Raw genomic sequence first — 144,179 nt, forward strand, 5'->3', positions numbered from 1 at the left:
AGAAAAAAATTGTAATATAGTCTCAGGGGACCACCATCATATACATATATATGTGTGTGTGTGTGTATATATATATATATATATTCTGTGATTAGCTGAAACGTCATTCATTATGTGGTGCATGACTGCATTAGTTTAGGTATCTCAGAATAAGTCTTTAAGCGATTATAACTTTTAAACCATAAAAAGTTTACCTTGAAAATCAATTTAATAAGACTATTGATAAAATTGCTATTGATAAAATTGCTATGTGGTTGTGACATTGTGAAATATATATTTGGTCTTCATCCCATTCCTGATATATAGCTCCTAAAATCCTTATAATCTCCAAAGTGATAAGTGTCTTTTTGTATGCTAATGAGTTGACCGATGGCTGGGGACTCCTGGATAGCCCCGAGGACGGTCATAGGAAAGACCGAGACACCTTTAGGCATTTCAGCCCAGCCGTCCAGGGAGGGGAGAGAGGCTGAAGGTTAAGTCAATCACCAATGGACAATGATTCAATCACTCATGCCTATGTAATGAAGTCACCATAAAAGCCCAAGGACAAAGTTCAAATGAGCTTTCAGACAGCTGAATACACAGAGGTTCCTGGAGGAGCCCAGAGAGGGCGTGGAAGCTCTGCACCCCTTCCCACATGCTTTGCCCAACACATCTCTTCACCTGTGTCCTTTGTAACATCCTTTATAATAAAGCAGTAAATGTGTTTCACTGTGTTCTGTGAGCCATTCTAGCCAACTAATCAAACCTGAGAGGAGGAGATTGTGGGAACTCCAATTTATAGCTGGCAGTCAGAAGCACAGGTAAAACAACCTCGGGCATGTGACTGGCATCTGAAGGTGGGAAGTCTGAGGAATTGGGGACGGAGCCCTCAACCTGTGGCATCTGATGCTACTACAGGTAGATAGTGTCAGAATTGCATTGAATTAAGATGACATCCAGCTAGTGTCTGCTGCAGAATTGGTTAATTATTGGGGAGAACTCCCCCACAAACTTCTTGCTGACCAGAGGTCACAGAAGCCTTCTGTGTTGATTGTTGTGTTGTGAGAGTATACTAGGAAGAAACTGAATTTGTTTTCTACTCATACAATTGTATCCTGAGCAAAGTTGTCAAAGTATTACAAAAATGTATCTATTTCATAGTATTTTAATTCTAATTACTAATTAAAAAGCATTCACTTTTATCTACAACACTATTTTCACAAAAGCTGAAGAATTTAAGTATTTCTGGTAATATAAAACATAGTGAAGTATGTTATTGTTGATGAAAAGAATCAAACTGTGTAAAATATTTGAAGAGATTTATTCAGAGCAAAATATGAGTCATCATGGCCTGTGACATGGCCCCAGGAGATGCTGAGAACATGTGCCCAAGGAGGTCAGGCTACAGCTGGGTTTTATATATTTTAGGGAGACATACTAGGTGGATTCAAGAATTTTCTCATTGGCAATTGGTTGAAAGAGTTTATCTAAACACCCAGAATCAACAGAAGGGGGTGTGTGGGTTAAAATAAGGGGTTGTGGAGACCAAGGGGTTCTTATTACGCAGATCAGGCTTCCAGGTAGGAGGCTTCAGAGAGATGAGATTGCAAATGTTTCTTATCAGGCTTAAAAAGGTGTCAAACTCTTAGTTTATTCTCTCCTGGATCAGGGAAAAAACCCGGAAAGGGGTGGGATTCTCTATAGAATGTAGATTTTCCCCAAAAGAGATAGCTTTGCAGGGACATTTCCAAATATGTCAAAAAATACATTTTAGTGTAAAATACTTTATTTCAGGGCCTGTTATCTGTCATGTTGGTATCTTATTGCTACAAAAAGTCTGCTTTGTTATTTTTAAGGTCTCTCTTTTGATGTTAACGCTGGCGGGTTGTGCCTGAATTCCAAAGGGATGAGGGTATAATGAGGCACGTCTGATCATCCATTCCCATGACGTCCTGAACCAACGTTTCAGGTTTACTTTGGAATTCCATTACTTGAGAAGAGTTCTTTCCATTGGTTGGGAGGCTTTGAGTTTTATTTTTGGTTTATATTATGGTCTCCTAAGCAATCTATTAAAACTGCCTTTTAGTAAATACAAAATGATAAATTAAAAACTCTTTAATTCTGACATTGGATGTTAATACTTAAAGGGTCCTTAGCAAATGTAGCAATACTTTTATTCTGATCGTGTCTTACTTTATCTTACAGGTTAGATATGGCTTAGGAATGCTCAAACTTTCTACTTAAAAGAAAAGAAAAATGAGCCTTTGTAAATGTATATGATTTAAGATGGTCATGTTTAAATTAAAATAACACGTTTTCTGAAAGTCAAATGAAATGTTTGAGGCAAAATATGAGATAGCAGGAAAAAGGAAACTTTATAACCCCAGGTAACTTGCAATTATTTGCATCTCTGAGGCAAATCCTTTAATTATATGTGTATTCCCTGTTGTTACCCACTTCCCCAACTATTCATGTATTGTAATTTAACTTTGCTTTTATTAAGCATCCACATACACTTTTCTTGTGATATCTGTAGAAGGATTTGGTTTTGTGATCATCTCTCTCGATTCATATACCAAAATGGATCATGGTACAGAAAAAAATGGAAAGATGAAAGAGCAACCAGATGCAGACCTTTTAGCATGTCTGGTGTCTGTTTTCTCACTTTTGGGCCCAGGACACCACTGCCACTTTTTTGTAAGGCTGGGAATTACATTTTTCAGAATCCACTTGTCTGTGTGGTTCTGGGTCACAGTTTGCCAATGAGAAAAATTTGCTGGAGAGTAGGAAGATGGAAATGAAGAGGAAGTTGTTGGTCTTTTCAGAGGTGTTTGCAGCTTGATGCTTGGAAAGATGAAATTCACAGTGGCTTTCTAGCAAAAATTTGAGAATAATCCACTTTGCCTGAGACAGTTGGTGGTAGTTTTTAAAGATTCTCAAGTATTGTAGCAGTTCCAGGAAAGCCTCTGAAAAGAACCTGCTTGGAGCTTTGGCCTAACATCTTCATTATTACCCACTCTGATCAGCGGTGGCTTTCCTAATCTTTAGCTCCCAACCCTCATTCACCATCCCTCAAATAGTCCTGTGAGCCCCTTGTTCTGAATTAAACATCATCTATCAGGATGATATCAAGTGGTTTCCATTAGGTTGACTGACTACTAATGATGCAGACGTAGTCACAGGGCTGAGAAAATACTCAGTTTATTAAATATTGTGAATGGATGGAATATCAGATACATCATCTTAATATGTAAATATCCTATTCCATCTCAACATCAAATTTAGATTACCTGGATTTCTTCTTTGCTTTTCTCTAATGATTACAACTGAGATCATTATGTATTTTATTAGTTTCTTCAGTCTTTAAGATATTTTTTGAATGATGTTCAAATAAACTTCAAGTTATCTCCAACTTTTTCTGAACAAAACATTTCCATTCTTAAGATACAGGCTTGTAATTCATATACTTGATGCTACTCAATGGTGTCTTATCTGTAGTAGGAAGAAGGAAATTGTGTTTCAATGAATAGTATAAAATCATTTAACGCATACTCATTATTTGTTGCCTCCTTCCCTCTGACATGATACATAAAGCTCTTTTGGTTCTGTTTGCCACTAGGTTCGATACTGTTTTCATAAAATTGAAATCTAATCAAGATTATATTTAAGGTCCAAGCAGTCATAATCAAATGGAGCTTGCATACTAGGTGACTCCATCTTGGCAAAATGTTACACTTTAGAAACATCCATGCCCAATAAAACGAATTAATGTTTTAATATCCCTCAAGAAAAAACCATTGATACTCATAATGCATTGCCCATCCTTTTCTTTCTCCACCTCTTTCTATTCCTCTATTCGACGTAATTAGTTACAAACTCTTACATAGTGCTTGCTATGTCCCAGGCACCATTCTAGGTATTTCACATATATTAACATATTTAATCCTTACAATAAGCCTATGATTAGGTGCTACTATTAATGCCATACTGCAGATGAGAAAACTGAGACTCAGGGGATTAAACTTGACTAAAATCACAGAGCAAATTAAGTGGCAGGCTCAGAGTGAGTGCACTGAGCCACAAGCAGGAGGTTATGATGCTTCCCAAAGCCTTTTATCAACCCACCCTCTTTAGCACCTTTTTCTTCCTTTGCTTATTTTCCCTTTCTCTGTGTTTCTTGTCTCTAGCCAGTAATTCTTTTTCATTGAAATTCTAGCAATCCAATCAGTAAGCTCCTTTTCTTTTTTTTTATCCACTATCTCAGGTTGCCCGAGGAAGAGCCAGGAGGTAGTTAGCCAGCCGGAACCCTCCTTTGGGGAAGGTGGGGAAGACGGGAGCAAAGGATGGAGTTGGAGGTTCTGTGGATACCCGTGGATGGTGGTTGCTTTTTTCCCCACTAAAGAGAAATTTACCTTTTAACCTATGTGTGGGAGCCAAAGAAATATCGAGAGCAAGTGAAAAAAAAAAAAATGACACCAGTGATCAACAGAAGAAAGCCAGAATGAGATTGAAGTTAGAAGCTTGGGAGAGCAGGTTACAGTAGAACAGGACGTATTGTGCTCATGCTTAGCCTTTTCTCCCCTTTTCCTTCCCCATGGCCTTCTGGCATTTTTTCCCCTTAGTGTGATTTCAAATGCATTCTCAGAAGCAACATTAATGGGGATAAAGATGATTTGCTATTGATCATATAAGAAAGGATTCAGATGGCAAATACATACATAAAATAGAATATAGAGCAGCCACTAGTTTAGTACTGTCAAAGTGGAGTTAAAAAGCTTTAGAGGTCCTAGGGTTTTCTGTGCCATAAAAATCTCACATCAAATCAAATCAAATAATATGTATTTAGGCTGCCTTCAAACCCAAGGAAGCTGAAGCTTTTATTTTTATTTTTCTCAAACAATATTTAATCAAATAAGTACTCAATAACTTTTGCTTTCCAGTTTTCAGACCACAGCCCTGTTATGGTCTGGTTATTTTCATAATGGGAGCCAATCCTACAGGATGACACCAGTGCTCGGAGAAAACTATACATATATCCATATTGTCTCCAAGCCAGATTGATCCATATCGAGCTTCAAGAAGAAAATTTCTAATCATTTGTCAAATTCTAGTACTCCAGCATACTTTTATATTCATGACCCTGGGGCATTTTGAAGTACTAAATAGCATATAATGACTTTTAAAATTACAACTCCTACAGATTAACTTTAAGACATTTTTGAGAGGTTTGCTGCATTTGTGTGTCTGTGTGTTTATATGAGAGGGAGAGAGATTATTAGAGCTACCCTTGTGTGTATAGGAATTAGGACTGAAAATAATATTTCGGCTATTGATATTTGGAAATCTAAGATTAGAGACCAAACAAAATGCAGTTTAATCCTCTGTGAAGAAATAGGGTTGCAGAAACTTTTTAAATATGTGTTTTATAGCAATGGCTCTACAGATAAGTGTCTTGAATCTATTTTGTGGAATATTTGCTGTCTCAACTACAGTGTCATGAAATACTGCATTACATTGGACAGTTATATCTATACATTGAAATTCCTTAAAAACACATCAAAGTTTTAGATAATAACTCTACCATAACACAAAAATGATACAATTTTTAATTTTAGAGGCAAATAAATGCTTTTATTTTTTATTTTGGAAATAAGAGAAAATAAAACATTGATTAGTAGCAATTACTAAGTAGAAGAGATATGCAAATGTCAATGTCTAAAATTTATTTTCTCTTTAAACTTTGAAATACCTGTATTTTCTTCTCACATGTGACTCCAGAGTATTCAGTGCGGCAGGAACACACATTGGGAAATATGCATCTGCCCCCATAAAGACATTTTGGGTTGCAAATTGCTGCAATACACAAATTTTTAGAATGACCATCTTTTGACATGAAATGCTTGTGACATATTCTATCCTAGTGGTCTGAGGCTATATGGTGATTGAACACTAATGCAGTCATAAGAATCTGTTAATGAACCATCAATGAATGGATCTGTTCTATGCACTCCCATCTTTCAGAGCACACGTACACATCAAAAACAAAGCACCCAAAACTCAAACAACACTTTAGGAATTCTATAAAGATATTATTAAAAGAAACAAAAATTTCATTGACTACATTTTAAAATATTTGAAATATATCTTTTTTTTTCTAGAGGAGCTCAAGTCATTAACAGAAGATAGCATCTATCATCTGTTTTTTAACATTAAGCAAAAATTTAAAAGAGACAATCCAGTACCGGGTAGTGTATGGAGAATTTGACAATTTTTATACTATCATTGGAAGTTTAATGTGAAATAACTCGACTGAAAATTCCTGAAAGATACTCATACTGTCTATATCATACATTTCTTCCTTGAAGTCTTTCCCAAGGCAATTAAAAATACCTACATCTATCTCAATTATCTCAATATCTCAATCTAGTTATCATCTACCTGTAGAAAGAAAATACTTATAATACTTAATGATAACTTGTAAATAACTAAAATGTTAAACATAAGCAGGGAGGTAAAAGGAATTTTTGTAGTATTTAAATTATGGAGCTTAATATATTGCTTTAAATTTTGTTTTTAAACGACATAAATTCTTTCAAGTAATATTGAGTGAAAATGAGCATACCATAAAATTATAATACTAGTTATTTTTATAGGAGAAATACTGCTTCAATATCACATACTTGAAGCTTACACATTCAAGAATAATATGTCCTTTAAGATAAATGCAACATTGACGGGGTATCTTTTCATCAGGGCTGCTGTATACAATTGGGCAGGTTGTATAATCCATGAGGGCTCCACAGCTAAGAAAACAGCATTCACATGATAGATATCATAGATTTGAATTTTTATTACAACAATTTTCCAACAGATGGTAGTAACATATTTTGTTTAAGAAATATCAATATATTAAGACAGTTTCTCAATAGTTCGAAATAAAGAATTTGAAGTAGGATGACTTTTAAATTCACATAAAAATGCTGCAGGATGCAGAAACAGGGTGCACAGCTTCAGGCTGTGCTCAGACAATCTCAATCTGCAACCACTGAAGCATATTTCCTCATTAATGTGCTTTTAACATCTTCTCATCCTTCTCTCTTATGGTCCATATAGAGCTTACTCCAGAACAAGCAGCCCAAGTCAAGGTTGCTAACTCTTTTTTTCTAGCATTTTATCACATCTAAATTCCAATTTGGATTATCAATATTTGAGCACACATTTTTTTTGTAAATACCAGCACTTGATAGTACTTTGGCATATTTTTCTAGGATAAGAAATGTATAAATTACAATAGCAATTACTAATAAAATAGGGTCTAAGAGTCACAAAAATTACATGCAAAATTTTTGGTGCATGGAAACAAGGGTGTGGTTCATAAGACATTGAAATGGAGGGTACGTTATTTCTAGTAAAAAGGCATATCATAATAAAACTGTGTAATTTCAGTTTACAATACACTTGGCCATCAATTTTTCAATTATATAATTATTAACCATTTGGAAATATTTTGAGGAATTTCAAGTTTTTCCCATTAAGTTAATAATAGGTGATATTTTAACATGTTATTGCAAGTTTCCACAAAATATTTCAAAATTGCATAAAATTTGATCTTCCTCTATGTCTTAAGATTTCACCTATGTAGAAATTCATGACTAATATTGGATGGAAATATACTAAAACTCTAAAAAAGAAACCAAAAGTAATTCTGGATGGTGAAATTTAGAGTGATTTTTTTAAAAATTATTATTTATTTATTTATTTTTGAGACAGAGTCTCTCTCTGTGGCCCAGGCTGGAGTGCAGTGGCGCAGTCTCAGCTCACTGCCAGCTCTGCCTCCTGGGTTCAGGCCATTCTCTTGCCTCAGCCTCCCGAGTAGCTGGGACTACAGGCGCCCGCCACCATGCCTGGCTAATTTTTTGTATTTTTAGTAGAGACGGGGTTTCATCATGTTAGCCAGGATGGTCTCAATCTCCTGACCTCGTGATCTGCCTGCCTCGGCCTCCCAAAGTGTTGGGATTACAGGCGTGAACCACCGCGCCTGGCCTAGAGTGATTAATTTTTAATACATTTCCATATTTTCTAAGGTATCCATGATAAATATGTATTTATCTTATAATATGAAATAATATTTAAACTTCTATATATCAACACCTTCTTTGACCTACCTGGGGAAACTTTATTGGTAACGCACAGACCACAATTTGAAATTATCTTCGTCACACAAACTATTAATATGTTATACTACACTTTCTTCTTTTAAACGGATATAAAATTTAGTAAGTTTTTGTTTTATTTCTAAAATCATTTTTTAAAAAGGATCAGCATGTTGGAGTTTTTGTCCCCCTATGGATTTGTCCTATAGCTATACTTTAATTATTATAACAGATTCCAATTCAGAACATATAGTAGGAAAAGCATCCTGTGGGCTTACGTATTTGACACTGCACTCCTTCCCAGGAGGAAGGACAATGGCATATGCTGGGAGCAATGCATTCACCACCGTTTCTACATTTCTGCAAGCAGATAGCTGCCAATCAAAATATAAACAAGTTAAAATTTTAAATTACTAGTCAAATCCTATCCATAACCCACGAAACTTTTCATTAGAGGAAAAAAAAAGAAATAGTTACAGGTAAGTGATTGAAGAATTTTTTTCCCTAATATTTTATCAAGAACACTTTTGAATGTCACTACATATTCTTGGAAAATGTGACCTTAACAATTGAAAAATGTTCCACTGTTTGAATGTGTCGTGATTTAACTTTTCTCCAATTGCTGGACATCTATGTTGCTTCTCATTTTTTCACTTTGATCAAAACATTCTAGTAGTGGCTAATTTAAAATAATTTATAGAAAGGAAAAAATGAAACATTTGAATAAAGACGGCCACCCTCAGGAGCTAACCAGTCTGAGTGGCACTGTTACCTCCTCTTGGAAAACTCAGAACTGGATGGTTTGAGGTGGGGCCAAGAAGTCAGTAATTTTTTAAAACCTTTCCCTGACCCCGACTTCAGGACTTATTTATCTTGTTATTTATCTTGGCAAGTGCAGTAGAAAAACTGAAAAATACAATATATCCTCTTCTGCTAACCTGAAAGAATGAGTTCAGAAGAGTAAAAACTTTCTGTTTCAAAAAGGTATCTCCTAAAGCAGGAATAAATATGCAAAAATTTTAAAAAGACCAAGCAAGCAAACGTGAAAAAAAAAAATGCTCTTTGTTTTAAATTCTGTTTTACATTCCCATGAAAGACGAAAGTTTCAGCGTTTTAAGAATATTCCTCTTACGTGTGTTGCATCGTTTCCCACTCCAACCAGAAGGACAAGAGCAAGTGTTCGGTCCCACACATTTTCCTCCATTCATGCACATAGGATCACAGATGCCTTAAGGTAAAAGCATGACAAGTCAGCCCTTAAATTCAATAGTTTTGTCTTTGCTTTACCTGTAGTTGACAAATATATTTAATGATGTCTTACTTTTTTGGCATCTCCTACCAGTGTATCCTTCACGACAGATGCACACATTATTTCTCATGCAGTGGCCACCATTCTTACAGGGAGGGTGACAGAAAGCTAAAAGAACACATGGCAGCAATCTGTGAATATTACATATTCAATTATTACATATGATACATTGCATCATGTGCTTTTCATCAATGTGGCCATAAGGCAGAGAAATGTGCTATTAAAATAAAAGATCACTCATTAAACCTGTCCTTTCTAAATCATGAAATGCAATGCTTATATCTATAAGCTGCTAGTGGGTTAGCACAATTTGAAATATATTGGTTAAGTGTTCATAACAAATTGAGTCTTTCATATTACAATGAATATATTATAAACTTTATGTTTCACTATACAATAAAGCATGGAACGGTCTAGACAAAACCCAGAAAATAAGTCAAAACTTAGCTCAAAATAAGAATGTGCCTGTTCTTGTGGAAAATAGACAAATCTCAACACTTTTCCACACACTTAGAAAGCATTTTTAAACTAACTTTTGAGTACTTACTGAGATTATGAAGGCAGAGCTTTATATGTGACTTATTCCTGTGAATGCTTGCTAAAAATCTTTTTAACAATAAATCCTTCACTTTATTCAGAATATTTGTTAGATAATTTTGAATATATCTTACTGGTAGCTCCTATGTGTTTAATTCTGTTTTATGAAATGCAGAGGTTAATATGTATTAATTTTATGAGAGGGTTATGATTACTTCATGCTTCTTCCAGGCATGAAAATTAAATGCAGGCATTTCTTTTAAGTAATACACAGGAAAACCTGTCTAGAAAATTTAAAATTTAATTTCTTCCTAAATAATAAGTAAATAAATGTTAGTTTGTATTTTAAAAATAAATTTCAAATTAACTGGTATTAATAAGACTAGTGTGGACTGACTCCCAGTTTGAATTAATAGTTGCTTTCTTTATTTCCAAAAACTGTAAGAAAAATTCTACTGTTTTCAAATAGATTTTTGAATAGAAATAATATAGATCTTCATAGTAACAATATAACTGCAAGTTTTTAGCAAACAGTTTCCAGTATTTTAGGTTGAACTTTTTTTGGCTCATGTTTGAGTCTACTGTTATTTCTCTGACATTTTATTGAGAAATGTTCTTACATTTTCCACTCCCTATCCTTTATACAATTTAAGATTATTATTTATTAGAAAACGTATATTCTTTCTACTATGAAAACTCCATAGGAAATGCCTGTGGTTAGGAATTTAAAAGTTAAAAAAGCTCCTCAAATTGTTTATGATGGGTAATCTTGCTGTAATTAATTATCCACAAAAACTTGAGTGTAGAAATAAATTATTTATGCAAAAAAGTATATATAATTAAAATAATACATACAAAGGGCATACAATTTAAGCCTGGCCATATCTACCCATTATCCCACATTAGGAAAAGGAGGTTTATGAGAAAATCCACCCTCCACATTTATTTATGAGATCTATAGGCCTCATTCTGTCACCAAACCCTAAAGTGGACTAAGTAATTGGATTCACTCTCCATGTGAAATCCAAGAGGTGAAGCAAATTGGAAGGTGTATTTAAACATCTCTCCAGCCATACATCCTAAGCCTTGCTTACTAGTTTAGTAGTTTAACTGTTTTGTGATGTTTTTAGCTCAATTTCTATCTTCCTTTTTTAAAATTCTATAGTGCACACAGTATATGTTTTTCATATGACTTTATATTCCACCTAATTTTATTCAATCACTTTCAATGTGTGTGCCATCTTCCCTTCCCACCATTTAGGCTCACAAGAAGATGAGATCTAATAAGAATTACATGTCATAGCAACTGTCTAGATCATACTTGAAAGCCAGGAAGTCTGAGCCATGGAGCCTTTAAGTAAATTTCCATACCAGCAAGAAAGTCGTGGAGGCAAGCTAATTGTAAAACCTACTCTCTTCACACAATGATAATCTGTTTTCTGGCCCTTAAATCATGGAATATGTTCAACAGATAATTTTTAATTCAGTTTAATAATTGAGAGATTTCTTCTTTTATCCACTTATACAACTGGCATATACATTTTAGACAAATTTTCTTACTATATCTTACATCTACTTCAAGTAGCATGAAAGATGTAAAGTTTTCATTTCCTTCCTTACATTCTCCATTCAAAACTACATATATAACTCTTCAGCATGGATTTAGCCATCGTCTTCTAGTTTTCAAGATTTCCCTTAACTTAGTCTTCACTTATTTCTGTTTCTCCAACTGCTTCTTCAAAAGAATATGAATTACAGGAACTCATTTGCTACGCCCGTATATCCTGTGTTAGCGTGATGGCTTCTTTTCTGCTTTATTTCCATCCTAAGAATCCTAGCCAACATCCAAAATAAAATAAATAGAATTGCAAATCAAAGTGCATTGTGGCAAGGAACATCTGAATTTTAGGAATTAAATTATGGAAATACTCTGACATGTTCTATAGTAAAAGTCTACTCTACATTTTTTATAAACTTGAAAATATGAAGATGCAGAAAATACACATTACATATTATTGGTTGACATTAATTCATACCCTCAAAACATCCCCATTATTCTGAAAATAACCTGTAACATTAATTATATGAGGGAAAGTGTTAAAATAATAAGTCGTGAAAGAGAAAAACAATGCATTTTTATGTCTCTGTATCTTCTTGCATAGTGCTGTGCGTAGGTGATTCTTCATAAATGTTTAATGAAACTAAGGTGAAAAGAGATTATGGGATAATAGTGGACAGTAGATTGACTATAAATCAAACATTTTTGCTGTATCACAGAAATGACACAATTTCATTATAATAGACTACAAGAGGACTTTGCTTATTTGTTTCACACCTTGGTACTACAAAACTGCACAGAGAGGTGCCAAGGTATGAGATTCAATATTTTGAGTAAATATAACCATTTTACATAATAACTTTGATATAGTTTTGTAAGCTAGTAATTTGGTGGGCATACTTGAAACATTACAAGAATTCTGGGGGAAAATTGCATCTTTCCCTTTGAAACTTGTCTCATGTTTACTCAGAGCTCTGTTGATGTCTAACTTTCCATTTGCCCTTTTTACAAACAAAGAAAGATTAATTACCATTCTGACACTGTTCACCAAAGAATCCATTTGGACAGAGGCAAGTGTTTGGCTTATTACACGAACCACCATTGAGACAAACAGGGTCACACAAAGCTAATAAACAGCAGGAGGAAAAGAGACCATAAAAGTTTTATTATTTAAAAAATGAAAGCTGCACAGAAGTACAAAATGGTGCATAATGAAATATTTTATTTTTACTGCAAGTAAAACCCATAATGTATAATTAATTAGACTTTGCCAAACATAAGAGGAATGAAATTACTGGATAATCGCTTTGAAAGTATGTTCATTAAGTTTACAAATAACACTAAGCTTAGAAAAGCTAGAAAGGGAGCTGGAATTTAAAGTGGCGGTGTTTGTCCAAGATGACAGTGCTCCTGCTCTATCAAGAATGTAGAGGCTACCATTAGAATTCAGAATGCCATCAGTAAGCTAGAAGAAATGATTGCAAGTTAAGAGAAGACAATTCAACAGTGTCAACAGGATGGTTTGTAATCTGCTCAAATACATGTAGCCATGCACACCTCTTTATCGTCTTCCCAATTAAAATGGGGACATGGCACTCAAGTCCTAGCACACTCAAAAACATTCTTTGCTTTTGTTTCTTTATTTTTGTTTGGCTTTGAAAGACATCCCCAGTTTTATTTTTCACCCTAGATCCTACCCATTCACCAACATCTACTATAAATACTATTTTCTTCCTCACTCCACTTGCCAAAATTAATTTCTTCCTTCTCTGCTTCTAAGGAACTGTGTTTCAATAACATTACTTATCATAACTCAACTTGTATCATAGTTTCTTTCATAATTGTATCCCATGTCTCTGTCACTAACAGTATGTGACTTGAAATCAGGGCAAAAACCAAATGGATCCTTGTTTCCATTTGCATCATGCTTCACAGATAATTGGCCAGCTATAAACATTGAATTACACTTTCATTGAGAAAAAGTCATTAGATTATAATGAATTAGATCAAACATAGGTAATTGCAAACATTGCTGCCAAAGAAACAAGCTTAGGCTGGGCACAGTGGCTCACGCCTGTAATCCCAGTACTTTGGGAGGCTAAGGTGGGCGGATCACAAGGTCAGGAGTTCGAGACCAGCCTGACCAACATGGTGAAACCCCATCTCTACTAAAATTATGAAAATTAGCTGGGCATGGTGGCACACTCCTGTAATACCAGCCACTCGGGAGGTTGAGGCAGGAGAATCGCTTGAACCTGGGAGGCAGAGGTTACAGTGAGCCAAGATCACGCCACTGCACTCCAGCCTGGGTGACAGAGCAAGACTCTGTCTCAAAAAAAAAAAAACAAAAAAAAAAAAAACAAAACAAGTCTGATACTGTGATAAATAAATAGAATAACATGAAGGGTATGCACTTAATTCAGAATTGCTTAGATATTTAATGAAATAGGGTGTTTGTATTGTGATGAAAAACTTAAAAGAGACCTAGAAGGTTCAACTCATTTCTCTTCACCACAAGGTAGGTGAATGAGGGAAATATAAAAGCAAAAACAGTATTGGTTGGATAAGATAACAGTAAAGCTGTAAGACACCATATGGTTCAACACAAAAACAAAGGGAATGAAGATGAAAGAGTTTTAAAAATCTGTCTGAAATAACAACTTCATTCCTGTCTTGTCAGGTCAGTTTTACGTTTCTTAGGTGCACGTCTTCAGGACACTGGCATATTGTAACTTTTAATTGACATGTTCATTGAAAATATTTCCCATTTTACCTGTACTACAGGTGGGTCCATACCAGCCAGGTTTGCACTGGCAAATATCTGGTGTAAGACACTGGCCTCCATTTTCACAGTGCCTGTTACAAACCACTGAGATCATAGAATTAAAAAAAAAAAAAGAAAGATTAGGCTTGGAGTAGTCATATTGTTGGTTTTTATCTAGCTAGCTCATAACTGCCAATCACATCTGCTAATTAATAAGATCACAGAGAAAAGTAAAATATAATTTATATTTGGGTTTAAAATGCTTTCTGATTCTCACTTTCAGTTATTTTATTTTATTTCATTTTTGGTTAATAGAGATGGAAAAAGTAGAAAACCATTGAGCCAAGTGGTAAACAAGACTTGACTATTTGGGAAAAGTATTAGTTATTGATGAAAGCAGTCATAGACATAAATTTTAAAAGAAATTTACATGCAATTTAACAAATTTGAATTCCTGTTTTCTCAAAGAAAGGTCATGAAGAGCAACAGAGTGACGTTACTTCCCAAAACAAACTTCTTTATCTTAGTAATGGCCACTGTGGTTGATGCCAGTGCTATGCAGGACGGTAACTGTTGTCATCAATCATCAATGTGTGTTCTTTACTTAGAGTTTGGGTTCATTTCATGTAGCATTAAGGCCACCAACTATTCAAAGAAGCAGTTTCACTATATCAGACAGCAGGAGAGTTTTGCTTACTTGTTTCACACCTTGGTCCTACAAAACCATAAGGACAAGTGCAGAGATTCCCAGCCAAGCATGTGCCACCATGTTGACAAGGTGGGTTACAATGTTCTGCAGAAACAGATTATGTTATTAAGTCAGTTCTTAATTTTTAAAAAGTCAGTTTATATTTATAAAGCACTGTCACAATAAAATCTTGTTGTAATAGCAATTTATAATACATTAAGTTCTCTTTTACTACAAAATTTAGGTCTGTGGGACCGGCCATATTAATTCACACTGGAAACACTTACAAATCAGCAGCATGCTTTGATTAATAAAACTTTTTGTTAACTGGAAGGAAATACAGGACCTTAGCCCTCTTCTGAAAAGTGAGATCTGAACTTACGTATTCCTGCCTTACAAATAGAGCTTTCCTATAGTTCTATAGTTATTTTCGTATGCTATTTATATTGACTGTTTCTGTTATTTCACCCTAAATTTACTTTGTTAATTTGTAGTTTGCCTTGCCATAAAAACATTTAACATGGCTCTCAGCTTCTTCATAATTATATGCACCATCTACCAAACTATCTTTTCACATATTATTTTAAAATAAACAACTTATTTATTTAAAGTATCATCCACTTTAGGAACGCTATTTCATACATTTTCCACTTGAGATTTAAACCAAAGCAATGCAATTATGTGACTATAGATGCATTTTTAAAAATTCACATTTTAGATTTCTTCTTACTACTTTACATTTTCTAGTATTTGGCATTTAACACTTTCTTTGAACCATATTTGGTAGGTCATTCAATAGCTGTCTTTTGCTTGAAGCTAAAATATTTGTAGATATATAGTACCTTATAACTAAACCTCAAATCATTTCAGAGGATAATTTTACTAATCACAAATAATCTATTGCTCCTTCAATCTCTGATTTAAGAAATTTAATTCTTTAGAATCTTTGAATAAATTATGTTTCATAAGTATTTTAAAATATAGAGTCCTATACCAGCTTTGATAAGAATATTTTAGTATATACACAGTAAAACTGAATTGTCTTGTAAAACGATTTTTAAAGAAAATTATGCTATATTTTAGGCTTATATTTGATTTTTAATTTGAATTATCACCTTCATCACAGGTTGCTCCACGATGTCCTGGAAGACACTGACAAATGTTAGGCTTAATACATTTTCCATGATTTTTGCAATCAGGGTCACAAAGAGCTGTATAAAATAAAGCCCAGGTTTTAGACATATCAATTACCAAATAAAATGTATCATGCAAACTAATGAATGATGTTACCTACCAGTTTGGCAGTTAGAACCAATGTAACCAGGTTTACATTTGCAGATGTTTGGGGCAACACACTCCCTACTTTTTCCACATGGATATCTACAAATGGCTAAAAAAAAATCAAAGAAAAAAAGGTTGATTACTAAAATAGAACATACATATTGCCACAGACTTAGTTATAATAGAAGCAAAAGTCTCTGAAATTTGAATAGTTAACTAATAGCCCCTCCAGATAATACTGAGAACACAAGAACACAAGAACACAAGAACTCTCTTGCTTAAGTTTAGTCTCAAACAAGCCAAAACACAAAGCAAAACAATAACACAAGACAGCTTTTATGTTGTCAAAGCCAAAAAGTTGATTTTCATCAGAGAAAGCAATGTTAATAATTGTGAGAAGATAGAAATAATGCCTTTAAAATTAAAGTGATATATGACTTGCTGTAATCTCAAAAGAGCTGGAAAGATTACAGAGAAACCTACTTCATGCAAATAAGCAAATATACCAGAATTAGAATTTGAAGTGCTAAATGCCCGCTGTGAGCTGAAAAGAACACAGACCACAGTGTTAATCAGATCTATATTGACATCTTTTATCTGCTTAGCTGGTTAATGCTAGGAAATTCAGTAGGCACTCCAAAGCTCTGTTTCCTCATCTGTGTAATGGGAAAAATAATGCCCAATATGTGGGTTCATGTGGATTACATGACACAGTTGATACAAAATGTTTCCACAGACCCTGGAACACAGAAAGTACTCCAATATATTTGTAATATATATTATATAGTTGTAATACTCTATAATATTAACATGATTTTAATAAATAACTCAGAAAACCCACCTTTGTTCTTTCAAAATGTGGTAAGAATACAGTATAAATGATTAATAAATAAAATGGAAACAAATTAACAAAGTGGAATAAATAGAAATTAGTAAATAGAAAAGCATATCTTTGTAATAACTTAAACTTGAATTAGATACTTTTCTTTGTATCTTCTGAAGAGTTTCATACTACCTCTGCAATTGACACCGTCTCCATAATACCCAAAGGGGCAGCGTCCACATTTGAAGTGACCATCTGAGCTTGGCACACAGGAAACACCAACAAAACAAGGCGAGTCAGCACAACGTGATATTTTGTTTGATCCAAACTTTTCTGGCAAAATAGTGATTGCTTTTGTAATAGACGACACAAACTCATCTTCATACTGTGTGTAATCTTGGGAAGACCTGCTAATTTGAGAATTATACCCTCCCATCTCTGTTTGGATGTTGTTCTGGATATCATCCTTTGCTTTGCCATGGGTGCTGTTTGGGTTCATGCTTAAAGAGCTGCTTTTCTTCATAGAAACTTCCAGCTCACCCAGACTGAGATTTGTACTGAGACTACGATCCACATGCTCAAAATCTGATATCTGATGGGAAATGGCCTTTACTGAATTATCCATTTGGGCTGTAATTAATTTTAGTGATGAGCGGGAGATGTTATTAGTCATGCTCAATAACTTTTTGACAGTAGCGGGAGTGGGAGTAAATCTTGTACCAATTAGTGAATATTCTGTTGATGGTGGCTGAAAATTTATACCTACACAACCAAAAAACAAAAAATGTGAGTCAATAGCATTTATAAATAGTCTTCGCTACATGAAATATTTTACATTAATTCATTCATTCCTTCATTTAGTATCTACACTGTTGAACACTGTAGTAGGAGCTGTGTACTAATAAGAAATCATGACACTGTTTCTGCCTTCAAGGAGCTTATAATCTTTTGGGATACACAAAATAACCCAGAATGTTAAATAGTATAAAAGTCAAAGTACGATAATTTATTTTATTAAGATTTTGAAATGGCTAACAAACACCTGTTGATCACCTCATACACATGAGCCTCACAACAAAGGAAAGCACAGCCCCTATCCCTGAGCAATTTAGAATATTGTAAAAGATACAGACATGTGAGCCATTCACTATGAAACAATCATTGAGAACTACTACAAGAGTGACAAAAATAAAATGAAACCTACAGAAACACAGAGGAGTAAGTAATTTTGCCTGTAAATAAGACGGAGCTAAATGTATAAGTAAAAATTGGAAATTTATATAAATGCTATTATATATGAGAGGCAAGGAACCACGGTTCTAATAATGTTCCCAATGTGATAAAATGAGATTTTATGCCCCTATCTTTCTTGATTGCTCAACTAGAAACTAAAATATTTTTACATGTCTTTTTTTGGGGGGGAGGCTGTGTCATTGTTTATTTCTCCCTGCCAAAATACTTCATTTCCTTATAACACATTTTTACTTATTTGGTATCGAAAAATCTAATGAGTTTTAGAGTAAGGACACATTTTAAGCAGTGATTAGGTATGTTTTTCTAGTTATACTTTCTACTGCAAATTTAGGGTTTGATTTTGCACTGTTTTCATGCAAAGCAATTCTCAAAGGTGTTAAAATATAAAAACAGAGAAAGCCAAGCCAAATCAAATCAAAACCAGAAAAAGATAGAAGAAAATGAACCAAAAAACAACAAAAATAATCCTTAACATAGTTGGCAACAAGTGCAATAAAAGATTTTTTTAAAATGTGAGGACTTCCTGAAACATAAAAAGTATGTGGGTTCAGACTAATAGAAACAAGAGTGCACCAAATATAGCCCCAAAAATAAATAAGGGCAATAAGGTAAGCACAATTAAGTGTCAAAAAAAAAAAAAAAAAATACAGAAAAGGTCCTGGACTAGCACTCCCCAGAAGACCTGCTTTAGATGATCTGGGCCAAGTCAGTGTCCCCTTCCCTCAGTCTCTGTACACAGAAGGGACCCCTTCCAGAACCAAATTGCTTTACGTGAACCTTCTCCTTAGGTGAGTTTTTATTGTGTTTATTGTGAGAATCGGACAAAGAAGCAGAGAAGAATTTGAAACTGCAGATTGCAAAAATTACCATTGAAGAAAGTAAGAAAAGAGCATATGTTAGCCAATGCCTGTTAGTAAAGTACATTTTTTTTTGAAATGTAATGATTTGATGTTCCTATGAAGGTATATATCAGAGATAGAAAAAAAATTACAGAATACAAGAATCATGAGAAGATATTGGCCTTACAGATATTAAAACATAGTATAAAGCCACACTAATCAAAACAATGTATTATTGGTATAGAAAAAGACTATTAGAAAATAACATAATAGAAAACTCAGAAATATATCTCAACATATAAGGGATTTTAAATAAAAATATGATATTTAAATTCAATGTGGCTTATTTTATATATGGTACTACATAATTGTTATTCACCTGGAAGAAAAAAAAGTATTGGACCTCTACTTCATATCATAAAGTAACAAGTTTCAAAGGAATTAAAAACTAAATATAAAATATAAAATAATAAATGCTCTAAAAGATAATTTAAGAGTTCATATTTATAACTTAAACTTTGAGAGATCCTTAATATATTTGTGACATTATATAAAAAATTTAAATGAAATACCAGCAAATCAAAAGTAGCAGTACATTTATGGAAAAACATATCAGGATTAGACTTGTATCTATTTAAAAAGCTATAAATAAAATATTTAAAAATATATTTACTTGATTACATAAAATTTAATGCTTTCATAAAAAACAGAACACAGATAAAGGCAAACCGCAGAGATAAACACAATAATTTCAAGTACAGATTATGTATGGGATCTGAATATACAAGGTGGCCAGAATATATAAAGTAACCCTACAAATCAATAAAAAAGGAGAGCAAAAGGATACCAATTAGCAGAAAGACAAATCTAAATGATTATTTGAAAAAATTAATCCCAATTAAATAGATAACGTTTGGCAACTGCTGTCTAGGAAAAATCAAAAACCGTAACAGTGGAAAAATATAACTAAACAACTTTGGAGATGAGGAAAGTGAAAAAGCTACATATAAGAAGACAATTTTAATTATACAAGAATATTACATGTAATTGTATACAAGAATTTGAAATCTAAATGTGACAAATGATTTTCTGGCAAAATACAAATGATTAAATTGACTAAAGAGGAGGTACAAACATTGATGAAAATAGGAAAACAATCTAAACTTACTACCCAAAATGATGCGAGGACAGATAATCTAATGAAAAAATTTTACCAAATAGTTAAGGGAACAGTGTTTTCAAAACTGCTGCAATGTACAAAAAAAGATGAAAAGTTTTATAAACACTTTATTAAAGTGGAATAATCATATAGTCAATATATTTGTGACATTATATAAAAAATTCAAATGAAATATTAGCAAATCAAAAGTAGCAGTACATTTATGGGAAAATATATCAGGATTAGACTTGTATCTATTAACATAATTATATGATATAATTGCATAAAGACAATATGGAAAATATATAATGATGTTGAAATATAATACGTATTAATTATTGGTTTTAAATATTGTGAGAAAATTAGTCTAAGGAAACTTTGTTAACTGCAATTATAGCAAGTAATAAATGATGCTGAAAAAGCATTTGATAACATTTAAAACCCACTCCTGATTTAAAACTAGGAATTCTGGAAAAGCAACTAATAAAAGGAAAATTCATTAACTGGATAAAGGGTATCAAGCAGAAACTACAGTGATATCATAGTCAATAGTGAAACCAGAGAAGAATTCCCATACCATTAACAAAGCCTTCCCTTCCCTACAGGCTTTGTACTAGAGGTACACTACACTGCAATAAGAGTGTAAGTTTGAGACCCTGGTCTCTTCAGTTAGATTGCTCAGGCTCAACTCTCTTCTGTAGTTTAAAACTCCATAATCTGAACACATTACTTAACCCTTCTATGTTTCTGTTTAGTCATCTGTAAAATAGAAGTAATAACAGTTACTGTAAATAGCTATTATGAGGATTTAATGAGGTAAGACACAAAAAATGTCTGCCTAGTGCTGGCACATTATAAGTATAAATTAAATCTCACTATTGAGACTAGAAAGTAAATAAGAATAGCAGACAAAACTCCCTATTTGCAAAAAACAATTATTGTCTGTCAATAAAATCAAGAAAGAGAATCCACTATAAACCATCAGAGTATTCAGTAACATGACAACACAGGAATAATATGAAAATCAAGACACATTTCCTAGGTTCCAGGAATCAAAAATATCTTGAGAGATAATCCATTCACAATAACATTTGATAATACCGAATGCAAAGGTGTAAAGAAAGTCGATGTGAAATGTACAAGAACTTTATGAAGACAATCACAGAATGATTGAACCAAATGAGGGCTATTAAGAAAGCACTATGACACAGGTAAGGCCTTGTGAAACAGTGAACTTCTTCTCACTTTTAGGGTTTGAGCAGATACTGGATGACCAATTTCCAGGGATTTATAAAACATAAGTTTGAAATAGTCACTTCCAACCATTAGCTTCTCCGAAATCACTTTAAACGATGCTTTGTCCCATTAGAGGACATAAATGCATTTTTTTCTAAAATATAACCCAGATGATTGAATAGATTAGCAAGAGAAGGAATAAATTTTAAACCGCATTATATAACCTTTAGGTGATCTTTCTAAAAATAAAAATACCTGAGCGAATAAATATGTTGGTCTTTTAGAAAACAAACAAGAGGAATTACTTGTCATTAGATTTTAACTATGACCATTACTTACTAAGGGCATTTCTGTTTGTTGGCTTAACATGCCTCTTTCTCCCTTGGGCATCTTTATCATCCTCTTCCTTATTTATACTTTTATCAGATCTTGTGAGAACCACAGTGTGTGTAGTAAATTTATTTAAAAACTGTGTTTCAACTGTAAATGAGAACAAGAAAAACAGATGAGACTAAAACTATTATACAACCAAAGCACCACAAATAAGAACATACAATACGAATGCCACTTGGATGGAAATCTGCAAATTAGATTAAATAAGTAGCTTAAATGTCATCTCTTCTGCCCACTTTTCTGGTATGTACTGAATTGTGTCCCCCCCAAATTCATATGTTAAATCCCTACTCCTAAATGTGACTGTGTTTGGAGACAGAGTCTTTAAGGGGGTAAAAGATTAAATGAGATCGTAAGAGGGGCACCTAATCCTGGTGTCCTTACAAAAAGAGGAAGAGATACCACACATGCAGGAAAGACCTGGTAAGAACGTGGCCAGTCTGCAAACCAGAGACATCTCACCACAAATCAACCCTACTCGCACCTTAATCTTGAACTTTCAACATTCAGAAATGTGAGAAAATAAATTTCTGTTGTTTAAGCCCCCCAGTCTGTTATGGCAGCCCAAGCTAATGTACTTTCCTTCAGTTGCATTCACCCACCCAATCAATTTTGCCCGTTTGGGTTCGCCGACAGAACTTTGTCCTTCACGCTATTGATTCTTATGTGCCCCACTAGTTAGCAATAACCTCAAGAATCACTGTGCTTTATTCATGCTGATATTCATTGACTCTGGTGCCTATCATAAAACTAAGAAAACACAACCAACAACCAAAAATCCTTTTGTATTAATAAGCTCCTTCCTACAATACACAAATGACGCTGACAATGTTAAGAAACATATTTAGTCACTCATGTGTAAAGGGATTTGGTTCAACTTGTTTTTCTCTTAAATGCCACTGAATGAAGTTTTTATTGAAGAAATGGGCTTGTCTGGGAAAGAATACTGCTAGATCACTTATTAGAGTGGAAGGTGTGAATATTAGGGATGGGATATTCAGGAGTAAATGTGAGAAGCAGAAGTAGAGAATTCCCCTTACCATCCTATATTGTAGTGTTGCTCATATCTGTGGGGCTAGGCAGGCTCAGCCCAATTTGAAGCACAAGATGCTGCTGCTTCCTTAGTACATAATGTCATCAAAGAGGGTCCCATTCACTTAATTAAACCCAAGGTATGGATCTTCAACACTGTCTTCTGTAACTTAGTTTTTTCTCTTTTAATCTTTTAAAATGTCGATGCTCACCAATTTTTTTTTGTCCACTTTCCTCTAAATCTAAGGGTTTTCCCTGAACAATTCTATGACATAGCTGATGATTCTAAGAATTATATTTTCAAGTTAATCCTCCTTTCTGAGCTCACATGGATATTCCATAGTAAAAGTTTCTGTGCATCCAAACTGAATTCATTATAATTCCCCTCCAAAACAACTTGTTCTTCCAATACATTGCTTGCGTGTCTTAGTCAGCTTGAGCTGCCATAAGAAAATACCACAGACTGGGAGGCTTAAACAACAGAAATTATCTTGCCATTCTGGAGGTTCAATGATCCAAGATCAAAGTGATCAGACTGGCTGGTTGAGTTTTTGGTGAAGGCTCTCTTCCTGGCTTGAAGACGGCCGCTTTCTTGATCTGTCCATATATCACAAGCTCTCTGGTGTCTCTTCACATAAGGATACTAATTCTATGGGATCAGGGCTCCACCCTTATAACCGCATTTAACCTTAATTACTTCCTTTCTCCAAATATAGCCACACCTGGAGTTAGGGCTTCAACACATAAATTTTGGGGGGACGCAGTTTCATCCATAGCAATGTAAATGCAAATTGTACACACCCATTCACTAAAATCAAACACTTAAAACTTAATGAATCTCTTTCTCTCATCATACTAATCCCAGTCACTGACCAAGTACAATCAACTTGCTTCTTTAGTATCCCTTTCATCATTACCTCATCTTAGGTTAGTATATCTTCATCTTTTTCCTATATATTTGAAATATTTTCTTAACTCTTCCCACCTTTAGATTTACACAGTTCCTTACCCACAAGTGGTCCATCCTACACACTACTTCTTAAACTATCTCACATGGTAAACTGTATCGTGTTTCTCTCCTACTTCAAAATTTTAAGGGAGTCTCCATGGTTTTTATGTGGTCTTGCTACTGCTTACCTCTCTAGCTCTAACTCTTGTAGCAGCCCCCCTTTCTTCCTATATTCCAGGCACACTGAACTATTCACAATGGTTGCCCAGAGTGCTGTGATGTTACCTGCTTCTGTCCCTTTGCTCCTGCTGTTGCTTTTGCCTGGAATGCCTTTCTCTCTCTTGATCTATCAGATTCAGTTCTCATGTGTCTAGTATAGTCTAGTCACTTCCTTTTTTAAAAGTTTTTCACTATTTCTTCAGGTAGATAAGATTCCCTTTGTAGTATTTCTACTAGCCCTTTTGTGATTTCTATCAAAAGACACAGAACACTTTATTGTACTGTGTAATTACTAGTCATATTCCCTGGTGTTACACTTTACTTATTAAGTCAGAGGACATGTCTTACATATTTTTGCATCCTTTGTATCTAGTTCAATGCATGACACTTAATTCATTTACACTGAATAAATACATGAGTCAAAAACAGAAACTATGCTATTAAAAAATAATTAAATGCAGCAAAAAAAAATCTCATAGCAGAAAATAAGAACTTTTACCATGGCATATTTTTCCATCCCCATAAAATCCTTTTGGACATGAACCACAATGATAGGAACCAAAGGTATTCAGGCATTCTACTCCCTGAAAGCAAGGCTTGGAGTCACACTCATCAACATCCTCCTGGCAATTTTTGCCTGTACAAAATATAGGTCAAGAGCTCAAATTATTTAATTTGAAAAACATTGTATGTCCAATTGGCTTATTATATAACTTCTACTTTTCATATCTGTCCTTCTAACCCCAAAAGGGCTGCTATGCATTATGAGGATAGAAGTATGCTATTTTTAAAACTTACTGTATACTCAAATATGAAGTCACTAATTATATTCAATTTAATATTAAACCAGACCTTTCAAGTACATACAATTTTGTTTTGTAAATAAGATGAGTTAAGATTTCCATTAATATTTGAGGCAAAAAGTTTCATATTACAGCAATAATTGGAATTTTGTTTAAAAAGTCAGTAATTGTTAAAAGTTATTTAGGATGGTTGTTCAACTTAAGGCCAAATTGTTTAGTCTAGTTACGAAAATTGTTTATGTTAGGAAAGTCGGTCTGTCCTTAGTCAAAGTTTTTGAGTTGATGTGGTACTCTGAAATGCTTAACAACTCATCTGAATGAATAAATTCAGTCATATATGGATGGTAGCACTTATTATACTAAAATTTATGAGGCAATCAACATTTGAATTCTTTCAAATATAGTCTACAGTGGAGTAGAAAAGAGACCAATATTCATAGTTCCAAATGATAAAATTTTTGTTTTAAAATGCTGAAGAGGTGGGGCGTGGCAGCTCACACCTGTAATCCCAGCACTTTGGGAGGCTGAGACGGGCAGATCACGAGGTCAGTAGATCGAGACCATCCAGGCCTACATGGTGAAATCCCATCTCTACTAAAAATACAAAAAAAATTAGTCAGGCATGGTGGCAGGTGCCTGTAATCCCAGCTGCTCGGGAGGCTGAGGCAGGAGAATGGCGTGAACCCAGGAGGCAGAACTTGCAGTGAGTTGAGACCATGCCATTGCACTCCAGCCTGGGTGACAGAGCGAGACTCCGCCTCAAAAAAAAAAAAAGTGCTGAAGAAAATTAGAAGACACATAAATATTCTGCTCAGTTCTACTGTATTGTTAAAATAGGTGTCTTCAAGAAAAATATCAGCTCATTAACTATATATTTACTTACTTAATATTTACATCTATTAAACGTAAAGAAAGTATTCATATGAGTTTTTAAGAAGCCATGGGAAATTAAAGGTTGGCAGTCATATATTTCTGTAATCACACATTTTAGGACAATTAATGAGTTAGTAAATATGCTAACATTTCATTTGATTTCAACTTTTTACCATGATATTTCTAAGTCAATGAATTATCAGTAAAATCTCTCTTAAGTGGTAACTTTTGTATTTTCTCTGGCATAACTCCTTTATTTTTCCATATTATATCTTAATAGTAATACATTTTAATATACTTCTCACTACCAAATATAGGTAGGAATGTTTAGAAACCTGCAAAACAGGTTCCTACATTGCTATAACAGTTATAAAAATTAGCAAAATTGTAATAGTGTATGGAATTTACAATTTACAAGAACAAGGGATATGGATACTAATTATATTTGTAATAACTTTTATTAAAATTGTAAAGATGTGTACTAAAATCTTTAGGACCACACATTTGCTTGAGTGATCTGTAGATGTGTGTTTCAATGAGTTTTTCTTTCTAATTTGTTATGAGGAGCAAAATCTTACCTTTGAGCTCAGGAGGACAATCACAGGAATAATTGTGAAAACCACTAATACAGCTGCCAAGACCACAAGGGTTGGATTGGCACCCACTAGTGTTGACTTCGCAAAGGCTACCATGGAAGCCAGGCAAGCAGACACACAGGTACACTCCACTCCCTGGAGGAAAGTTCCTATCAGACACACACGATCCACCATTCAAGCAATCACAAGACTTCACAGTCACCTACAAAAGAAAAAAAAAGGAAATGTCTTATTTTTCAATAAAATTATCTTCAGTTTATGCCGCAGAAATCATGACAGGCATGTGTGTTTATGTACAAGTATGACCAAATCACTTATATTTGATACACACACACACACACAAATGTAATATAAAATTATATTAAAAATAGTTTAATAAGGCAATTACGCCCACTCCCAGGTGCAAAACCACAATATAATACTAAGGATAACTTGTCTTAAAAAAAAAGTTACAAGATGATCAATTTCTGTCATGCAAGTAGAACAACGTAAAAAAAAATCATTAAAGTGGACGGCAGTTAATCACCTGGGTTATTCACAAACGTAGAGAGCAAATGATCTCCTGAATTACTGGGTTAATATGGCATAGAACGCAGCTGCTCTTCACAATATTACTTCAGTGTAAAAGTGTGTTCCAAGTTTCAAACAAACAATGGACACATAAAGGGTTTGTAAGTATTAAGTGCTCATGACTGACATAATCAAAAGAAAAGCCAATAAAGAAAGGAATTATAGTTGCCAGTTAGTTATCTCAAGTCGTATTTATAATCTTGATTTCTAATTCAACATCTCAGGCCCTTTCACTTGATGGAAGAGGGTATAATTATCAATCTTAGATTAATCACACATCTTTCATGAAGGTGGAGTTTCTCCTTGTTACAGGGAAGTGCAGAATAAAACAGTAAAGAAATTATTAATTTATATCTGTGCTTCTGGGCTTGAGACTCTCTAAGGTTTTAAATTCTTACAAAGAATAGTCAAAAGTTTTGGCAGTTTAATTTTCCATACAATGTTTAATAACTTTGTTGCTCTTTACAACTAGGAATATGGCTTATATTTTAAATTCAAATAAAGTTGTTAAAATTGCAAAAGAATCCAGTGACACTTATGTAATTATAAAGATTACCTCAATTGTGACTCTAGTTTCAGCATCGCAGTCATCATTAAGGCGCATAGTAAATTGTTGGGGAGTTAGTAACTCTGTTTTCCACATAAAAAGCCCTGCAGAGGAAACACTTGCTCCTTCAGGACCAGAGTCCAACGTAAAGTGGATGTCAGAACCTTCCGGATCGAAGGCCACAAACTGATACTCAAAGTTTTCACCATAAAATGTCTGTAATTTGTCTTGCAATACTTGAATTACCGGGGGCTGGTTGTCTGTAATAGAGGAAACACTTAACTTTATACCCGTGAGAAAAAGGAATGAAGTGTACTTCTGAGAGCTCCCACAGAGATATGAATTTTGATAAAGACTGAACTCTGTTAAAAGGTCTATTAGCTGTTTTCATTTTTTTTTTTTTTAACATTCTGAGTAAGTTCAATTCCATTCTTAGACATCTGAAAGTAATTGACAGGTGCAAGACCTCAGGCATTATTATGAAAGTATGAAAGCACTTTGGATATAGCACAGAATATATAAATACACAAGCACTGTCCACACTGGATGCTGCGCCTCTTCTGTCTTAACTTACTTCTTGGTGTTGCCTGCCTCACTACTCTCTCTCTCTCTCTCTGGCTGCGGATCTTTTGCACTCTGTTTCTTTCAGCCTCACTTTCTCCCTCTACTCCCTTTCTCTATTCCTCCCTCACTGTCCATGACTGCTCCGTTTCTTTGGCTCCTCTGAATGTTTCTCACTGTACTTGCCTCCCCAACTATAATACATGGAAGCCATTAGTCATACTCATCTTCTGCTCCTCGGATATTCTTCCAGTGGCTGAGTGCACACACTAAAACAGAAGCTATTTCAGGATGGGCATGGTGGCTCACACCTGTAATCCCAGCACTTTGGGAGGCCAAGGCGGGTGGATCACCTGAAATCAAGAGTTCCAGACCAGCCTGACCAACATGGTGAAACCTTACCTCTACTAAAAATAAAAATTAGCAGGCATGGTGGTGGGTACCTGTAATCCCAGCCACTCCAGAGGCTGAGGCAGAATAATTGCTTAAACCTGGGACATGGAGGTTTCAGTGAGCTGAGATTGTGCCGCTGTGCTCCAGCCTGGGAGACAGAATGAGATTCTGTCTCAAAAAAAAAAAAAAAAAAAAAGGGCTATTTTAGAGGACAGGCAGAATTCCCTTTACACTCATGAAACAACTGAAAACTTCTTTTTATATTGTGTTATATTAAAAAAAAGTCTACCTTTTCAGCCCACTGGCTTAACAGTTGGAACAAATAGCCCCATTACATTCTATTGTGCACAAACACCCTGCTTGCATCCACAAAGCACTAATGCCCTGAGGTTGTAGCTCTGGCTCCTGTTCTGCCCCTGCATATCCTTACACAAGCAGCCTAATTGATTGATTTTAATTTCCTCATCCTCAGTACGAGAGATTTAAAGGACATGATATTTTTATGGCCCTTTATGACTTTGAATACCATGAGACTATAATGAATCAGTCAGTCAAACAATAGCCATTGAAAAAACAGAGGCACCAGTTCAGAAGTTGTATTGTATTTTTCATCTCTTGTACTATATTTTTCCTCAAATTTCCATTGTCTTTCCACAGCATTCCATGAGTCTTAAACCTAAACAGTGAATCATCTAGTAAATGTAATGAAACACAGTAATGAAATATGCACATACAATTATAATGATATTACAAAGCATAGTATAAATATAAAGTAGTATGACTCCCTTAAATAAAATTACATGGGGCCAGGAAATAATTGTGTCCTATTGTCTCTAATAATGTCTGATCTCCCCATGAGGAAAGAGAACTTGGACACCTACATGGAACCAACATAACTCTATTTATGAAAGTGAGGAAGTTATATGGTACGTGACTGCAGTTTGGGGTATTATTTGAAATAAAGTATCTCAACATTATCTGTACCCAATATTATACTCATCACATCACACAACAGTAGTGCTGGAAGGCACTTTATAGATTACTAGTCCAGATACCTTGTTTAACAGGCGCTGAATCCATGGCCTTTGAGCTTAAATGGTTAATAACATCACAAAACTGAACAGAGGTAAAGCTAAGCATAGGAAATTGTGTGTAAATGAGTTAATAATTCCCATTTCTTGCATTAATAAATCACATATGCTATCCTAATCAAATATTAAAATAAATATCCTATATCCTCAAAGTAAATTTTGCAGTTAGGAGAGATGCTAAATTAAACACAGAGGTCATTCATTTTAAACACATTTATGTAACTTCTGGCTGAAAACCACTTTTAAAATGTCTCGTATAGGAAATATTTGGATTAATAAAGAATAACTTACTTTCTAAAAATGACCAAGTAAATCTTGAAATTTTGGGTCTACAAATCAAACAAGCGCTGGTTGGATTTTTGTCTCCTTCAACATAGCAGAGTCCATTAATAATGCAAACATTTTCCTAATGGAAAATTTTTAAAAAGAAAACATCAATAAAGTACACCTTTAGTTAGCATATAGAAAAAAACTGTACAAGGAAGGATGGCAATACATGTACTGATGATTCCAAAGAAAGCACATACATCTATGTTGTTACTTCATAATCATAAGTGAATATAAGAAAACAAATTACCTGAATGTCTATAAAACTGATCAATTTGGAGGTAATAAAAGTATATATAACTTTTACCTTTACAAAGTTATAGCTTATAATTTATAAATAACATGAGAGAAAATCTCTCTTTTGGTATTTTTCACCGCTGAACTCATTCTGGGAGTACTTTATTCATAAAGAAATAAAAGCAACTTCTTTTTTTTTCCTCCACAATTTATAAAATCACATTAGATTATAGTTATCTTCCATTTCCCTAGCAGCCCACTATGGTCTGTGAACACAGTCAACTAGACCGGATCCTTGGCATAATTATCCACACTTGATAATGGATATCATTACACCAAACATGTGAAAGAGATGCTGATAAGCACAGAAAGAACATTAAATGTAGCAAGTATTCTTGAGGAGAAGACTAAATTTTATTCAGGAGATATAAACTTAGCTCATTTTACGAAATCTCCTTTAACATCACTTGGAAAATTGCACAAAAGTTAGAGCAAAATAGCTCCAGGAGGAGAAAACAATCTTGAATAATAATATTTTCAAAGTACTTATGGATATACAGAAATGAAATATTTGGGAAAAAATAAAAATCAAACCATTTCTCAAAACCAGAGGTTTGATCTGATGACTAATCTCAAGAAAATAAATTTTAAACTTAGAAAAAATAATACTTTAAAATTTTCATGTACATAAATATTATTTGGATGCACCTCAGCTTTGAAGAGTCAAGTGAAATTTTACCCACGGAGTCTGTTGAGTCAGCAGTTCACACATGAGACAGCCCTTCTGATAAATACGGTAGGCTGGATATAGATTGAAAAGAAGTTGTGATTGCAACTCAGCTCAGGCTGCGCTGCTGTTCTGTAATCCATCAAGTGGCAGGTATTTACATGCTCCAATAAACTTAGTTGCCAGGAAATACTCCCCATAAAAATATTAACTTTATACATTCTACAAATTTTAACCAAATGTACGTCATTTGATGCAAAGAAGACTAGGTAACAACATGAGATCTCTTATTGGAAAGTCATTATTACTACTGAAAAAACAGTGTAGGTACGAATGAAGTAGTAAATAATTTAGTCTGGACTTCCTCTTACAATTGTTTAGAAGTAATCTGACATTTCAAAATGTTAAAGGCAGGAACCTCTTCCTAGCAGGCAGAGTAACAATTTCAGTTACCCTTATATAAACTTGAGGAAGGCTTTTCTCTATTAGTTTTTCTGGTGTGAAAGTGAAAAAACTACAATTAATGTGCCAAGAGCGTAGGAAAAGAAAATACCTACGATGTAAATGTGAAAATAAATGAAAAAAAATACATACCTTTACAGTACATGAGTCATTTTTATAGAGACCACAAAATTGGCAAGCACCATCATATATGACCATTATTTTGTGATTACTGAATTTATAACCATCATTAGATACCTGTAACATAATAGTTCCATGTTGAGATGATTTGCTCTAAGTGTTCTAAATTCATTATGAAATGTTATATATAAGTATTTACTTTGTTTATAAATACAAAGATGTCTTTTTTATTTTTTACCTTCAACTGCCACTTCCTAATTGGTTTCCCACCCACCAGATCCATGGTATCAAACTGCTGAACATCATTGGGCAGCTGACAATCAACAGCTCTGCTATTTTGGAAAACAGTCTGTGTATAGATGGGTTCTCCAGGCCTCCATTCACTGCTATTATACTGAAGACATAGTGAGAAAGCAATTAACTTCTGTTAAATTATGGAAATATTTTGTTAGTAAATTACATATAATCAAAACATAAATTTAAGATATATGCCTAGTATAATGTAATATATAACAGGGAAACTAAAGTCATATTATGTAATATATAACAGGGAAACTAAAGTCATATTGGGAGTGAGTTTTATTCAGAAAAAATGGAAAACATATATATGATAACGTGATGCAAATTGCTCCCAAAGAATCATGCATTTCGTGGCAGTTCAAGTCAAATAAGTTACCAATATTGGTCATCTACAATGGATCACCATGTCATGACTTTTGTAACAAGAGGAAACACTTGATATATAGATGGCACACAGTGGATTGATTTTCTGCCCAGAAATTCCTTCATTTCTCCTGCAAAAGCTTCCAACACCTCATCTACTTGAAACTGTCCTTTCTGCCCCCTACACAGCTCCCAGGGTCTCTCATATTCCTATATGACCAATCTCCCTGACTATGCCTGACTGGTGCAGGGGCGGACCTAAGCTAGGCCAATATTTCAACTACTCAGGATATTTTAACTTTGTGCCAATGGAGATGTCATGTCAGTTGGCCTCTGATGGCTTGAGTTGCAGGACACAAAACTATGGAGTGGCCATTTTTTCACTATGGAGAGAAAGCCAGTATATAGTGAAATGGGAAAATGAAGCCCACAAACAAAAGCCAAATTGAGACACACACACACACACACACACACACACAAATGCACACATACTGAGTCTTCATGGTGTTCAAGTCCCAAGTTCAAGATTTTTCTTGAGAATTCAGCTACTTTCTTGTTCTTGATTCGCTAAGAAATATACCATCCTTATAATAAATATTTTTGCTCGTTAGTTTATTTGTAATTTGAAACTAAATAAACTCTATCTAGTTCACCCTACTTGATAACTCAGTGACATATTATGCTTAAGCTACACTTTTAGCATTATTTTTCAGTATTGAAAATGCATTGGTGCCAAAAGAGGAGAAGCCAGAATAATGTTCCACGTACTGGTAACTGTGTAGGAAACCAAAAGCTGTATTTTGCTATCAAAATTTAGATTTAGATTTTTCTTTGAAATTTATTATTGTAAAATGTTTTCAACCACTCAGAATTTGTCATAGAGCATGCTGATGCTTCAATATTGTGGGCCAGCAGGAAAAGGAAAGGAAAACATGATCACTCTAATCTGCCGCTAATAGAAATTACACTTTTGAAGATTTGATGATTGAAAGAGTGAGTTGCAAATCTTCATATTTAAGGGTGTATGCAGAGTCTAGCCTAGCAGATCTATCAGTGGTTTCCCTCGTGTAGAGAAAGAATGGCAATGATTTCCCAGAGTAGTCATGATTATCTACACTTAGGTGAATGAAGGGTCTTGGTTTCTTGTGTGGAAAGAAGACTGCAGCCAATGACTGGCAATATAGAGATTATTTCCAACTTTCTGTTTCGAGGGGCCTACCCAAAATGAGGAATATACAGTGTTCTATTTCCTTTTCATTCATCAACATTTTGTGAGTATATATCATGTGCTGAAAATATCTCAGTGCAAAAAGATCACAAAGAAAATGACAGACAACATATAATTTTATGACTGCATTAAAAGAGACTCAAATAGGATATAATACAAATGGAGTTATTAAGTCTAACAAGCAGAGTCAAAGAACACTTCAAAAAAGCAAATACTTCTCTTCCTGAAAATAAAAAAGGAGACTGCTATTTGGACACTGGGAGCAGAGGTAGAGAGAGTGCAATTCACACGAATGGAGAGAATAGTGTATGAAAAAGACGGGAATGTATGTAGTAGCATAAACAAGAAGTTCAAGCCTACAAATGTCGACAAGAGCTAAATCATAATGTGCCATCCATTTCTTGGATAACATCTTGTATTTAATCCTATAAATTAGCAACTTTAAAATAGGATTTTGTAGAGTCTTGACTGCTTTAAGAGAGGAAGTGAAAGAAATGCTTAAGTGGTTGAATCTCTAGCTAAAAACTTGCCTAAAACTACTAATACAAAAGTAGAAAAAAGTATGTAAAACATGTTACACTTTATATATAAAAAAGAGTTATCTATCCATTTTTTGTACCAAAGAAATATAGTAAGGATTAACCAGAAAATAATGACAGTAGAAACGTACTTTAATGAAAAGAAGGAGGGATGGAAAGCAGATGACAGGGACGACAAGAAAGTAACAATTCTATGTGTATGCCTTTGTATAGCTTCAACTCTTGGAACTATGATAATATTTCATATTCCCTCCAAATAATTAATTAACTAAAATCAACCAGAGTGTGGAAGAAACTCAAAATGGAAGACAAATATTTCTAAAACCTAATTGTATTATAAATAAAACAGATAACCACTCTAAACAGAGTGGAAAATAGTTAATCTAACTCACTTTGGAAACTAGTATTTGCCTTTATATTGTGGCCTTGTTTCATGAATTTGTTTTTCACGGAGGAAGGGGTTAGAATTTCTGAAAATGACTTACATATACACTTAGATTAAGAAACCGGGTAAATATATTGTGGATGATGAGAGCCAGTTTTCACTTGTAAAGAAAAGAGTTACAAATAAAGAAAGGAGAACGCTAGAATGAACCTTATGGCACTGCATTGAAATCAGGAGTATCAGTATCAACTCATAGAGATGATAGACAAATAGATAAACAGATAGATAGGTAGTTACGTGTGTGTATAAGTGTCCATACATAGATTTTCTAACTATATCCTTTAAAAGGGCCAAGAAGCAATAACTACCCTGTAACAAGAAGCACACCTTGCACCCAAGTCTTGGATTTTATTTATTTTTATTTTTTTTATTTTTTTTTTGAGATGGAGTCTCGCTCTGTCACCCGGGCTGGAGTGCAGTGGCCAGATCTCAGCTCACTGCAAGCTCCGCCTCCCGGGTTCACGCCATTCTCCTGCCTCAGCCTCCCGAGTAGCTGGGACTACAGGCGCCCGCCACCTCGCCCGGCTAGTTTTTTTGTATTTTTTAGTAGAGACGGGGTTTCACCGTGTTACCAGGATGGTCTCGATCTCCTGACCTCATGATCCACCCGTCTCGGCCTCCCAAAGTGCTGGGATTACAGGCTTGAGCCACCGCGCCCGGCCTCAAGTCTTGGATTTTAAATGACCCTCTTTGATAAATGGAACTACAGTCTTTAGAGAAATGGTTGATTATAGAGTTGGGGTAGGAAAAATATGAGTCTGGAATATCATATGATGCCAGAACGTGATAAATTGTTCAAAAAATTATGGGAGCAAGTTAAAAGGACATGAGAATCAATCTGTAATAGCTCCCAATGGTCAAAGCTGGAATAATTTAAACAGTCAAATAAAGAATGATAGCATTGAGTTATAATTCATGAAATAAGTTTCCATTAGTCTATACTGGCATGAGTAAATAAATGAATAAATAAGTTGGAAACAAGGAACAGCTCTTCTTTTCAGTAGAATTCCAAATAATATGTGTAGAAGAAATGATGGAAATAGAAAATCACCACTGGTAAATACCACAGTAATACTTGCTACAAGCAAAAATTACAGTTGGATGCTAAAATTAGGAAAAAGGAAGTTTGAGGAGCTATCATATATTTCCATAATCTAAAAGTGTCTCCCCACAACACGTTTATTAGTTACAATGGGAAAAACAGGAAGCTTACAGTTAAGACACATAGCAAAAAGCCCCTTAAGTAAGTGATCAAAATCTACATTGCCCGTGATTAGATACATCACATCATGAAAGGATGCACTAAGAATTGTACGACATGGCATGACTTCAGTCTAACCATAAAAAAGGAACATTCCACAAAATAAATGGCCAGTGCTCTTCGAAAGAACCAAGTGTGCAAAAGATGAAGAAAGATGGAGCACGGTCACAATATTCAAAAGAACCAAGTGTGCAAAAGATAAAGAAAGATGCAGCACTGTCACAATATGAAAGAGACTGAAGAAACATGACAAAAAGCAATATAAAATCTTAGATTGGATCCTGAATCAGAAAAAGGACCATTATTAGTGGGACAACTGGCAGAATCTGAATAAGGTCTGTAAATTCATTAATAGTATTGTGTCGAGGTGAACTTTCTGGTTTGAACAATTGTTTTACGGATATGGTTTATATATAAGATATTAACTTTAGGAGAAACTGGGTGAAGAATTATTGGAAACTGCATTATTTTTACAATTTTTCTGTGAGTCTTAAGTTATTCCAAAATAAAAGTTTTTTAAAATTACTTCATAAAATGGGAAGTCATTAAGGATTTTGCATGATCTAATTTCCAAAATGCTAGATTTTCAAGAGGAACCCAATCTTCAAAGGGAACTGAAATTTGAACTTAAAAAGTGAGCAGGAATCGATTCATGTTGACTGAACATGTAACAGGGGAGCTGGGAGAAGACATTAGCTTAGTGGCAGCGCAAGCACATTCCATACAAAGTGAATGCAAGGCTTTGAGCAGGGCCCATGTTGGTAGGGTTGGGGATCCTAAAATAGTGGCACATTAAACAGGCTTGACTGGAGGTATGAATGAAAGGTTAGAAAAGCCTTTAAAACCCAGCACTGGGCAAGACTGGGGCTAGGAGAGACAGACTTAACTTCAGCATAATGTGAAATAGGCAGATATGCATTCTAATTTTAGTTTGGGCAAGTGAACATGTTTCTTTCCGTAGTTCTTGATTCGGTTTGGCTCTGTGTCTCCATCTAAATCTCATCTCGAATTGTAATCCCCAAGGATCGAGGGAGGGACATAGTGGGAGTCGACTGGATCATGAGGGCAGTTTCTCCCATGCTGCTCTCGTGAGAGTAAGGAAATTCTCATGAGATCTTGATGGTTTAAAAGTGGCAGCTTCCCTCTTAACTCCCTCTCACCTGCCGCCTTGTGAAGAAGGTGCATGCCTCTGCCTTCTGCCATGATTTTATGTTTCCTGGGGTCTTTCCAGCCATGTGGAACTGTGAGCCAATTAAACCTGTTTTCTTTATAAATTACCCAGTCTCAGGTAGTATCTTTATAGCACTGTGAAAATAGACTAATACAGTTGTGTATAGTGTGTTAGAGGATTCCAGATTTTACTCTGTATTATAGAAGTTCGGAGGAAGTGGGAGGTAGTATGAGAGTAAATCACAACAAACAATGCATCTGAAGGTAAGTACGAAATGTGCTTTCCAAGAGAATATAAATCTACAAAATTCTTTCCTGGCAAATCACTTAATCTTCATGTGATGTCATATGATTTATTTTGCCAAGACTAATATAATGTCTAGTCACTTAAGTGATATTAAAATTACTGACATGTACCTTTCTATGTTGTCTTATTACTTCATTGGGATTAAAATATTTCATGGCTTATTTAGAAAGGCTCTACCCATAAAATCCTGAAGTTAGCATACTTGTGTTTAATTACTTGATAAAGACACATACAAACCTATTACCTCCTGTAAATTCTCAATCTCAGAGTCACATTTGGCTTCATCAATTTAGAGAAAAAGTAAGAAGAATGCTATAATATGTTTTGCTGTCTTAAGTTTTCAGCTTATCCACATATACTTTTGAAATTCATAGAATTATCCTTAAAATAAAATTTCCATTTGAACAAAGACAAGGAAGACCATTTAAATAATCGAAAATAAGGTATAATTTGATATACTAATGTTCATACTGATCATGTCTGTTTCTGTGGCCTTCAGAAAGATAAATACTAATTTTTTAGAGGTGGGTATTTTCTGTCTAAAATCCGTAGTAAGGAAAATATAAAGAATAAATGCAATTAGTCCTCATTTTTTGGTTTGTAAAAGGGAAACGTTCATATCCAGTTTATGCAAGACGTCTTGGCTAAAAACAATGTCTCTTCTTTATGTTTTTACATGTCAAGAAATACAGAGGCTTACATAAATCAAGCCTGATATTCTTTTAGCTTTTTAATATCAGTGAAAATAGTGAGCTGATACTTCCATAAAATGTTTATAAGATATTTTAATAAAGTTAACAAAGAAGCGTCAACATTATGTAACTTAATCATTTTCCTGTTAAGCTCTCTAGATGTAACATCATTTCGATTTTTGTTGCTAATTGATAGACCAAATTAATCCAAGATAATATTAATCTGAGTATCTCATACACTCTATTGTTTCTCAACTCTATAATTAACATACCTGTAGCTTAGTAACTTCACATTTAATTGAAGGTAATTCTTTGAAGCCTTTGCCAAAAACTCTCACCATCATACAATTAGATTTTCGAACATCACAGAATCCAGCATTCCCAAGCTCTGTAATTTCAGGAGCTTTGTCTTTGGAAAAAAATATAACAAATACTACATAATTTCTTTAATTTCAGGAAAAAAAAATATTTCCAAGCCCCAAATTAAAAGCATATGGAAAATAATGTTTTAAAGTATACCTAAAATGCTACTTACAACACTAATTAAGCCATTAAATATTAAGAGTAATCTGGTATTAGAAGAGGTATCTACCATTAAACCAATAATAATATTACAGACACTACCAGTCCTAAAAACACAGGTTTCACTAATGTTTAATATTATTTTATATCAATTAAGGACAAATATTAAGAAATTACCACTATAATAAAGTACATTTTGGTTTTGCCATTTTGGCTTGTGCCACATAGCTGGGTTATAGAAAAAAATACTTCCGTAATAAAATATAGTAGTTAGTAATGCAATGTATTAAAATTTCAAAATGTCATCTGTATCAGCAACATCTGGTTGTCAAAACGGATAAATGCAGTGCGTAAAAGTTATTAAACCCTTTGCCTATGTACTGGGAAAACCTAAGTGAATGCAACTCTACTAGCGGTAGGGTAGAAAATCATGTGTATTCAGAACCCTAAAAATCTTGATGAAATTTTTTTTTAAAGCTTGGGTTACTTCAGTCCATACTTTCACAAATTCAACAAATGTTTAGTAATTTTTATCTATCTGTTATTATTCTAGGTACTGGGGATGTAGTAATGAACAAAACAAAAGTTTCTGCCTTCATGTAATTTACATTCTAGATGGAGATGGGAGGATAAAAAAAAAACTAATAAAAAGATAAATATAAATCATATTACATAATTGTTTTCAGGAATATAGAAAAATAATTATATTAACTATATTAAGGGAGATTAAGACCATGAAATTATGTAAGAAAAACAAGTCTGTTTTGAATGACCACAGAGGATTTTTTGATAATATGACATTTGAACAGAGAAGTAAAGAACGTAAATCATAAAGATCTGTGGTGGGAGAATCCTCCGGTGAGAGGGAGCAGTGAGTGCAAAGACCCTGAGGTGGGAGCAGGCCTGGCTCCTTTGAGGAGCAGCAAAGCTGCCAGTGTGGCTGAGGAGCGGTGAGCTGGGGGAGGAATGCTAGATGAATTCAGTGAGAGAGGAATCTCAGACTACCTAGGGTCTTCTACGCCATGGGAGGGATTGTGGACTTTACTCTGAAGGAGATGGAGAGCCATTCGGGCTATATAAACACAGGAGCAATATGATCTCACTCACATTTCAGTGGGGTCACTTTAGTTGCTGCTGTACAGAAAATTAGTTTTGAGAGAATCCATGATAATCCGAGGAGGAAATAATGGTGGCTTGGACTATGGTTGTAGCAGGGAAAGGAATGAAATGCTTTGAAGCTGGAGCTGGATTTGCTGCTAATGAATTAAACCTGAGGCATGAAGGAAAAGGACAGGCAAAAATGCCTGCAAGTTTTTAATGTGAGCAAATAGGAATGACGTTTGCATTTATTAAGAAGGAAAAGGCCATAGGTGGAAAAGAGCAAGATGGTAATAATGGGAGGGAAATCAGGAGTTACTGGTTTACTTATTAAAGGAAACAAAGCTTTGTCTAAAATATTAGTTTTTTTAGTTTCTTTGTCTAAAATATTAAGACAAAATAGTTTGTACTGTATAGATAGATGCGTTAGAGAAAAAAATAGTTTTAAGCAAATTAGTATAATTAGCAAAACAATATAAACACAGTGCTTTAAAAATACTAAATGCGAGTTCTGGGAAAATAATGATTCTCTATAAGGTAGAGGGCCCACTTGTGTGTAAAGGCCCTGAGGTTAAATGAACTTGGCATTTTCAAGGGACAGCTTAGAGACCAAAGGGGCTGGAGTGGAACGACAGGGTGACAGTAGTAGGGAATGAGTTTAGAGAGACACTGAGTGCCAGATCACACTGTGCCTTCTAGGCTGTTATAAGTTACTTTGGCTTTTACTCCAAATAAGATGAGATGCTGTTAGAAAATTAGTAGTGTATTAATTAATATGATTTGCAGGTTTTCTCTATAAAATCTGAATAAACACTGTTAGGATACTGAGGGTGAAATAAAGATCAAATACATTTTTATAATGAAATATCATATGCAGTATCAAACTTTGAGAGTATTTACTTACCATAGGAATCACTGCAATCATAGGAAGTAAAGCTTGGGGAACATGCACACCCCCATTCCATACACTGCCCATTGCCGCTGCATAAATTGGGACATTTTAATACTAAGAGAATGTCTTCAATTGACGTTCCATACTCTTCTGTGTTATATTTCCCCTCCTCCACAATCCTCCTTTCACATTCATTTTCTAAAAGGGCCACACCTGCTTCTGCCCAGCTAAGATCATCTTTTAACAGAACATCCTTCACACACATATCTATAACACTGTCTATTCTCTTGCCGAGAAAAGCAAGACAGAGCCTTCCTATGCTGGAGTTGGCTAGAGTCTGCTGACAGACCGTCAAGGTGCTGTACTCGGTGAGGCCAGAGGGTGTGGGCCAAGAGGGGACAAACTCTTGCTGTACATCCTCAGTGTGGTCCTCTGGGAAAAAATAAGTAAGTTCCTCCAGATCCGTTTGGCTGAGACTCGGGAAAGCAAACAAAGGAAGGAACTCATAAAAGTTTTGCCGTTTCCGTCTGTTTTGTCGATTGTACCTCATTTCTTGGCTGGGGCTTTCCTGGCCTTGTGTATATTTCTTAGTGTCCAGATATTTTAGTGCATCTTCTTTCTCATTTCCAGGATGTTTTTGTACATTTAAGCCTAGTTTAGTCAGGTTTATGTGGTTGTTTTCTTGTGGAAAGAAATTTAGATTATATTCTTCTTGAGATGTATGCTTGTTTATCTCTCTGACAAGAGTGCCTGAATTAATATATTCAGAAGTGACATCTAGTTCTGGTATCAAAGAAGGTAAGCTGACATGACTGAGGTCTTTGCAACCCGAGACAATTTCTGATTGAGAAACACTGCCCAGATCATTGGAAGACGGATACGCTGCAGTGTCCACTGAACAGCTACAATAGGATGGCTTTCCAGGTGACGTCAAAGAAATTGGCAGTGTGTCAAACATGCTTTTTCCTGGTAAAATCCTTCCAGATGGAAAATAGGAAAGAATAGTAATTTCTACATAGACATTTTTTCCTAATATGTGTTGCAAAAAAGCAGAATGTTGAGCCACCACCCGTTTTAAGTCTAATATTAATACAATCGCAAGTGGAAAAATAGTGTCTTACCTCCATTCATTAATAAAAGCAACATAATTGTTAAAATTTTGATCAATTTGGATCCCATTTTTGTCATGGAAATCATTCTCTGGATTTTCATCAAAGGTTCCACAAAGTCCCAGAGTGTTTCTGTAATCTACACCAGGGGCTCTGATCGTTAGACTCATGCCCCATTCACCAACATCAGCACGGATGAAAGCCCCAGAAGCAAACCAGATCTGAAAAACAGAAATAAACAATACAGAAATAAAAGATATTGAGCAATATTCAATCCGGATTAAGAAAAATCTATTATTTAAAAAGTAAGAAATAGTTATTCCCTCAATATAAAAAGAGAATAAAATACTGATTTTCTTGACTACAACTTTCCTCTTAACATTCTAAGCCAAAATAGGAGTTTTTGCATATTGCTGACCTGAAATTTGAGGACCATACTGATCTTTTTATTGAAATATATTGCTTGCAACTTCTTTCTTTAAATAATTTAAACTAAAATGAGATAATTTATATAATTAATACATTACAGATATTGAGGAAGATGTTTACCAAGTAATGTTTCTGATAATAATTATTTAATACAGAATTAGATTGACAAGTAATTAATTTACACAGATGAATATAATTTTAGAGGACTACATGTTCCTACAGCTAATTAGCATTCTCTAGCTGCCAGTAGACAAACAGAATCAGAAGCTAAATTATAACTAGAAGGTAGCTTGAAGTTGGCAATCTGAGCAAGGAGAGTTTGCTGAATGACCCTAGTAGCCTGTGAAATCTAACTGTGAACCACCTCTCCCATCACAGGAATATCACCTCTTCCAGACTGGCCACTTTGATGTACTGTATATGTGGAGAAGCTCTCTCTTCTAAAATCACTGAAGATACACCACTGTGTTTGCTCTTCTGGTTGTTTTTCCTCTTTTAATTTTCTTAAAATTTAAAAATAGCTCTTTTTTCTCTTTTTACAAAAATGGTCTGTGCTAGTTACATTAAATTATTTAAAAAACAAACAAATTTTACATTCCAAACCAACTTAAGGTAGCTAAAATTAAGATTTTGATGCAAATTCTTCAAAAGCCTCTTTTATATTTTGGGCATATCTTTGCCTGTCAATAAACCCACTCACCTACTCCATCATTTTCATGACTACAAAGTGTTCTACTATATGACATCACTATATTTAGAGTTTTAGTTAAACCTGTTTATTGATCACTACTTAACCATAACTTTTTCCTCTTATAAGGAAAGATACAATAAACATCACTGGGGGTATGCACATCCTTAACTATTATTTTACAATAAATTTCCAGGAGTAAAATTTCTTGGCAAAATAGCACACATAGGTGCAGGTTATATATGATATATCTGTTCCCTGGAAAGACTGTTACTAAATGTACTATCTCTACTCTTCTTGATATTGTATGAGAGATGTTCAATCTTTATTTATTTATTCATCTATTTGACTACTAATAAGGTTAAATTTTTCGTATTTTTATTGGTTTTTGTACTTTTGAACATATCAGTTTTATTTCTTTTGTGAAAAGTTTTTTATATTATTTGCTCATTTTAATCAGAATGCTGATTATACATTAGTGATGCATGAGTTTTTTCTATCTGACCTATGTTTTATATGTAGCAAATATTTTCCCAATTTTTGATTTGCATTTTGGTTTTCAGTGATGGAATTCAAATACATAATGTATTTTCAAAAATGATTTTTCACTTCAGTAAATATTATACAAAGATAAACTTAAATTTTTAATGCTTTTATTTAAATTTAAATTTCACTGACTTGGAATTACTTGTTTGAAAGATGAGTGGAAGGTGGCTATGACCTGAAAATACAAATAGTTTACTCACAGATATGAAGTATAATCTTTAAAAAAGTATTAGCTTGCCAGGAGTAAAGGAAAAAGAATTAAAAATATTAGTGAATATATAAGCTTAGGTTTGTTTCCTGACTTCATGTTCTATTACACTTATCTACCAGCCCATTCCTTAGGTAGTACCACACAATATTCATTTCAAAAACTGGTTAATTATTCCTAAATATTCATTCTTAATTATGTCTGTCATCTCTGTCTAATATACTACTTATTACACATTGTCAAAAATAATTTTATTAAATAATCCACCAAGTTGTCATACTAAAATCTTAAATATGGCAGTTTAAATTTTACATGGTTTTAACTATGTTGTGTGTATTTGTGTGTGGTAAGTGAAAAAAAAAGTATTCCCTCTAAGATGATGGTTAATATAAATGCTATTTTGTTAAACAAACTAATGTTGAAAAATGATAGCTCCTAATTTAATAGAGATGTTTATCTGAAAGGAGAGAAAGGAAAAATACTTTTAATGTTAAAGAATCATACATACTGTGACTTTTCTTCCTAAGTAAGATTCACTTATCTTGATATTCCTGGTTACATCTTGGCTTTTTACAAATAAATATGGTTGTGATTCACGTAGCTGACCACTGCACATATCAAAAGTGACTATATCACCTCCTTCATGGGCAACAAACCCACAATTACATGACACTGGATAGTGAAGACTTCCGCAGTCCCACTGACGTACATGGACTTCAAAATCACGTGACATACTCTTATAAAGCACAAATGTTCCAGTCTTGAAATTATCATATACCCTATCATTAACAAAAGGCAATCGCATTAAAAAATCGTGTAAAATATCACAGTAGTATGTTATTGATTTGCAATAGCTTTATGTATCATGAGCATTTTGTTGTGTGCACTGAAGGAAACAAAGTAGCTGTAAACGCCTCAATCTCTCCCACTACTCCTTTCTTCCCTTTCACCACTCCAGTCAAGCTGCTGTCCTTGAGCAGGGCAGGCTGGCTCAATGGTCTTCTCGCCATATATGTACCCACGTGACTATCTCCCTTATCTTTGAGTACTTGTTAAATGTCACCCTCACCAAATGGCTTTTCATAACTACTCTATTGTAATATAAATTGCAACCCCTCTTTTCAGCCTTCCCTTTCCACCCAATTTAGTTTTCTTCACAGCAAGTATCTTCCTCAGACACACTTTGTATTTTACTTACTAAATGTGTTTCTATCTCTCTTCACCTTTGCAAAGGCCAGCTCCATGAGGATAGAGAATGTTCGTTTTGTTCAATACTCCCAGTCCTTAGAACTTGGCTTTTCACCTACTTGTTGCATAATTAATCTTGTTGAATTGTCAGAATAAATTCATCACTACTACGCTTTCTTGAAGTTTTTCCACTAAAATGTCTAAGCCTTTACTTATAGCCATAAAGGATTCTTGCCTATGAGATCAGTTCCTTCAGGTTCTTAACACCTGTTGACACCATTGGAGTACAATTTTTTTATAAAACAGTTTCTACATATTGAACAATTTTACTGACAATGATCATATTACACTTTTTTAGGCAAACCACATCTTGAAAAAAATGTTGATGCAACACTAAGACATTCTTATCATTTTCCTTACAGACATCTCAGAATTATGAATCTCCCAGAAGAATATAACTGAGTTTAAATCTTTCTATGCAGATATTAATAACAAAATAGTTTAGATTACTTTTTATTCTTTTTCCCATTTTACTTTAAATTCCAGAGGCAAATATCCAGGTATCTATAATAGTTATAGTAGTTTTTTTTCGTGAATATTCTTGTCAAGGCTTAGGAGTAATTAGTTTTAAAAATAATTCTAATATGTTTAATCATTTTGCCTAAACTTAAACATTGTTTTAATATCATATGGAAATGTTCTAAACATCTTTAGAGCAAATAATTTAATCATTATTAAAAATTTAAAAAGCGTCTAGCAAAAAAGATTCTCTGCGTTTGTAATAATATTTACAAGTTCAGCCTTGCAAATAATGGATATTTTTTACTAAGAATTAGATTTTAAGGCAAAAAAATCTACATAAACTAGTATTTTGAAACAAGTCAGTAATGCCTTTCTGTCTAATTTCAGTGACTAGAACTAAAAAATTATAAAACAATATGCTGTTTAAAATAAAACAACAAAATCAAAGCAAACAAAACTACTAAAAGAAGAAACTTTCAGGAAATTACCTGCCATCAAATGTAATTATATGTGGGTCAGTAAATGAATAGCAGTAAGCAGTTGGGACATCCTTTACTTTGATCTTAAAAGCAAAGATATTTTTGGTAAATATTATCATTAATTATACTTAGTGATACATAAAAAATTGCTTAGCAATCTCAACAAATTTTTAAGTATTGTTTTTATCAAAATTATTAAAATTGAATCATTTAAAAACTAATTTACCAAAAAATGTTTTACATAAAAAGTTTATGAGACATAATGATAAAATGCACATTTCATCTTAAAGCTTCAATTACAATAATAGTTTTGTAATTTGTAAACCTGAATGCTGTCTGGAATGTAGTTGTTCCACAGGAAATCCTCATTAACTATTGGTTGCACTACAATGTTTGTAACTCTATCTCCATCTCGAGAAAAATCTGTGACAGCAGTGTAGTACACAAAAGTGTGGCTACAGGTTCCATTAGCACAGGAAGATGTCTGGTGAAGGTCCACATGACAGGAAGACAGTGCCAAATTTAAGCCTAGGTGCTCTCTACCTATATAATGAAAAAATAGGTTTAAAAATTTCCAAGAGAATATACTAACCAAAGCATGTAATAAATTAATTAACATGAAGCACTGAATTGAAAGATTATTCTCAAATTATTTTCTCTTTCTTAAAGCATATACCAAATTTTGTCTAAATTAAGTCAAAGCTATTGAACCTACCTGATTTTTACAAAGAATTAATCAACTATAATGTATACATATGTACACATAAATACATATTACGATTTTCAATTAGGTTATAAACCTGTATGCAACTGAAGGAAATTCGAAAAGAATAAATAACATTTATTCTTTTACATATTACATATATTACAATATTATATATACTAATATGATTTTTTCTGTCTAAGATTTGCACCTTGGGCCCAGATACTTCTGCAATATTTCTTAGCATATGTGTTCATGTTCCATCCATTGTTGAATAGTAGCAATGGCTTTTAATTATTGATAAAGGGCTTATCATCTCAAAAAATAGAAAAATCAAAACAAATGAAGATGATCTCATAATGATAACAAGCTGTCTTCTTTCACCTCCCAAATGTCCCAATATATTCACAAGCTTGAGATGCTCCCTCACTTCGATAATAAAGAATAAAAGATAATTTGGAAAGGAAATTTAGCAAAAAAAGAGAAAAGAACTGCAGGAATTTGTATAACTAAACAAAAAGAACAGATTTGCCCCCAAAATTGGCCAAAGAGGAATTATACTATCATATCCAATTAATGATTCCAAAGTCCTCCTAAGAATCAAAAAGGAAAAAAGTTGTTAAAAAATGTTCTATCTTCTTTTCTTCCATACAGATTTTTAAGGTATGAAATATGTTAATCAGATATAAGCACACTGAACTATTTTTTAGAAATATATACTTTCCCCATGCACATACAAAATAACAGAAACATTCAAACTTTAACCAACTCTCTAAGGTGAATACAGAATATTTCTAGCTTAGATATAGCCCATAACATCAATTCCCCAAGTCAACACATGAGGGGTTGTTCTCTTTAAGCCTGTGAATAGCAGCATAGTCTGTTTAGAAATACACTCAGACACCAACTGGTTCCCTGTTAAAGTAAAGATTTAATGCTACTGTACTTAAAGAGGACAAAATGAGGAGTATCCAGAATGAAATCCAGAATTTTTTCTTCAGAAAACAAAAGCCATTTTTAATTCTCAGAGAAAAAGAACAGGCACGCAAACTTCTAAAATGTAGAAATATTTTTAGGCTATTATTATATTATTTTAGCAATGCATGCCTTGTTGAAAGAATTGAAAGCATGAAAATATATTTTAAAGTACACCTGTAACTGAAGGAAATCTTTGACTGACATGATTTTGGAAAACATCAATTAACATCATCCTCTTTCTGTTCTCTCCATAAACTGTAGTAATATTTGCATAATATGCTTTGCAGAGCTAACTTGAAGTAGAATTGTGTCAAATAGTCCAAGAGAGAGGGTATAATTTAATATGTCTGGGCTGTAATTAAAAATATAGTGTTGCTCGTGGTGCTTCTGAAACCTGAGTGAGTAGGTGGGTATTATCTGAGCCTGTTTACTGTCAACAATCCTAAGATGACCTCTCTTAATTCCTCTATCTCTTTAGCCATCTCTTTTCTTGAGTGCATCATTCCAAATGATTCTCTCTCTCTCTCCTGGCTTTTTTTAATCCTCTTGTTTCTCTGATTTAATTATTTATAATATAGACATGAAGGTCTATAGATACCTTGTGTTTGGTATATTTACTAAAGACAATGTATGTTCTATGGTGAAAATGTATGTGGTATACCGATGAAATTGTAATGTCTCTTAAAGGTTACATTTTAATTTATGTATCTGCAACTTGCTTTGATCTCTACATCAGAGGCTCAGTGGGAAAAAGAACATAGTCAAGCCAATCACGGCTATGCATGGTTTGTCCTCACATATTCTATCTTGTTATGTGGGAGGATTTCCTCACTCTACCCGTCGACACATATGTGGCCATGTATCACAGCATCCATACAATTAGTAATTGAAATAGAAGAATTTTAAGACATGATATCCCAAACATAAATGTACATTAGGGAGAGAAGCTTGAAGGATGCATTATGAGATCTATATTTCATGAGCTTGAACTTTTAATGTAACTTATCAAATGTCCCTCATTGGGGATTATTTGAAAAATCTTAAAGAGCAGTTTTCCCTCGATTTCTGTAAACTAAGCAAAGAAAAGAATAAACAGGAGACTGAGAAAAAAATAGGAGAAAAAAGAGGAGTGAGAGGAGAAAGATGATAATGAAGAGGAAATTATTCGCAATTCTTTTTTTTTTTTAAATGTATGCTTTCAGCCAAGAAGAAGAAATGCGAATTGCTTTGGCAATCATCAATTTGGCCCAGTATTAGTAATATGATTGCGCTACAATTTGAGGTCAACATGCAACATGATTTATTATATGAGTACACTCCAGTGACTTTTCCTACAGGAAAAAAAGCATTATTGTTTGCAATCTAATAATAAGATTAAATAAAGTTAGTATATTACCTTGATCAATAGTTTGCAGTTTTAATGAGATTTTGCATTCTTGATCAAGCTCACTAAATTCAGAACAAATAATAGGAATTGTGCTTTCTATCCTCAGGTAGTATTCTTTCCCATCCTCTGATATAGTGCTCAATTCAGGCTGTAGCTGGTATGAGAAAATATGTAGAAAAATTATGTTAAAATATAATTTATTTCTAAGGCACAATTTTGAAAGGGCATTTTTCTCAACAGCACATATTTTGCTAAATGAGCTGGTAATAACTTAAGCCCTACAACGTTTTAACTAAGCAAGACCATTAAAATCAAACCTACGAAAATACAAGCAGCACACACAGGAGTACATGGAGCTGCTGCACTACTCTGAGTTTGACTCACTTTGGTTCCCCAACACATTTGGCAAATCGTATCCAAGCCTGCTTCAATGATTCTGGTTCTGTGGTGAACACTGGAAAGTGAAGATGAAAGAAATATTTCTGTTTTCTTCCCTTTTATTGCTAATGTTTACTGACACACCAACAGAAGACTCTGTTTTTCCTTAAGGATTAATACTCACTATCTCAATTAGAAACTTAAGTACTTTTAATACATAAATCAAATTATTGTTGTCACTTGAAATATCTCAACACTTAGCCTATTTCTCAGCATCTGATTTCCAGAGTTGGACTTCCTGAGAACTGCTGCAACCCAGGATTGGCCCTATTCTCATTCACAGGCCAATCCTTTTTTGAGGCAGGAATATTTTCGTGCCGTCTTGAGTCTTGGCTAGCTCTCAAAACAGATGTTTCTTAGTACTGAATATTCTCCCTGTTAGCCTAATCAGAAACGGTACAAGGGTGGGGGTGCTGACCTTTGGCCCCTGTGACTGTCTGCTAAATGCTAACCAATGTAAACTAAAATGTTCCTGTATTCCCAAGGCTTGACCTCTGCTTCCCCTCACACTGTAGTTATGCAATTCTGACAATGTCCACTCTTCTCACTTCTTTTCCTGGTTCCTACTGTGTGTACATGGACTTTATTCATAAACAGGGTTTATCCTCGTCCTAAGTCCAATTGTCACAATTTTATCATTTATCTCATCTTGTCGTTGAACTAGAAATGAATCTAGGTCAAACTCGAGTCCTGTGTGTGAGACCTTCCAGGTTCACAGTGCTTGCCTGCCTTTTGATATTGCCCCCACATCTTCCACTGCTTATTAATTCCCTGTCACCTCTGCTCATCTGTTAGAATAGCTCTTCAGTTCTTGGGTCTGGTGCTACCAGCAACAACCAAATCTCCTTCTCTGTTTAGTTAGCTCAATCTTTGCAGTCCATAAAACTCATAGCTCTGGGTCAGTTCTACTCCAGTCAGAGACTCTGCTACTTGGCCTGAGATCTGTCTTCCAAAATGCATGATAACTAAATATCACTAGGCTAACTTTAGTTACGTGATGGAATGAATTAGAAGACCAGACCTTTTGCTTTACTCTAATTTGAGATATTTCTTTAAAAATTGAAAGTACATCTCAACTTTAGTTAACAGGACCCCTCAAACTTTGTTGTCCATTAGAATTATTCGGGCTTTTCTTCAAATACAGGGACTCATGGGTCTCAATATTCTGATTCAGTCTGTGATGAGGTACAGAAACCAGCACGGACAGATTACAGTTTGGGAAACATAGTTCCAGAGGAATAATCTTTCTGATGCATCCCCACTGCTACGTACCTTAATGCCTGCAAAAAATTCTTGGCTTTCTATGGCTATACTTTGTACATGTGGATTCTCCAAGAAAAAGACAGAAGCGCTACAGAATATCTAGGGATATAATGAAAAAATAATCACTTAGCAATTCAATTTTGGAGAAAACGTGTAAATTATCATTTTTAAAATCCTAATTTTAATTCTTCGTAGATAGTATATAGAGGTAATAAAAGAATTAAATAATTTAAAAGCTTACTTGATATTTGAGAAAAATCCCATCATTACAAAATATTACTTATTCAAACCTCAACAAAAAGTATAGCAGGCTTTTTATTTAGGATGTTTTAAAAAGTACTTAAGGGCGGGCACAGTGGCTCATGCCTGTAATCCCAGCACTTTGGGAGACCGAGGAGTGCAGATCATGAGGTCAAGAGATCAAGACCATCTGACCAACATAATGAAACCTCATCTCTACTAAAAATACAAAAATTAGCCGGGCATTGTGGCACACGCCTGTAGTCCCAGCTACTCAGGAGGCTGAGGCAGAAGAATCGCTTGAACCTGGGAGGCAGAGGTTGCAGTGAATCAAGATCACGCCACTGCACTCCAGTCTGGTGACAGAGCGAGACTCCATCTCAATAAAAAAGAAAAGTACTTAAAAAGTGATACTATCATTTAAAAAATTAAAACTTTTTTTCTAGAATAAATGTATATAATTTTAAAACCTGAGAGAGACATATATGTATAAGGATTAATCAATAATAATCAGCAAATTACTAAAATGATATATTCATATACAGTCACTAAGATCACTGACTCATCCAGTTGACACTAGAATTAGCACAACTGCAAGGAAAAAAAACAAACAAAAAAAATGTTAGTGCTTTATACTCTGGGGACAAAATCTATTTTTAGGATATGATGTTTAAAAATTGTGTTTGAAAATCAGTCTATTTATGAAAATAAAAATCCAACTGTTTTTTAACATACCCTGTCTCCAAGTCTGAGATTTATGCCATCAAGTTCTAAAAGAGAGCATGCCTGAACTGTGGTCTCTTGTTTCAGCTCCTCTTTGACTTCTTGAGAAGAAAGCCTAGACCAAGCTATGTGAAATCCCACGGAGTTGTTTGTAGGGGGAACATCAAAAGAACACCTACAGAAAAGCCTGGACTCAATCAACTCCACCAGAACCTCTGGCCTTCCTGCAGGTGGAGGTGGCAATGAGACAGTCAGCTGACCTGGGGAGAAAATGCGTAACTTGTAACTGGGAATCTTAGACAATGGAGACTGGCTTATGGAAAAAACACTCAAAGACTGTAACTCTGGGCTTTATCTTAAGAAAAAGCAAACTAAATTTAGAAAAATGATTATTTCTAACAATCAACAAAGTAATACATTCATATTCTGACCCATAATCACACAAATATTGATAGGCAAGCAACTTAGGAGCTCAAGCTTATATTAATGCAGGCTGAATATCTGCCTTTGAAAAGTCGAGCTCTTGAAAAGAAATTTGTGTTATTTGAAGCAATTATCTTTTCTAAAAGATAGAACAAACAAAATTAAGGTTCAGTACATTATAATTCCTTGTTATAATGAGAAATAGTCACAAGAATGTACAATAAAATGACTTTCTCTTTTATAGTTTTCTCTTATAACTCAACTCATCATTACTCTGGGCTGAAAGAGTTGTTCATTGCAGAGGTGATTATACTATCTTAGTGAAATATCTTAATCCTTTCATTTTTCTGAGGTTAAAGAAATTTGAAGTTTCCTCTAGGAACTCACAGGAAGATTTTATATAGTTTTCAACTCTGGGCACTTGCAAAATCAAATCTGCGGATCTGAAAGTTTTCTGGATACGTTTTTTGTTTAGTTTTGTTCTGTTTTAGAAAGGAGAAAAATATCTGAGTGGTAAATTTGTAAAAGAAGATTTTAAAATGTTCTAAAATGTATAAATTTTCTATTTTATAAATATGCTAATTAGGACAATCACAAAATAATCTTTCAGCCTTGCCATGTAGATTTTGGAAAATTCTGGAAAGACCTTAAAATCTTTTCTGTGGAGAAAATGTACTTTTAGATATTTTACAGTGTTATTTTGTTATAGTCCCATTGACAAATGAATTATTTTCAAATTTATCTAGTAAATGAATATTTTACTAAACATTTTAAACATTAGACCAAGGCAGTATATTCAAACTTGAAGGAAATAATAAATTATTTTTGAAAATATATTTGATCTTTAAATATCTTATAGCTAAGTAAAAAGTTATCCTTAAATATACTAGGAAAAGGACATTTATTTTAAAACAGGGAAAAGCTATGTATGGAAATGATTATTAAGAATAAGAGAAGACAAATGACTGAAAAAAATAATTCGTGACAATTAAAATGTTTGAATCAACACTTTAAATAGAGAACTATCTGGGCAGATTGATCATTGCTTTCAACAGCATATATCAAAGAAAACTTGTTATATTTAAAGGAAAAGGTTTAGAAACAACAAATAAATTATTTCTGCTTAGAAAATAAAAATTAGTATTCCTTTGTCAATTCTAATATTAGTATGTATTAAATATATTAATACATTTTCCATTTTATCATGAAGCTTTATCTATTGACTTTCGACTCAATACTTTTATTTAGTGTTACTTCCTCAAACTGTGTACAATTTATATAGCAGAGTTTTTTTAATTAATTGCATAAATGTTCTAAAGAGCATAAGTAGGTGAGATTTATTATTTATTCAAGAGGAAAATGTGATTTTGCTATAATACATATATTTTGTAAAGAGAATTTACATCTATTATGCAGAGTAGTCAAATAATTACATTTTATATTTAATGCTGCTATTATGAATATTGTTTTATTACTTTATGAACTCAAATCACAGGGCTTAATTAAACTGACCTCCACATACGATAATAGGTTGTCAAAATATACAGAAAAAAGGGGCTAGAAAAACCATTTGGAATAGGGCATGAAATAGAGCATAAAAAATCAATTCAGAGTGATAAATTTTGAGGATTATTATAAAACTCTTTTTAAAATACCAAGCATAATAATTTCTAGGCCTGATATTTGAACATCATATGATCTATCCTGATTTATTTTATGTATTTATGGCTTGTTCCACCATATAAAACACCTCTGTTAATTAAATTAATTATATTTCAACAGTCTCTCATGCATTTCAAATATCATATTTAGCTAACAGAAAATATGATAAGGCTAATAATCCCATAAAAGGTTAATATTTCAATAAATAATTTCAATTTCTGCCCATAATATAGGTAGATGACATACATTTTATCACTTAGATAATGTACTTAATTTATTTTAAGGCATATTATAGTAAGAGAATTTCTTAATACTTGAAAAACCTTTAAAACATTTAAAAAATAGAAAATAAAAGATATATATTGAAAGGAAGAGAAAAATTTTGATCACTATTAACATCATTGATGTTTAGCTTTCAAGATTTATTTGACACAAATACAATTGTTCCCTTAAAAAAAAAAAGGTACTGTTGTATTGTATAATGTACTTCTATATTTTAATGGTGTTTACAAAATATTTTGTCAGTGTTTATGTATCAGAAATATTGAATCAATCAGCCAATCAGCAGTTACTGGATGTTTGCAGGTTTTTTAAAACATTATTAGACAAATTCTGTTACAAATATTGTGCTCGCACACTTCCCTAAATAGTTCTCTAAGACATATTTTTGAAAGTAGAATTATTAGGTACAAACACATATGGAGTTTTAAGAATGTTGATATGAACTGCCAAATTTTCTTATGAAAGATTCTACTAATACACACACATTTGTCTAACTCTCTGTACCTCTGCCAACTCGATGACTACTTCTTAAAGGCACAATAAAGTTATTTTTATTTTTGATAACTACCAGACTTTGGTTATGTCAAATATCAGTATAATTCAACATCCAAAGCTGCAGAATATAATTATCTGTTGAAATAGTCTAGTTTCTAAAAACATTATTAAAAAGCAAAATATAATACTTACGAACACAATCACCTCCTATTTTAGTTTCATCAGAGCCACATGGGTGTAATTGTGCATCAGAAATAGCTGCCAAAGGTTAAGGTTTGTATAATTATTCAGCTGGGCATGAAGATATAAATCTACATATATCCAAGATGATAATTTATTGGAAGATGTTTCAATACAGACTAAGATTTTCGTAATTTTCTCTTATTTCATAACATATTTTTTCCTTTTAAGGGTGAGATCAAATGGAAAGATAAGGAATCATATCTCAAAACAATCAAAGCTTTAATATCTTATTTTCTAAGTATGAATCTGCATTTTTAAATAATGAAACACTGACAATATCAAATGCTGGCGAAGATGTGGAGCAGCATGTGCTGGTGAGAATGCAAAATGGTACAGCTATTTTGGAGAACAGTTTAGTAGTTTCTTACAAAACTAAACATATTTTTACCACACGCCACAGAAATCATGCTCCTCTATGTTTACCCAAAGGAGCTGAAAACTTATTTCCATACAAAAACCTGCATATGGAAGTTTATAGCAACTTTATTCATAATTGCCCAAACTTGGAAGCAACCATGATGTTCTTCAGTAGGTAGATAGATATGCTGTTGTACATATAGACAGCATGGACTATTATTCAGCCTTACAAAGAATTGAGCTATCAAGCCACAAAAAGACATGTAGGAAACTTAAATGAATATTAAGTGAAAGAAGCTAATCTGAAAAGGCTACCTACTAAGTGATTCCAACTATTTAAAATCCAGGAAAAGACCACACTATGGAGACAGTAAAAAGAGATGTGGTTGTCTGGGGTTGAGCAAAGGGAGGGATGAACAGGCAGAGCATAGGGAATTTTTAGGGTAGTGAAACTAGTCTGTAGGTCACTATAATAGTGGATACATGTTATGAGAAATTTGTCCAAACCCATAGAATTTTGTTTGTTTGTTTGTTTTTTGTTTTTGAGACGGAGTCTCGCTCTGTCACCCAGGCTGCAGTGCAGTGGCGCCATCTCGGCTCACTGCAAGCTCTGCCTCCCGGGTTCACACCATTCTCCTGCCTCAGCCTCCCGAGTAGCTGGGACTACAGGCGCCCGCCACCACGCCTGGCTAATTTTTTTTTTTTTTTTTTTTTTGTATTTTTAGTAGAGACGAGGTTTCACCTTGTTAGCTAGGATGGTCTCGATCTCCTGACCTCGTGATCCACCCGCCTCGGCCTCCCAAAGTGCTGGGATTACAGGCATGAGCCACCGTGCCCAGCCCAGACCCGTAGAATTTACAACACCAAGAGTGAATCTTAATGTAAACTATAGACTAGGTGATAATGGTGTGTCAATGTAGGTCATCAATTATAACAAATGTAGCACTCTGGTGGGGGACGTGGACAATGGGGATGGAGGACTATGCATGTGGGGGATTTACAGGGTATATGTGAAATCTAAAATAATAGTGAAACACACTATAATCTCCAGAAACGTATACTACAGTTGGTTTTATGCCAGTTCCTTGGTAATTGATTCCCCTATACTCGTTTACAGGATTACACCACCAATGAGCCAAGGACAGAGGTGGTAATACTTACAACCCAATGTGCTGAATACAGTTAATTGATACAAGAGCAACTATCTAAACAAAGGTAGACTCATCAGATTGCTTCTTGAAAGAATTTAGTATTTAAACTAAAAAACAAGAAGTTGGAAGCAGAGTCAAGTTAATGACGGAGCTCTATATGAATGTCTAGACTACTATTGTTGCTAATATCTGGAAGCTGACCTATTTCTCACACTTTCTGAGACTTTCCTACATAACTCTTCTTCAGATCCAATGATATATCCTAAAACCCTTAGATGTGATTATCTTTTATGTTATTTTCAGTTGTTTTCTTGTTATGTGCAAGCCAAACAGATTTGAAATAACCTTAACTACTAGACATGTACATTTATATATAAAAGAATGCAATATTCCTATAAAACATGGGGCCAAAATACACTATTCTTGCTCAAGGACTCCCAAGAACTGTGCCCCATCTGTGTTTGGGGGGTTTATCATTTTTTCTTCTTTCTTCTATTTGCTTTTCCCAGATTTCTTTCATAGAATACAGCCAGCACCCTGGCTCAAATATTTAGTATTAGGATTAGACAATTAAGAATCTCTAGAAACATTAGCAAGGAAGAAAATAAACCATTTTGCTTAAAACCTTCTGTTTCTTCCTGATTCAACCATACACCAATAATTAAACTATAATAAAGTAGTAGTTGTCAAGAAAGGAAGCAAACAAGTGGAAATCTAGTTTCAAAGCATGTAAAATGTGCAATATTTGATATCCTGTGCACAGTAGTGGAACACTGTTGGGCTGCACAACTAACTTGGGTTAGCACAATGAACATTGTAAAGAAAAGAGATGCCTGACCTGTGTCATGAAGCAGTAAAGATTTGTAAGAGATCCAAGCAGAGGGAGGAACAAGTATAAGATATGGAGAAGAGGACAGAGCAGAAAACTGCAATCATGAGACATCAATAACGGGTTGTAGAATATCCTCGTTGAGCATGCAAGCGTCCTGAGATCAACCTAGCTTTACTAGTCACTACCTGTGATGTTGGTCAAGTGCCTGTTTTCTCTGAGCAATTCTTTTTGTCCATAGAATAGGGATATTTATTGCATGCATCCTATTCTGACACAATGGTCTCATCTACATCCTTCCAACATGCTAGAAAAACTCTTTCCTAGGGGTCTTTGCTCTTGCTTTACTCTGACATGATGGCCACGTGGCTTGCTTAACTTTGGGACTTTCCTTCTCTCTTTTTTAATAGCGTTATTGAGGTATAATTGATTGAACGTATTTAAAGTGTAATTAATGACATGTTTTGACATATGAATACACCCACTAAAATCTAACAGTAATCAAGATAACATCACCTCCAGAAGCTTCTCTGTCCTTTTCTAATCCTTCTGCCTGCCACTCCTCCACATTCGTAGACAGCAACTTATCTGCTCTGTTATACAGTTTAGATTATATTTTCAAGAACTTTATATAGATATAATTGTACACTATGGACTTTATGTCTAGAAAATTTCATCCCTCATATATGTTTGAGATTCATCTATGTTTTTGGCTTATCAATAGTTTCTTCTTTTTTTCTTACAGTGAAGCCATCCTACAAATATAGTTCTTTCCCTTTTATTGAAAAAGTAGTATTTCATTGTACAGGCTTATCATAATATGATTATCCAGTAACCCATTGATAGATATTTGTGTTTTTTCCCCAGGTTTTTCACTATTTTGAATACAGCTGCTTTGAACATTCATGTAGAAAACCTTTTAAAAACATTTGCATTCATTACTCTTGGCAAATATATAAGAATGGAATGGCTGTGTCATATGGAAGTATATGTTTACTCTTTAAGAAACTGCCAAATTATTTCCTAATGTTTGAATGTACCATTTTACACTCCCAGTAGCACAATACAGCAATTCTGGTTGTTCCGTGGCCTTGCCATCTGTAGTATGGTCAATCTTTTTAAATTTTATATATAATATAATGGTATCTCATTGTGGATATAAATCCATTTAACTAATGACTAATGATGTTAAGCATATTTTTATGTGCCCATTTTCCATTATTATGTCTTCTTTGGAGAAGTGTCTGCTCAAATCTTATTACAAAATTGTTTTCTTATTATTGGGTTTTGAGAGTTACTCATATATTTTGGATCCAATTCTTCATCAGATATATGAATTGCAAATATTTTTTCCCAAACTATGGCTTCTCTCTTCATTTTCCTTCAGTGTCTTTCAATGAGCAGAAGAGTAGAAATTCACAATTTTGATCGAGTCCAATTTATATTTTCTAATGGATCACAATTTTAGTATTATATTTTTAAAATATTTGTCTAATCTAAGATCACAAATATTTTCACCTGAAAGTGAAAGTATTCTCTCAAGCTTTGTATTTTTAGCTTTTATAATTGAGATTTGAGTCTTTGATGATTGTGAGGTGGGTTTTTCTTTTTACTGTATTTTGATGATATGAATCAAAGTTATTTTTGCATATGAATATTCAATTTACTAAAAACACAACTCTTTTTTGTATAGAATTGGATCTATTCTTGTGTTTAAGATCAGTTTACTGTGTGTGTCGGTGTTTTCCTGGGCTCTCTATTCTTTTCCATTGACTTATTTATCTATCCTCATGCAATTACCACATTGTCTACATTATTGTAACTTTAGGGTAAGTTTGAAGTCAGATAATATAAGTTGTCCAACTGTTTTCTTTATCAAAATAGTTTTAGGTATTATAGGTTCTTCGTATTTCTATATGAGTTTTAGAATGAGTTTGTAAATTTCTACATGAAAGTTTGTTGTGATATTCGTTAGGACAATTTTGGAACTGTAGTCAATTGGAGGAGAAGTGACATCTTAATATCATGTCTTTTGATCCACAAACAAGGTTTATCTGTCCATTTTCTTAGGTTTATATAATTTTTCTCAACAAAGTTTTGTAGTTTTCACTGTAAAGGTCTTACACATCCTTTGCCATACTTATTACTGAGTGTCTTATATTTTTGGTACTATAATTGGTATTTTTAGATAAAATTTCTGATTGTTAATTGCTAGTATGAAAAAATACAAATGATTTTTAAACATTGATCTTTTTTTCATTCAACATTGCTTAACCCACTTAATAGCTCCAGTAGCTATTTTATAGATTCCATCAGGTTTGCAAAATAGGTGATCAGGTCATCTGCATTTATTATTCATGAGGGATATTGTTATATAGTTTTCTTTTAATGTCTATGTCTAGTTATAGTGTTAGAGTAATGCTGGCCGGACAGAAGTTTAGAAAAGAGTTTGTGTAAAATTGGTATTAATTCTACATTAAATGTTTGGAAAAATTCCCAACTGAAGTCATCTGGGCATGCTGTTTTCATTGTGAGATAGATTTTTAACTAGAAATATAATTTCTTTAATAGATATAGGGCCACTGAAGTTACCTGTTTACTTTTGAGTGAACATTGGTTGACTGTGTATTTTATTTTATTTTTATATAATTAGAAGTTATAAGTGCAAGTTTTGTTATATGAATATGTGTAGTCTGTATATTTTAAGAAATTTGTCTATGTCATTGGTTTTCAACTGTATTGGCATAGAGTTGTTTATAATAACTATTTTTTATTACATACAGAATCTGTGGTTGTATCACTGCTCTTATTCCTGATATTGGTAATGTCTGTCTTTTTTTTTTTCTTTTTTACTGATCGGACTGGCTAGATAATTATTCATTTTATTGAATCTCTGAAATAACCAGTTTTTTATACTATTGAATTTTCTCTGTTGTTTTTATATATTCTATTGCATTTATTTTTACTCTGTTTCCTTTCATCTGCTTACTCTCAGTCTCATTTGTGCTTCTTTTTCTAATCAGTTAATGTACAAACTAGGGTCTTTAATTTGTGACTTTTCTTGTTGTTCAACATAGACACTTAGTGGGTTTTAATTTTAATGAACTTCAATTTTTTGTGATATTCTAATTTTCTTAATTTAGGGCCCAGAATATGGTTTTTCATGGTAATATTTTCCTATGTACTTGAACATCTATGCTGCTATTTTGTGAAGTCTTTTCTGCATGTCATTTAGATCAAACTGGTTGAAACAGTGTTATGGTCTCCTCCATTTTTGCTGTTTTAGTGTCTACATGCTTGATCAATTATTGACAGATGACGTGTTGATCTCCAGTAATAATCACAAATTTGTTTATTTCTCCTTGCAGGTCTCTCAGTTTTGTTTATGTATTTTGAATTTGTTATTAGGTGTTTCATCATTTGGAACTGTCATATTCTTTTACTGAACTGAACATTTTATTATTAGGAAATGACCTTTGTTTTTCCTAGGAATATGTTTTGCTTTTGAGTCTACTATGCTTAATATTAATATACCCACTCTACATTTCTTATGATTAATGTTACCTACGTATATCTTCTTCTATCCTTATACTTTTGAACTCATTTTCCTTACTTTTTAAATGAGTTTTCTAGGCAGCCTATAGTTGGGTCTTGCTTTTTTGCTCAATTTGGCAATTTATGCTTTTCAGTTGGGGTGTTTATATCATATATATTATATATATTTATATATATTACTTTTGTACCAACCTAATATATATATATATAAATCATATATAAATATATATAGCAACATGGTGGACTTAAACCTTATAATATCCACAATTATTTAACAATATTGTGAGGTTTAAGTCTACCATGTTACTATCCGTGTTCTATTTATTCTATTAGTGCTTTGTTCCATTTTTTATTTTTATCTGCATTGAAAAATATGGAATATATTTTATGATTCCATTTTATACCCCTTGTTGGCTAATTAGTTATAATGTTTTGTTTTATTTTAGTAGAAGCTTTAGGGGATATTGTATACATCTTTAACTTCTCATAGTCTACATAGGCTAACTTTAATTGATATGATGCCACTTCACATGTAGTATAAGGACCTAACTACCTTGCTAAGTGGAAATACAAAAAATATAACAAAGATGTATATTTTCATAGAGTCTTCTAAATAAATAATATTTCAAATATATAACCTTTTTAGAATGGCTTCGATTACAATTAATTGTAATTAGTATTTTTTCTTATTTGACCTCTAGAAGGCTCTAGGGATAGATATATTGTGTGTATACACATACATATGAATTCTGTGAGGATCAAAACGTCTTCATGAGACTATGATATTAAAGTGAAATTTTACTCTCTACTATTTGCTGTTTTGGTGATTTTAAAATTAAATATATTGACTCCTAGCTAGATAGGGGCTATTGGTTGTAGACAGCAATACATCCAAGTAAAAAAAGACATTTAATAGACTGCCTTCGAAGATAGAGATGATCCTGGGAATTCTTCTAAAGTAGTTACGATAAGAAGGCTTTTTCCAAATAAGCTCCTTAAAGAGGAGTAAATTTCAGTTAGCAGAAGCTCTCTTTCACCTTTTGAACTTTCTCTTTTATCCTGTCTAAATGCAGATAAAGAAGCTAAAACTTGAGCTTCATTCTGTCACCATGAAGGAAAAGATTAGTGACTTTCAGAGACCTCAGCCTGACATTGTAAAGTGGCCAAATCGCCATCAGCAGAGAACACCTGCTCCAGATATTTGTTCAGCAAGAAAAAGAAACTCTTAAGTAGATTAAGTGACTGTCATTTTTGTTTGCTATCTATGCAGTCTAATTTAAGTTCTAAATGATATTCCAAGGCAAGCTTCTATCAGCAAATCAGGAAGAATAATTCATGCATATGTCTGGTTAACAGACATTAAGAATAAAAAATAACAATTGTCTCCCAGAATTCCTTCTCCCTAAATGCTTAGAGGACTTGAATGTGGAGATTATAAGATACTTTTGAGTGTTCTGGGTTAGGAAATTGAGTGGATGGTAGTGACATTAACAAAACAGAAAATATTTTAAATTTGGAAGGGATATCATAAAATACAAATTTTTAATATTATGTTTTTAAATTCAGTGTAAAAAATATTTCTGATGAAGTGATTATTTGTATTTTATGGTATTGCCTGGTGTGAAAGTTTTGTTTTCTTTTTTAGTAGTTGTCAATGTTTCTTAAACTAATATAGATAAATCAATGGTTTTTCCATGAAACACAGAATTTTCCACAAATATTTGGTAATACTATAGGAAGATTTATAAAAATTAAATATTTTTTATGACAAGAGTGCCAAAAAAAATTCTTAAGATTTTTCAAAAACTCTTATCTTGGCCACCCAATGAGATTGATGCATCTCTCTGGATTTTGTCCTTCCTAATGAATGGCACTAGCTGTACTAAACTGAGCAGATGCTGCCCTTTCTTAGTAAACAGACTGCCAGTTTTAGCTGGACAGCAGCTGTGTACGGAATGTGAAGGTTTACCAGCTCACTCCCTCAGGATAATTCTCCATAGGCTTCTCAATCACACAGAACAAAATGCAGATCTCCCTAAACGATCAGGCCTTGCTGCCCTTTCAAACCCCCATCTTGTTATGTTCTCCCTCACTCGTTGAGATCTAATACTTCTGTCCGGCTTTCACTCTTCTGAGTACAGCATACTCTTATTGCCTTAGGGCCTGTCGCTTGTTGCAGCCGCTGTTTGAGCTGTTCTTCCCCTTGCTTTCTGTCTGACCAAGGACCGTTTAACCTCCAGCTCTCAGCATCAATGCCCTTTTGTTAGACGTTTCACTGGTCGACTCTTCATTATGTATTTCATCCTCTCTCACCTTCAGTATTCTCTTCTACAGCAATTTTTAATCTTTTCATTCATCAGTTGCAATTTATAATTGCAGAAATACTCTATGCCAGGAGGGCAGGGACCACATTTGTTTTGGTCACCCCTCTATACTAAGGAGATGCTGTGTTGGTTAGAAAATAAGCATGACTCCAGCAGTACATATGTGTGAAATAATTAGTGTGTTATTATTATACTTGTGGAATACCGCCAATAAATACCTATTTGAATTAATACATTTTATAAGTTTATTATTTCGATCTTATTATAATAATAAACAATAATTTTGCCTTTTTTTTAAAGATAGTACTGCCTTGCAATTAATGATAAAGTAAATCTAAACAATTCAATTTTCTATAAATGTAGTATGTATTTCAGAACAGTGAAATAAAATTATATGTTGAGAACATTATCTTTCTTAGTTTCTATTATCATGTAAAGTAGACAATAATGCATTATTTGCTTAGGGATTATGGCCAATAACGATATATTTACATCAACTTTAGAGGTCATTTGGAAATAAAACAGTAGTTAAAAACAGAACGTGAAATTGGAGTATGTGTCATTGTTTTTAAGAAAAAAGACTGCATTACAAACTCATCAAAATATTAAATTTTTTATTTTAATATTTTCAACTCAAAGAAATAATTAACCATAGGAGAAAACTTATTGTATTATTATTTTTGCTGACATTAAGGGACAGATTTCTGAGAATAAGAATGCTAGAAACTTAACGGAATCAATTTTTCTAATAATACTGGTTTCAATTCCAAAACTATGATGAGCAAAATAATTTTTTAGATTGGATATTTTATACATATGTGTATATATATGTGTTTATATAAATATTTATGTATATATATATGTGTATATATACACACCCACATTTATAAATATATTGGGTTATTTAAACCTAAAACTATGTTTCCTTTTAACTACTATAATAACCAACTAAGTGATTTTACTTGTTATGCTATAATTGTTATTTGGGGTTGGCTAGCTTGGGGAGTCTAACAACCTCAGTAGTAAAATGTTCATGCGTGTTACCCATAGAATCATCATTGTTGCTGAATCAAGTGTTCATCTGCTTTGAGAACACTGTCTACAAGAGTGTCTCCCAGAACTTTCAGTGTTCTTTCTATATATGACTGAACCCAGGTAACTAAATTGGGGTTCGTTTTACTTCTATAACTGGTTATATATGAGCACACTCACCTATCTATAGAATAAATCCCTCATTTATCAGCTTCACCATTGTCTAAACAGTCCAAGTAAAAATTGCCACTCTGTAGTTTCTTTCTGTTTAGAGCTTTTTGTATCTTAGGAATTGGGCCACTAGTTCCATTAAACATTGCTAGTGAATATGCATTTGTTGAATCTCTATTATGTTCAGGACACTAGGACATGAGACGCTGATGTAAAGGGCACTTTATTTTCAAAGAGTTCATAGTCATAGTGGAGCACAGAGAAAAAGAAAAAAAATTATTAGGTCCAACTATCTATGGTGAGCTCTAGAATGGTGGGTTATGGGAGCTCTCAGCCAGGACTCTCATGCCACAACATCCTTAGTCAACACCACTAGTGTCAAGCTTACGAGTCTGAGACGTAGTGTATATCTATATGTCATGTCCCTTCTTAGATAACAGCCCAAAACAGAATTCTTGATTTCTCTTCCCAACCTGATGTGTTTGTACCCTAGTCTCTCCCTCTTTAGTTGCTCAAGCAAAAACCGTAGATTTTGTCCTTGATTTCTCTCTTTGCATCTTTCTCATATCCATTGCATGAGCTCTGTTTCCAAAGACATCTTAGCTTAATATCCTCTTTTCTTTGCCACTAGTCCTAGTCATTTCCACTCCTCTCTCCTTTAAGCCACTACCATCTCTCTATTGAATTAATGCAACAGTCTCTGGAGTCTTGCTGCAGGGATAATGACCTTTCAAATACACTCCTTAGATCATATTATTCATCTCTTTAAAAATCTTATAGGATTTTTAAAGACTGAAGCTAAGTTCTTACCAGGAACTTCAGACCCTACAGACGCTGACCTTTTCTTACTTCTCTAACCTCATCCCCCAAGATTTATTCATTTTCTCTGTTCCCACCACATTGTTTCTCCTTCAGCTCCTTGAACTGCCTTCTTCATGTGTATTTAAGGACATCTGCATTGTCTATTCTTCTGCTGGAGCTCTTTTTCCCCACATATTTTCATGACTGCCTCATTCTCCACATTCAGTGCTCAACTCAAATTTGTCACTTATTCAAAGAGAACTCCTCAGGTGCCCTTTGTAAGACAGCATCTTTGTGCCAGTTCATTCCTATTGTATTGACCAATTTTCTTTAATTTGTGGTATATTAATTTCTCAAATATTAGCATCTTAGTTTAGAATGATTTTAGATTCACATAAAGGTTGCAAAAATAATAGAGAATTTGCACTTATCCATCTTCCACAAATGTTAACATATTACAAAGCCATGATATATTTGTCAAAACTAGGAAATTTACCTTAGGACTGCACCCTCAAATAAACTGAAGGCTGTAGTCAGATTTTACCAATCTGAATTTTTCAGTTTTCCCAATCAGGATATCCGATTGCGTTATTCATCATTTTCTAATCTGTGACTGTTTTCTATTCTTTCCTGGTTCTTCATAATTTTGACGTTTTTGAAAAATACTATTCAGGTATTTTGTTAGTGTGTTATTTAATTTGGGTTTATATAAACTTTGTCATGATTGGACTAGGATTATGCTTTTGGGGGAAGAGTACTACAAAACAGAAGTGCTCTTATTATTACACGTTATCAGGAGACATGTGACATCAACATGTGTTATCACTAGTAAAATTGACTGCAATCACTTGATTAATGTAATGTCTGCCAGGTTTCTCCACTGTAAAACTGGTAGATTTTTTTTTCCTTGTCATACCCAATTATTTGGAAACAACTCAAATGCAGCCAACAAGCAAAATGAGGGAAGTTATTCAAAATCTTTTAGGTGAAGTAGTAGTAACAAATATTTGTAATTCTTTAAAGAAGCTTTGTTTCCTTGCTTCTATTTAATTATCTACTCGTATATTTATATAGTAAGGACTTAGGGATATTTACTTTAATCTTTAAATAATATTCTGTTTCTTCTTAGATATTGTCTGAAGCATTCCACTAGAATGCAAGTTTCATGAAGGCAGAGATCTCATTTATCTTGCTCATCACTGTAACTCTTGAGGCCTTAAATAATTTCTGGCACAGGATAAACATTCAATAAATATTGGTGAATGAAAGATGAAATAATATAAAATGTATATTTTTATGATAACTTTTACTCACCCTTCTTCATCCTTTAATTAAAAGAGGAATGGACTTGAGGAAACCAAAGAATTTTTAACACACTCGATCACTATGTCCAGGGGAAAAAATGTGAGATGTCTGCTTTGATGCTTTCACATCAAATGTTTGGGGGTACTTTGCAATCTTGGCAAAGAATCCTAAAGAAATCTGACCAACGTAAACAGAAATTTAGCTTCAATCTAACAATGATAGAACGAGTCTTACTGAGATTTGCACTGACTCCGTGCAACCTATCCAGAGAATGGTACAAATGTCAGGGTTCATGAGTAACAGTCATGTGAATTACTGATGTTTTCTTACCTTCTGCACAATAGCCCATACATCCCTGAGTTGGCTGTAGTAAGTATACAAAAAAGTTCCCACAGTTTCTTACAGACACTGGGATTTGAAAGAGACAGCAGTCTTTTGTAGTGCTAAACAAAAACTGCCATGTTGCACAAGCTGTCAATTGCTTGATCTCCCCAGGAGATGGCAGTGTTTCTGAATCGCTCAGAGACAGCCAGATGGGGGCCTGAGTTCCACAGTGGTTCATCTTTTGCAGCACAGAAAACAAAAGTTGAAAATTCAATTTATTTTCATCCATTGTAGATATATCAACTTTGCATTTTCTTCTAAACAACCCTTAAAATATTATTAATCATTAAAAAAATTATAACTTGCACCTGTTCTATACAATAAAAAGTAGTTTTAAGGAATACTAAATTTAAGGGTAGAAATCTCATAGTTAATATACTCATTCACAAATTCATTGTAAATATTAATAAACTTATTCCATGCATTACACTTGTATTGTAAACAAGGGAAATTAAATCTCAGATACCTTACTAAAATAGCTGATAAATTCTAAAATAAGACAAGTCAATCTAAAGTTATCTTAACACATAACACAAAGATAAACTGATCTTGGAAAGCTCTTGGAAAACTCCTTGAAATAGTATGTACAAGAAGTTAATACATAGTTCAGGAGGCAATAAAATCAGCGAGAAGGAAGGTATTACTCAAAATCTGGTGATGGAAAATTGTTTAGTAATTTAGAAATAATAAATTTGGCAGGGAGCAGTAGCTCACGCCTGTAATCCCAGCACTTTGGGACGCCGAGGTGGGCAGACTGCCTGAGGTCAGGAGATCGTGACCATCCTGGCTAACATGGTGAAACCCCGTCTCTACCAAAAATACAAAAAAAATTAGCCGGGTGTGGTGAAGTGCACCTGTAACCCCAGCTACTCGGGAGGCTGAGGCAGGGGAATTGCTTAAACCGGGGAGATGGGGTCTACCGTGAGCCAAGATCGCATCACTGCACTCCATCCTGGGTGACAGAGCGAGACTGCATCTCAAAACAAATAAATAAATAAATAATAACATTTCAACCTCACTTGAAGTCATCAAAATCATTTTTCAGATGAAAAATAGAATTAAATAGCAAAATAACCCAGGAAAAATAAGAAGAAACTATGCACGACTCAGGAAGAACCAGGACCCTTACTAAATGCATGATCTTGGACAAGGCACTCAACATCCTTCTCTTTCATATTAGGTGGAAGTAGTACCCACCTCAAAGTATCATAATGAGGTATGGATAAAGTAATATATATAATACAGCTTCTACATAGCAATGGCTCAAAAATCGTTAGCCAGGTTATAATTCTTATTATTATTTCTATGCTTAAAAGCAAAGGAAAAACATAAAGGAAATATTGATATATATGAATGAATTATAATTTTAAAAATATAAGATTAAAATTAAATAATAAAATTATATGTAAGTAGTCCTATATTTTGTTATGTTTAATTACAATCATACTATATTTGCTATTTTATTTTAACCTTGTAATATTATCCATTTAAAACTCTAAGACTACAAATGGACAAAATGTACAAACAGGTAATTCACAAAAGAAACACAAATGCCTAATACATACATGAGAATATTCAGTATTGCAAAAGGTATTTTCATGTACTGCTATTGGAACTAAAAATTATCACTATGTTTTAAATGAACAATTATATGTATCAAAAGCCTCAAAAAGACTTTAACCATTACTTATCTAACTTATAAAAATCAATCTTACTAAAGACACTAAAATTAAAATGATTACATGTGCATTTGCTAATTGCAGAATTACTTATTATAGCAAAATCCTGAACGTCCACACATATGGTGATGGTTTAAATAAATATGATACATGCATGGCATAATATTATTTTCAAAAATTATAAAAATGAATTTATAATAACAGGAAAATGATAATACTATAACTGTAACTGAAAAAGAATAGCATGTTTTTCAATTGAACATATAACATGAACATTACAAAACAATATAAATAAGATAAAACAATAGCAAAATGTTAATAACGGTAGTTATGACTGTGTGGATAGATTATGAAGAAATGTTGTTCCACTCCTGTTCTTTATTTCCTAAGCTTTATGTAATGCACATTTATTATTTAAAACATTACAAATAGTAATTTATGTAAGTCGACATGTATTAAGCAGTAGAGAAAAAAAAAATCAGTGAGTTTCCGGTTGAATGCTTTAAAGTCTTAGCACAAAAAGGGAATGAGAGGGTGGAGATAGAGAGCACTTCCTCGTGGAGCACAGCCTGCTCAGTTTAGCTGATCTCCAGGAAAACAGCCAGGGAAACTGGTTCACCTTTACATTTGTGTGAGGCTCTAGAAACAATTGTAGCTAAATCAACCTTAAGAAAAAAACACAAATATTTTTAAATGTGGTGAAGTTCCTCCAATTTTCTCAAACTTTACTTTTAAATTCTAATTGTTTTTTAGTCCCTTACAAATGAAGTGTCACAAAAGCGACTAATGAGCAAATAAACAAAAAAGGGATAATGAGACTTAACCACAATGCCACACTTTAAAATTAAACATTGTTAAAATTTCAATGTCTTTCCAGAGATCTTTTTACATTAGTGCTTAAAAAGGAAAATGATTCCTGCTTCTGCAGTATTTATAAAATGTGAATAACAATAAGGAAAACAAGCCTTTTGCTAAGACAAAATCTTATGTGATGCGATCTCTCTCCAGGGGCCAATAGTAGCCGCATGACCTCTAAGTTAAAAGAAAGTCACCTTTAAGAATGAAATCACACCCAATAAGTGTATAATTATATAGGGTAAAATTGTGAGTGATGATGAACCCTTTAGTAATTTGAGAAGCATTACACAGACATATGTCTTCAATAATATCATGCCTTTATTAGCTACCTATCACAGCTGAACACCTATTTATGCAGAATTCACTTGGGAAACCAGTTAGCTGAGAAAGACTGTGATAAGGGAGAAGATCAGGTACATGGCTTTGGTCATGTGACTCATGCTTAGTGTCTGTGTCCACATCTTTATAATGAGGTAACACTAGCTACCTCAAAGCATCACTGAGAGAACTAGTGAGTTTACATATGCAATAAGGTCCACAAGTGCAGGGAATTTATAAGTTGCAAAATAAATGTCAGATTAAAATCCTTCTTCCACTTTGATCATATAAGTTATGATGCTGAGTTAATGGGCTTAGTGTTTTGACAGATTTAGAATTAGTCTCATTCTTTAGATGATGTGGATAAAAATGTGGTCGCAATAATAAGAGTTGAACTGAAAGGATAACTGGTCAGAGTATGATAAGTAGAAATAATGTCTCTTTCATGACAGTATCATCAGATGAATGGGGACTACAAATGAATTAGGGGAACTTACATTTGAAAATCATGCTAAGGATAAGTAGAATTGTCAATAGAAATTCAGAATGGCTTGGATAAGTAATACAAGTTAGCTGAGGGATTACCCAAGAAATCACACTTTATGTTTATCCTTCTGCTTATTTTTGGAAGCATTTTGGAAGAAAATGTAATTGTCAAATGAAATAAGAATGAAAGAAGTCACCTGGGCTAGACAAGTCAATGCTACACAATGCTATAAAGGACAATGCTATGATCAGAATCATATCATGTTGTAAAAAAAGTAAAGTTTATGAAAAGTTAAGTTGCAAATTAAACACATCCGATGTGAGTTCATGTATAAAACCTTTTTAATTTTGTCCATTTAAACCTGATGTGTTTGAAAGACATATGCTTACATGTTCACAACTATAAAGAAAAAAAGGGTATGTTGGCTGCCCAAATTTTGGGTTTGAGGAGGGAGCTTAAGTGAGATAAGGCCATATGCCTCCAGAGTATGGAATATGCTACAGGTATACTGTCTTCCAACTGTGATCAGGAAATACCTGGAGATTTCACTGCCAGACTGAGTTCTTCTTAGTCTTAGAATAGGAGGTGCCGAGCCTGTAAGTTTTACTCCATCAGTTAAGAAAGGCAGTGAGAGGCAACAACTGACAAAACTGAAGCACTTTAGATAAACAGTATTTTACTGTTTGCAGGTAATACACCTGAGCCCTAGAGAACAACTGCCTGTATTCAAAACTCAGCCTTTTGACCTGCTAGCTGTGACTGTAGGAGCACTATGCCTAAGAACATATGTTTTCTGCACTGTTTGATGGAAATAATGATGATACATTGTATCCTAGAGTTGTAAACTCATACAAGATAATGTCGGTAAAAGTGTTTCTGGACTGCATGGAACATAACGTTAACTATTACTATTATTATTAGACTAGGTAATGTGGGAATAGTCTTTCAGATCAACTCAATCTTATACAAAATTAAAACAATATTTTAGCATGAGAAATAAGCTGGCTGTAAGAAGATACAAATCTCATATGAAAAACACATAAGGAAAATCATATGTAGTACTTAGGGAGTTGACATACCTCAACACATTTGGTTGGCATCTCAGCAGGTCTGTCAAAGATGAGAAATCTATACCATCCGGGGGAGAGGGAATGGTCACATATTAGGTCTTGAACAGCTGACTGCTGGAGGTGCCACGAGTCAAAATGGACACTTCTATAAGGACTCTGAAGAAACTGATGTCCCCCAGGAGAGCACTCCTGAGCTAGTATGGAAAGACAGGTGTTTTTATGTAATGCATTTTGTTTGTTGACACAGTTCAGTCCTCAATTAAAATTGATTCTTATAACAAAAAATAAAGCAAATTAACTTACTTTGCACATAAAGACGCTCTGAAATGTCAGGGTCTGTTAGTAAGTCATAAGTGACTTAACTAATTTGCATGTTTCATAAATGCAATAAACAAATCAACAAAACTCTTTAGAATGTACTTTTGAAAGATGTAAGCTTTAAAACCTTTATTTTCATTTAATTCAAACAACCAATAGAGTTGCTTGCTCTTGAGTTAGGATGTCAAGTCACAGGACTTACAAGGATTTCTCTTGGGCCTGGTACTCTGGATTTGAATATCGCTATTGTTTCTCTACAACCAGTTTCTCCCAAAGTAGCCACATGCCTCAAAAATTCTATTTCTGCCAAATGCTGGAATGCAACAAACTGAACTAATATTTCAATGCTAACTCAATATGTGTAAAGTGCTTTCAAACTAAAGTTTCCTGCATTCTTGAATGCAGAAAAACATTAAAAATTTTTAAAGTTGTTTTTCAAAATTTTGGAAGTATCTTTTTGCCTACTAAGCACAGAAAAACGAATGGGATGGAGGGGAGCAGGTTTGAAGGGGAAACAAGAAAAGCCCATGGCGAAAGGGAGAATTCTTTAGTCTTTTTTAGGAAACCTTTTATCTGAGTAGTCTTTGGCCTGGAATATACTTATTTCATGAAATCCACAGAGGCCAAACAAAAAGCTCCACTTTCCAGCACTGAAAGTGGAGAGAAGAGCAGGCAGTGAAACAGTTATCCTAAAATGCAGCTCTTGTTTGAGGCTCCTGTGTTCCCAAATTGCTGAAATAATAAGCACCACAAGAAACTGTCTGTATTTGAATACTAGAGTATCTTGTTGGCACAGTTGATAGAAAATCTTCAAATACTATATATTATATTTATTGATGGAAAACACTGTAATAAAGATGGCATCTATGAAATTAGAAAGGTGAAAGAAACAATTCAGTCACTACTAAAAATACCTGATTGTGGAAAAAGCTTATCTAACTAAAAAAGTTATCAAATACTTATTATATAATTTTAAATTACAGAAGTGTTTATAAATCAAAATCAATTTCTCAACTTTAATAAGGAGAACAAAAAATCAGAGATACTAATTTACAAGTGGATCTCACAAGTGTAGCCTATGAAAAATAAGTCATTATAATTAGAATTATGTTTCTGCTTTTTATTTTGTTTATAGTTATGGCAATTAAACGATATAAAGATATTATTTTCCAAAAGATATCTCTACATAATTTTTTTTAGTACAAGATATTGGAAGTCAACACAAAGGGCTCCTCTTTCTTTTGTCTATAAATCCTCCATAGTTGTTAATTTCCCAAAAGGCTCCAATGTCAGCACGAAATAAGTATTTTATAAAATACTTATTTTATAAAATAAAAGATAGAAGTCAAGGGATGTGCTATTATTTCATCTAATCTTGAAATATCTCTAATACCCTTCAAAACAAGGACATTGCACCTGGTTACAATCTTTTAAAAAAGAGATTTTGAAAGAGATCCCTAGTAAGGTGTGCATAAACTATTAAAATGTTTTCTCTGATCTCTTTTCTACAATAGAATTTTGTCTTGGGAAAAAATCAATAACTCCATCTTTATTTTGTGTAGTATTCCTCCTTACTCAGCACCTTTGTAGTTCTTGCATTTCTTCTGGTTTAGCTGCTTTGTTTCCTCATACAAAGCCGAAAATATAAGATGTATAAAAGAAATCACTGCTTGCCATCAACAACACTAGAGAATTGTGTAATATTTAACTCAAAATTTTATTTATTTACTTTTACTCAACATTTATGTTATAGGATAATTTTAAATTCATATATTTTGTATCTATTATTTCATAACTTTTTTCTAAAAATCTACTTATTTACACTGTTCAAGGACTATATAGAAAGTTTAGAAATCTTATTAGCAGTAATCAAGCCACATTTTCAAAGCTTTATTCCAATCTTAGCTCTAGAATGCATGATATAGTTGAGTGAGGATTATATTGATGGCTTGGGCTCTCATTTGAGGATCTGAGGACTCTGCGCAACAAATACTAAAAGAATAGCTCTACAAGCCCATCTCATTCATCAGTCAAGTTCATGGCATGATATACAGAGCTTTCTGGCAAACTGACAATATAACTTTTCCCCTAAAAAAAAAAAGTAGATATAAAATATACATTAAATTTATACTTCTATTCATCCTGACTACTTCCTGATATGATTTTAGAAAGTTGGGTAATATATAATAGAATTTACAGTACTTGAATTTCAAGTATTTTGGAAGAATGTGTCAAGTTATAAATAATAGAGCCATAGTGATAGCATATGCAAATGATTTCCTTTTCTTGTTTCTACATACGAGGCAACCTGTATTAGATTATTTTCCAGTTTAATGTAATGACCAAGACTAGAATTCTACAAAATTCAGAACTGGTTGATACACAATATATTAAGAAGCCAAATAAATCATTTTATTTTTAAGAGATAAACATGCGTAACTCTTGGTGACAGGTACTTCATAATAACTGAATTTGTAGTTATAAAATCTTCTGTATATTATCCTACAGGAATTCCTACAGGAATTTCAAGTATTTTGAAAATTTCAAGTCTTCAAAATCTTATAACTTCTTCAAAGATTTGAGAAAAGGAAAAGCCATTTTTGATGCCCAAACATAATGAGAAATAAAAAATAATTTAGTTTCTGACATTCAAAATAGAATTTTCTTGGAAAATCATTCCCATGTTTTAGAAGAATCCAATGTCTGCTGGATGCAGTAGCTCACATCTGTAATTCCAGCACTTTGGGAGGTCAAGAGGCCAAGGCAGGTGGATCACCAAAACCTCAGGAATTGGAAACCAGCCTGACCAACATGGAGAAAGCCATCTCTACTAAAAATATATATATATATATAGTGTGTATATATAAAATATGTGTATATATATACACAAAAAATATATAGTATATATATACACACATACTATATATATAGTGTATATATATAGTGTGTGTATATATACACACACAAAATATACATAAATACAAAAATACAAAATTAGCCAGGCATAGTGGTGCACGCCTGTAATTCCAGCTACTCGGGAGGCTGAGGCAGGAGAATCACTTGAATCCAGGAGGTGGAGGTTGCAGTTAGCCAAGATCACGCCACTGCACTCCAGCCTGGGCAACAAGAGTGAAACTCCGTCTCAAAAAAAAAAAAAAATCAATGTCATAAAAATGGCCGTACTACCCTAAACAATCTAGAGAGTCAAGACTATTTCTATGAAACTACCAATGTTATTTTTTACAAAATTAGAAAAAAGCTATTCTAAAATTCATATGGAGCCAAAAAAAAGTGTCCCAATAGCAAAAGCAATCTTCAGCAAAAAGAATAAAAGTCTGAGGCATTACATTACCCGACTTCATACAATATTATAAGGCTACAGTAACCAAACATCATAGCAGTCATCAAAAACGGACACATAGACCAATGAAACAGAATAGAGAACCCACAAATAAAACCACACACCTACAGCCATCTGATCTTTGACAAAGTCAACAAAAATAAGCAATGGAAAAAGCACTCCGTATTCAATAAATGGTCCTTGGATAACTGGCTAGCCATAGGAAGAATAATGAAACTTTTCACCATATGCAAAAATTAACTTAAGATGTATTAAAGATTTAAATATAAGACCTCAAACTGTAAAAAGTCCTAGAAAAAAACCCTAGGAAATACTTTTCTGCACATGGGCCTTGGCAAAGAACTTATGACAAAGTCCTCAAAAGCAACTGCAAAAAAAAAAAAAAAAAAAAAAAAAAAAAAAACCCTAAAATTAACAAGTTGGACCTCATTAAAGAGTTTCTCCACTATCAATAGAGTAAACAGACAACCTACAGAATGGGAAAAAATATTCACAAACTATGCATCTGAAAAAGGTCTAATATCCAGAATCTATAAGGATTTTAAATAATTCAACAAGCAAAAAACAACCCCATGGAAAAGTGGGCAAAAGACATGAAAAGATGCTTCTCCAAAGATGCCATACAAATGGCCAACAAACATATGAAAAAATGCTCAACATCACTAATCATCAAGGAAACGCAAATCAAAACCACAATGAGATATTATCTTACATCAGTCAGAATTACTACTATTAAAAAATCAATAAACAACAGATGTCAGTGAGGCTGTAGGGAAAGGGAACATTTATACACTGTTGGTGGGAATATAAATAAAATCAGTCACTATGGAAAGCCGTCAAAGAAATGAAAAAAGAACTAATCTCGAAGAACTGAAAAAAGAACTATCATTCAACTCAGCAATCCCATTTTGGGTATACACCCATGGAAAATAAATTATTCTACCAAAAAGAAGACACATGTACTGGTATGTTCATCCCAGCACATTCACAGTAGCAAAGACATGGAATCAGCCATGGTGCCCATCAGCAGTGAATTGGATAAAGAAAATGTAGTATACCTGAAACTGGTCCAATTGTCCCACAGAACTGATGTTTATGGTTTCTTTTGAATAAACATAGAAATTGACCCGGCCAGTCTTAAAACTTCAGAAAGTTACAACTGTCTTATCTGAGTTCCTTTCTCAGGAAACCAACCATCAGGCCTCCCAGATGGTATCAAGGAACTGAAACTTACCAGATTACCACATCTGGAAAATGAGATTCCAGACCCCTACCCATCGTGATTGCTTAACTGACCATCAGCTTCCTGTTGACCAACTCATCTCCCTTATTCCTCCCTAATTCCTGTATTCCTACATGTAGCTATAGCTCTTCTCTGCTATATAAACCCAATTTTAATCAGTCAGAGAGATGGATTTGAGACTGATCTTCCATCTCCTCAGTTGGAGCACCCTATTAAAGCCCTCTTCCCTAGCAATACTCATTGTCTCAGTGATTGGCTTTTTGTGCAGGAATATGCCTATAGTATAGGAGAAAAAGATATGATTGGCTTTTTTCTGAACTCCTGGTATTTCAGTAATACATATACAACATGCAACACTATGCAGCCATATAAAAGACTAAAATCATGTCCTTGGCAGGAACATGGATGCAAATGGAGGCCATTATCCTAAACAAACTAATGCAGAAACAGAAAACCAAATACTGCATGTTCTTACTTATAAGGACAAGCTAAACACTGGGTACCCACAGACATAAAGATGGGAAAAATAGACACTAGGGACTACTGAAGGGGGAAGGAAAGAAGAGGGTAAGGATTGAAAAACTACGTATTGGGTACAATGCTCACTATCTGGGTGACAATATCATTTGTACCTCAAACCTCAGCATCGTGCGATGTACCTTTGTAACAAACCTGCACATGTACTCCTTGAATCTAAAATAAAAGTTGAGATTTTTTTAAAAAAATAGAATTTTAGGTTCTTCAGCAACGCAGATGGTTAAAAAGCGTTCCTATTTCTCCACATCCTCTCCAGCACCTGTTGTTTCCTGACTTTTTAATGATCGCCATTCTAACTGGTGTGAGATGGTATCTCATTGTGGTTTTGATTTGCATTTCTCTGATGGCCAGTGATGATGAGCATTTTTTCATGTGTCTGTTGGCTGTATGAATGTCTTCTTTTGAGAAATGTCTGTTCATATCCTTTGCCCACTTTTTGATGGGGTTGTTTGTTTTTTTCTTGTAAATTTGTTTGAGTTCTTTGTAGGTTCTGGATATTAGTCCTTTGTCAGATGAGTAGATTGCAAAAATTTTCTCCCATTCTGTAGGTTGCCTGTTCACTCTGATGGTAGTTTCTTTTGCTGTGCAGAAGCTCTTTAGTTTAATGAGGTCCCATTTGTCAATTTTGGCTTTTGCTGCCATTGCTTTTGGTGTTTTAGACATGAAGTCTTTGCCCATGCCTATGTCCTGAATGGTACTACCTAGGTTTTCCTCTAGGATTTTTATGGTATTAGGTCTAACATTTAAGTCTCTAATCCATCTTGAATTAATTTTCGTATAAGGAGTAAGGAAAGGATCCAGTTTCAGCTTTCTACTTATGGCTAGCCAATTTTCCCAGCACCATTCATTAAATAGGGAATCCTTTCCCCATTTCTTGTTTCTCTCAGGTTTGTCAAAGATCAAATGGCTGTAGATGTGTGGTATTATTTCTAAGGACTCTGTTCTGTTCCATTGGTCTATATCTCTGTTTTGGTACCAGTACACTGTTGGTGGGATTGTAAACTAGTTCAACCATTATGGAAAACAGTATGGCGATTCCTCAAGGATCTAGAACTAGATGTACCATATGACCCAGCCATCCCATTACTGGGTATATACCCAAAGGATTATAAATTTTGCTGCTATAAAGACACATGCACACGTATGTTTATTGCAGCACTATTCACAATAGCAAAGACTTGGAATCAACCCAAATGTCCATCAGTGACAGATTGGATTAAGAAAATGTGGCACATATACACCATGGAATACTATGCAGCCATAAAAAAGGATGAGTTTGAGTCCTTTGTAGGGACTTGGATGCAGCTGGAATCCATCATTCTTAGCAAACTATCACAAGAACAGAAAACCAAACACCGAATGTTCTCACTCATAGGTGGGAACTGAACAATGAGATCACTCGGACTCAGGAAGGGGAACATCACACACCGGGGCCTATCATGGGGAGGGGGGAGGGGGGAGGGATTGCATTGGGAGTTATACCTGATGTAAATGACGAGTTGATGGGTGCAGCACAGCAACATGGCACAAGTATACATATGTAACAAACCTGCACGTTATGCACATGTACCCTACAACTTAAAGTATAATAATAATAAATAAATAAATAAATAAATAAATAGGAAAAAAAAAAAAAGCAAGAGAAAATAGAGAGTGGCTAGTTTGCTAAATCACTTTACATTGGCCTTCTTTACATATCAAAAGACAAACTGAGGGCCTCTTTTGAATACAATTAGATTGAAAGCAAAAGGACAGAAAATAATATATCCTGCAACTAGCAACCAAAAGAAAGGTGATGTGGTTGTACTACTATCAAACAAAGAAGAACTTAAAACATAAAAGTCTTACCAGAGATGAGGGACACTTTATAATGATAAAAGAGTCAATCCATGAGGAAGATAAAGCAATTGTAACATAATTGAACCTAATAACAGAGCACTGAAATATATGAAGCAAAATCCAGCAGAAACTGAGGGAAAAAAAATACATATTTTAACAATAACAATTGGAGTCTTTAATATCCCACTTTCAATATCAATTTTAAAAACAGGTAGCATAATAAATAAATAAAAATCAGAACAACAATATAAACCAACTTGACCTAGCAGACATCTATAAACACTATTCCTAAAAATATTAGAATATAATTTTTTCCCAAGTACACATGGAATATTCACCAAAATAGACAATCTGCCAGACCATAAAACAAACCTTGATAAATTTAAAGAGAAAGCTGGGCATGGTGGTACGTTCCTATAAACCCAGCTACTTGGGAGGTTGAGGTGGGAGAATTGCTTCAGTCCAGGAGTTCAAATCCAGCCTAGGCAACATAGTAAGAGCCTACTTTTAAAAATAAAATAACATAAAATTAAAACATAATTCAAAAAGATGAAATTCATACAAAGTATGTTCTCTAATCACAATGGAATGAAATTAGAACTCAATAACAATGAAATTTAAGAAACTTTACAAATACGTGGAAATTAAACAACCAAAATAATCACTGAGTTAAAGAATAAAAGAAAAAGAAAACTAAAAAATACTTGGAGAAATGTTAAAATGAGGATACAACATACCAAAATGTATGGAATGCTGCTACAGTAATGCATAGAAGGACATGTATAGACAGGAATACGCCTATAGTATAGGTGAAAAAGATATGAACATAACAAGTTAACCTTGCACCTTAAGACACTGGAAAAATAAGATTATACTAAACCTAAAGGAAGGAGAAGGAAGGAAATTTTAAAGACTGGAAGGAAAATTGATGAAACTGAGTATAGAAAAATAATAGAGAAAAATCAGTGAAACCAAAAGCTGGTTCTTTGAAAGAATCAACAAAACTGACAGACCTGTAATTAGATTTATTGAGAAAAAAAGAGAGAAAGATTCAAATTACTACAAGCAGGAATGAAATAGGGGACACCACTGCAAACCTTATTAAGGAATACTATGACTGTTATACACCAATAATTAGATAACTTAGATGAGATTGGCAAATTCCTAAAAAGACAAAAACTACAAAAAGAACTCAAGAAGAAAAATAAAATCCGGATAGATTTATGACAAGTAAAAAGATCAAATCAGTCAAAAAACTACCCACAAAGAAAAGACCTGGCCCAGATGGCATAATGCTAAATTCTACCAAACATTTCAAAAAGAATTACCCCCAATTCATCTGAAACACTTTCAAAAAAAGTAGAAGAAGATGGAACACTTTCCACCTCATTGTATGAGCCCAGTATCATAGCCCATTATTATGGTTACCCTGACACCAAAGCCAAAAAAATATATAACAAGAAAAGATGACTACAAACCAACATATCTCTGGAATATGGATGAGAAAAATCTTCAGCACACTGAATCCAGAAACATAAAATATACATACATAAAAATTATGACCAAGTGAGATATATTCCAGGAACACAAGGTTGGTTTAATATCTAAAATTGAATTACTATAATATACCATATAGATAGCATAGACGTTAAAATCCACATGTTCATCTCAATAGACACAGAAAAAGCATTTTAAAAAAATTCAACACCTCTTCACGATAAAAACACTTAACAAACTAGGAATAGAAGGAAGTTTCCTCAACTTGATAAAGGATATATACAAAACACCCACAACTTACGTTTCATGTGATGAAGAAAGACTGGGTGCTTTCCTGTAAAATCAGGAACAAGACAAGGATATCTACTCTCACCATATCAATTCCACATTGTACTTTAGAATAGCTAATTCTACCCAGGGGGGTTAGCCAAGATAAATAAATAAAAGATATCCAGATTGGAAAGGAATAAGTAATACTATCTCCATATAGAAAGCTCTAAGGAATCAACTTAAAAAACTACAGCATAGTATTCCCTCAATATCCACAGGGGATTATTTCCAGGACCCATAGAATGGGAGAAAATAATTGCAAATCACATATCCAATAAGAGAATTATATCTGGAATATGCAAATAACTTACACAACTCAATAAGAAAAAGGTCAACTACCCATTTTTTTTAAATGGCAAAGGATCTGAGTAAGTATTTCTCTGAAGGGGATAAGCTAAATGTTTAATAAGGACATTAAAATGCTTGATACCATTAGCCATTAGGAAAATGACAATCAAACTACAATGAAATACCACTTCACAACCATGAGGATGGGTAGAATCCAAATGTCAGTTAATAAAAAGTATTGATAGAAACATGAAGAAATTAGAAACTTCATACACTGTTGCAGAAACACAAAACAGCACAGCCACTTTGGAAAACATCCTGGCTGTTCCTTAAGCAGTTAATCAGAGAATTACCCTATGACCCAGTATTTCCACTCCTAGGCATATATCTCAGAGAAATGAAAGCATACATCCAAACGAAACTTGTACCTCGGTGTTTATAGCAGCATTATTTAAAATAGCCAAAATGTGGAAACAACCCAAATGTTCATCTTCTAATTCATCAACTAATGAATGTACATACCAAATGTAGTATATCCACACAATGGAACAATATTCTATCTTAAAAAGAAATGAAGTACTGATACACGCTACAAGATGAATGAACGTTGAAAACGTTGTGCTAGGTGAAGTAGGCAAGTCACAAAAAACAACCTATTATATGATTCAGTTTGTATAAAATATCCAGAATAGGCAAATGCAATGAGACAGAAAGTAGATTAGTAATTCCTTATAGCTGGGGAGGAAGGGAGGGTGATAGAGGGTATGGGGCATGATAACCAAGGGTACAGTATTTCTTCTTGAATTGATAAAAATGTTCTAAAATTGACTGTGGTCATGGTTGCATACACCTGTAAATATACTCTGAATATACACATATCTGTGAAAATGAAAAACCATAGAGTCGAACACTTTAAGTGAGTGATTTGTATGGTATATGAACATCCTAATAAAGCTATTTGAAAAAAGAAGTCTCAATAAATGTATTTTCCATTCACCTCATCTTCTACTTTTACTCTATTAAACATAAAGAACTTATAAATGTTACCAATGTTATGAACTTAAAACCTGGTAATGGGTAATATTTGTCTTCAGTAGAGAGATTACAAAGCCATTATATAGGGGCAGAAAGGGGTTATGTGCTGTATAGTAAACATGAAATCATTTTCCTTTATAAACATCGGTCATTTTTTTCCTGGAAATATTTATCTAACTGTAATGAATAGAAATATATTTTTACAAGTATTTTTTAAAGTTATTCATAAAGATTTAGCAAATCTGTAAGCAAACTGAAGAAGGACCAGAAAAAAATCATTGCAGAAAATAATACATTTGATTTTAGCATTTTATTTTTAAGTTTTCCATGGGATAGTGTTTGTATTACTCTTTTCCAAAGCAAACTTACATCGGCAAAACGGGTTAAGATTAAAAAAAGATAAGACAAAACTATACCCCTAACTGTTACAAACGTACGTAATGTTTTTTTCAAACTGCAGGTAGCTGAACACAGATCAGACTTATTTCTGAAAAACGTAAGGAAACTTGCAATATAAGAACAAGTCACCTTCGTCAATATTCCTATCTGTACGAACACAAAAAACAAGCAGGAAGGGCTAATGAAAGTTTTGGGTTAACTTCACTTATTTTAAACTAAGTGTTCTTGGTCACGGATTAAAGAAGTGGGAGGGGAGTATTCGCTCCACAGAGGTGTCTTCTGCAGAGGCACAACTGATTCTAACATATATACACAAACCATAATACAGTGTAATACGGATATACCAAACTTAACTTGGTGATTTATTGTAGGGATAAAATGTTCACCAATGAATTATTTCCGAGGGTCGGGTTGGAGGTGGAATTCGTGCAGTTTGGAATTCAACTCTGTTTTGAGAATTCAGGTCGACTTGCGGCTAGGATACCTGGCAGATCCGGCCAAAGTTTCTTACAGTAAATTAAAAATCAAAGAGCAGTATATCAGCAGGAAGCAACCAAAAACAGAACCGAGGGTCGAAGAGTAAGAGGAGGCAACAACTGCATGTGCGCAAAAGAAAACTGAAGAGTAATAGGCTAGAAATTGACCACTTCGAGGACAGTGGAGGGACAGAGCGGAGGCGGGTGAGGAACAAACATCGCATGCGGTCTTAAAACGCACAGGGACGCTCCCCATGTCAGCGGAGAAGTCTGGCCCAGTCCTTCCACCGCCCAGGCGGCGCCCCTGCGCGCCCACCGCCGCGAGCCCTACCTCGCCGACCTTCCCCCGGGGCCAGGAGCATCAGCGCGGTCGCCAGCACCCAGGCTCCGCCAGGCATCGCTGCTTCCGCGGGTGGGGCGACGGGAGTCGCAGAACCTGGGCCGCGGGTGACGGGAGGATGGGGCCACCGCAGCCCCTCGGGCTTCCTTTCTTGGATTTTCTCAGTCTGTTCCTGCTTGGAACAGGGAAGCTCCGCGTCCTGGTTCTGCGGCGCAGCCAGTCCTTTCGTGGGTAGAGCCTTCGCGCAGTCCCTGTGCGACTCCTCCCTTCCCATTTTGGCGGCCGGCGGACCTGAAAGCCACGCCCAACCTGTCCCCATAGCCCAGCGTGTACTGGCAGTGGCTCCGCCGCCTTGGATGTCACCGTGCAGTAGCACAGCCAGGAGCCAAGCTACCGGGATGTAGCTCTCGGCGTGCTGCGTCTTGCTGTTCTAACAGAGACTGTATGAAAACTTGGTAATCCTAGAAACTGCTCAGATGGACCTCCCATAAAAGAAACTTCACAAGGTTCCGTTGGAAGAGGCAGTTTCCCATGATTGTATCTTCAGACAGATTCCTAACTGCGTAATTGGCGCTGCTGGTTTGCACCCGAAGGCGAAGGCGCTGAAGATGCTCCTGTCACCTTAGATCTCAGTGATGAACGACACTAGGAGGGAGTAGACACTAACGTTGCAACAGTAGATGCCCTTTCTTCTGCCTCTGTGACAGGTTTTCAGAAGTAGAAAGGACTGCGTTTAGACACTAGCCAAACCGTGAGGTTTGTCACCCGTATTTGCCAGTGATTCCCAGAGTTCTTACAGTTGTCCAGTGATGACCCAGGACCCTTTAGCACGTGGCCACACGGCTCCCAAGGTTGACCTGGGAGTTATTAGTTCAGAGGACTCTAATGTCTTCCCCCAACCCTCGTTTTTATCTTTTGTTTTGTTTTGTTTTGTTGGAGACAGGGTCTCACTCTGTCACCCAGGCTGGAGTGCAGTCGCACAATCACAGCTCGCTGGAGCTTTAAACTCCTGGCGTCAAGCAATCTTCCCCCTCAGGCTCCCAAAATGCTGGGATTACAGGCGTGAGCCACCTTGCCAGGTCTAAGGTTTTCAGAAGTGTTGTTGCCTCTGCAGAGGAACAGGGTCCTTTTTTCAACAGATTCTACATCTTTTTATGTCTGGAAATGAAACCTCACTCTCCTAGTTTTTCCCTGACTGTCTCATTCCTTGAGTCTCCCATCCATCACCTTGCACTTGGTTCTCACAGAGCCTTTACCTGAGAGGAAAGGGGACACTGGTCAGAAGAGGGTAGTTTGGGGGTCCAAGTGGGCACCAAGTTTCCATCCACAAATTTGGAGGCTCAAGGTTGGCCTAGGCATGGTGGTGGAAACAGGAGGTGTCCGAATGCATAAAGAAGTTATTTTTTTAATTATATATAATTCTTTATTTTTAATTTGAAAGGTAAATTAACATTTAAAATTTTTAAACTTATCATCTCCAGAGTAAAAATATTAACCATATTGGAAAATAATTTCTTTTTGGTACACAACACTTGTGTATAGCCCTCTTTCAAATGCAGAAACGGCGCCCAATTTTCTGGATTACAAATAAAATATTACTTTTTGGTGGAGGGTAGGCAGGTGATTTTTATCTTAAGGCCTAAATATGGAAGGGCAATATAATGTAGGCACAATGAAAACCCAGAGATTTGTTAGTGTACCGTATGTCTTTTGTTTCCGCTTATAAAATTCTAATAAAACAGAGATAAGAAATTAAATGTCAGTTTTCTCAATCTGTATGTGAAATCACCAGGAACAAAGTAATTTGATAGGAATCAAATCATAGCAGGTCTTCTGTGAATTTATTTTCTAGCAGTATCTATATAAATGTAGTAAACTTTTATACTTTCTTGGAGGACAACATTACTTATCTGACTTCCATCAAAATACAATTTCAGGTATTGTGTTTCTTATTTTTTTCTTCAGTTTTTGATTGTTTATGAGTTTATGAGTTTACAATAGACTTGGACCAAAACATAACTTCCCTCCATGAGAGTTAAGATGGAAAAAAATAAAAGCAACTTAAGAATTTTTTTCAAGTCTCAGTAGAAAATATATCTAACCTGGCCTGGATCTGCAGGAATGTATTGATTAAATGTTAGTTATATCATGCCCGTAATCCCAGCACTTTGGGAGGCCGAGGTGGGTGGATCACCTGAGGTCAGGAGTTCAAGACCTGCCTGGCCAACATGGTGAAACCCTATCTGTACTAAAAATACAAAAAATTAGACAGGCATGGTGGCATTTGCCTGTAGTCCCATCTACTTGGGAGACTGAGGCAGGAAAATCTTTTGAGCCCAGGAGGTGGAGGTTGCAGTGAGCCAAAATAGCTCCTCTACTCTAGCCTGGGCGACAGAGCAAGACTCCATCTCAAAAAGAAAAAATATAATTAGTTATAGAACTGTATGAAAAACAAAAAGTAATAAAAATGATGTTTTAATCTATGTCTCATGAAGTTAATAAAAAATTGGTATAAGATTCTTTTTTATATTTTTATATTTTTTAAAATTAAAAACAATGGATACATAGTACCCCAATTATAGAGACTGCCAGCACTTGTAAAATGCAGTAAATATCACTGAGACAAATAATAAGAATGTCAGAGGGAAGATGAAATGAAGCCAAGTGCTAATAAGTACAATATAGCTTAAATTAAAAGAAAAGATTAACAGGAGAAAAATTTCAAATGATAATTTTCTAGGAAAAGGAAATAACTCAGTTCTTGTCAGGTTAATTTACAAAATGATGGGCTTCAGTGAAAAAAAAAAAAAAATTCAGGGGGCAGAAAAGCCCAGTGATTAAGTTCACAAATCCTAAGTCAAAAATACCTGGGCTGTAATTCTAGATCCGCTACCTATTTAACAGAAGTATAGGCTTGAACAGCACACTCAACTCCTCTTAACCTCATTTTTTCCTGTCCTATATAAATGACAATAATAGTACCCGATAGAGTTGAAGAATCAAAAGTGTGTGTGCATGCCTTTGTCTGGGTGTGAGGGTGGAAGAGGGTCTGGAGAAAGAGCACTCAGAATAGCGTTTGATCCACAGTAGCTATTATGATTGAATGTAACAGTTTACTGTTATTAGAACAGGGGTAAAATTCTACATAATTATACTTTTTCATATCTTATAATGTAAAGGTGCATCATTTCTCGGCACTACTCTATTACAGTGTCTGCATAGTTTGGAGTAAACTTCCTGGAAAATACATATTTATGTAACATATGAATTCCTCATCCTATGTTTTACTAAATGAGTGAGCCCGTTTCCAGAAATGTAAAATTGGTAGGATTGCTTCTGGGGTTTGCTTGAGCTGAACACAAGTACACTCAGAAGCAGAGACTAAAACATACAGCAGGTCCTTGGTCATTATGTTTAACGTCACTTTGTTACAACATTGATGGAAAAAATCAATTTCTAGCAGGGGCCAGTGTCGAGGTGGAATTGGCACGTTCTTTCCATGTCTGTGTGGGTCTTTTCTGGGTAGTCCCATTTGCCTCCACTTCTCAATGCTGTCTGTATTGGGTGAACTGGCGTGTCGTGTCTACATAGGCCGTGTCTGAGTGATTGCGGTTGGGTGTGTGAGTGCGCCCTGTAGTGGGATGTCTTCCTGTAGAGAGCTGATTTACACCTCATGCCCTGAGCTGCTGGGATAGGATCTGGCCACTTGTGACGCTGAACTGGAGTAAGGAGGTAAATAATTATCTTGTTTTCATTAATCTTGATTCAATATATGTACAGTTTATTTCAAGGTTTAATATTAGAAGTATTTTGGTCTTTTTTTAGAAGTTGGCGATGTTTTTGTAACCAGAAATATGGTATGGTAATTTAACTCATGTTGATATCAATTCATCTGTAGTAAAACTGGTTTCATTGTATGTTGTTTCACTTTACATCGCAGTTTTCAATAACCTGTGGACAACGTTGAGGACTCAACTGTATGTGGCTGTAAATGTGGACAATAATGAAAACTAATCAGCTGAGGGAGGAAAAAGATGAAAGTGGATGACCAAAATGAAGGTGAGGTGAGAAACAACATGCGAAAATAATAGAGAAACAGAGAAAAGCACCCATACACACGCACACACACACACAAAGAGACAGAGACAGAGACAGACAGACAGACAGAAAGAGAGATACGCTAATTCCTGATGACTTTCCATTCAACAGCTCCAGAATCTTTTGAGGACTGCCTATGTTTCCTGTCTTGGAGTTCCCTGAAATACTCCCAATAGACTGCCTATAAATTAAGGTTAAGTGATTTTGAATTTGTTTTGCTGTTGTTGTTTACAACCAAAAAATATTGTCTAAAACTGTTTGAAAATATAAACTGTATAAACTATTAAATATTTGGTTGTGCTTATGCATTTGCCAGAAGAAATAGAAAAATGCACTTGAGATTTGTATTGAAACATTACAGTGGTTTGTTTAGGAGGAAATGGACTCGTCATTTGACCATGATAGAAGCTATCCAATCAAAAAGTTTCAGGGAAGAGTATGGTGTGTTCATTGCAGAATGAAAGAAAATCAGCAGTTAAGCTGATTTTGTTATGATAAGCTCAATACGTTTCACAAGAAGATGATTCAGTGCTAGAAAGTCTGGAATACCATTGGCTTTTCTTTCCAAGTAGCCATGACTATAAATGATTAATAATTTCATTGTAGACAGTTATAGAGATTGTAACTGGAAATAGCTACAAAAATACAAAGATTCAGTGGTACTGAAGCCCAGTAATATTTGCCAAATGTGCCCCATCTCTAATTCTCATTCATAGGCTGAACTTCCTCTCTTATAGCTTCTTTCCTTTTTCTGCATTGAAAATTTCCTTCTTTTTAAAAGTGTTGAAAATGAATAAGAAAAAGCTGAATAGGAATGAAGAGCGAACCAATTTTGTTTCATTAAACATAGTAATAAAGAAAAACAGTTGATAGTTGAAAAGAGGATGCCCTAAAATCTGCATTATAGAAATGTTTTACCTGAAAAATGATCTGCTTCATACAGATCAAGAATTAGGGGAAAACATGTAATTTTTAAAGGAAAGGAATTAAAGCAAATCACTTATTTAGTTGTCCCTAGAAAGCCCCTTTAAACCTGGTTCCTCTTTTAGTCTTCCCTGTTTGGGAAGATGACACTATTGAGTATCCCTCATCACCAGCTAGGAAAAAGGCATGAGGCTCCTCCTTTCTCTCTCATTCATGACTCCTCCTTTGTATTCAATCCATGAATAAGGAGTCCAAAGAAATCTCACACTCACCTGTTGCTCTGTGTTTTCTCTGCTACTCTGCTGGTCAAGCCTCCCCCATAACTCACGTGGATCACTGCAGAAAATACCGTATTTTTTCTCTGAACTTCACTCAGGCCCCATCCAATCTACATCTCTGCCATATAATACCGGGATAAGCTTTCAAGTTGTAAATCACACCATGTCCCTTCCCTAAAACCTTTCACTGGCCTCCCAAAGATAATGGGTAAAAATACCAGAAGACTGTGCAACAGCTAGCCCCTGCCTACCTGTTCAAACTCAAATGCACTGCTTTTCTCCCACTCCCACTCTCCCTCCTCAGCTCTCACATGTGCTATACTTCAACTCACTAGCCTTGTGAACGTTCCTAAAAGTTCCTAAAAGAAGGCAACCATTGCCCCTGGCAGGACTGATTGTTTATCCTACAGGTCTCAGCTGAATTTCACCTCCCAAACACCCTGTTTAAATTGGCTGCTTACGCCAGGTCATTCTCTAGCGTTACACTATTTGTTTCCATTTTAGAACTTAAACTAAATATTTAATCTGTATCTTTGCTTATTATCTGCTTCTTGTTGTTGTTGTTGTTTTTACTAGAATATAAGGTCCATACAGATAGTGGTCATGGTTCTTTTACTCACCTTGCAGCATCCCTGACATGAACGAATCTAAGATTAGTATTTTTAAGGATAGCGTTCTAACAACATCTACATTAAAAGAAGAAATGAAACTCTGACTCTAATTTTACTGTACTTTAAATTAAATATCAATTCAACAGAAGCACCCCAATTGACTTGGTTAAAAAATAAGTATTCAGACTACATTTACTATCTTAGATGGTGGTTCTCAGTCCTTCAAACACTATGTTAGATTCTGATTGCCATTTTAACTAATTACCACAAATTTTGTAGCTTCAAACAACACAATTTTTTACTTGTTTATTTTATCATATTACCTTATATGTCTGGAAGTCAGAAGTATGAAATAGGTTTCTTCTTTCTTTATTTTCTTGATTATTTGTCATTTATTTTCTGTTTTATTATTTCCTACTTTTATTTTTTCTCAGCATTGAGGTGTAATTGATGAATAAAAATTGTTTATATTTATGTTGTTTGTTTGACTATCTCCCCATTTGTACAACATGACATTTCTATAAACATGTACATTGTGAAATGACTACAGAATCAAATTAATTAACATATCCATCACCTCACATAGTGAACCTTTGTGTGGGGTGGGAACACTTAAGATCCACTTTCTTAGCAAATTGTAAGTATACAATATGGTATGTTAGTATATTATAGTATATTAACTATAGTCACCATGCTCCCCAGAATTTATTCATCCTGTGTAACTGAAGCTTTGTACCCTTTGACTAACAGTTCCGCATTTTCTCCACCCCAACAACCCCTAGCAACGATTATTCTACACTCTGCTTCTGAGTTTAACTGATGTTTTTAGATTCTACATATAAGTGAGATCATGCAATGTATTTTTTTCTCTGCCTGGCTTATTTCACTTAGCATAATGTCCTCTGGGTTCATTCATGTTGTCACGAATAATAGGATTTCCTTCTTTGTTAAGGCTGAATAACATTTCACTGTATATATATATGTATATGTAAATATATATGTATATACACATCATATTTTTTAAATTTATTCTTCTGTTGATGGACACAGGTTAATTCTGTATCTTCACTCTTCTGAATAATGCTGCAATTAACAGGGGAGTACAAATATCTCTTTAAGATACTGATTTCATTTCTTTTGGTTATATACCCAGTAGTGAGATTGCTGGATCATGTGGTATTTCTATTTTTAATTTTTTGAGGAACCTCCATGCTGTTTTTTATAATGACTGCACCAATTTAAATTCCAATCAATAGTATACAAGGGCTTTCTTTTCTCTGCATTCTTGCCAACACGTTTTATGTTTTGTCTTTTTGATGACAGTCTTTCTAACTGATGTGATGGCAAATCTTATTGTGAATTGGATTTGCCTTTCCCTCATGATTACTGATGTTGGGCATTTTTTCATATATATATTGGCCATTTGGATGTCATCGTTTGAGAAATGTCTATCCAGATTCTTTGCCCATTTTTTTAATTGGTTTATTCCTTGTTTTGCTATTGAATTCCTTATGTTTAATGTATTTTAGATATTAACCCCTTATCAGATGAGTGCTTGCAAATATTTTCTCTTATTTTTTAGGTTGATTCTTTGCCGATTGTTTCCTTTGCTGTACAGAAGCTTTTTAGTTCAATGCAATCTCATTTGTCTGTTTTTGCTTTTTATGCCTTTGCAAAAATGAGCAAATTACTTCTTGAAGTCCTAGGCAAAAAATTGTTGCTCAGACCAAGTGAAATAAGTCAGACACAAAAAGAAAAATACTGCATGATCTCACTTATATGTCATATCTTAAAAAAATAAAGAGATAGAGAATAAAACAGTTGTTATTAGAGGCAGAGGAGAGGGGAGCATACGGAGATGTGCAGATCAAAGAATACAAAGTTGCAGATGTGTAGGATGAACAAGTGTATGGATCTAATGTACAACATAAGTACTGTTGTTAATAATACTGATGGCTTCAGGATTTTTGTTAAAAGACCAGATTTTAAGTGCCGTTGCCAAAAAAAAAAAAATAAAATAAAATAAAATAAAATAAAAATAAAAAGCTAACCTTGGGCCGGGCATGGTGGCTCACGTCTGTAATCCCAGCACTTTGGGAGGCTGAGGTGGGTGGATCATGAGGTCAGGAGATCAAAACCATCCTAGCTAACATGGTGAAACCCCGTCTTTACTAAAAATACAAAAATTAGCTGGGCATGGTGGCAGGCACCTGTAATCCCAGCTACTAGGGAGGCTGAGGCAGGAGAATCACTTGAACCTGGGAGGCAGAGGTTGCAGGAAGCGGAGGCTGTACCACTGCACTCCAGCCTGGGAGACAGAGTGAGACTCCGTCTCAAAGAAAAGTAACCTTCTGAGATGATGAATGTGTTAAATTGCTTAATTATAGTAACCATTTCATTATGTATATGCATATATAAACATAGTGTTGTACACCTTAAATATATACAATAAGAAACTTTTCCTCTATGTTTTCTTCTATTAGTTTAAGGTCTTAAATCTTTAATTCATTTTGAGTTGTATTTGTGTGTAGTGTGAGATAAGGGTCCAATTTCATTCTTCTTCATGTGGATATTCAGTTTTCCCAACATCATTTATTAAGGCACTACACCTTCCCGTTGTGTTTTCTTGAGACCTTTGTCAAAGATGCAGTGACTGTAAATGGTGGATTTATTTCTGGGCAGTCTATTCTGTTCCAACAGTCTATATGTCTGTTTCTATGCTAATAGCATACTGTTTTGAATACCAAAGCTTTATAATGTATTTTGAAAGTAAGTAGTGTGATGCTTCCAGTTTTGTTCTTCTTGCTCAAGATTCCTTTGGCTATTGGGAGTTTTTTGTGGTTCCATATAAATTTTAGAATTGCTTTTTTTCTATTTCTGTGAAAAATACCATTGGAATTTTGATAGGGATTGCATTGAATCTGTAGATTGCTTTGGATATTATGAATATTTTTTAAATATTAATTTTTCTAATTCATGAACATGGTATATCTTCACATTTATTTCTGTCTTCTTTAATTTCTTTCATCAATATTTTATAGTTCTAAGCATACATTTATTTCTAAGTATTCCTTGATTACATCCTTGATTACATCCTTGATTACATTTATTTCTAAGTATTTTTTTGTGCTATTGTAAATGGGATTTTTAAAAATTTTTTTCATACTTTGTTGGTGAATAGAAACACAACTGATTTTTGTATGTTAATTTTATATCTTGCAATTTTATGGAATTCATTTATTAGTTCTAACAGTTTAGTAGAAGCTTTGGGTTTTTTATATAAAATGTGTCATCTGCAAACAGATAATTTTACTTCTTCCTTTTTTATTTGGATGCATTTTATTTCTTTTTCTTAATTGTTTTGGCTATCAATACAATATTGAATATAAATAATTGAAGTCAGTTTCACTGGGCTAAAATCAAGGTGTTAACATGCTTGCATTTCTTCTGAAGGCTCCAGGGAACAAATTCCTTTCTTTGTCTTTTCCAGCTTCTAGAGGCCTCCTGCTTTCCTTGGTTCATAGCCCCTTTCTTCATCTTTAAAATCAGCTACATAGTGTTTTCTCTCCTCCCTGACCTCTGTTTTATTCCTTAAATCACTCTTGGACTCTGATCCTCCTTTCTCTCTCTTACAAGGAAACTTGGGTTTATACTGTGCTTATTTGGATAACCCAGGATAATCTTCCCATCTCATGTCGTCGGCAAAATTCCTTTACCATGTAAAATAATGTATTCACAAACTCCTGGGATTTACACCTTGACATATTGGGGGCTAGGAGGTTGTTATTTGGTCTACCACAGCTGGGATTTCAAAACCTCAGCTATCTACCACAAACACATTAAGGTACTAGTATTTAGGTAGCCCAAAAATAGAAACATAAGTTTTATTTATCAGGAAAAAAATTAATAGAAACTTTTAATGCATTGTTTTCACATCAGCAAAATAAGAGAATTGTACTATATTATTGCAATAGGCTCTTATTACTATAAAATTGGAGTATTTGAATGTGGAAAAATAAACCCGATGATACCAAATGTTTTGCAGAAGACTAAAAAATTACTTTTCAGATGTTTTGTTTTTGACATTTTTATTTAATAAAAGCAATTTTTAAATGGCTATCTTAAAGAAATTAACTTATTTCAACTTAATATTTTCCACATTGTGATTTTAAAATGAGATTGGAATACTAAAGTTCCTTTGAATGTTGATGGAAAAGACGTATATTTCGCTTTCAACAGCTATGTCTATATATACTAGAAAGTAACACAGTTTGCATCTGAAGTATATATTAGAAAATGCCTTTGAAATCAAAGTTTCTGGCTGGTAAGTGTCATGGATTTATTTGAATGTTATTTACTCTTCTACAAGCCTTAAATAAAACATTGCAGCAGGTGGTAAAGCTATGTGACATTTCTGTTTTGTTTATATGATTTATGTAATCATCACTTTCTAAATCACAAAGCGTTTTGAATCTCATAATTATGACTTGTAATATAATGGATAGTTTGCAACTAGAAATGGATAGTTATAGTTCCAAAACAATCTCATAAATATGAGCATATTTAATTTTGTCCTGCTGACCCAAAAACCCACCCTAATTCAATTTGAAAAGAGTCAGACATTTTAGAATATACAATCTCATTTTTTAAAAGTTCTGTTGAGATGTAGTTTACATAAAATAAAATTTACCTGTTTTTGGTGTATTACTCAATGAATTTTAGTATACTTACAGAGCTGACCACACATGACCACAATTTAATTTTAGAACATTTTTGGCTGGGCCTGGTGGCTGACGCCTGTAATTCTAGCACTTTGGGAGACAGAGGTGGGCAGATTGCTTGAGCCCAAGAGTTCGAGATCAGCCTGGGCAACATGACAAAACTCTGCTTCTACAAAAAATACAAAAATTAGCCAGGCATGGTGCCATGTGCCTGTAGTCCCAGCTACTTGGGAGGCTGAGGTTGCAGCAAGCCCAAATTGTGCCACTGCACTCCAGCCCAGGCAACAAAGCAAGAGCCTGTCTCGAAAGAAAAAAAAAAAAAAAAAAAAAAGGAACATTTTCAGCACTAAAAATAAACCTCATGCCAACTTGTAATTACTCTCCATTCCAACCTCCAATCCTAGGCAACAAATAATCTTTCTCTGTATATTGGCCCTTTTTTTGGACATTCCTTTTAGATGGAATCATACATGTTCTTTTGTGTCTGACTTCGTTCACTTTTTGAGTTTGTCTATGATTTATTAGTGCTTTATTCCTTTTTATTGGTAAGTAATATTTTGCTGTATGGTTAGATCACATTTTGTTTATTCATTCATTAGTCAATGAAAATGTTGGGTTCTTTCTACTTTTTGGTCATTATGAATAATGCTGCCACGGATGTAAGTCTTTGTGTGAACCTATATGTTTATTATTTTGGGTAGATTTCTAGAAGTGAAGTGGCAGTGTCATATGAAAAATCTTTGCTTAATTGTTTAAGAAACTTCCAGCCAGGTGTGGTGGCTCATGCCTGTTATCCCATCACTTTGGGAGGCCTAGGCAGGCGGATCACTTGAGGTCAGGAGCTTGAGACCAGTCTGGCCAACATGGTGAAACCCTGTCTCTACTAAAAGCACAAAAATTATCCAGGCATGATGGCACATGCCTGTAGTTCCAGCTACTTGGGAGGCTGAGGCAGGAGAATCACTTGAACCCGAGTGATGGAGGTTGCAGTGAGCCCAGATCACGCCACTGCACTCCAGCCTGGGTGACAGAGCAAGACTCCATCTCAAAAAAACAAAAACAAAAACAAACTTCCATACTATACTCCAAACAAACTTGTTTTAATATAGAAAAAAAATTTTGCATATCATACATTTGTTCTCAGCTTGTAAGTATTCTTTTCCAAAATAAAATTCTTCAGAAATGGTTTTATTAAAACATTAGGTAGTTTTTTTCCCCATGATTTGATTTCAAAACTGTGTTAGCCACATGTTATATTAAGTTTTTTTGTTTTTTGTTTTTTTTAAGACGGAGTCTCTTTCTGTCTCCCAGGCTGGAGTACAGTCGCATGATATCTCGGCTCACTGCAAGCTCCGCCTCCCGGGTTCACGCCATTCTCCTGCCTCAGCCTCCCAAGTCGCTGGGACTACAGGCGCCCACCACTACGCCCAGCTAATTTTTTTGTATTTTTAGTAGAGTCGGAGTTTCACCATGTTAGCCAGGAGGGTCTTGATCTCCTGACCTCGTGATCCGCCTGCCTCAGCCTCCCAAAGTGCTGGGATTACAGGCGTGAGCCACTGCGCCTGGCCTATATTAAGTATTTTTTTAAAAACTGGTTACCTCAAAAATATCAACACACTCCATTTGATGTTTTTTGTTTTCTTTGGTTTTTTTAATTGTTTGATTGATACATAATAGATGTATATATTTGGAGTACATATGATATTTTGACATGTCATATAATGTATAATAAATCAGGGTAATTAGGGTATCCATTACCTTAAATATATGTCTGTCTTTTTGCTGGGAATATACTGGTATTATTCTCTACTAGCTATTTTGAGTAGGTTATTGTTAACTATAATCACTCTATTTAATTTGTCAAACACTAGATACACTCTTCTATCTGCCTGCGTGGTTCGTGTTTTTTTTTTTTTTTTTTTTTCAGACAGAATCTCCCTCTGTCACCCAGGTTGGAGTGAAGTGGCACAAACTCAGCTCACTGCAGCCTCTGCCTCCCAGGTTCAAGCCATTATCCTGTCTCAGTCTCCTAAGTAGCTGGGATTACACTGTCTGCCTGCATTTTTGCATCCATTAATCAATCCCTCTTTATTCACTCCCCCCCTAACCTTTCTCAGCCTCTGGTAACCACCAAACTATCCTCTATCTTCATGAGATCCACTTTCTTAGCTCTCAGGTATTAGTGAGAAAATACGATAGTTGTCTTTATGTTATTTCATTTACATAATGACCTCCAGTTCTATCCATGTTGCTACAATTGACAAGATTTTATTATTTTTCTGGCTGAATAGTACTCCACCATGTATATATACCACATTTTCTTTATTCATCCAGTGATGGGTACTTTAGGTCGATTCCAAATATTGGCTATTGTGAATTTTTGGCTACAATAAACATGAGAGTAAAAATATCTCTTCAATATATAAATTTCCTTTCTTTGGTATGTATATCCACTAGTGGGCTTGCTGAATCATATGTAAGTTCTGCTTTTAGCTTTCTGAGGAATTTGTATCCTGTTTCCCATAGTGATTGTACTAATTTACATTTCCACTAACAGTATATGAGTTCTCCTTTTATCTCCATTCTTGCCAGTATTTCATATTTTTTGTCTCTTTGATAATAACCATTCTTACTGGGGTGAGATGATATCTCATTTTTTTAAATTTACATTTCTCTGATGATTAGCATTGTTGAGCATTTTTTCATATTCCTGTGGGCCATCTGTATGTCTTGAGAATGTCTACTCAGGGTTTTTTTTCCCATTTTTTAATCAGACTTTGGTATTTTTTTGATGTTGAGTTCCTTATATTTTCTAGTTATTAGCCTTTTGTCAGATGGATAGTTTGCAAATATTTTCTCTCATTCTGTAGGTTTTCTCTTCACTTTGTTGTTTCCTTTGCTATGCAGAAGATTTTTAGCTTGAAGCAATCAAGCATTTTTTCTATTTTTCTGTTTTTCCTTAGCTTGCCTGGGCTTTTGAGGTCTTACTTCTATTTTTCTCTTTCCTTAGCTTGCCTGGACTTTTGAGGTCTTACTTTAAAAATATTTACCCAGATCATTGTCCTTGAGTATTTTATCAATGTTTTCTGCTAGTAGTTTTATAGTTTCAAATCTTAGATTTAAGTATTTAATCCATTTTTATTTCATTTTTGTATATGGTAGGAGATAAGGGTCTAGTTTCATTCTTCTGTATATGGCTATTCAGTTTTCCCAACACCATTTATCGAAGAGATTATCCTCTCCCCAATGTATGTTCTTGGTGCCTTTGTCAAAAATGAGTGGAATGTAATGTAAATGTATGGATTTTTTTTCTGGATTCTCCATTCTGTTTCATTGGTTTATGTATCTGTTTTAATGCCAGTATCATACTGTTTTGGTTACTATAGCTTTGTAGTATCTTTTGAAGTCAGGTAGTGTGATGCCTCCCACTTTGTTCTTTACGTTCAGGATTGCTTTGGCTATCTGGGGTCTACTGTGGTTCCATTTGATATTACATGAAATAAAGTTAAGTAAAATATCTTAAATATTTCTGTTTGTGTAAAATTTGAATGACGTATTTTGAAGTTAATCTCTAAAATATTCTAAAACTCTTATCATAAATATTCCACCTGAGTATCTTGCCAAAATTGCTGAAATTTCTGTTTTTCTACACGAATGATTTGCCTATTAGCAACTCTTTTCAGACTTCTCATACTGCTTATAACACTAAATGGAAAACCAAAGGCTTTAGTGTATTTAATTAAATTCCTGGATTTCCTAATATTTAATGCATATATGTGAATTCTCATGAGATAAAAAAAAATTACTGGACTGGCAAACCTGAATTCAAGATTGGGATCTAGTACTTTAAAAACTAGGTAACTTTAGGTAAGTTATTTAACAACTCATAAATTTACTTCTTGATTAGTAAAGTAAGGCTCATAACCAGTTAATACCAAAATAGAGAAGTGTTCAAGATTATCTAATTGATGGCCATACTCACCTCTGTAACAATATTTTGAATCTAATATTGTGAATCTGTTGACCCTGCGTGATGCACAGGAAGGGATCTGGCATCAAAATTCTACCCAATGAAAGGCTTTAAGACAGATACCTATTCTCTGAACCCAATATGTCCTCACATTTGGAGGATTTGAAATCTCAACATGAAAAGTCACCTTCCAGGACCCCATTGACCCCAGGACACAATGTGAGGAAGTTCAGTGCAGTAGTTACAGTCATGAGTCCTGAAATCATATTGTTTTGTTTTGACAGCTGGCTCTGTCACTTTTCACCCAGGTAACTCTGGACAAGATACTTGAGTTACGTTTGACTTCTTTATTTATGTGTAAAGTAGTTAATAACAGTACTTGTCTAATAAATGTATGTTGTGGATTAAACCAAACAACACACATGAAGTTGTAGCGTGTACAGCACGAGGAACTTTGGAATACACGGCTGAAGCTTTTGTTATTATCTATCATGTACCTATCAATGAAAACCCATTAACTCAGTATATATTTTCATTGTAGCCTGAATAAAATGAAATTATAAGAAATTTTCAGGAAACTTAGAGATGGCATATGGCCTTTACAAATTCTCTCTCTCTCTCTTCTCTCTCTCACTCTCGCTGTCATTCTCTGTTTTTTTTTCTCTCTCTATCTCTGTCTCTCTCTCTCCTGTTTTCTCCTACTCACCTCTTATAATTTAGCCAATACATCACCTTTAGCAAACTATCCTGAACACAAAGCCTAGGTAAGAGCCCCCATTCTATCATATGCTCTCATGCCTCCCTACCTTGTTACATTGATGCCCAGGTACAAATGTGACATTAAGCATGATATGAAAGCTATTAATATCTGAAAAACGAAAATATACTGGTACCTATGATTGGTGTGGTGTAAAAATTAAATACAATTATAAATATATACAACATATATTTATGTATAATATTTAGCATAATGCCTATCAAATACTGAATGGTTGACAGAGATACTTTCTGTGTGTCTCTGTATTATTTACAAGCACAGTGACTGAAACATCCTGTTCAGTTGTTTGTGACAGAGCAAATATACCAACTAGAATATGAGATCTCAATGGTCATAATCACCATGCTAGTCGTCATTTAGCCCTAGCAAGTCTAAATACTTAGTGCCCAACAGAGCCAGAACCATTGATCTATGAGTATTGCCCAACTTTTTCTCTGTGTTTGGCAAACTTTTCCTCCAAAGGACCAGATAGTAAATATTTTAAACTCTGTAGACACTATAGTCTCTGTTGGGACTATTTTACTCTGTCATTGTACAGGAAACACAGTCATAGCCAATACATAAATGACTGGGTATGGCTGTTACAACAAAACTATTCTCAAAAACAGACAGCAGTCAATTTGACCATAGTTTGCAGATCCTGCATGGATCTCTAAAAGATTAGATGTATTGTTATCTACTTGCCTTCAATAGCAAATTTTCTTCCTTAATTTCCAAATATATTATTTTTTAAATTGAAACTCATTTCAAACCTACCTTAACATTGCATTTTCTAATCTGCCTAATAAAAATAGAAAAAAAATCTGTATCTGAATCCAAGTTACCTATTTTAGAGCTGGAAAAGTCATCTAGATTAATTTTAAGATTAGGAATAATCTATGTAAAGAAAAGTGTATGTATCAAAGACTTTGCCAGCTCTGCAAAAACAAGTTTGAAAAATGGCTGGAGGATAGGATGGATATTTAGATGTCCTCAGAGGCAAGTTGGGAGACAAATGTGTGGCAATGGTTTGGTGCAAGGCAGCTGGGAGAGGTGGGGACTATGGCATGAAGAATGCATTGGCCATGTAAAGGGAACAGCTGCTACCACCTGCTGATTGTTGTACTGACAGAATTTGGGTTTATTTTGCCAGATAATCTTTTTTTAATAAAAGTCAAAACATTTTTTTCTTTTTGAATTTTAATGTTTCACATTTGTGAAAAACTCCAATTGTGAATTAGTTCAAAACAAAAGAAAAAGAAATGTTCAGACCTAAGAAGCAACTCTAGGGAGCAGCTGCCAATTAGCAACCTCTGCTCAAGATCAAAGTCCTTATGTTATTGATAAGAGATGAAAGAACACAAATTGTCATTTATTTCTGCTGTTGTTATTGTTGTTTTCTATTTCAATAGGTATTTGAGTAACAGGTGGTGTTCGGTTACATGAATAAATTATCTAGTGGTGATTTCTGAGATGCTGGTCCACCCATCACCTGAGGAGTGTACACTGTACCCAACGTGTAGTGTTTTTTCTCTCATTCCCTCCCACCCTTTCCCCCAAGTCCCCAAAATCCACTGTATCATTCTTATACCATTGTGTCCTCATAGCTTAGCTCCCACTTATGAGTGAGAACATGCAATGTTTGGTTTTCCATTCCTGAGTTACTTCACTTAGAATAAAGGTCTCCAAATAAATTGTCATTTCTTGAGTAAGGCTGCGATTTGATCTCTGACCCCACTGTCGAAATGCACTGTCACTAGCACATCGTCTTTGATTTTGGAAGAAAACTGGGCTAATTGTGTAGCAATTATGAGTGCTGACTTTCCGTTGGGCAGACCTCATCTGGAAATGTCAGCTCTGGACCCTGTTATGTCTCAGCTTCCTCACTTGTAACATAAGAGAAATGAATGCAAACCTCATAGGGCAGTGGTAAGGATTAAATGGAATAGTGAAGGAAAAGCATTTAGCCCAGTTCCTGGCATAAGGTAATCACCTGATAAATAGAACTACTATTAAATTTTAGTTTGGAATTAAGTGTTGATATGAGGTAGGGAGAAAAATGCAGGTCTAATTAGCTTCAATGGGTAAGTGTGACTATGCACATATATGTATTTTGTCTTTCTAAGTCTATAGAATAAATATCTCCAAAAATTTTTACATAAATCAGAACTGTTTCTAAAATTTTTTAGCTTGCAATCAAGAAAAAATAACAATATGAGTTTCTGTAGAAGTGTCCAAGGACAAGATTGTAGCTCTCCATGTGAAATCAAATCATGTAGGAGCACCTCTCTGCCAGGTAAGCATGAAACATTCTGTATCCCAGTTTCACCTTTAATACTCTGACAGAACCTGGATGAGGAAGAAACTATAACTCAAAATAAGCAAAGAGACAAACATAATTTACTATAAAGTGAAACCAAACAAAATTGTCATGTTGAGGAAACATGCAGGTTCTTGTAAATTGTCATGTTGAACAACAGCTTTAATGATAGACTTCAAATAAAATGAAGCCTTTGAAAAGACCTCTTGCTTCTCCTTTAACTACCAAAGAAAATTCCTAGTCTTGCACTAGGGAACTGAGTTTCCTGTTCATTATATTTTCAGAACCAGAAATTGTTTCTATTGAATAATAGTTTCAACTCCAGGCTGTCATGAAAAAGCATATGTCACTAACACACTGTAATAAAAAGATTTTGTAGATGATAGAGGATATTATCTGAATTAAATGAAGAAAGGTTTCAAAAGAATATAAATTATTATGTTCAGGTTTCATATCTTAAAATCAAATGTATAGCACACTATATAGAGGCAGGATATGAACAAGAAGATTCCTGGCAGTACTAGCAGAAAAAAAAATCTTTTTACTAGTTCTCTTTAAACCCCAATTCCAAACAGTGATCAGCTCTTATAAATCAGTATGACCTATTTCTAATGATAATCTCTAAAAGCAATAGAGTAGGTGCCAAATTGGACACACAAATTTTTACCCCTCTTAATTGCATTAAAATTTCAAATAAATTGAAATTTTTTATATTTTATTTAAATACTTATGCAGGCCATGATTTGTTCAGTACTGTAACTGAGACAGAGATGATAATGCATGAGTCACTTAAAAATAGTGTTAGTCAAAGTTCTTGCAGGAAACAAACACTGTGATATTATAAGTAGAAAGGGATTTAATAGAATGATTGGATGATCATGAAGTTATTGCAAAGGCTAAGAAACATAATGTAGTCTGGGTCCCAGGCATTTCAGAGCACAAAGATCTGACCTGATATGAGAGCTACTACCTCTGCCCTTGTCAGGAATCTGACTCACACAGTTCTCAGTGGCTGCAACGTTGGTGAATGGAAAATGGAACAGAATCTGGCCACCACCCTTACTAAAATGCCCCTAGACATACATGAGACTGACGAAGGGGCACTGGAATGGAGCACTGCTACACAAAACCTACTTTTCTATAGTCTTTTCTGTGTGGAGACATAAAAGCAGCAACAAGATGAACATGGCTTCACATGTGCCTCTCAAATTCCACATGAGTAAGTCAAATGGTAGGAATCAAATTTGCACCTGGAATACTACCTAGACCAGGTAGTAGACGCAAAGTATTTCATTGTTTCAGCTGCTGTGGTACAAGAAAAGAGAATAACAGGAAGTGGGAATGAAAGTTGAATACCATCTGACAATATCCAAGACAAGGTTAAGGAGCCAGCTAATCCCAAGAACAAAATATTAGCCATACCCAATAATCCTTCAGTTGCCCCCACCTTATTCCATTTTTCATTTGTCTCTTTGTTCCTTCTGATAATTAATCCTTTTTTTCCTCAGCAATGTTCTCTGTGTCCTCAGTAACCCCATATTATAATGGAGGTCATTTACCCTCAAACTCTTCATTGAATCCTTACTCTACCCTCTTGTCTTGTCTCTGTATGGCCACACTGCTTATGAGGAAAGCGCTCCGTGTTGCAGTTCGAAGGAAAACATTTTATTAGTCCAAGTTTGAAAAGTTACAGTGTCAGCATTCTCTTGAATTTTCAATGTCTCTCTTATTCCATTTTTCCTTTAAAATATCCTGATTCCCAATTCTGATGATAATGAGATCTAAACACACTTTTTACCCCCTCTCATTACTGACCTTCTGCCTATTTACATTTGTTGAGAACTTCAGCATCTGGACCATAGGTTTCTATTCTTGAATCTGAAATATCTCTGAGTTATTTACATAGATTGTGAATGACATTTCTTATATTGCTGAATTCATCATCTTTTCATTCTCCAACTTTAGTGATTCACCACCACTCTATTTCAACACATTCCAATATCAAATTTCTTCTTGATGAGTTGACATTTTAATCAATACATAATATCTTTCTTTGTAGCTTGTAACATATTTTTGTTTTATAAGCGTTTTGTCTGATAGCGATATGGCTTCATTGTCTGGGGAAACACTCAAGGTCCTTGGTTTCACACCAAGAAGATTAGCAATATGAACACACGTGGAGTGGATTAAGGAGCAGAAATTTTAATAGGCAAGAAAGAAGAGAACAGCTCCCCTGTACAGAGGGAGGAGGGCTCCGAATGGAATAACCCTGCCTGCCAGCAGAAAGCTGGTGGTTATATTGGGAGGCTCGAGAAGGTGGTGTCTGATTTGCATAGGGCCCAGGGGATTGATTTGACCAGGTGTGTCATTCACTTAGCCAGCAAAAAAACCGACCCTCCCACTCTAACCTTTTAATATGTAAATGTGGCTACCTGGCTGGTCGCCATGATACCCATACACGTGGCCTCTACTTGGCTGGCCACCATGATGTTCGCACCCTTGACAACAAAGAAAAAGTAGCGGAACCACCACATTGGATGGACCTGGCTCTTAGCCACTTGCATTTACCTGTTTTTCCAGGCTGCTTTCTGTTAGAAAAGAAACGTTTTGGGGACAGATCTTTTTATTAAAAGAAAAAACCTTACCGAGGACTCTTTTTACCCCTTCTAGCTGCCTAAAATAATTTCTTAGTATTCCTGTAATAATAGTATACCCACTCCAGATCTCTTTTGGTTACTAATTGCATGAAACATCTTTTTAACATACTTTCACTTTCAACCTATTTGTTTCTTTGAATGTAAAAATGAGTCACGTGTAGATAACATATAATTACTTCAATTTTAAAATTCACTCCATCAATCTCTGCTTTTAATAACAGAGTTTAATCTTTTTACATTTTAAAGTAATTACTGATAAGGAGAAACTTAATTCTGATATTTTGCTATTTGTTTTCCATTTATTTAATATGCTAAATTCCTCCATTACCACCTACTTGTATTTAACCGTTTGTTTTTTTTTTTTTTTTTTAGCATACTGTTGTGACTTTCTTGTTAATTTTTTATATATTTTGAAATTATTTTCTTAGTGACTACCCTGGAAATTACAATTAAATTCCTAAACTTATAAAAATCTATTCTTAATTAATACCAACTAAGTTTCAATAGTACACAAAATTCTGCCTCTATACAGTCCATTTCTCCTCTTTTGTGTAGTTGTTACAATTACACTTTTATAGATTGTCTGCCAATTTGCAAATGTATAATTATTATTTTATGCATTTTAAAACATACAAAAAGAAGGGAGTTACAAACCAAAATTACAAAACATTATCTTTGGTATTTAGCTATATAGTTACCTTTACTAGTGTTTTTTATTTCTTTGTGTTGGTTTTTTACTGTCTAGTATTCTTCCATTTCCACTGAAAGGACTCCCTTTAGTGGTTTTTATAGGGTAAGTCTACTACTGACATACTCCAACTTTTGTTTATTTGGCAATGACTGAATTTTCCATCATTTTTGAAAGGTATTTTGCCGGATGTAGGATTATTGGTTAATTTTTTTTTTCTTTCAGCACTTTGAATAAGTATTCCATTGCCACTGCCTATGGCCTCCATAATTTCTGCTGACAAATTGGCTATTAACTTTATTGAGGATCCCTTGTACATGATGAATTGCTTCTGTCTTGCTGCTTTCAAGATTGTTTACCTGTGTCTTTGGGCAATTTAATTACAATATGTTGTAGTTTAGATCTCTGTGTTCATCCTTCTTGGAGTTGATTGAGCCTCTTGGATGTATAGATTTGTATCTTTCATCAAATTTGGAAAGTTTGGCTAATATTTTTTCAAATATTATTTTTGCCTCTTTCTCTCTCCTCTCTTTCTGATACTCCCATCATTTTTATGTTGGTGCATTCAATGGTATCCCAAAGTATCTTAGGCTCAACAGTTTTTCTTCATTTTTTAACTATTTCTAATACTATATAATTTTAATTTGCCTATCTTCTAGTCTACTGATTATTTGTTCTGCCTACTGACATCTGTAATTCAAGCTCTGTAGTGAATTTTTTTATTTCAGTTATTTTATTTTCATCCCAGAATGTCTCTTTGGTCCTTCTTCAGAAATTTTGGTCTCCTTATTAATATTCTCATTTTCTTCATAAATTATTTTTCCAATTTTTTTTATTATAATTTAAGTTCTAGGGTACATGTGCACAACATGCAGATTTGTTACATATGCTGTGTTGGATTGTTGCACCCATCAACTAGTCATTTACATTAGGTATTTCTCCTAATGCTATCCCTTTCCCAGCCCCCCAGCCCCCAACAGGTCCTGGTGTGTGATGTTCCCCGCCCTGTGTCCAAGCGTCCTCACTGTTCAATTCCCACCTATGAGTGAGAACATGTAGTGTTTGGTCTTCTGTCCTTGTGATAGTTTGCTCAGCATGATGGTTTCCAGCTTCATCCATGTCCCTGCAAAGGACATGAACTCATTCTTTTTTATGACTGCATAGTATTTCATGGCATATATGTGCCACATTTTCTTAATCCGGTGTATCATTGATGGACACGTGGGTTGGTTCCAAGTCTTTGCTATTGTGAATAGTGCCGCAATAAACATATGTGTGCATGTGTCTTTATAGTAGCATGATTTATAATCCTTTGGGTATACACCCAGTAATGGGATCGCTGAGTCAAATGGTATTTCTAGTTCTAGATCCTTGAGGAATCACCACACTGTCTTCCACAATGGTTGAACTAATTTACACTCCCACCCACAATGTAAAAGTGTTCCTATTTTTCCACACCAGCATCTGTTGTTTCCTAACTTTTTAATTACTGCCATTCTAATTGGTGTGAAATGGTATCTCATTGTGGTTTTGATTTGCATTTCTCTGATGACCAGTGATGATGAACATTTTTTCATGTGTCTGTTGCCTGCATAAATGTCTTCTTTTGAGAAGTGTCTGTTCATATCCTTTACCCACTTTTTAATGGAGTTGTTTGTTTCTTGTAAATTTGTTTGAGTTCTTTGTAGATTCTGGATAGTAGCCCTTTGTGAGATGGATAGATCGCAAAGATTTTCTCCCATTCTGTAGGTCACCTGTTCCCTCTGATGGTAGTTTCTTTTGCCATGAAGAAGCTCTTTGGTTTAATTAGATCCTGTGTGCCTATTCTGGCTTTTGTTACCATTGCTTTTGGTATTTTAGTCATGAAGTCCTTGCCCATGCCTATGTCCTGAATGGTATTGCCTAGGTTTTCTTCTAGGGTTTTTGTGGTTTTAGGTCTAACATTTAAGTCTTTCATCTATCTTGAATTAATTTTTGTATAAGGTGTAAGGAAGGAATTCAGTTTCAGCTTTATACATATGGCTGGTCAGTTTACCCAGTACCATTTATTAAACAGGGAATCCTTTCCCCACTTCTTGTTTTTGTCAGGTTTGTCAAAGATCAGATGGTTGTACATGTGTGGTGTTATTTCTGAGGCCTCTGTTTTGTTCCATTGGTCTATATATCTGTTTTGGTACCAGTACCATGCTGTTTTGGTTATTGTAGCCTTGTAGTATAGTTTTTTTATTTGGTTTTTGTTTTTTGTTTTTTGAGATGGAGTCTTGCTCTGTCACCCAGGCTGGAGTGCAGTGGTGTGATCATGGCTCACTGCAAGCTCCGCCTCCCAGGTTGACGCCGTTCTCCTGCCTCAGCCTCCCGAGTAGCTGGGACCACAGGCACTTGCCACCATGCCCAGCTAATTTTTTGTATTTTTAGTAGAGATGGGGTTTCACCATGTTAGCCAGGGTGGGCTCAATCTCCTGATCTTGTGATCTGCCCACCTCGGCCTCCCAAAGTGGCCCCTCCCCCAGCCAGGCTGCAGCCTTGCAGTTTGATCTCAGACTGCTGCACTAACAATAAGTAAGGCTCTGTGGGTGTGGGACTTGGTAAGACAGGCACGGGAGAGAAAATCCTGGTCTGCTGCTTGCTGAGACCATGGTAAAAGTGTAGCATTTGTGCAGAAGTGTCCCGTTTTTCCAGGTACAGTCTGTCATGGCTTCCCTTGGCTAGGAAAAGGACATCCATTTGTGATTCCCAGGTGAGGTGACACCCTGCCCTGCTTTGGCTCACCCTCTGTGGGCTGCACCCACTGTCCAACCAGTCCCAGTGAGATGAACCAGGTAATGCAGTTGGAAATGCAGAAATCACCTGTCTTCTATGTTGAATATGCTGGGAGTTGCAGACCAGAGCAGTTCCTATTTGGCCACCTTGGAACAGAACCCTGATTTCTTTATATATGGTTTTCTTTAGCAAATTTAGCATATTTAAGACAGTTTATTTAAAGTTTTTGTCAAGTAAGTCCAATGTCTGTGCTTCATCAGGGATAGAAATCAGGTTCTTTCTAATTTCTCCAATTAGTGGGCCATATATTCTTATTTCTTTGTCTTCTTTATAAATTTTTGTGGAAAACTAGATATTTTGAATATTACAATGTGTTAATTATAGAAATCAGTTTCTTTCTATTCCTCATGTTGGATGTGTAGTTTTCTGAGAGTTGTGATTATTCATCTAGTGACTTTTCTGTACTGTTTTTGTACAGTTTATATTCTTTGTTATGTATGGTTTCAGGAATCTCTGTTCCTTTTGCCTGTGGTTAGCTAGTGTTTTTAAGACATTTTCCTGAAATCCTGGAATTAAAAAAAAAAAAAAAAAAAAAGAAGAAGAAGAAGAAGGACAAAACAAGATAAAAGAAAGAAAAAAAATGAAGCGAAAAAATTCTTCCAGGCTTTATAGTTTGGCTCTGTGTTGGGGCAATGCTTCAATGATTGGCCAGGCCTTCACAATGCTTCCTTATCTTTTACTTCTTGCTTGCTCTGAGACTAAATTTCAGCCAGAGGTGAAGGTCTTCTCGGGTCTCTTCTGAGTATCCTTTTTCCCTGGGAACGTATGTGGCTTTATAAACTCCACAGTATACTGCCACTTTCCAATGCCCTAATTTTCTCCAAATAACTCTTTCCACATTTTTCCCCCAGGCTTTTAGAGTCTCTATTATTTGTGTCAACTGAACTCTCTCACCCCAGATGGCATGAAGTTTTTTCATTTGATTTATAATGTTTTTGAGGAATGTACTCTGTTCAGCCATTTTTCTGCCCTAATAAGAGAGTTCTGAGTTGCACAAAACAAAGGTGAGTACCTTGAGTCTGTTCTCCAGGAAGCTACATGACAGGTCAAAACTACCAAACAAAGCAATAATATTTATGTTTAAGAATAAGTTGTATTATTCTGCCCTTTCCAGAACCAGGAGCCAGGGTCTTTTATTGAGAATGCAGGCTGCTGGCTTCAAAACTGCCATTGAGTCGGGGTAGGTGGGAGGCAAGGGTAAGTAAAAATAATGCAAAGCTTTTGTGCTATTTTTAAGTTGGCTTTTTCTAGAATCAGCATTTGCTAAGTTGCTGTAAAACAAGAAACCATATGTTTTAATACACTTTTTTAAAGAGTTCTGCGACACAGTTATAATACTTAAGAAGTGCAACTCAGTTTCCTTAGTTTCTCCTAATTTTCCTTTACCTAAACTTTGTCTTTATATTATCGTATGTTCCATTCGCTCTCAAATGTATCTATTATTCATACCCACCAGCTCATACGTATGTGTCTCCTCCAGTCCTGACCTTTTTCTTGAGCTTCATATTCATACCATCAACAAATGAACCCAAAATGACCAAGATTCAACTCATGGCATACCACCTGTAATCTACGCACCTGGCCATGATCTGGGCTGTGTCTAAGCTTCAGCCTCCACTCCTAATACTTCCTGCTTTACACATCTGCATCATGAAATCTAAACTTTACTCTTGTCTCAATACATTTGTTTTTATTTCATCATGCTGAAATTTTATCTGTTTATCTCATCCAATATACTATAAGCCATTCATATGTGATTACCCAGTACCTAACTCAATATTCAATATTGATAATAAATATTGATGAACTGTATTAACTACTGAAAATTGTAATACTCCAGTCATATCCATAGGTGGCAGTAAGTTCCTAAAATTATGAGGAAAGTGGTCTGTGTCTAGACATAATTAATCACAGAAGTTAAAATCTTAAAATGACCTGTTCTAATTTATATTTTGGTCTTTTCATGCATAGTAACTGCATAAGCTTTCACTTTTCAGAAATATTAAGCAAGGAGAAGAGAATACAATCCATTAAACTAGGAGATCTTTGAAATGTTTTTCTACCTTAATTTCTCAGTTTTCAGACTCACCTACAACACTTCCTCACTCTTTTCAGCCTTCTCATTTTAGTATAAACTCAGTGCCAATTTTATCTAGAAGAAACTGATAGGAAGAGTTTTCAACCAACATTTAAAGCAAAATACAAGTTCAGTTTAAATAATTTGAATTTCTATTTTTCCCAATTCTTTGTATATTCTATAAGAAGTGTACAAAGCAATATGGGATTTTTAAAGATGACCTTGTTTTGATAATGAACAAGTTATTTTAATGTAAACACAGCAGTTTCCTCAGGAATCCATTTTGCTACAATATTACAAGTATGCCTATATAGATATACCCTGTAAGTAACAACTAGTTTATAAAATGAAATGTCATATCATCAAATCTGAGACTGTATTTTTCCACTTAAGTTATCAAATAACAATATGGCATCCATATCCCATCTGGGTTTACTAATTTATCAAGGCCTACTGAAAATTTCTATTTCTGAAAAAAATCTTCCTATAGACTTTAGAACTAAAATTTTTGGACCTCAAAATTATTCTCCATAGAGTGGGCTTTGTTATCCACTCACAGATACACTGTGAGATTAGTGTATCTGTTGAAGATGATTTTCCTCATAAAAGATTTTATGTATAGGTTCTAGATGTGGTTTCTATGTATTTGGTAGTTCCTGAGCAAATCTGTGAAGTTGGTTTAATATATTTTTGGTATCTTAGCTCTTTATGTTGACAAGGGAAACTCCGTCTACCCCATATGTGTTATAGTGCTTTTCCTTAAGTATGCCTTAATTAATTTCTAAGAAGTTATTTATTATACTGCTAATGTATCATATCATAATCAAGAATAATTTAAAATTAATAACAAAAATGAACACAAGATTTCTACCTCTCTTATTTCCCATGTGTATTAGTCTGTTTTCACACTGCTATAAAAAACTACCTGAAACTGGGTAATTTATAAAGAAAAAAAGGGCCTGGTACAGTGGCTCACGCCTGTAATCCCAACACTTTGAGAGGCCGAGGCGGGTGGATCACCTGGGGTTAGGAGTTCAAGATCAGCCTGGCCAACATAAACCCCATCTCTACCAAAAATACAAAAAATTAGTGGGGCATGGTGGCAGGCACCTGTAATCTAAGCTACTTGGGAGGCTGAGGCAGGAGAATTGCTTGGACCAGGGAGGTGGAAGTTGCAGTAAGCTGAGATCGCACCATTGCACTGCAGCCTGGGCAACGGGAGCGAAACTCCATCTCAAAAAAAAAAAAAGCAAAAAGTTTAATTGACTCACAGATCCACATGGCTGGGGAGGCCTCAGGAAACTAACAATCGTGGTGGAAGGTGAAAGGAAAGCAAGGCATGTCTTACCTGATGGCAGGAGAGAGAGAGAGTGAAGGGGGAACTGCCAAACACTTTTGGCACTCACTATCACAAGAACAGCAAGGGGAAAACTGCCTCCACGATCCAATAACCTCCCACCAGGTCCCTCCCACGACATGTGGAGATTACAATTCAAGATGAGATTGGGGGGGGACACAGAGCCAAACCATATCACCAGGGAACCAATTATTGCCGCATGATGTAATTTGCCTTCTATTCTCAGATGCTGATGTGCCAAGGAAGGTGATCATACTTCCCCAAAACACTCTCCTGTCACCTTAGACCTCAGGGAGGAAAGATAGTAGAAGGAAGTAAATATTAATGTTTCAACCATAGGATCTCTTTTCCTCTGCCTCTATGACAGGTTTCAGAAATGGAAGACAGAGAAGGACACTTTATAAAAACACATGTGGTTAATAATCGTCTGTATATAGGTGATTGCAAAAGCTTGTTCAGTGCTAACCAGTACCCTGAGTCAAGACCTATAAAGCCAAATGCTCACTGGGCAGCTGCCTCATAAACCTCAGGAAACCAATGTGTTCCATCAGGACTTCTACACCATTCACACACCCACTTCAACATTTCTCTTCATGATTTCCTATTTGAGAGATCATTCCTTTATTTCCACTGAAACAGGAGCCTGGAAGACATCTTTGGCCCTCTCTACTTCACCCCTGTAGCCATTCAGCTTTTAAAACGTGTCTTTTCCCTAATATCACTCCATTCTATTCACTTATTTGCCTTCTCTGACAATACATTATCGTATATCACTATTGCATCTCACCAGGTTGATGAGGATACTAGCTGGCCTTCTTCTCTTCATTTGTGCTCTCACACCTCTTGAAGCTCTTTCAGTGGCTCCACAGATAACCTACAGGAGTCTACAGCATTGGCTACTCTTTAACCTTATTTCTCTTTAAGTCTCCTACTGCAGTACAGCCCTCCAGTCACAATAAACAGCTTGAGATTATGGACACTGACCAATCCCTCCTGCATTTCCTCACAGTATTGGATCTCTGGTCTCAAGTATTTCTCTTCTTCATCTTTACCTGGCTTTCTCCTACCTAAGCTTAAGTCTCAGCTATAACATCTTGTTCTCCTCAGAATTTTCTTGACCCACTAAGAAGGATTCTCACAGCATCTGTCCTTAACATTCTCACAGCTCTTTTACCCACTGCATTAAAAATCTCCCTTTCCCTGTCTAATCCCCAAGCTGCGAGGTCTGTGAAGATGACTGTTTCTGAGTCAACGTTATCCCCAGGGTTGGCTGAGTGCCTGAGACACCACTGTTACTCGACACAAACTTGACTGATTTAATTGAATCTAGCAAAACTATGAATTTTACTGATGTGGAATGATAGGTCCGTGTCCTCAGTGGACAAAATTATTCAGCAGATTCAAAAGGGAGCTAGGAATAAAGTCCAGGCCAGAGCTCCAGCAGTCAGAGCTGCCTGTGGGGCACCAGCTGCGAGACCTGGCTTCAGATGCATGAGGGCGCCAAACTGCCTGCTAAAAAGCGGAAATGCTTTGTCCTCTCAGTTAAATTGTTCCCTTCAAATACTTACTAAACAAAGAGAAAATCTAGTTAATACATATGATCTTTCCAAATTGGCTCTAATTGCCTCTAGGCACTGTTAGGCATAGAAAATTTTCTATAGTTAAATGCATTTTCGAGAGTCTGGTTGTTTCAAGTCACGGTGTAGTCTATTCCAGACTACATTTTCTCAGCATTGCACTATTTCAGTATACCACCTGGTCATGTAAAACTTCAATTATGGTTTCAGTAGCAGTGGAAAAATTAATTATATTAAAATACCTAGATGATCTAATTCTGAAGGGTTCAGTTAGAGCTTAAGTATACATGAATATATGAAGAAGGGTTGAAGTAAATATGAAGGTATGATATTTTGTGGGAATAAAGCAACATTTTAAAGTCACTTTCCTATAATAATCTATAAAATTTGTGCTAATTAGATCTTAATAAGTTTGCTATGGTGTGGGTGGGGAGTACTGAACATGCTAGATGGTTAAATATATCAAAAGTATGAAAGAAATATTTCAAAATAATGGAGGGCAGCTATTCCCATGAGCTTACAAATTATATTATAAAGCAATAATTACTTTAAAATTAGGTGTAAATAACCTTAAATACATAGGGGAATTTGGAAAGCAAGAAATAAAACTTCTCAAATAATTGGAAACATGAATTATCTCATAAACTATATCGGGATAAATGGCTAAACATTTGAGAAGAAAATAATGCTGAATTTCTAATTTATTTCTTACACAAAACAGAGCAAGATCAAAACCTCAAATATAAAAAAGTAAAATAACAAAAATAACACAAGGAAATTTTTTTTAATTCTTAAATTTGGAAGATGTTTCCAAGTCAAAAATTAAGCCCGAGCCAGGCACGGTTGGTCACACATATAATCCCAAAACTTTAGGAGGCTGAGATGGGAAGCTTGCTTAAGGCCAGGAGTTCCAAGACCAACCTAGGCAGCACAGTGAAACCTCATCTCTTCAAAAAGCAAAACAAAACAAAAAATTAGCCAGGTGTGACGGTGCACACCTGTAGTTCCAGCTATTTAGGAGGGTGAGGCAGGAGGATGGCTTGAGCCTGGGAAGTTGGGGCTGCAGTGAGCTGAGATTGTGCCACTGCACTTCAACCTGCACATCAAAGTGAGATCCTGTCTAAAAAATAAAGAAATAAAATACACCAACATGGCACAAGTATACATATGTAACAAACCTGCACGTTATGTACATGTACCCTAGAACTTAAAGTATAATAAAAAATAAATAATAAATTAAATTAAATTTAAAAAAAGAAATAAAGTCCAAAGTTCAAAAGAGAATATTGTCACTGCAAAATTTGGAAACATTCATATATCAAACAATATCATAAATAATATTACAAAGGTCACAAAGAAAAAACAAAGAAACAAATGCTTTCAAAATGTCTATTCCCCAAAATTTATCTATGAATTTAGAGCTAATCTAATAAAAATACTAGTAAGTTCAACTGAGGATGTATTTATAGTTTTTTTTTGTTTGTTATTTTTGTGTGTGTTGTGTATTGTTTTGAAGCCAATCAATATTGAGGTAAATATGAAGTTACTTTAATAGATTGCTTATTGCAATTCATGGCATATAGAAACTGTTTCTAATGTTTTAGTTGTCTCCACCTGGTCATGTAAAACTTCAATTATGGTTTAAACAGTAGTGGGTTTATTAAATTAAATAAATTTAATAATTAAATTTGTTAATTAAATTAAAATACAATACTTACATCATTCTAATAAGTTCCAGGAATTAATATTATATATAGTTAAAAATTAGATTAAAACTATCTATATTTTGGAAAGTATTTTAGGAATTAAAATAATATAAAATTTCAAATGCACCATCAAGTAACACATTTAATTAAAAGACATGAATCAGAATTATTTTAAAGAGAAACACATCAGATGTCCTGTTCTACCTGTGCATGTTCAGGGGTTTGCTGCTTTATACATAAATCAAACCTGCACATCTCCCTGTATCCCTGAGCCCTCACAACTCACCCCTCCTACTGCCTTGGGGTTTTGAGGATGCAGGGGATGCCCTGGCCCTCTAGGGCCACTGCCCTGGGCTGCATACAGAATAGTAGGCTCTAAGAGATCACCTGCAAAAAGCTGGATTTCAGACTCTAACTCAGCCATTTTTACTTACTGTGATCATTTGATTTTCTTAGATCATTGAGCTTTCTCTCATTTGACAGTTTCCAAGCAACTCTCTCGAGCTATTTTTTCAATTTTGATGAAGGAAATGGTGTTTTCCAATAGTTTCTCCAAGTCTTTGGCTGTCATTCTGTAGAAGTCAATGTTTAGATATTTGCATATACCTCGGGGCGTTTCTATTTCTAAGCAGTTAATTCCCGTCTCTATTGATTTTCTGCAAAGTTGCATTTCGTGTTCTTGATGTGGTTCAAGCAGTGTCTGGTGTTTTAGCTAAAGCTTTTGAATCTAGCTTTCAAACTGTGCATTATCACACTGTGTTTACTCTGCTTAGAGAATTTTGACTTGAACTACAAGTGCTTCCTACATTTGATTTTATTCACATAACCTTTTAAATATTCTTTTTCTCTCTCAAGTTTCTTTTAAAGGAAACATTTAACAGTATTGATGAGTTTCTTCATATTAACTTGAGGCTGATACTCTTGCTCTTCATTTTATGACTTACTGTTTTAGTCTGGTTCCTTTTGTCTCATTCATATAATCTTCTCTTCACACTTTGGCAGTTTAGACAGAGGTTTTAAGTAGGTCTATTTATCATTTACAACCTGTTCTCTTATGTGCTAAAGTTTGCAAGCATTTCTTTCTGCTCCTTCAGTTCTTACACTCTTTCTTGTTATTCACATGCAGGGAACAAGCACCTTTATAGGCCTTCCTAAAACAGTTCATTTTCATCAAAGTTATTAGTTATACCCCTCTGACGTTGTTCTACATACAGGCTTCGGAGATGCCTATATTGTTGGCTTCAATCATGGGACTGGTGGAATTTTGACGTCTCCTTGAGTGACTATATCTGTCCTTGAAAATGAGCCATCATCACTCTATTAAATGACATTTTAGAGACCTTTCCTGCCTATTCTTTGTCAAAGTCTACTGTATCTTCCAGTGAAAATGTGGACCTGTTCACGTCTTTATTAAGTGCTGACAAACACAAAATTTCAAAAGTTCAGAGGACTGGTCTCCATTGCAGGTGACTTGAGGGCTTCAAAGGCATGTATATTCAGTCTAATCTTTAAGCTAACATGACTGTATTCTGCAACATGGGCAGAAAATCTTTTAGCTAGCTTGTATTCCCTCAATGTACATCAGCAATATACTATTAAAACAACCAAAGTTGCACATACCAAGATTTCCAAGGGAAGATTAATCCAGACAACATCATCAGAACACTGCAGATGCTCCGGGACTAGCCAGAAGGACATTGTTATGGTGACGGTAGGTCCTCCATGGCTCTGTGTGGGCACTGCAGTTCTGCCTCTGACCAACAACTGGTGAACTATAACTGCCTGTCTGGAATATTGTGAGCGTTCTACCTCAACCCAAGCCAAGTACCTGGCACCAGTGCCGACCATCAGTGGAGTTGAAATTAAAAAGAAGCTTGTGGTACAAACTGGTGCTCATGAATTTTGGTCCAGTTACTGCCAAAATAGAAAGGGTTATTATTTGTATAGTACATTGTGTGGATGGAAAGAGCTGAATACAGCTAGAACAGATTGAACAGATTAGCCCATGAGCTGTGACCAGAGGCTACACCTGATCCAACAGAATCCAAGGGATCCAGTCAACAATGTCACAGCCTATGCTCCATACATGAGCTTTTCAAGGTATAATTGTAGGGCAGCCTGCAGTAGTAGATTCATGTGCCCATGTCCCTAGGTAAGGCTCTTTTTTCTCTGGATTTGAAAGTTCCTTCTACAGATGTAGATGGCTTATCCATCCCGTTTACTAAGATCATAGCAATTTCCCTCCTCTGGGAGGAATCACCTTCCTTCCTTTGTGTTTTGTCAGACACTGAGGAATTAAAGGCTTCAGCAAAAGTATTACCTTGCTTGGGTTTCAACTGTAAGAATTTGGGAGAAATCAGCCAGCTCTGAAATGTCTTCACATTTCATGGATTTCCAGTGTTGCAGCGTGTCTCAGTACAATCCAGCAGTTCAGAGTGCGGGAGACTCTTATGTGTGACCCAGTGACTCAAGCTCCTTCCATCATTTGAATCTATCATCTTCAGCAATGGCTGTGTAAATCTCAGAGTGACCTGGGGATAGTTTCCAAATCACCTAGCCATCTTCAGATTTGGGGCTGCCTTTGGGGAGGGAGCAATCTTATTTTCTTTCTTTCAGTCGCAGTCCTCAATTCCCTTTGGCCATCACTTGAGACTTTGCTATAAACAACTCCATTCATTTCTTTTTTTTTTTTTTTGCCATGAACAACTCCATTCTGCTTTTTTCTTGAAAAACAAAAACAAACAAACAAACAAAAAACAGGCTCTTCTTTTGTTTTTCTTCTTTTGTTTTTCCTCTTTTGTTTTTCCTTTTTTTGTAATAGGTTTTACATTTTAAAGCCATAACTATTTTTAAAAATTAAAAAACAAAAACATTGTTCAGGCCAAGGAAACAGGACTATAAGACAACTGCCAGTCAGCAACTTCTGCTGAAGAGGTTCTAGATGAGGGAATGGTGGATCAGAAATCTTCATGACTTCAGTAAGTCTGGCATAGGTTCTGTGACCTCAGTGTCCACATGATAGTTCAATAATACAATGATTTCTGATTTGAGATGTCTGATCTGATTGTGTGGAAATTCAGAGCTTAGAGTTTATGGCTGGGAGGACCTTTCCAGAGTCCTAGTTGTGGGTCCCATTGTGCCTCTGCTCCCTTATTTCTAACATAAGGGTATAAATATGTATGTCCTAGGGTTATGGTGAGGGTGAAATGGGATTGCGAATGAAAACCACTATCCCCATTCTTGCATGTAGTAATCACTTGATAAACTGAGCTATTACTAAATTTTAGATAGGAATGAAAATTTAAATGTGAGCTAGTGGGAAAGAAAGTACAGGCCTAATCAGCTTCATTGGATAAGCATGACTAGGCACTACATGCTTTTCTCCATGGGCCTAAAGAAGAAACTTCTCCAGCTTTATGGCATGAATCAGAAATATGTGCTTCGGCATTATTTTGCAATAAATACAAATAAACAAACAAGCCCATGGATTTATACAGATCTTTCAAAAGAGCGGTGGGATAAGACTGTAGCTCACCACATTGTTAACACTGAGTATCCAAGTGCACAAAGTCATACAGGAGAGTGTCTTTGTCAGTTGACAAGTGAAACATTACACATCTCAGTTTACCCAAAAAGTTTGGTGTTTGCCTCATGTAGAAGAGGAAGAAACTGCAGTTCAAAATGAGAAAACAAATGAATGTAATATACTACAAGAGTAAACAAAACAATGTACACATTAAGGAAACAAGAACTTTTTACAAATGATCTCATGTTAAGCAAGATTTTAATGGCTTTCAATAGAATTAAGCTTTTCAGTGGCTAAATTATCAAAGACCAAAGTTGTTTTTCACTAAAGGTATCACACGGTGACACGATATCCAAATTTTATCTGGGTTTCCTAATTTTGAAGGTTTAATGAAAGTACCTATTTTTTGCCAAAATCTTCTTACATGGTTTAAAAGTAATTTTCTCAAAAGTATTATTTACCAAACAAAATTTGTTGTCACCCTGATAACAGATAAGCTTTATGAATTACTGTGTCACAGGCAGAGCACTTCTCCTTATAAAAAGCTGTATGTACAGATTCTTGTACTGGACTCTACATTTGGTGACCCCTGAGCAAAAATGTAAAGTTTGGTTAAATATTATTTTTGGTAACTTATCTCCTTCCCTTGACAACAAAACCTCCCTCTCTGGCTAGCCCTGAAGGATTTATCATCCATTCCAAATGGCTTTTCCTAAAGTATTCATCAATTAGTTTCTGATAAGATATAAATTATCTCCTCTAAAGTATTTGTCATAACACAGAAAGTCTTGAAAAATAATAACTGCTGTGAATGCAGGCCTCATTTCAATGCACTTTTCTTCTCTCTGGGATCTTTGTCCTTCAAATCCAGTTTGCCTAGTTGTACTATTATGCCTCAAACAGCTATTGATTTTGTTTTTTATTGTTGTTCTGAGAAGAAATTGTAGTTTAATATAAGCTATTGCATATAGCCAAAGAGAAAAGTCAAGAGCATTCTTAATAACAGACTTTCAAAATACATAAAAAGATAGAGATTTATATATCTAGCTAAATAAATAGCTATCAATATAGGTATAGATAGATACATACATTTATTTTTGCAGGAATGAAGAAAGAAGTGACCTAGTATCAGCAGCCCATTATCTAATCTCCTATTCCTTTTAATGAAGGCACAACATGATTATGATCCAGGTGCTCTTTTTGATGTTGATTGTTGAAAATGCAGTATTACTATGCCCTGCTGAGCCATGCTTTTGTTTGTACTGGGAACCCGTACCAATTCATTTGTTCAAAGAGAAATGCAATGTTTTGCCAGGTGTTGCGATTCATGTCCATAATCCCAGCTACTCAGGAGGCTGAGGTGGGAGGATAGTTTGAGCCTAGGAGTTCATGATCACCTGTGAGATATAGCAAGACTCCATCTCAAAAAATAATAAAAAAGCAATGTTTTGAATCAGGTATTTATATACAATCTAAATAAATGTGATATTCAGTAGAATTGCCCCAGTTCATGCCTGAGGACCAGTCATCTCTCATGTACCCAAGGTCTGTTCTCACCATCAGAAGGTGAGAGGGAAGGTACCCTACAGGGGCATATCTACCCCAGAGTAGTTATCCCAAAACTTATTCTCTGTTTCCCATTGATTCAAAACCACCTCAGTCATTGGTAGTAGGGACCTAATTTCTATTGGCAAATATACTTAATCATCTTTGTGGTTCTAGAAATAGACCTTTGTATAACCAGTGACAAGCAGTCACATTGTTGCTTTTCTTTTCTTTCCATTGCAGCTGTATTCCATAAAGAATGTAAATGCTTTTTGTTCTAAGCCCCCAAAGCAAAGTGATTAAAAGTATAAAAGTATAAGAAATCCACAAAATTTACAGAATAGGCAGTCAAGTATAAAACAAAGAGTTTACTTAAAGTAAACTCTTTAAGATAATAATGAAGTTTGATGATAATAACTAAGTGGTGATCATCATTCTTTTCTCCTTTATGAAGACAGAGGGCAAAAATCAATTTGTCTGCTAAAATTTCATATATGTTATTTGTGTGCTCAAGTCAAGTTTTTTGTACTTGCCATAATATCTAAATTATAACTATATACTGGATACTTATTATGTTTCACAAATTATCAAGTTAAGTGTTTACTCAGTCAATAAATAATTGAGTTTACTGGAGTTGTAAGATTCTAGCCACACCAACATCAACACAATACACTACATGAATTTGAGAAATTGTGTTTGCTTACAATTACTTCATAAATTCCCCCAACTCTTCTCACACTTGAATGAGTAACTAGGCTCTGCAATAACATTACACCAATATTAAAAATAACAGCAACAGCAGGAGCAGAAGCAACAACAAATGAACTGCTACCCTATCCTTTTCCCTCTCTGAACACTAACAAGACTAGAGGTAAAGGTTACCATCCTTGCCTTGATCCTGATCTTAGGGGGACGCTTTCAATATTTCACCATAATGTTATCTGTAGGGTTTTCGTAGAGGTTCATAATCAAGTTGAGGACATTTTCTTCTATTCATAGTTTGCTATGAGTTTTAGCAGAAATAGATTTTGAATTTTGCAAATGCTTTTACTCAGTCTATTGAGATGATCATTTACTTTTGTTTCTTTTTTAATTAGTAAATATTTGAGTCATATTGATTTATTTTGTAATTTAAAAATTTTTGCTATCATGTCATAAGCCCCACTTGGTCATAATATTCTATCCTTTTGTTATATTCCTGGTTTTAATTTGATAAAATTATTTTTAGAATTTTTGCATCTGTACTCATGAGGGATATTTATGGTGAAGAAGAAGCAGGGCCAGCACTGGGCTTCAGATGCTGGGGGCTGAACAGAAAACTGAGGTGCTAGAGATTTACGACTTGCTATTCATGGCTCATAGTTCAGGAGCTTTTCAATGTTGCTACAGGATGTACAAACAAAGACAGTGTAGAATTGGCCCAAAGACCTTACTTTGCCAAACCCTGTTCTGCAATAACAATCAAATACATTTAAAATTTATCTAAATTGAATAGATTAAACAATGCACATTAATAATCTTCAAACTACTTATTAACATAAGCAATTTTTAAAGTCATATATGTTCTTTTACCTTTGTCCTTCATGAAGATGGGCCCTTTCTTGAAAACAAATACTAAACACTTGGAGAACTTAAATTTCTTTTTCTTTTTCAAATTCATTTTATATATATTATACATCCTTCTGGAAATATACACCTAGCACACAACACGTTTAGTAAATATTGTTGAATGAAGAAATGGATTTTTATGCATTATTTGAGATGGCAGAAAGACAAAAGACATAAATCTAAATACCTAAGTGGGTATGCAAAACATGAAGAGCACCATCAAGCACTACAAACCAGCAAAAAGGACACAAAATCTTGTTATTTACAAAAACTAACCAGTTCAAAACTCAAAACAGATTAAGGACAACAAGATGATAGACAAAATTTTATCCAAATGGTTTTTAAATAGTGGTTTTCTTTTCATGCTGTAGATAGTTATACATAGGAGAGACCCAGATCTCAAAAGTAATGATGCTCGGAAGATAAGAACAAGCCACATTTATTTAATATCCCTATCTGTAAGAACACAAGAGCTGGAAGGATGGGCTAATGAATGTTGTTTGGTTTTCATTTAAAAAAAAAATTACACTGTATTTCGGACTTTGTTATTGATTAATGACAAATTCATTGCTATAGATTTTATAAGCTGGAAAGCTAGTTTCTAGAGAGGGATCTCTTTTACAGTAGCAAAAAGATGCATGAATAGTATCCCGCCTACAACACTATTGACTTACAAGGATTAAAATGTCCAATTAACAATTCCAACAGAACAAGTACAGTTTGAAACCGAACTCATTTCGAGTAATGAGAAAACACGTGCGATATTCTAGGAAGTAACTATCGCAGTCATTGACTCCATTATTAGCTGCATTCACTATAAGATGTTTGCCAATATCACATCTCAAAGATAAAATTTCTTTTTTTTTTTTTTTCTTTGAGACAGAGTCTCCCTCTGTCACCAGGCTGGAGTGCAGTGGGCTCACTGCAACCTCTGCCTCCCAGGTCCAAGCAATTCTCCTGCCTCAGAATCATGAGTAGCTGGGACTACAGGCACGCCCCACCATGCCCAGCTAATTTTTGTATTTTTAGTAGAGATGGGGTTTCACCATGTTGGTCAGGATGGTCTGGATCTCTTGACCTCATGAACCGCCTGCCTTGGCCTCCCAAAGTGCTGGGATTACAAGCGTGAGCCACCACGCCCAGCCAAATTAAACTTCTTATATTACTGGAGTTAATGACTTGTAAATAATGTGTCTCAACTGAAGCTATCTTTCAGTTTAATTAAATGAGGATTCAAGCTAAAGATTTTAATGCCCTTGTGATGCTTCCTAAACATAGTATTCAGTAACCAAAAATTTCTTCTCACTTCCCATCGTATATCTATTCAATTAAACATATAGAAGTTATTCTGTTACCTTTGTAGGAGCTTAGAACCTGGCGACACTCTTTGCCTTAATTAGAAATATACCAGGGCTATTTATGTTAAGGCTAAAAGGAAGGGGACAAGTGGTCTATAGTAAAAAATGAAGTGTTTTTCTTTTTAAATTTTGGTTAAGTTTTTTAAAAAATTTTGTCTAACTGTAATAAAAGCATCTCTACTATATTGTATGGATATATTTTTAAAATATATTTAAGAAAACATGGTAGGTCTTCATGTAGAAAAAACTGAAGTATCTTTTTGGCTCAAATTGTGCTCATATTTTTGCAAAATATTTTAGCTAATTGTAATAGATACATATTTTGTATATAATATGCATCAATTTTTAGAAGTTGTTTTGTGAAGACATGGCATTTCTATCAGAAAAAAAGAAAGCCACTCAATACTCTTGAGTGATTTTCCATGATACAACTTCATAACTTGGGTCTAATATTCTTTTTTAAATGGTATGATGGGTGGGAGGGTAGCACTCCATTTTTACAAATTAAATGAACCATAATAAAATAGATTAAGATTAACTGGATAATTAAAAAGGTAATATCACATCCTAAACAGTTAAGCATTGCACTTAATTTTTTTTAAGTTGCAGATATACAGACAGATTAAGTTTTTGCAAAACATAATATGTAGAAAATGAGAGCAAACCACTTTTCATTTAATATTCCAGTCAGTGTAAAATACTGAACAGTAAGTACAAATGCCTAAGGAACACGTGTGTGTGTGTGTGCATGCGTGTGTGTGTGTGTGAACTGAATTGTATATTAAACTATGTTTTCTTTGACTAGATTGAAGGAGTTGAGAAGGGGTTTCTCTATGAAGATAAAAGTAGCAATCCCCTTTAAGTAGCAAAAGGGATTGTAAAAGAGTCAGTGTCTGATTATCCTTTCTACTAGTTAGAATTCCCTTGCTGCTTGGAAGCCTAACAGGGTCCATTAGAAGTTTCTGATAGCAGCCTGAAGGAACCGTAAGACACCGATAATCAGCAGAAAAGAAAAAAAAAAACAAGGACCAAGGAGAGGACTAAGGACCAAGGAGAGGACTACACAGCTGTCTGCATGCAAAGGAAAACTAAAGACCAGTGGAGAAAAGTGACCATTGCAAAAGCAGGAATAGGGCAGGGCAGCAATCGGCCAGGGTCAATCATCAGATCTAGACACAAAGATGGACAGGGACATTCTACACAACATCTGAGAGTCACAGCCTCCCACTTCCACCCCAGGCAGCGCCCCTCTCCCCACAGCTCCTACCCTCCAATCCCACCAGCCTTTGCCTCAAAGCCAGAGGCATCTGCACCAGCGCCCAGGCTCCTCCAGTCACCACTGCTGCCCTGGTGAGAGTCAAAGAGGTCACAGTGCCAGGGCTGCCAGGACAAGGAGGATGGGCCACTAAAGCCCTCTCAATCTGTTTCCCTGACATTTCATCTTGTTCCTGCTACCCTGTGGCTAATAACTCTTTAGCTCAGCCGGCCCTTCCCATGGACAGCGACATAGCCTTTGGGCTGCCCCTTCCTGACTTCTCCCTCTCGCCTCCCTCCCTCCCCAAGCCTCAGCAGCCCACGCACCCTGTCCCTCCTGCAGTTGATTCCAGCATTAGGTACGACTGGCCGTGCACAACCAGAGAGAACACTCACAGGATGTACCTTGGCACCTCTGAGCTCAGAAAATAACAAGTGTTTGGAGAAGAGTTGGTGAGTTGATTGTTACAGAAACTGCAGAGGTGGGCTCCCCATAGATGAAGGCTGACAGGGATCAGTTGGAAGGGACAGTGCCCCCATTATCCCTGCCCACACATCCTTAACTGTCTTATCTCCAGTGTTTGATTGTCCATGAAAATGATCGTGATTCTCAGAAGGTGCTCCTGCTACCTTTGGTCTCAGTGAGAAAGGTGGGAGGGAGAAGACATTAATGTTGCAATAGCTGCATCCTTCTTTGTCTGCAGCATTCACAGGATTTTAGAAATGAAAGGAGCAACTTGACTCTATCCAACTTGTGTAATCAGTCACCACTTATATGATGATGTTTCCAGAGCTCTCAGCTCAAACTTCTCTCCTAACTTCATACTCATAGATTGGAATGCTTATTGAACAACTGCCTCCTACTTTCTCAGACCACAATATGTCCAACCCTGGGCATATGTTCAACCCTGCACCATTCGCACACCTGCTTGAAAAACTTCCCTTCATAATGTTCTATTGCAGGAATAAATCCCTCATTGCTCTTAAACTGGAAGCCTTCAGGTCATCCTTGCCTCTTTTCATTGCAGCTCTCACTGCCTGGCAAACCCCAAAACCTCTGTGCTCCCTTAATATCATTCAATTCCATTCATTTTCTTCCGTTCTGATACTGCATGGTTAGGCCACCATAGCATCTTATGTAGTTTACAAACAGTCTAAATTCTCTTCTTGCTTTTGTCCGCATTCCTGTTGACAAGCTACCAATTCATCCTCATTGCCCTTTGCATAAGCCCCATGTCCAAAAACTACAAGACTCTTCAGAGTGGACCCATCTCCATTTTTGTCATTTTTTCCCACAAGAATATACCACTTTTCCCACACTCAACATTTCAGTTCTCTAATCTGGCCAAGCTCTTCTTCATATTTTTATATAGTGCTTCCCAGGCCAGAAGGCTTTCTGTTCCTTACCTTTTACTTCACTATCACCTACTCAGGCTTAACTCTCAGTTGAGATATTAGTTTCTCCACTCTGTTCTTGACCCACCAACAAGGACTCCCATAGCACCAAATACCTAACATTTTCAGCTCTTACCTCTAACGACTGCATGAAAATTCCCCATTTCCCAAGGTCTTTATTCCACTGAATAATGAGAGGTTCTTGAAGATAAAGATTATGTTTAGTCAAGATGTTATTCTCAGGGAATGGCTCAGTAACTGAGACACTGATGACCCTAAAAAAAAAAAAAAAAATTGGTCTGATAAAATTTAATCTGGTAAAACTCTGAATTGTGTTGATAAGGAATATAAGGGTGTGAGTGGATACAGTTAGTCAGTAGGTTGTGGTGGAGTTAGAAATAAGGCCCATGATTGGTCTTAGGACACAGAGTTGCTTCTGCAACCCCCTATGCTGAGAGAACAAGCTTAAAAACTCAGCCACTTTGTTCTCCAATTTTTCTCTCAAATGTTTAAAACAAACAAGAGTTAGTGGTGATGAATACGTTTATGAAATAGATTTTGGTCATGGTTTCACAGATGTATACATACCTCCAAATTAATCAAGTCATTTAAAAATCCAGCTTTTTGCATGCTAATCGAAAATTAAACATCAACAAAATGGCGTTGAAAAAGGAGAAAACCTAAGTTGATATACAGTTATTGCCAAATGGGTCTATCAACTAAAAAATAATAATTAAACAAGTTCTCAAGAATTTGTCTATTGTTTTTCAACTCACACTACAATCTATTGCAGATTAATCTTGCTTAGCAGCACACAACTCAGTGGTATTATGTCTACACTATAGAATATCAGATGCTAAAAAGGTGCTATAGACCATTCACCTTAATCCATTCACTTGACAGATTAGAGAACTGTGATTCATTCATACTCCTTTCTGTAACTGCAATGTATTGCACTGTGAGATCAAATGTATCAGATGTCCTCATACTGCTGTTTTTTTGTTTACCCTATTTCCTCTTCCTAAGATACCTTTCCCAGGATTCTTTACTGACAAGACCCTTTAACGAATCAACAGAAATAAATCCAGTGTTGGCCGGGCGCGGTGGCTCAAGCCTGTAATCCCAGCACTTTGGGAGGCCGAGACGGGCGGATCACGAGGCCAGGAGATCGAGACCATCCTGGCTAACACGGTGAAACCCCGTCTCTACTAAAAAATACAAAAAACTAGCTGGGCGAGGTGGCAGGCGCCTGTAGTCCCAACTACTCGGGAGGCTGAGGCAGGAGAATGGCGTGAACCCGGGAGGCGGAGCTTGCAGTGAGCTGAGATCCGGCCACTGCACTCCAGCCTGGGCGACAGAGCGAGACTCCGTCTCAAAAAAAAAAATAAATAAATAAAATAAAATAAATAAATCCAGTGTTGAAGAAGTTATAAATTCCATGCCAAAAGAAGTGGTCTCCACAGAGTCACATTCATTGCTCTCTATGCCCCCTCATTGTTGGACCCGTTAATCTTCATTCATGCTTGCACGGTGATTGCCAAGCTGTATTTTAATAAACTTTAGCGTGACTCTCTCCAACATAAAAAATGATTTACTTCTTGCAAATATATAAAAGTAATACTGACAGCTTGTGTTCAAAAAGAAATGCTGTTGAACAGACAGCCCTAGAGCTATAAAGCAAATATGGCACGTTTGTAAGGATTAATCTCAGTTGTACTCTGCTAAGTGAAACTAGACAAACTCAAATGGCTACATGCTGTTTGATTCTATTCCTGTGTCACTGTTGCAATGGCAATACTATCTGGTCAGAGAACAGAGGATTAGTTGCCAGGAGCTGGGAGTAGGGGATATGTTGAGTCCAAATGGGCAAAGAGGGACATTTTGGGGTAATATATGTATATCTTATTTGCAGAGTTAAGTACACACTGTTTATGTTTATGAACACTCTCGGAACTGTATACCAAGAGGATATATTTACTATATGGAAATTATTGTATGTTAAAAAGAAAAAATAAAAATAAATGGACAGCAGCCACATTGATGATTCATATCCATAAACCAGAATCTTATTTCTGTTTAAACTATCCAGCCCTGCAAGGGTGAGGGCATTGGAGAAATTTGCTGCCAATACTCTTTCTTTTGACTATGTTGCTGTAACAGAGAGATCTCTGTGCACTCAAATAGGCATTGTATAATTCTGCTGTATTTCTTTTTATGTATGTAGGTAATAATCCATGATATGGAAAGGTTTAAGTAAAAAAACTAACTCACGAATAACCTTATTCTTAAATCTCAGACTATAAAAAATATATCCCAAATCTCTAGAGACATAGATCAAATAAATGGTAAATTCTGAGATAACACATAACTCTAAAATTTGAGACACTCACAGAATTAAGTAAAATTAGAGAGCAGCAACTGAAATGTCAATATGTTATTTACCATCTGAAATAGCAAAGTGAGAAATGTAGTACCATGCTTTTATTTCTAATGAGTCCACAAAAGATCAGAAATAGGGGGAGGGCACTAAAATTAAAAGAAATATATTGTTACTATAATAAAATAATATAAAAACGTGAATATTGTGTCAATTTATTTGTGCGTTTGTATGCATGTGTGTGTTTGACATAGGAGTTTGTGGAACACAGAAGAGTGCTTGGTTTTTGTGGACATAGTGCTTTAGTATTTTCTAAGTACTGGGGACTCTATTTAGTGACCAGGCTTTGTCAGGGCGTGGAGCTCTGCGCTTCTTGTCTTGGTCATCATGGATGTGTATACCCCCTAAGTCTAGGTAGAAATGCAATATCACCTTTGAGTAAGGTATCCAGTTCCCCACTTGCTGCTACTTTATAGTCATACGGGGCACTGGATACATTACTAAAAGGTGATATTATTGTGTTTCTGTCTAGACTTACCCTACATTCACTCTTTAAAACACTCTGACCCTATATCTATCTTTTTCTTCCTCTGTAATTCTAAAGGAATCTGCTTCAGGTATGTCCATGTGTCTTTGTGTTTGTGTCAGGTGACAGGCAAAGGGGGATTTACTGTTCTCGTTATCTTTCTCCCAAAAGTATTTTTATTTGCCCTCCAATTTTTCTGTCTCATCCAGGATTTAAAATTTCCAAAGTAAAGAGCTAGCATATACTAAAAAAAAGTCTGTTCTCATTCTTTTAATAGTCATTTTATCAGGGATTATACAAACAGCCTAAAGAAAGGCAAGATAGGGAGAAAAGAAAACAAGAATAGATTAGATTATCAAAATATTGTGTTTTTAGAATTATGATAAAATGTCTAAAAATAAGCCTAAAAATAAATGTATGGTACATGAAGAAAATTCTAATGAATATAGAAAAGCCTTAATCAATATAATTTATTTATAATATAAATTACAGTACATATATTTGAATATTATAATATTCAATATTATATTATAATATATTACAATACGTATTTGAATATTTCAACAAATATATAAACATATATACATTTGAACAATATATAAATATATTATATATTATGTGTCATAATATGTATTATGACACATAATATATAAGTATATGTATTATATAAAATATATATGTAAATGTCTATTATAAATATAAATGCATGTACAAAAAGTAAATAAGAAAAAGAAGAATGAAGACAGACTATATGACATATAGGACATAATAGCATGACCAAATATTCAAATTTTGGGAGATTTAGAAAGAGAAGAGATGGTTAAAGGCATAGAAAATCTCTTTATCAAAATAGAAAAACATGCTCCTGAATAAACATTGAGTCAATGGAGAAATTAAAATGGAAATCAAAAGTATTTTGAACAAATGAAAATGAAAACATGACATACTAAATTCTGTGGAATACAACAAAAGTAGTATTAAAAGAAAAGTTTATAGCAATAAATGCCTACATCAAAAGAGTGGAAAGATTTTAAATAAACGACCTAACAATGCAAGAACAAATCACACCTAAAATTAGTTTAAGAAGATAAATAATAAAGATAAGAGGAGAACTAAATGGAATAGAGACTGAACAAATTTACCAAGAAGTATATTTTTTTAAAATTGACTTTTGGAAAAGATAAGCAAAAACAATAAACCATTAGCTATAAAAAAAAAAAAAAAAAAAAAAAAAAAACTGGAAAACAAGAGAGATGATCCAAACAAATGAATTCAGAAACTATAAAAGGAGACTTTACAACTGATACCACAGAAATACAAAGTATTATTGGAGACTATTATGAACAGTTATATACTAACAAATAGAAAAACCTAGAGGAAATTAATAAATTCCTAGAATATGCAACTTACAAAGATTGAACCATTAAGAAATAGAAACCCTGAATGGACCAATAACAAGTAACAAGGATTCAATCAGTAATAACAATCTCCCAACAAAGAAAAGCCCTGGATAGCTTTCCTGTTGAATTTTACCAACATATGAGGAAGAATTAACACCAATTCTCAAACTTTTTTAAAAAGCGGAATAGGTGGAAGTTTTTTCTAACTCATTCTATAAGGCCAGCACTACCCTGATACCAAAACCAGGCAAAAACATCACAACAATAGTAACAAAACCACAGGCCAATATCCCTAATAAACATAGATGCAAAAGTCCTCAAAAAAGAATACTAGCAAGGCAAATCTAAAAACACATCAAAAAGATAACATATAATTATCAAGTGGGGATTTATCCCGAGGATGCCAGGATGGTTCAATATATGCAAATCAATAAATGTGATACATCACATCAACAGAGTGAAGGACAAAAACTATATGAGCATCTCAATAGATACATAAAAAGTATGTTAAAATTTAATATTCTTCATGATGAAAACTCTCAACAAATTAGGCATTTTTTGAGACATTTACCTCAACATAAGGAAAGCCATGTATGACAAACCAACAGTTAACCTTGTACTGAATGAGGAAGAGCTGAAAGGCTTTTTTCTAAGAATTAGAACAAGAGAAGGATGCCTACTTTTACCAATCTTAATCAACAAAGTACTACGAGTCCTAGCCAGAGCAATTAGGCCAGAGAAATACAGGGCATGCAAATAGGAAAAGAGGAAGTCAAATTGCCCCACTTTGCAGATGACATGATCTTGTATTCTGAAAAACCTAAAGACTCCACCACAAAATTCTTAGAACTTTTAATGAAATAAGAAAAGTTTCAGGATAGAAAATCAACATACAAAATTCCATAGGATTTCTATACATGAACAACAAACTAGCTGAAAAAAAAAAAAAAAAAAAAAACAAGAAAGTGATTCCATCTAAAATAACTACAAAAGTATAAAATACCTAGAATAAATTTAACCAAGGTGGTGAAAGAGTTCTACAGTGAAATCTATAAAACATCGATGAAGGAAATTAAATGCTGAGCAAACAAATGATAAGGCAACTCATGCTCATGGGTTATAATAACTGATAAAGTTAAAATGACCATACTACCTTATACAATCTGCGGATTCAATGTAATCCCTGTGAAAATAACAGTGACACTCTCCACAGAAATAGAAAACAAAAATTCTAATATATGTATGGAATCACAAAAAGACTCCAAATTGCCAAACTAATACTGCTCAAGAAGAACAAATCTGGAGGCATCACACTACTTGACTTTAAAATATATTGTAAAGCTGTAGTAACCAAAACATCATGGTATTGGTATAAAAGCAGATACATCAACCAATAGAACAGAACAGAGAACCCAGAAGTCAAACCACATGTTAATAGCCAACTGATTTTCAACAAAGACACTGAGAACATACATTATAGAAAGAAATCCTCTTCAATAAATGATGCTGGAGAACTGGACAACCTTATGCGAAGGATGAAATGAACTCTATCTCTCACAATATACAAAAATCTACTCAAAATGAATTGAGAACCTAAATACAAGACCCAAAACTATAAAACTACTAAAATAAAACTTAGAGAAAATGCTTCAGGACATTGGTCTGGGCAGAAATTTTATGGATAAGACCTCAAAATTACAGGCAACAAAAGCAAAAATAGACAAATGTAATATATCAAACAAAAAAGCTCTGCAAAGCAAAGGAAACAATCAACAGAGTGAAGAGACAATCTGTAGAATGAAAGAAAATATTTGCAAATTATTTATGTAACAAGGGACTGATATCCAGAATATACAAGGAACTCAAATAACTCAACAGAAATAAACAAACAAATAAAACCAAAACACAGATAATGTCACTAAAAAATGGGCAAATGATTAGTGACATGGTTTGGATGTTTGCCCCCTCCAAATCTCATGTTGAAATGTGATTCCCAATGTAAGAATGGGGCCTGGCGGGAGGTGATTGGCTCATGAGGGTGGATTCCTCATGAATGGCTTAGCATCATCCTCCTGATGATACGTGAGTTCTTGTCCAGTTAGTTCACATGAGATCTGGTTGTTTAAAAGAGTGTGCCACTTTCCCTTCACTCTCTTTTGCTCCCACTTTCACCATGTGACACACTGGCTCTCCTTCACCTTCTGCCATGATTATAAGCTTCCTAAAGCACTCACTGGAAGCAGATGCAGGCACTATTCTTTGTGTACAGCCTGAAGAACCATGAGCCAATTAAACTTCTTTCCTTTATAAATTACCAAGTCTCGGGTATTTTTTTAGAGCAATGCAAGAATGGACTAATACAGAAAATCGGTACTGAGGAGTGGGGCATTGCTATAAAGACAGGTCAAGATATGGAGGTGGCTTGGGAACTGGGTAATGAGCAGAGGTTATGAGAGTTTCAGGGTCTCAGAAGACAGGAAGATGGGGGAAAGTTTGAGACTTCTTAGAGACTGGTTAAATAATTGTAACCAAAATGCTGACAGAGCTATATGGACAGTGAAGTCCAGGCTGACAAGGTCTCAGGTGGAAATGAAGAAGTTTTTGGGAACTGGAGGAAAGCTCACTTGTGTTACATGCTAGCAAATAACTTAGCTGTATTGTGTTCACGTCCTAGGTGAGAGACAGGACTAGCTGGATTTCCTAGGCCAACTAAGAATCCCTAAGCCTAGCTGGGGATGTGACCACATCCACCTTTAAACACGGGGCTTGCAACTTAGTCCACAATTGACCAATCAGAGACCTCACTAAAATGCTAATTAGGCAAAAACAGGAAGTAAAGAAATAGCCAATCATCTATTGCCTGAGAGCACAGCGAGAGGGACAAGGATCAGGATATAAACTCAGGCATTGGAGCAGGCAACCGCAACCCCCTTTGGGTCCCCTCCCCTTATATGGGAACTCTGTTTTCACTCTATTTCACTCTATTAAATCTTGCAACTGCACTCTTCTGGTCCGTGTTTTGTTACGGCTTGAGATGAACTTTCGCTCCCCATCCACCACTGCTGTTTGCCACCATCACAGACCCGCCACTGACTTCCATCCCTCCAGATCCAGCAGGGTGTCCGCTGTGCTCCTGATCCAGCAAGGCGCCCATTGCCACTCCCGATCGGGCTAAAGCCTTGCCATTGTTCCTGAACTGCTAAGTTCCTGGGTTCATCCTAATCGAGCTGAACACTAGTCACTGGGTTCCACGGTTCTCTTCCGTGACCTATGGCTTCTAATAGAGCTATAACACTCTACATGGCCCAAGATTCCATTCCTTGGAATCTGTGAGGCCAAGAACCCCAGGTCAGAGAACACGAGGCTTGCCACCATCTTGGGAGTGGCCTGCCGCCATTTTGGAAGCAGCCCACCACCATCTTAGGAGCTCTGGGAGCAAGGACTCCAGGTAACATAGGGATCTGTGGAACTTTGAAGTTGAGACTGATTACTTAGGGTATCTGGTGGAAGAAATTTCTAAGCAGCACAGCATTGAAGAGGTACCCTGGCTCCTTCTAATGGCCTAGGATCAGATATAGGAGCAAATAAATGACTTAAGGTTGGAACTTACATTTAATAGGGAAACAGAGTGTAAAATTTGGAAAATTTGCAGCACGACCCTGTGGTAGAGAAAGAATCCAAGTGGGCTGTGGAGAACCTCTTGCTAGAGAGATTAGCATAACTAAAAAGGAGCCAGCTGTGAATATCCAAGATAATGGAGGAAAGCCCCAAAGGCATTTTAGAAATCACTGAGGCAGCCCCTCTCATGATAGTCCCAGAGGCCTAGAGGCAAATAATTGTTTGGGGGGCCACGTTTAAGACTCTGCTTCCCTGCACAGCCTTGAGACACTGCTCCCTACATCCCAGCTGCTCTGGCTGCAGCATCAGCTCATAGGGGCCCAGGTACAGCTTGAGCCACAGCTCTGGACAATGCAAACCATAAGTCTTGGTGGTTTCCATGTAGTGTTAAGTCTGCAGATGCTCAGAATGCAAGCATGAAAGAGGCCTGGCAACCTAGTAGATACTCTACTAGGGTCGTGCCAGGGGAAATGTGGAGTTGGAGCCCTCACACAAAGTCCCCACTGGAGCACTGCTAGTGGAGCTGTAAGAAGGCAGCCACTGCCCTCCAGACCCCATAATAGTAGATCCACCGGCAGCTTGTATCCTGCACCTGGAAAAGCCACAGGCATTCAATTCCAATCCATGAGAGTAGCTATGAGCTGCTATGAACAGTGTCCAAGGAAGCCAAAGGTGATTTAATGACTGCCTTGGTTGGTTTCATACTGCATGGAGCCTACTGCACCTTTGTTTTGGCCTATTTATTACTTTTGGAATGGACATGCATATCCAATGCCTGTGCAACCACTGTATCTTTGAAGTAAATAAGTTGTTTTTTACTTCACAGGCTCCTAGGTAGAAGGAATTTGGTCTTGAGTCTCAGACAATACTTTGGACTTTGGACTTTGAGTTGATGCTGGAATGAGTTAAGATTTTGGAGGACTCTTGGGAAGGGATGATTGTAATTTACAATGTGAGAAGGACATGAGATTTGGGGTGTCAGAGGTGGAATGATATGGTTTGAATGATTGTCCCTTCCAAATGTCTTGTTGAAATGTGACCTCCAATGTTGAAGGTGGGGTCTAGTTAGATCATGGAGGTGGATGCCTCATGAATAGATTGATACCCTCTGCATTGTAATGAGTGAGTGCTGGTTGTTTAAAGGAGCCTGGCTCCTCTTCCTCATTCTCTCTTGTTCCTGCTGTCTTCATGTGACATGCCTGTTCCCACTTTGCCTTTCACCATGACTGCAAGCCTCTTGAGACCCTCATCAGAAGTAGATGCCAGTGCTGTGCTTCTTTTTCAGCCTGCGGAACCATGAGCCAATTAAACTTTTCTGTTTATAAATTATCCAGCCTAAGGTATTTCTTTATGGCAATGCAAGTGGACTAATACATTCAGAAATTTCTCAAAAGAAGACATACAAATAGCCAACAGATATATTTTTAAAATGCTCAACATCAGTAATCATCAGGGAAATGCAAATCAAAATCACAAGGAGCTATCATCTTACTCTAGCTAGAATGGCTATTATCAAAAGGACAAAAAAAATTCTGTTGAGGATGCAGAAAAAATGGAATCCTTATACATTGTTTTTGGGAATGTAAATTAGTATAACCACTAGGGAAAACAGTATGAAAATTTACCAAATAACTTACAATAGAACTACTATATTATCCACCAATATCACTACTGAGAATTTATTCGTAAGAAAGGAAATCAGTTTATCAATAGAATATCTGCACCCCCATGATTATTGCAGCACAACTCACAGTAGTCAAGATATGGGACCAACCTAAGTGCCAATCAATGGATAAACAGATAAAGAAAATGTGGTATATAAACACAATAGAATACTATTCAGCCATAAAAAGTATGATATCTTGCCATGTGCAGCTGTGTGAAAGGAACTGGAGGTCATTATGTTAACTGAAATGAGCCAGGCACGGAAAAATAAATATTGTTTGTTTTCACTCATATGTGGAGCTAAAAATGTTGATCTCACTGAGATAAAGAGTAGAAAGATATTTACCAGAGTCTGGGAAGAGTGGAGGGGATGAAAAGATATTGGTTAATGGGTACCAATGTACAGTTAGATGGAAGGAATAAGTTCTAGTGCTTGACAGAACAGTCAAATGACTAAAGTTAACAATTTATTATTTTGAAGTCAAAATAGCTAGAAGAGAAAATGTGAAATGTTCCCAACACAAAGGAATGTAAGTGTTTAAGGTGACGAATATCTTAAATACCCTGGTTTCATCATTATGCATTGTATGCATGTATCAAAATATCATCTGAATCCCAATTAATATGTACAATTATGTATCAGTAAAAAATTAAAAAACAAATATATATGTATGCTTTTGAATGGATATGAAGGAACTTTTTTTTATTATACTTTAAGTTCTAGGGTACATGTGCACAACATGCAGTTTGTTACATATGTATACATGTGCCATGTTGGTGTGCTGTACCCATTAACTCCTCACTTACATTAGGTATTTCTCCTAATGCTATCCCTCCCCCCTGCTCCCACCCCATGACAGGTCCCAGTGTGTGATGTTCCCCACCCTGTGTCTAAGTGTTCTCATTGTTCAATTCCCACCTATGAGTGAGAACATGCAGTGTTTGGTTTTCTGTCCTCACGATAGTTTGTTCAGAATGATGGTTTCCAGAGAAGCAACATTTTAAAAAGTCAACTCCCTTAAGTTGATCTGTAATATTATTACCAAGCCAGTAAAATATCTTATAAAGAGGTTTTGCTATGACTAGAAGGAAAACTCAACCAAATGATATTGATTCATCTGCAATATTAAGCATGTCCAAAAAAAAAAAGACAAAAATTCTTAAAGGGAATGAAAAATAACTAGTAATAAGCATTTTTTAAAACAATGAGGCATTGATCATTTTTCAAATATAATGGAAATAAGCCTAAACACATATGGGATTTAGTAAATGATAAATGAGACATTTAAAATCTCTGAGAAAATAAATAATGCTTGATTTCAAAGCCATTTCTTATTGAAAACAGTAAGGACATCAATTTTTCTATCTTTAAATAGAAAAATAATGAAACTATGAAAACACTAGAAAAGAAGCAGTTTTTTAAAAGTTCTTAAATTCAGGAGTTTTTGAGAAACAAAATTTAGAATATATCAGAGAAACATATTGTACTGCAAAAAAATAGTAATGTTATGCCACTAAGCATATCATGAGCAAATAACAAAGATTAATAAGAAAACAAACTGAAAAAAAGAATTGCAAAATATCAGTACCTGAAAATAAATTTAGGATGAAATGAATACAAAATTGTAAGTTTAGCCAGGGGTTTTGTTTTTTGCTTTTGTGGATTTTTCCTGTTATTTTTAGATCCAATCATTAACTACTGAAGTAAATATTGTTAGACAGAATTCTTAGCGTATTTCATAGGACATAGAAATAGACATTAATGTTTCAAATATTTCCAGCTGGTCAAGTCAAATTTCAATTATGCCTAAAGTAATAATGGAGTAACTTACTCATTTAAAATATTGAGCCAGGCGCAGTGGCTCACGCCTGTAATCCCAACACTTTGGGAGGTTGAGGCTGGTGGATCATGAGGTCAGGAGATTGAGATCATCCTGGCTAACACGGTGAAACCACGTCTCTACTAAAAAACACAAAAAATCAGCTGGGCATGGTGGTGGGCACCTGTAGTCCCAGCTACTCAGGAGGCTGAGGCAGAAGAATGGCTTGAACCTGGGAGGCCGAGCTTGAAGTGAGCCGAGATCGCACAACTGCACTCCAGCCTGGGTGACAGAGCGAGACTCTGTCTCAAAAAAAAAAAAAAAAAAAAAAAAAAATCGGGAGACGGAGGTCCTCTTTCCTTGCCTAACGCAGCCGTGACTGGTGGTCCCAAGAAGCATCTGAAGCGGGTAGCAGCTCCAAAGCATTGGATGCTGGATAAATTGACTGGTGTGTTTGCTCCTCGTCCATCCACCGGTCCCCACAAGTTGAGAGAGTGTCTCCCCCTCATCATTTTCCTAAGGAACAGACTTAAGTATGCCCTGACAGGAGATGAAGTAAAGAAGATTTGCATGCAGCGGTTCATTAAGGTCGATGGCAAGGTCCTAACTGATATAACCTACCCTGCTGGATTCATGGATGTCATCAGCATTGACAAGACGGGAGAGAATTTCCGTCTGATCTATGACACCAAGGGTCGCTTTGCTGTACGTCGTATTACACCTGAGGAGGCCAAGTACAAGTTATGCAAAGTGAGAAAGATCTTTGTGGGCACAAAAAGAATCCCTCATCTGGTGACTCATGATGCCCACACCATCCACTACCCCGATCCCCTCATCAAGGTGAATGATACCATTCAGATTGATTTGGAGACTACCAAGATTACTGATTTCATCAAGTTCGACACTGGTAACATGTGTATGGTGACTGGAGGTGCTAACCTGGGAAGAATTGGTGTGATCACCAACAGAGAGAGGCATCCTGACGTGGTTCACGTGAAAGATGCCAATGGCAACAGTTTTGCCACTCGACTTTCCAACATTTTTGTTATTGACAAGGGCAACAAACCATGGATTTCTCTTCCCCAAGGAAAGGGTATCCGCCTCACCATTGCTGAAGAGTGAGACAAAAGACTGGCGGCCAAACAGAGCAGTGGGTGAAATGGGTCCCTGGATGCCATGTCAGACCTTTGTACATAATTAAAAATATTGTGGCAGGGAAAAAACAATATACACACACACACACACACACACATATATTATATATATACACATACATATATATATATATATACCCAATATAATTCTAGGGAGTCCAGTAGTAGAAAATTATCTATAAATATTTATTATATTACAGCCATCTATATTCTGGAATCACTCTTTTAGGAATTATAATTAAAACTTTGATAAGAGAAAATAAAACATTAATTTAGGAACAGTAGTTATACTAGAAAGAAACAAATCAAAGCCACTTAAAGAGAAAAAAAACACATGAGATATCTTTCTCTGTGTGTGGATGTTGGGGGTTTGGCTGCTGTAAAATCTGAGTCAGTACACACCACCCTGCATCCCAGAGCCCTCCCAAGTCCCCTCCCTCTTTCCTTGGGTCTTGGGCATGCAGGGGATACCCTGACTCTGACTGCTGCCATGGGCTGTAAGTGGAATAGCTGGTACAAAAGGGCCTCTTGGCAAATGCTGGATTCTGAGCTCTGATTCAGCCAATTTTTGCCTGTTTTCACCATTTTCTTTCTTTTGGCTCATTTTCTTTTCTTTCACCATTTGGCTCATAGAGGTGGATCACTCATGGGGTTTACTCAATTTTCCCTCAGTCATTGAACTTTCTAGATCATTGAGCTTTCTATTGATAGAGTCAAGCAACTTCCTTCAGGTTTTTTCTCATAGAAGAAAATCCACCTTTGACAGAAGTGGTACTATCCAATTCTTTCTACAGGTCTTTATCTGTCTTACTACAGTCAAGCTTTTGATGTATAAAGCTGATCTTTTCATAAACTTTGTGACGTTTCTGTTTCTTTTATTTTAAGCCAAAAGAAATTTATTCTATCATAGATCTGAAAGCCAGAAGTCAGAGATTAGGATTATTGAACCAAAATCAAGGTTCCTACAAGGCCTCACCTCCTCCAGAGACTCTAGGGTGAATTCCTTCACTGCCTCTTCTAGATTCTGGTGGCTGCAGGTATTCCTTGGCTGTGGCTACATTATTCCTATCAATGCTTTTGTTCAATTAGCAGAAATCTTTTGCCTAGCTCTTTTTCCCTCAACCCAGCTTTTCAATGAAAAACACAATCAAAGCAGCATATTCCAGAATTCCGTAGGGAAATCTAAACAGACTTGAGCCATGTGTCTGTAATTCAGACCCATCCATCAGAGTACCACACAGATGCTCAGGATTAGCTAGAAGGACATGTATGTGGCCATCAGCAGGTCCTCCCTGGCTCCAAAAGGCACCACAGCTCTGCCTCTGACCAGTGTTTATCACTACAATGCTTGACTGGTACTCTGTGAGTGTTTTACATCAAAGCCAAACAGTATCTGGCAAACAGAATAGATCATTAGTGGGCCTAGTGGAGGAGGGCAAGATTTTATAAACTAATGCTCTCTGACTATGTCCTGGTACTACCAAGTAAAAAGAGCTGTTATTTGTACAGTACATTGGAGAAAGTGAAAATGAAAAGGCTGATTACAGGGAGAACACAGGAGCCCAGGAACTGTGAATACTCCAGGCCCACCTGGCCCCATAGGAAACCAAGGGGATGCAATCAATACCTTAGGCTATTCTCCACACATGAACATTTCATGGTATAATTGCAGAGCAGGCTGAAAAGTGGAAAACTTGGATTGGGTTCTTGGTTTTTCAGATTTTTCTTTTTTGCAGTCAGGAAGACTGATCCTATCTACAAAGGTCAGAGACTTATTATCAACCTAGGAGTAATCTCCCCCATTTGTGTAGTTGGACTAGATGATTAGACTCAGAGAAGAGAAGGGACACAACAAAGATATTACCTCACAAATCTGGATGTCAATGGTAAGAACTTGAGAGAAATCAATCAGACCCAGTGTATATTCACACTTCATGGTTTTCCAGTGGAGCCAATGTGTTTCATTGCAGTCCTAGCAACCTTAGATAGAAGGGATTCTCCTCTAGTTGTGACCCAGTGAACCAGAAACCTTCAATCATGTGGGTCTTCTACCTTCGGCACAAGAACACAGACACCAAGGTTTTCCTGGGAATGGTCTGCAGTTCATCATGTTGTCTTCAGAAGTGTGTTTGTGTCTAAAGAGAAAGTGAATCTTTCTTTCAATTAATTCAGCACCTCTCATATTTTTCAATATCGTCTCATTGACCTAGCTTTTCTTCGTGCTATCACAAAAAGTACCACAGACTAGATAATTTATTAAAAACCAAAATTTATACTTTCACGCGTCTGAGGACTAAGAAGTCCAAAATCAAGGCACTGGTATCTAGTGTCTGGTGAGGGCCTTCTCGCTGTGTTCATTTTTGTTAATCATACAAAAGAGTACGTGCTTGTTATAAATATTTTAGTAAAGAGAAAAGTAAGGAGACGAAATTAACATGGCTTTAAACTATATTAATATTTCACCACCATTAAAATGACTGAAATGATTTTTGATCATTTTCCAATTTAATTAAGCTTACATAAAAGCATTAGTTAAAATGTTATATAGAATTACTTGGATAGAAATGCTAGTATTTATTTAACATTCTCCTATTAATGAATGTTTAATTCTTTTCAACTTTTTACTATTACAAATGTAGGAATGTTAAATATATTTGTACATAAAACTGTGTACATCTCTGATATGACTATTGCTATATTTCTAAAAGTGGATTTAGTAGATTCAATTTATTAATATTTTCAAAGTTTACATGATGGCAGATAGCTTTCTAAAAAAAAAATACCAAATTGCACCTTCGTTACAAAGATAAGAAGCATCAGTCAGTACACATCCTCCATTAGCACTGAGCATTATACATTTCCAATAATTTGATGGCTAATGATAGTTATTAGAAAGGATGATTTAGTGCTTCCAGAATGCAGGACTCTCCTCTGAAACCCTTAGGTACATTCAAGGAACTTAAAGAACAGAGAATAGATATACTTTTAAGCATGTTACATAGTATTAAGATATGCACTTATTTAATATTTATTTTCTTTGAATACATATCTAGAATTATTGGGTCCAAAGTGTGCCCTTATTTTTTAAAACACATGCTTAGAATAATTATAGATATACAGATACATTGTAAATTTAAGACAAAGTAGTCCTGTATACCCCACACCTAGTTTCCTCTATCATTAGTGTCTTATATTAGTATGATGCATAGGCCCCAATTTATAAACCAATATTGACACATCATTATAAATAATAGTACATATATTCATATTTTCTTTGTCCTAATCTATAATGTCCTTTGTCTATTAGAAGATGCTATCTGGGTTACCACATTATGTTTACATTATATTTTTTCATCATGTCTCCTTAAGCTTCTCTTAGCTGTGATAGTTTCTCAGCTTTCTTTTTTTCCCTTGTTTTGTTTTTGTTCATGTTTTGAAGACTCTTAACAGTTTTGTCATGTACTGGTCAGGTATTTTGTAGAATCTCTCTCAGTTGGGATTTATTTGATGGTTTTCTCATGATTAGATTGGAGTCATGGGTTTGGGAGAAAAAGATTCCATAGGCAAAGAGAAACAAATGCTTTATTATACTTAAGTAAAGTCCTGGAATTTGTGATATTTTTGGCATTAGGGTATTAAATTTTGTGCATATATATATACACATAAGGTATCATATAAAGAAGAAAGAACACATGTTATCAGTTTCAATCAACTTTGAATCAAGTTTGGGATCTTAGACTTTACAAGCTGGATAATTTTGGACATGTTATTAATAGTTCACAACATTTTCTTCTGCACTTTTGAAATGACGCTCATAGTCTAATGACTATCCAGCTAGAGAGGCTTTCAAGATTCTCTAAATTATTGCCATATTCACTTTGTGACTTCCCAATTGTTTTAAACCCATTGACACTGGTTGTATCTGGTTGGACCAGGAATCTTCGACCAGTTCATGTGAAGAGACCTGGCACCACAATTCTGCCCCATAGCATGTATTAGTCAGCTCAGACTGCCATAGCAATAGCTGCCACCTGGGTGGCTTAAGCAACAAAAATATATGTTCTCCCTGTTCTGGAGGCTGGAAGTTCAAGATCAAGGTGCTGACAACCATGGTTGGGTTCTTTGGAAGGCTCTCTTTCTGGCTTCCAGAAGGCCACTTTCTTCTATGTCCTTATATGGCAGAGGTTCATTCTCAATATCTCTCTCTCTCTCTCTCTCGCTCTCTCTCTCTCTCTTTTCCTCTCCCTCTCTCTTCCTTTTCTTATAAGGCCTGTTCTATCAGCTTACAGTCCCATCCTTATTTCATTCACCTAACCTTAATTACCTGCTAAAGACTCTACTTCAGGTACAGTAACATTGGGGGTTAAAGCTTCAACTTATGAATTTTGGAGGAACACAGTTCAGTTTACAGCAGACAGTTTCAAAACAGATTCTGATTCTCTAAACCCATTATGTCCTCACCTTTGAATGATTTGAATTCAAAAAATGGAAAGTCAGCTGATTGAGGGATGAGTTTCAGCCAGGTCTCTGATGCACTGAGAGCTACAACATTATACTCAAGAAGGAACAACATGAGGCAGTTCTGTGCAGTGGTTAAGGCCACAGGTCCTGGAATCAAGATGACTTGTTTTAAAAATTGGCTCTGCCACTTACCAACTAGGCGATTCTGGGCAAGTTACTTAACTTGTCTTTGCCTCTGTCTCTATCTCTGTAAAATGGGGATAATAATAGTATTGCCTCATAAAGTTATTGTGTGGATGAAATAGACAACACATGTGCAGCTTTAGCAAACCTGGCATGTAAAATGTGCTCAATAGAGTTGAGGCTTTTGTTATTGTTAGTATTGTTATTCCTCATGTGGTCTATCAGTGGAATCTCATTAACTGAGCAAATTCATTTAGTGCAGCCAGAAATGAATTATACATTACTCTGTGAAATGGTCACGGAGTAAGAAACTGCCCATGGCCTTTGTATACCCACCCTTTCTCTTGTTTTTCGTTTTTGTTTTTCTGGTTAACTCTTCTTCACCCACTACGAGTTATTTAATATATCACATCTAGCAAACTTACCTGTCCTCAATGGCTTCCATGGCTCCCTAATTTCAGTATTAAGAACCGAGGCTCTTGACATTGTTTCTGTTAGTTTTAACGTGACTTTAAGCATGTTACACAAAGTACCCAAGCACCTTTTTCTCCTTCAGAAAATAGGAATAATATACAATTGTCTGTCACGGAGGCAGTATAAAATTTAAATAAATAATGTACATAAATACAACAATGAGCAAGACACCTAGTGAGTACTCAATAATTAGCAGAGATTCTTAGATTAGACACTAATCTTGCTGTGTCATTATTACCTGCACAATGATTGAAATAGTCTATTCATTTGTTGGTGACACAGTAAACATGTGAATTAGAATATAAGATCTAAGATGGCAAACTACATCATCTTAGCTAAGGATCTCTAAATCTGAACTTCCCCAACTGAGCTAGAAGCATTTTGCTCTATAGGTTCTGCCTAGCTTTTGCTCTAGGCTTGTCAATTTTTTTCTATAAATGGTCACACAGTAAACATTTTTGATGTTACTAGCCAGTCTTTTGCAGAGAATATTTCTCTCTGCAATGTGAAACCAAAGCAGCTATAGGCAATCTGTGACCAAATGGGTACAGCTGTGTCCCAACACAACCTTATTTACATACATAGAACACTGTTGTATTTGGCATGCCAGCCATAGTTTGCTGACAGATTTCTTGCAGATTACACTATAATTATCTATGACTGTTTTCCCTCATTTTCAACTCTATGAGCTTATTTTTCACTATATTGAAACTCCTGCCACATCTCTATTTTAGAACTTCTGTGTGCTCTAATCTGTACAACAATAAACTAGAGTAATATAATATTCCAATTATAACTGAATAAAAAGTGAGTTTTTGTTAGAGCTGGAGATACCTTCTCAGTGATTCTGAAGCTTTTTTAATATAAAAAAATTCCAAGAAAAGTGGGTCTACTCGTTTTGCTGAAGATGCAATGAGAGTCCTGGAACACCCCCCACCCCCTGGCCCCAGATTCTGGGACAGCTGCCAAGTGGCAATCATATCCAGTAAGTAGGGCTGATTTAGCCAAAGACGGTATTTCCTGGTAAAAACAGGCAATGATGTGAAACTTACAGCGCTTAGAATCTCTGAAGAATCTGACGGTGCATTGCCCTTGCCTACACTTCTCTGGCCTGGCAGTCCTCATAGTTTATTTCCCATATGTAGTTGTGTCATTTTGTCAGTGAGGCTTTCACCACTTGACACCATTAAAACCAAAATGTTAAATTTATTTTATACCAGATGTAATGTTCATTTTGTACATAAAACTCTACTTTGTAAACTGAGATTCAATAGTAACATCCTATTCAAAAAAACTTTTGGCTGGGCGCGATGACTCACACCTATAATCCCAACATTTTCAGAAGCCCAGCAAGATGGATCACCTGAGGCCAGGAGTTCAAGACCAGCCTGGCCAACATGACGAAACTCTGTCTCTACCAAAAAAATAAAAATAAAAAAAGATACAAAAATTAGTGGGGCAAGGTGGCTCCTGCCTGTAGTCCCAGATACTTGGGAGACTGGGGCGGAAGAATCACTTCAACCTGGGAGGCGGAGAGTGCAGTGAGCAGAGATCATGCTACTACACTCTAGCACTCCATCTCAAACAAAACCAAACAAACAAAAAGAATTTTTTTTTCTTACTTGCAGGTTTTATTTCTATAATTGAAAAAATAAAACTCTAGGGAGAAGGCATAAATAACATGTAATACTGATCTTATATTCTACAATAGATGGTAGGAAGCATATTAACTCCCACAACTTAATACTATGCTCATTATACTACTATTAGTTAATGTTATGTATTCTATTGAATATGTTATTTTTACATATTCTGTATTTTAAGTTTAGTGGAAATCGAAAAACCTGATGCATTGTTTTATGCTGGTATTTTGTCTTTTTCTCCATAAGCACTGAGGTGATTTTATTACATTCTTCTTCTTTTTTTATTTTTTTATTTTTGAGATGGAGTCTCCCTCTGTCACCCAGGCTGGATGGAGTACAGTGGTACAATCTCAACTCACTGCAACTTCCTCCTTTCGGGTTCAAGCAATTCTCCTGCCTCAGCCTCCCAAGTAACTGGGACTACAGGCATGTGCTACCATGTCCAGCTAATTTTTGTATTTTTAGTAGAGACAGGGTTTCATCACGTTGGTCAGGCTGGTCTCGAACTCCTGACCTCAAGTGATCCACCCACCTTGGCCTCCCAAAGTGTTGGGATCACAGGCGTGAGCCACCGTGGCCGGCCTAAATTCTTTTTCTTATGGATCCTGAGACACGGGAACAAATAATTTAAAATTTCTGCTCAGTGCCCTTAAGATCTCTTGTTTTGCCCTCATAAACCATTTTCTGGTAGATTTCTTGCTCATTTGACTCCTAATTAATATGCTGTTAACTTCTCTGTCCATTGCTCTTTTTTCATTTTGTCTATATCTTTTCTTGCATGACCCATTGTCTCCCATGGCCTATCTATTATTCTTACTCAACAAATCATAAATGTGTATCCCCACTCCTGATCTTCTAACTGAACCTAAGATCCGTATAACCAACCTCTGACCTCAGCACGTCCAGGACTTCACATATACCGTCCACAGCACACACAGTTTTCCATGATTTGAGCTTTGTAAATTCTCAGACTCTACTCCTCACATTTCCTGTTTCATATTTATGTATCATTAAAACTGAACTCCACTCCTGCCTCATTATACATTTGTGTTACCTTCAGGATATAATAAAATTATATCCAACTTTATCTTACCTACTAAGCTGTGAACTCTTTGAGTTCAATAATTCATTAACTCCAAAGCTTTATTTATTTATGAAGATCCAATACATAACTTGGTGTTTAATAATGATAATGAATATTGTTTGAGTTGAACCAAACTAAAATACATCAAACTCAAGCCTCCTCTGATATCCAGTCATCTAGCTCACTGGTGGATGTTAGGGTGTGTTGGTGCAAATTGTAATACTCTATTCTTATCCA

At 35.2% G+C, this 144,179-nt stretch overlaps 2 protein-coding genes across 2 annotated transcripts; one reads left to right on the forward strand and one right to left on the reverse strand.

Moving 5' to 3' along the window:
• Window positions 1-3,279: 3,279 nt before the first annotated feature.
• On the reverse strand, window positions 3,280-114,699 carry VWDE (von Willebrand factor D and EGF domains). The gene is made up of 32 exons (XM_050784819.1): window positions 114,472-114,699; window positions 82,282-82,720; window positions 70,637-70,881; window positions 66,162-66,393; window positions 54,256-54,321; window positions 51,214-51,461; window positions 50,248-50,337; window positions 48,547-48,691; window positions 45,795-46,012; window positions 45,479-45,552; window positions 43,789-44,059; window positions 41,422-41,630; window positions 40,313-41,277; window positions 38,061-38,197; window positions 31,722-31,877; window positions 31,496-31,600; window positions 29,902-30,016; window positions 27,575-27,825; window positions 26,431-26,650; window positions 24,676-24,813; window positions 21,923-22,063; window positions 17,288-17,857; window positions 16,286-16,381; window positions 16,107-16,202; window positions 15,001-15,096; window positions 14,313-14,408; window positions 12,570-12,665; window positions 9,457-9,552; window positions 9,268-9,363; window positions 8,414-8,509; window positions 5,732-5,835; window positions 3,280-3,474 (listed from the first exon to the last, which is right to left on the reverse strand). Exons 1-32 carry the CDS (start codon window positions 114,697-114,699, stop codon window positions 3,460-3,462), a joined length of 6,150 nt encoding a protein of 2,049 aa, XP_050640776.1. The 3' UTR covers window positions 3,280-3,459.
• A 20,587-nt stretch (window positions 114,700-135,286) lies between these two features.
• LOC126951315 (40S ribosomal protein S4, X isoform-like) lies at window positions 135,287-136,154 on the forward strand. The gene has a single exon (XM_050785368.1). It carries the CDS (start codon window positions 135,373-135,375, stop codon window positions 136,063-136,065), a length of 693 nt encoding a protein of 230 aa, XP_050641325.1. The 5' UTR covers window positions 135,287-135,372; the 3' UTR covers window positions 136,066-136,154.
• Window positions 136,155-144,179: the final 8,025 nt, after the last annotated feature.

This window comes from Macaca thibetana, chromosome 3 (genome assembly GCF_024542745.1).
Source record: "Macaca thibetana thibetana isolate TM-01 chromosome 3, ASM2454274v1, whole genome shotgun sequence".
NCBI classification, from domain to species: domain Eukaryota; kingdom Metazoa; phylum Chordata; class Mammalia; order Primates; family Cercopithecidae; genus Macaca; species Macaca thibetana.

Coding starts and splice junctions, on each gene's coding strand:
- VWDE (XM_050784819.1), bottom strand. CDS start 114,699: ATGGTCGGCACTGGTGCCAGGTACTTGGCTTGGGTTGAGGTAGAACGC. Junction 70,882..82,281: donor CCCGGGGGAAGGTCGGCGAG/GTAGGGCTCGCG, acceptor ATTTTAATTGAG/GACTGAACTGTGTCAACAAA. Junction 16,382..17,287: donor AGACGGTGTCAATTGCAGAG/GTAGTATGAAAC, acceptor ATTTTTTTTTAG/CCATTTGTAGATATCCATGT.
- LOC126951315 (XM_050785368.1), top strand. CDS start 135,373: ATGCTGGATAAATTGACTGGTGTGTTTGCTCCTCGTCCATCCACCGGT.